Source organism: Oryza glaberrima, chromosome 12 (genome assembly GCF_000147395.1).
Source record: "Oryza glaberrima chromosome 12, OglaRS2, whole genome shotgun sequence".
In the NCBI taxonomy this organism is placed as follows: domain Eukaryota; kingdom Viridiplantae; phylum Streptophyta; class Magnoliopsida; order Poales; family Poaceae; genus Oryza; species Oryza glaberrima.
The window spans coordinates 2,499,771-2,621,666 of record NC_068337.1 but is presented as its reverse complement, the minus strand read 5'-3'; the positions used below and the strand labels follow the sequence as shown (position 1 = coordinate 2,621,666).

The 121,896-nt window shown below is 42.3% G+C and overlaps 13 protein-coding genes and 4 long non-coding RNA genes across 34 annotated transcripts; 8 read left to right on the top strand and 9 right to left on the bottom strand.

Moving 5' to 3' along the window:
- The first annotated feature begins 572 nt into the window (after window positions 1-572).
- LOC127756949 (transcription factor TGAL11) lies at window positions 573-7,236 on the top strand. The gene is made up of 13 exons (XM_052282336.1): window positions 573-944; window positions 1,065-1,242; window positions 1,638-1,777; window positions 2,339-2,451; window positions 2,529-2,666; window positions 3,775-3,834; window positions 4,021-4,080; window positions 4,207-4,284; window positions 4,373-4,415; window positions 4,575-4,846; window positions 5,495-5,737; window positions 6,174-6,316; window positions 6,855-7,236. Exons 2-13 carry the CDS (start codon window positions 1,145-1,147, stop codon window positions 6,934-6,936), a joined length of 1,470 nt encoding a protein of 489 aa, XP_052138296.1. The 5' UTR covers window positions 573-944; window positions 1,065-1,144; the 3' UTR covers window positions 6,937-7,236.
- Window positions 5,703-10,675, bottom strand: LOC127756950 (uncharacterized). 9 transcript variants are annotated; one of them, XR_008013338.1, is made up of 7 exons: window positions 10,459-10,674; window positions 9,691-10,226; window positions 8,200-8,790; window positions 7,863-8,043; window positions 7,107-7,143; window positions 6,961-7,012; window positions 6,206-6,340 (listed from the first exon to the last, which is right to left on the bottom strand). XR_008013338.1 is itself a non-coding variant. In XM_052282341.1 (6 exons), the coding sequence occupies exons 3-4, from the start codon at window positions 8,738-8,740 to the stop codon at window positions 7,865-7,867; spliced, it is 720 nt and encodes a 239-aa protein (XP_052138301.1). In that variant the 5' UTR covers window positions 8,741-8,790; window positions 9,691-10,226; window positions 10,459-10,674; the 3' UTR covers window positions 6,275-6,340; window positions 7,107-7,143; window positions 7,863-7,864. The 9 variants fall into 9 exon arrangements, 7 of the variants coding, with proteins under 7 accessions (XP_052138302.1, XP_052138301.1, XP_052138300.1 ...); XR_008013337.1 differs by having other exon boundaries at window positions 6,256-6,387; XM_052282341.1 differs by lacking the exon at window positions 6,961-7,012 and having other exon boundaries at window positions 6,275-6,340.
- A 114-nt stretch (window positions 10,676-10,789) lies between these two features.
- LOC127756952 (uncharacterized) lies at window positions 10,790-12,064 on the top strand. 2 transcript variants are annotated; one of them, XR_008013340.1, is made up of 3 exons: window positions 10,866-11,175; window positions 11,539-11,596; window positions 11,760-12,064. It is a non-coding gene; the product is annotated as an uncharacterized LOC127756952 (long non-coding RNA). The 2 variants fall into 2 exon arrangements; XR_008013339.1 differs by having other exon boundaries at window positions 10,790-11,596.
- Window positions 12,065-12,969: 905 nt separating this feature from the next.
- LOC127758023 (ACT domain-containing protein ACR12) lies at window positions 12,970-17,525 on the top strand. The gene is made up of 10 exons (XM_052283627.1): window positions 12,970-13,237; window positions 14,418-14,469; window positions 14,913-15,026; window positions 15,147-15,241; window positions 15,489-15,567; window positions 15,696-15,755; window positions 15,957-16,012; window positions 16,773-16,878; window positions 16,964-17,032; window positions 17,126-17,525. Exons 1-10 carry the CDS (start codon window positions 13,089-13,091, stop codon window positions 17,186-17,188), a joined length of 843 nt encoding a protein of 280 aa, XP_052139587.1. The 5' UTR covers window positions 12,970-13,088; the 3' UTR covers window positions 17,189-17,525.
- A 612-nt stretch (window positions 17,526-18,137) lies between these two features.
- Window positions 18,138-25,500, top strand: LOC127757218 (pentatricopeptide repeat-containing protein At1g22960, mitochondrial-like). 6 transcript variants are annotated; one of them, XM_052282693.1, is made up of 4 exons: window positions 18,138-20,473; window positions 20,568-25,064; window positions 25,211-25,269; window positions 25,369-25,500. In XM_052282693.1, the coding sequence occupies exon 1, from the start codon at window positions 18,272-18,274 to the stop codon at window positions 20,420-20,422; it is 2,151 nt and encodes a 716-aa protein (XP_052138653.1). In that variant the 5' UTR covers window positions 18,138-18,271; the 3' UTR covers window positions 20,423-20,473; window positions 20,568-25,064; window positions 25,211-25,269; window positions 25,369-25,500. The 6 variants fall into 6 exon arrangements, with proteins under 6 accessions (XP_052138653.1, XP_052138650.1, XP_052138649.1 ...); XM_052282690.1 differs by having other exon boundaries at window positions 20,568-23,375; window positions 23,714-25,500; XM_052282689.1 differs by having other exon boundaries at window positions 20,568-24,239; window positions 24,502-25,500.
- Window positions 25,501-37,404: 11,904 nt separating this feature from the next.
- LOC127757221 (putative F-box protein At4g22180) lies at window positions 37,405-39,088 on the top strand. Its single transcript, XM_052282694.1, has one exon. The coding sequence runs from the start codon at window positions 37,543-37,545 to the stop codon at window positions 38,794-38,796; it is 1,254 nt and encodes a 417-aa protein (XP_052138654.1). The 5' UTR covers window positions 37,405-37,542; the 3' UTR covers window positions 38,797-39,088.
- Window positions 39,089-39,169: 81 nt separating this feature from the next.
- LOC127757222 (uncharacterized) lies at window positions 39,170-41,451 on the bottom strand. The gene is made up of 4 exons (XM_052282695.1): window positions 41,059-41,451; window positions 40,724-40,935; window positions 39,921-40,185; window positions 39,170-39,603 (listed from the first exon to the last, which is right to left on the bottom strand). The coding sequence occupies exons 1-4, from the start codon at window positions 41,311-41,313 to the stop codon at window positions 39,304-39,306; spliced, it is 1,032 nt and encodes a 343-aa protein (XP_052138655.1). The 5' UTR covers window positions 41,314-41,451; the 3' UTR covers window positions 39,170-39,303.
- Window positions 41,452-43,146: 1,695 nt separating this feature from the next.
- Window positions 43,147-47,605, bottom strand: LOC127757669 (uncharacterized). Of its 3 annotated transcripts, XR_008013505.1 has the most exons (7): window positions 47,458-47,605; window positions 46,784-46,894; window positions 45,281-45,353; window positions 44,620-44,744; window positions 44,430-44,508; window positions 44,253-44,349; window positions 43,147-43,725 (listed from the first exon to the last, which is right to left on the bottom strand). It is a non-coding gene; the product is annotated as an uncharacterized LOC127757669 (long non-coding RNA). The 3 variants fall into 3 exon arrangements; XR_008013507.1 differs by lacking the exon at window positions 44,253-44,349 and having other exon boundaries at window positions 45,281-45,357; XR_008013506.1 differs by lacking the exons at window positions 44,253-44,349; window positions 47,458-47,605 and having other exon boundaries at window positions 43,152-43,725; window positions 46,784-47,020.
- LOC127757668 (CEN-like protein 2) lies at window positions 46,806-47,795 on the top strand. Its single transcript, XM_052283235.1, has 4 exons — window positions 46,806-47,006; window positions 47,130-47,191; window positions 47,441-47,481; window positions 47,570-47,795. Exons 1-4 carry the CDS (start codon window positions 46,806-46,808, stop codon window positions 47,785-47,787), a joined length of 522 nt encoding a protein of 173 aa, XP_052139195.1. The 3' UTR covers window positions 47,788-47,795.
- On the bottom strand, window positions 47,777-48,957 carry LOC127757670 (uncharacterized). 2 transcript variants are annotated; one of them, XR_008013509.1, is made up of 3 exons: window positions 48,803-48,957; window positions 48,035-48,161; window positions 47,777-47,922 (listed from the first exon to the last, which is right to left on the bottom strand). It is a non-coding gene; the product is annotated as an uncharacterized LOC127757670 (long non-coding RNA). The 2 variants fall into 2 exon arrangements; XR_008013508.1 differs by having other exon boundaries at window positions 48,035-48,158.
- A 703-nt stretch (window positions 48,958-49,660) lies between these two features.
- LOC127757667 (uncharacterized) lies at window positions 49,661-50,533 on the bottom strand. The gene has a single exon (XM_052283234.1). The coding sequence runs from the start codon at window positions 50,496-50,498 to the stop codon at window positions 49,899-49,901; it is 600 nt and encodes a 199-aa protein (XP_052139194.1). The 5' UTR covers window positions 50,499-50,533; the 3' UTR covers window positions 49,661-49,898.
- A 14,018-nt stretch (window positions 50,534-64,551) lies between these two features.
- On the bottom strand, window positions 64,552-65,107 carry LOC127758065 (protein LITTLE ZIPPER 3-like). Its single transcript, XM_052283686.1, has one exon. The coding sequence runs from the start codon at window positions 65,090-65,092 to the stop codon at window positions 64,847-64,849; it is 246 nt and encodes an 81-aa protein (XP_052139646.1). The 5' UTR covers window positions 65,093-65,107; the 3' UTR covers window positions 64,552-64,846.
- A 3,269-nt stretch (window positions 65,108-68,376) lies between these two features.
- LOC127756719 (sialyltransferase-like protein 2) lies at window positions 68,377-69,926 on the bottom strand. Its single transcript, XM_052282093.1, has one exon. It carries the CDS (start codon window positions 69,790-69,792, stop codon window positions 68,602-68,604), a length of 1,191 nt encoding a protein of 396 aa, XP_052138053.1. The 5' UTR covers window positions 69,793-69,926; the 3' UTR covers window positions 68,377-68,601.
- A 7,486-nt stretch (window positions 69,927-77,412) lies between these two features.
- Window positions 77,413-80,662, bottom strand: LOC127757776 (probable purple acid phosphatase 20). Its single transcript, XM_052283351.1, has 2 exons — window positions 80,263-80,662; window positions 77,413-78,864 (listed from the first exon to the last, which is right to left on the bottom strand). The coding sequence occupies exons 1-2, from the start codon at window positions 80,431-80,433 to the stop codon at window positions 77,698-77,700; spliced, it is 1,338 nt and encodes a 445-aa protein (XP_052139311.1). The 5' UTR covers window positions 80,434-80,662; the 3' UTR covers window positions 77,413-77,697.
- A 7,406-nt stretch (window positions 80,663-88,068) lies between these two features.
- LOC127757970 (purple acid phosphatase 22-like) lies at window positions 88,069-89,919 on the top strand. The gene is made up of 3 exons (XM_052283562.1): window positions 88,069-89,160; window positions 89,463-89,551; window positions 89,644-89,919. Exons 1-3 carry the CDS (start codon window positions 88,069-88,071, stop codon window positions 89,825-89,827), a joined length of 1,365 nt encoding a protein of 454 aa, XP_052139522.1. The 3' UTR covers window positions 89,828-89,919.
- A 13,888-nt stretch (window positions 89,920-103,807) lies between these two features.
- On the bottom strand, window positions 103,808-104,555 carry LOC127758046 (uclacyanin 1-like). Its single transcript, XM_052283665.1, has one exon. The coding sequence runs from the start codon at window positions 104,521-104,523 to the stop codon at window positions 103,915-103,917; it is 609 nt and encodes a 202-aa protein (XP_052139625.1). The 5' UTR covers window positions 104,524-104,555; the 3' UTR covers window positions 103,808-103,914.
- A 12,343-nt stretch (window positions 104,556-116,898) lies between these two features.
- On the top strand, window positions 116,899-117,597 carry LOC127758242 (uncharacterized). The gene is made up of 3 exons (XR_008013674.1): window positions 116,899-117,082; window positions 117,157-117,313; window positions 117,428-117,597. It is a non-coding gene; the product is annotated as an uncharacterized LOC127758242 (long non-coding RNA).
- The last annotated feature ends 4,299 nt before the right edge of the window (window positions 117,598-121,896 follow it).

Below are 121,896 nucleotides of genomic sequence, written 5' to 3'. Positions count from 1 at the left end.
AGAGCTATAACTAGATAAGATCGTACATACAAATCATGAGACTGGTGAGAGAAGCGTTTATCAACGTAGGATTATTGTGTGGTCAGAATGGTTAACATTTCTAAATGCTATCCGAAAGCTATGGTTTTGCATATAATAAACTATATGTCGGTGTAAATTAGTCAATCTTGAATCGAAGAGAGTATGGAATAATCAGATGAAATGCATGCACCGTTGAAGTCTGAATAACATACATAGCTTGTAATATTGAACAGTCCAGTAGCAACATGGTTAATCTCAATCATTTTTTCTTTGCAAACAGGATCATGTACTTCCTACACCAGTGCATAGTAACTTGCAAGTTTTGTCAACAGCCATTAACAATTGAAAAAAAATAGTGGTACTGATCAATACAACTTGAACCCAAATTCAACATCCCATTCATTATCTGGGGCAAAATAAGGTTTACACATGCATGAACCAGAAGAAATTAGACTTGCATCTGCAGTGCAGCTGGGACCAGTCACACAGAGAGAAAGAGAAGTCAGTTCCAAGATGATAAGAGTGTAGAGCCAGGGATTCCTGTGGCAGACTCCATGACAAAACACCTTCAAGTAGAGACAAGACCTATACCTCTCTCTCCTTTCCTCTCTTCAAAGAAGAAAAAAACCAGCATAGTAGAAAGGAAGGACAAGATCTTTCCATCAACTGTGTGATTAGCATGCCCCAGACCGGAAGGTGAAGCTGCTACACTTTCAGATACTCCATATCAAGATTCAAGAGAGAGCTAAAGCTATCGGAGTGAGCAGCAATAGCAAGAGCCAAGAACAGCTAGCTACTCCAGCTGAGAGCCAAGAACCGGTCAAGCTTTGCTTCTTGCACTTCTTGCTAGCTAAAGCTACTCCGGTCACTTTTCTGCTATAGTAGCTCTTGGCTCTTGCTTATCACAAGAGACCACAATCTTGGTATGTTTCTTTCTTTGACTCTCTCATCTTGAATTCTTCACATCATCTGGCGTGTAGCATACTAGCATGTACAGTAGCAGCGATCATGATGTTCTTTTTTGTTGTTCTTTGTGGAGGTAGATCGAAGAAATTTGAGCTAGCGCTTCGTTCTGATTCTTGGAGATACTGGGAGATCGAGCTGTGGTTTTGTGGCTCGTAGGATGGGAGAGGCTAGGAGAGGGCAGAATCCTCATCATGTTCTTGGCTATGGCTTCCATGGCACCACCTTGCCCAACTCCATGGCTTCTGCAAACCTCTTGTAAGATCAGTTCATCATCATCCTCTCTCTCCTTCTCTCCCAACATCTCGTTTTCATCTTTCTGTCTCCTTCTCTCCCAATATCTCTTTCTATGATCTCTCTCTCTCTCTCTCTCTCTCTGGTGATTGCGAAGTGCAAACTGTGCAACATAAACATGATCTGAAGTTCTGAACCATGAGCTTCTCTTTCACGTTCAGGGGAAGAGTGCTATATGCATCGGTTGCTGAATCAGCACTCTTCTCAGCTTGTTCTTTTCATATTGCTTTCTCATTACTGTTCTTCATGAATATTTCTTCAGATCATTCTGGTCAACAAATTTATTCCCAACAAGTTGTTGATCTCATGTTACATGTTTTAATTTCCCTTCTTAATTTGCATTGGCCTGACACTGACAGCGAGCAAGGAGGAGGAGGAGGAGGTGGCGCTGCCTATTTTGGAGAGCTAGAAGAAGCTCTTGTTCATCAGGTTGCCATACTCAGGAGGAGGGCTCAACAAACTGCAACCACCACCACCTCTCACCATGGACACACCACTCGTACGTACTCACAACATCATCTCTCTCTCTCTCTCTCTCTGACCAAGAACAAAAGCACACAATCCAGTGAGCCAACTTTCCCAAGAGGTTAGGGCAGTGTAGTCAAAAGCAACCATGCAAATCCATTTGGAAAAAAAAAAAGAACAGCAAAAACTTTGTAGCTAGCCAAACCACATGCAATGCAAAGCAAGAGCTACAGATAGCAGGAGTGGCAGTTGTGCTTCTTGTCACCTTGTGTGTAGTGGTGTGACTGCCTTGTGACTCTCCTCATCATCATCACCATCTCTCTCTCTCTCTAGAGTGCAACAATTCTCCAAAGTACTATAGTACCAGCTCTGGCTAGCTCCCTGCCATGGCAGCAAAGCAAAGCACACACTCTGTGCAGTACTCCTAGCTCCTCAAAGGGAATAAATTCCAGTCCACCTTTCACTGCCACATGGGCCCCACTTGCCCCTTGTGATCCCAGTGCAGTGCTTCAGCTGGTAGTAGCTTTCTGATGTAGCAGTTGCAGGATTGGATGCATTTCTTGATCTCCTCCTCCCCTATGATATCTTCTTGCAGCCTTCTCCACTGCTGCTGCTGCAGCTACAGCAACAGCAACAGCTAGGCCTCCTGCTACACTGGACATCTTCCCATCCTGGCCTATGAGGAGGAGCTCTCTTCCAACACCGAAGGTAAATACTTGAGCATGATGTCTACTGCATTTTTCATTTTTGCAAAGCAAAGGCAAAGTTACAGCTGTGTTCTGTAGGATGGATGTTCAAATGTGACGGCAGACACAACGGACTCCGAGAGCAGCAGCAAGAACAACGGCGATCAGGGTGCAGCAGCAGCCGACATGGCGAGCCAGTTTGATCAGATCCCACAGCAGCAGCAGAAGCAGCACAAGGTTTGCATTCTCATCAATCACTGGAGTTTCTTGATGTGCGTTTTGGTGTAATTCTTGGTCTTGAGTTTCTTGATGCGTTTTGGTGTTGTAAACGCTTGTTCTTGGAGGTGTTCATCTTGTCTTTGCTTCTGCATGGATCTCCTGATTCCTGATCATGCATATACCTACATCGCGAGAAGAAAATAAAGCCATGCAGTGGTGCAGATGCAATGCGTTGTTCCCTAGTCTGGTGTCATGTCAGTAGCTAGCCCACAACTCAAGATGCTCATGGAGTAGTACTAGAAGAGTTCAGGGTCATTTAAGATCTTGCTGCTCCCAAGATCACCAATCCCAACAAGTTAGGTGTATTATTTGGCTCTACATTAGAAAGTTCCAGCTTGTTCCCCTGATGCTTCATCCAAGGGACCAGCGTTTTTCTGAAGAATCAGATGCAGAATATGATCACTTTAGTAATTACCCATGCATTTTCTTTGACATTTAGCCTTACTTGCCACTACAAATTTCTATCTTTTTCATTCTTTGGAAAAAAGAAGAGGAGCAGATAAGTCTAGGAAAGGATATGTTAGACTTGTGCATGCTAGCTTATGTGCTGTATTAGGCGACAAGTATGCATTCTTATAGTATGTTAATTGTCTCTAGCTTGCACAAAGTATGGTCCCAAAAAAATTGCACCAACTGATACCTGAACAATGGCAAGTTGGCCATCAGGGGTGCTTTAGGTTCCTTCTGGCCAATTGATGAACTGCCAAGATCACATTGGATGAACAATTATTACCCAATATTTATATCTAACTCACGCTTAACTGAAAGAGAACTTTGCATATTAGGGCGTGACAGCAACATAAACAAAAAAGCAGAACAATATTTTTGTCTGTTGTTAGAGTGGGTGGCTTCCACCCATATACATTGCTGTTTTTTTATATCTGGTTGATGTAACGTGCATCCAAAGATCATACTAGTATATTTTATTTGCACCATAGGCACATAAGCATGTATATCATCACTATTTTTCTATTTATCTTGTATAGTTTCTAACTGCACAAAACTGTAGTAATTAAAGTGCATCTTGTAATTAACAATAACTTGTTCATGTCCACATGGCATGCAGAAGATGGCAGCAAGTTCCACTCACAGTGACCACAGGATGACAAAGACACTTGATCCAAAGGTTAATCCTACTCTCCTAGCTCTCTCATACTCCCAGTTGATGCTTAATTAGATAGCATGATGATGATGATTATGCGTGCTCATGCAATTATATGTATGTACAGAACCATTCAGTGCAAGCTAATTAAAGACTGTTTGAAACATGAGTTTGAGACAATTACTTACTCTCTAGTGTTGGTGTAATCAGATAATGAGAAGGTTAGCCCAGAACCGAGAGGCAGCACGCAAGAGCCGGCTGCGAAAGAAGGTGAGCCTAGCTAGATCCATGAGAATTTTAGTACCTGCATAGAAAGAAAATGAGTTGTTCAGAACTGAATTTCTTCTTCCCAATAAGTTTCTGACAGCATAATCTGTCAAAAATACCAATTTGCAGGCTTACATCCAGCAGCTTGAGAGCAGCAAGTTGAGGCTGGCTCAGATGGAGCAGGATCTCGAGAGAGCTCGTTCCCAGGTAGTAATTTTTTTCTGCATTCTGAACTAATTACTAAACATTATAGGTAGGATCATGAATGCAGTAAAATCTGAATTTCTTGGTTCAGGGCCTCTTGCTGGGAGGATCACCAGGTGGAAACACCAGCGCAGGTAATGCATTGCCTTCACTTGATCAATCTCTCATGTTTAGTAGCTTTTATCTACTGATCTGAAATGTGAAATTCAGTTTGATTGTCATATAGGATTTGCATCAGATCAGTAATAATTCAGTATATATGTTTTACTTTACTGTCCATTTGGTCGTGGCAGGAGCGGCGATGTTCGACGCCGAGTACGGGCGGTGGCTGGAGGACGGCGGGCGGCGGATGGCGGAGCTGCACGGCGGGCTACACGCGCACCTGCCGGACGGCGACCTGAGGGCGATCGTCGACGACGCCCTGGCCCACTACGACGAGCTCTTCCGCCTGAGGGCAGCCGCCGCCAAGGCCGACGTGTTCCACCTCATCACTGGCACGTGGGCCACCCCCGCCGAGCGCTGCTTCCTCTGGATGGGCGGTTTCCGACCGTCCGATCTGCTCAAGGTATATACATACTCGAGATCCTCTAACTTACTTTTGTCGCTGACATGTGGATCTTCTACTCAACGGGCTCACATGTCAGTAATTAGAAGTTTAAGTAAGTTAGACATGATCCTCCTCATTTCTAAACCCCTTTCTGGACACGAAGCTATTTAATTATTGAAACAGATTATTTAGCCGATTACTGCTGCAGATTATCTCCTTAATTATAGGATAAATTAAATATTTTGATAAATAAATTGAACGAATAGCTTAAAATAAGTGGTCTAAACAATACAATAAAAGAAAGCTTTCATCATAAAAAGAGCCAAGTTTTTTCGTCACAAAATGCACCTGAAAATCTGGAGTAACATCAGACATGGAGCATACTTCACAGTTCATGATAAAGCAAAACTTTTACTATATCATGCTTAAACATGCTCATGGTATGTAGTCATAACCTCACATCTGAACATGATAAGTTAAAGCTAGGCTAGTTTTCATAAGAAAATGCACCTGACAATCTGACATCAAACATGAAGCTCACTTCACAGTTCACAATGTGCAAAACAATTTGCCAAATCAAGTTTTAACCATGCTAAATCTGACCTCATCTTCTAAGTACAAGTATGGTTTTTCTAATTTCATTACAAACTCTTGATGTTGATGCAGACAGTGGCACCCCAGCTAGACCCTCTGACTGAACAGCAAGTGGTTGGCATCTGCAGCCTTCAGCAATCATCGCAGCAGGCAGAGGAAGCTCTCTCCCAGGGCCTGGAGCAGCTGCATCAGTCACTAGCTGAGACCGTCGCCAATGGCGGCTCCGTGGTCGACGAAGCCAGCCTTGGGAGCTTCATGGGTTACATGGCCCTTGCCGTGGGCAAGCTGTCCAACCTTGAAGGCTTTGTCATACAGGTGAAGTCTTTGTTGCCTGCCCTTTTTCCAGTTCTGATCCTTCTCTCCCTGTTTGACTCAACTTTGTGGATGTCTAGATGAGCAATCCAATCACTTGACAGTCGAGCAAAAAAACAGTCATTTTTATCCTTTTAATAATGCAACATGCCAACATGTTAATTAATAAAGAGCGAAAAGGAACAAATTTTCCTACAGTAATATGCTATGGCATCAACATGTAGAGATGTTATCTCTACATCATACAAAGAAAAGAATGGTCACCTAAACATGTGACATTATCCTTATTTTGGACTTTGGAGCTTATCTGATTAACTATAGTATGGCATAGTAAAACAAACTTACTACCAGTATCTGCTCTAGTTTTCAATTTTCTAGTGCCAAGAGTGAGATCCTTTCATCATGTACTAAAACTGCAACTATCAAATTGGATTTCCAGGCTGATAACTTGAGGCAACAGACTCTTCATCAGATGCACAGAATTCTGACAATTAGGCAGGCAGCTCGATGTTTCTTGGCAATTGGCGAGTACCATAATCGCCTCCGTGCCCTCAGCTCCCTCTGGGCTTCTCGTCCCCGAGAGTAAGCACCATGCTCTGGTCCTACCTGCAATTAATTCTTTTCCTTTCTTTATTTTATGATAAGCCTCCTACCTGTAGTTGTTGAAGGTTTAATCTCTGATTGGAAAGTTCGAAGTACATATAACTGAACCATTATTTACTAGACAAAAAAAATATAAGGAATGCACCCTATTAAATCAGCATGGAATGGACCAGCCTCGTACTGGAGGTAGTCAAAAGCTAGCAAACCTTTTTTTGCACATCATGCATACTGCATGCACTTTATTTTATCATAATTTTGAAGGTCATTACACCAATAAACTAGTGGTAGTCCCTTATCCTAAAAAAGATTATGATAAAACACAATGATGTGAAGGTGTACAAAATAAGGGCTAGATATGGATTTTGTCCCTTTCTATGCATGTTTCAACTATTTCAGGCTTTCAGCCAACTAACCAAATTCTATAAAAGTCTAAAAGAATAATAGGACAGCAGCTGTAGTGCTATTTATCTGGACGCATCCATCATATATTTATAGCTGGAGCCTTATTTGCCTGTAGGATATTGGTGGCAGATGAAGGCAACTGTGGAGAGCTAAGCATAGCAGCACAACCATCTGAAAGCCAATTTTCAGCTTTCTGATTTACAAGGACTTTGAAGACTAACCTTCAGATAGGAGCAGAAGTAAGCAAAACTGGGAACAAATTTTGGAAGTAATCTGACACGTGTGGGAAACACTGATATGAGCTGGGAAACAATGCAAGCTCCAGAACTAGGAAGATTTCTCAGAACCCAGATTGCATAGAACTCACATGGTAATTTGCCTGAGATGTCAAATGATTTAATGTCCTGCCCAGTGACAACAAAAAGGGGTTAGCTAGATTTTGTTGCTGAAATACTACTTATTTATGTGATTTAGTGGCAAATTATGTTTCCTGTGAAGCCCTTCATTTCGAAAAGAGTGCCTTCGATTGATAAAAGGGTTGATTTTACAGTTCTAAAGTTAATGAGTAGCTAAAAGTTGGAACAGAATCTACACTTCCAGTGCCAGAACATCTTGGATTGAATATAAAAGCTATCTAATAGAATAGAAGTGAATCTGACGCCCAGAAAAAGAGAGGTCCAAACTACCTAGAAATGAAGTCTTTTCTAGATCTAGCAACTCATCTAAAGTCTGACATTGCACACATTGTTGTTGGGTCTGAAGTACTTTTGGTTATTCTGCTGCAATCAGTATTTTGCAACAGTTGAACTAGTAGGAGAGGGGGATGAAGTAGCAACCTTTAAAAGCATGCTAAAATTCTAAATTTCTAATAGCAGTTGTCTAAGACCACACCTTTACAGAAGTTGGTAGCATAAAAGGCTTTAAGGCATATGACTAGCAAGCATATCAAAGAAGTTAATGATGGTTGGATTTCATGTTCAACAAACGATTGCCATAAGCGTTTGATTGTCAAAACAGCAATTTTACCAATTAAGAATGTTAAGATGTTAAGCAATACAACTCTTAATGTGTTTTGAGCATTCTTTCAACATGACAGAAGTACATCTGAGAACAATCGACTCACAGTTATTTATCCTTCTTCTGAGAAGCTCTATATTTCGACCAATCGTCTAAGGTTTTCCGGTGAACAGTATTCATTTTTATCTTTCTTTTTTCTCGGATGATGTTTTCTGCATCCTTCCAGTTTTCAGCAATGCCCAATGCTACTAGAACTGCACACACGACACAAGCGCTTCTTCCATGACCTGATGCAGTCATGCACAAAACATAAGCGTGCACACACAATATTCAAAAGTAATTAGCAGCTGCAATTATGTACAAAACTAGATTATAGAACTACAGTCCTTGTGTCAACGTTTAAAAAAGGTGGAATATATGAAGAGAGATAGGTCGTTACTAACCAAATGCACAATGTACATAAACTGGTTTTCCTTTGGCTCTCTTTTCACATGCCCAGCATGCCGCAAATTCAATTTGGGATATCGTCGGGGCTCTTGTATCCCAAGTAGGAACACAAAGATACTCATTTGTTGGGACAAAATCACTTCTTGGCAACTCGCAAGTGCAATCAATAACAGACGGGTCTACTGGGGGCAAATGCTTCAACATAAACGGCCATCCTCCCAGATAAACGCCTTCAGTGATCATGTTATACACAGCCTCCTTCTTCCTCATATGTCTCTTCACAGTTGCATATACCCGGGCAAGTATCAAGAAAGGACCAAAAAGTACACTTGACCAAATTGGAAACCTCCCCTTTGAATTCTTTCCCAAGATCCAAGGTATGTTGATGGAATTGTGGGATGCAACAGCGATGATATAGGCAATAGTACTGGTTGCTAGAAAAGGAACCGCGACAATTCTTAAGCCGATCTTCCACAGACCAACAGACGTGACCAGAAGAGCTGTTCCAGCGATGCCAATCACCTTGGATATCCCCATTATCGTTTGCTTGAACTAAAACCTCTTCTTTAGGATTATGAAGGTCAAATCTGTATCAAGATTTGCATCAGCAGATTCTTGCAACATAAGGGCGAAAAACAAAAGGTACTTTTGGCATGTACGGACTCTTGAATTACATCTAATTCAGACATGGATAGTTTAGGAAAATTCGTAACAGTTGATATGGATTATAAAGCAAAATTCACAACCAATTTAGCAGCGAGCATCAATTAACAGTTACATAAGTGGTGTAAGCTTGACCAATGCAAGCAATGAGGCAAGTGCCAATGCTTAAAAAGACAAGAACATATAAAATTAGGGGTGAAAACAGAGCGGATTCGGACGGATAGTTTCTATACCATATCCTAAACCATATTTTTAAAGTGGATGCGGAGCGGGTGCGGATGACGTGCGGATGCAGATTATTTCGGACATCGGATTCGGTACGGAGTCGGTGCGGACTCGGTTCGAAAACGGAATAAAATTGTTGGATATTAAGTTTGTATTCAATCCATACAACAAGAGGGCAGCAATACGATGACAAAACATCTGAACATGATTTATGATCTCAGCTCTCTAGGAAAAACCAGGCAAAACACATCAATAATATAATTTTGCTTAACTAGTAAAGTGCAGCTTGCATAATTGATAATATAACACATACAGCAGATTGTCAAGTGCTTAAGAGCTTGAATAATCCAAAATACATCCAGCAAATACATAATACAAGTCTTCAGTTCATTGCGGCGTTGCTTAAAAATATATGTCTTCAGTACATTAACAAAGTTCCGTTCCATACAGTACTACCATTACTCTTGCAATTTAGTAAGTTGCAAATACGAACTAATATGAACTAGTTCCATACAACACACTGCACACGCCAACATGCAAGGATCCAGACTTCACTTCTCATTCAGTCATTATTCATCATCACAAGAAAACAATAGTACCTGACGGTGGAGGCGCTGGGCGCTGGCGACGCCGCGACGGGCCAACGGTGGACGGGGACTCCACTGGAGGAGGCGCTGACGCGGGGAATGGGGGACGGCAGGCGACGGCGTCGGCAAGGGCAGAGGCGGTGCTAGAAATAGTAGAAAGGCTGCTTTTGGTTGGATGCGGCGGCGGCGGCGGCGGCGGCAGCGCTAGAAGCAGCAGGCTGCAGCGGCGCGCTAGGAGGAGATGTGGTGGCGCACCTAGGAAGACGACGCGCCGTCAGGCATGTTGGGGATTGGATTAGGTTAACGGTAGATGGGCTACATGGGCTGCCCATATAAAATGGGCTATGGCATGAGAAATGCGGATTATCCGCCAAATAATCCGATTAAAATATTGGATAATCCACATCTGTCGGATATTGTTGATACCACATACGGCTCCGTATCCACATGTTAAAATCCGCATCCGCCGGATATCTAAAAACCCTTACCATATCTTCACTTCGGACGGATACGGAGCGGATCGGGTAATATCCGCTCCGTTTTCACCCCTAGATAAAATGTTCTAGCTAGCATCAATCATGTTATTACGCAAAATTGAAAACAGAAAAAAAAATGCCATTTCGCGTCACTACCAAGGCATGACATTGCAGTAGTACTGATTAATTCAAGGCACCAACAACGAATCAGCTAAAAAAAAACCCATCCATAAAACTGGAACATGTAACACACATGACGGATCAAGAACCAGCAATGGGCAGCATCAGGCAAGCAGGAGCGGACCTAACACGGAGAGTAGGGGATTCAGCGCGAGGAGGTGAGGCCGCACAAGGGAGGAGCCGAGCGTCTTCTCGACGGCAGCCGCGCGCGAGGAGGAGAGGGAGAAGGAGACGACGCCAACCTCCGTGGCTCGCACTGCAGATCAGAGACGCAGAGAAACTTGTTTCCTTCTTTCTGATGGAAACCAACAGAGGAGAGCAGAGGTGCGTGAAGAGTGGTGTGCCATTCATTTGCCAAGGGAGGAATCGATGGAGGAGGAAGAAAGGCATCTTGGCCATTCACCGTATATTTTTTTCTATTTGTCACTAATTTTTTTAGTACTCCCAAAAGGGAATTGATAACTGGCTGCCTGCTGATTTATTTGTCTTTGTCAGCTGAATTTGTGGCCATTGATTTTTTGTTCAAGATTCGTGCACAAGGCCAGCCCAAATCAGGGAGATGCGACCCCGTTGCGTCGTCGTGTCCTCTCTTCAGCCACACACGCGCCCACCTCGCCGGTTTCTCCTCCACGCACGGGATGAAAGAGAGAGCAACCCGAGAAGTTGTCAGCGAGAGAGAGAAGTCGTCGATGGGGGAGTAGGCGGCGAAGCGGCAGCAGCATCCGCGATGATGTCGGCGTCCGTTCCGCCGGGTCACGACGGAGCCCGTGGCCAAGGATATGCGCCGTGTTTTTGTTCGCGAGACAAGGTTGGCGAGATGGCTACAACGTCTTCCTCGGAGGTCAGCAAGGCATCCATTGTATTGTGTATCCTATTGGCGCTGGGTGAAATGGCCTATACCTCTCCAACGGTTGTTAGTGTGTCGGTCATGGCATCCCAAAACGGTTTTCAGTGAGGCAGCCACGGTAAACCCCACGGTTTGCATCTTTAGTTACCTGATCTGTGCTGTTTGGACAGTGTGGTTTTGATATTGAGAAATGGGTATTTGTTATGAGAACTTCTTTTCCACAGTTTACATCTGTTCGATGACATCCTGCTATCCACTTCTCCATCCTTAATTAATGTTCTCCTTTTATGGTGCTAGTATATGCCACAAATGCTTATTTTTTGGGGAATAATTACTGTTGAATTTCTTAAAGTGCAGGAATGATTCAATCTAGTACTCATGTTGGGGTAAAATGAGTACTCATTTTGATTCTGGGGTAAAATTCTATCCATAATTTTCTAAGCTAATACTCATTCTGAATTTTGGGACTACAAAATTCAACATGAAGATGTACAAGATTTTCTTTCTGTCACAGATTGGAATAGAAATATCTGCATCTTGGTACGAAGTAACTAACTAAAATGTACAAATTTTTGCAGGGTCTAATATTGCGCTATGGATGACTAGGAAGCTAACAGATAAAGTCAATCTTGTGATGTTTTCTGGCTGATCTTCCAGTGGAGATAATGGTCAATCTAGTTAGGCACTAGTAATTAGGTGGTTCTAGTGCTTTGCTTTCTTTTCAAGGGTTTTGGTTCAGAGAACCAAAATTTGAACACAATAGATTACATGTTTTTCATAGCCCGACGTATGTTCAGAGAATGTTAGCTATTAAACAGAGCTTTCGTTGCAAAGCCTGATATGTTCTGTTACGTGGACAGTGATTGGGCCAGTGTTTTTTCAAGCCCGTTTGTTTGTTGGACCTTTTATAATAGACAAAACACAAACGTGCTTGAAGCCCGTACCCAATCCAACAAGACATAAAAATGAGAAGCGCTCGAGGCGCGGCCGCGCGGGCAGGGAGCGCGAGGCGAGGTTGGGATGCTGGCAAGAGGTCTATCCACGGCTAGAAATCCAGCTGAAAAGACAAAAAATTTCAGCTGGATGTCTATGTAGACAGTCCCTTAAAACTAATAGGCTGTTCGGATTGATGTTATTTTAAACCATACTTTTTTTTTATAAAGTTACCAAATATTTACATACATTTAGTTTTTTTTACCAAACTTTAGTAAATACATAAGAAATGCATTTATTTTTTTTACTTTTATAAACTAGGATGTAATAATTATTTAAAAGCAAACTTATTTTGAGATAAATAAACTTATTCCGAGTAGTTCTGAGTAGGAGGGAGTCAATGGACTACATGCCCCGACGGGCCTCCAACTAACGTGTGATTCAGCCTGGCCCATCTTCCTAGACAAACAGAGAACGAGCCACTTCCGTTTCATCGACACGTCTTCAACTTTATTACTGGCAGTAAGCATGCCAATTTCGTTTGCAACTCTTGGGAATCAACGAATGAGTGATTGAATCATCACCCTCATCTGGCGTCACCTAGAAAGAGAGAGAAAAAAAAGAGACACTTCATACTCTCATGCCAGACAAGGCAACCAACAATTAAAATAAAACTATTTCAATGAAAATTTTGACAACTGCAACAACCACTGTCCAAAAAATCCTAGCTGACGAACAACACAACAGCAGGGGGAAAAAATGAAAAAAGAAAAGAAAAAGGGCACATCCAATCCAATAATGCAGCCAAGTGGCAGATTAAAAAAAAACAAAATAAAAATAAGCAAAAAGATCCACTTCCTCGCCCAACCGCCCCGACCAGAGCAAGCGACAGAAAAGACAGACACAGAGAGAAACCGCCTCACCTCACCTCACCTCGCCGCAGCGCGCGCAGCGAGTGTCACCACCAGCCAGCCATGGCTCTCGCCGCCGCCGCCGCCGCCGCCCACCGCCTCGTCGCGCCCGCCGCCGTGTCGCCGTACTACTCGGCTCGCGTGTCGCCGGGGTTCCTCCGCCTCCACGACTTCCCCCGATCCGTCGGCCTGGCCGCCACCGCGGCCCCGAGGTGAGCGATCTAGGCATCTCCGCGTTGTGTCTGGCTGTTTGATTCGAATCGATGACAAGGGAGGGGTGGTTCGCCGTGTCGGGAGATGTGCGGTAGGATTGGACTATTGGAGTGTCGTGTCGGTAGACTGAATTAGTTGATATTGTTTTGGATTGGCTTGGAGAAATCGCGGTTGTACTAATAGTATCTTGATAGATTCCTTACCTAGCACAGATATTGTCCTGCGGTTGTTTGTACACGGATTACACTATTTACGTTTTTTTTTTTTTTGCCTAAAACGTTGTAATTGTCAGCTGGCAAGAACGATTATCCTAAATTCTAGTACCTTGAGATGCAATCGTTTTATTATTATCTCACTTGTATATCTTGCGTTACTTAGGTGCAGTTTCACCCGGTGTGGAAATATCCATGTTAGTCTCAGTTTCACTAAGGTAGTGAGGTTCATGTTTAGGTGAACATGAATGTTGGAGAAGGTCTCTATCAGTTGATTGGAGTACTAATAGGAGTTGGAAAATGAATGGAATGAACAAGAAAAAAAAATTACTTTCATGCTTCAAATCCTTAGTTCACTCGAAAGAAACTTTACATAGAGAGCTCGTGCCACAGTGTGCGGATTTGTTTCAAGGCCATATTGACACAAGTTACAACTCTACCTACACTTTGATTCTCATTTCTCACAAGTCATAAATGAATAAACAACATGAGAAGACCGATTTGCTACACGATGGGCTTTTCATTTACTAACTCGTGAAGGCCTATTGTTACATGTGTTGGATTCTGTGGGCTTTAGCACTGGAATTGTGGCATAAAGCTTTCTAAAACTATATTTTCTATTCAACGTGTCCATCTGTAAACACTATATGATCGTTTTAAAGAAATCTGTGTGCTTTATAATTAGGAGCCATCTAAGGATTTTCTGTTGAATGCTGGTGCATCAGTAAAGGGACAGAATCAGTACTTAGTTGCAGTCAACTGTGCAATCCTTATTTTCCCTTTGTTACTTTTGTTCATGTATGTCAGTCCAATGGCTACTGAGTGGCTGAGTGCTAACTTTGAAATGCATAACGTGATTCTATTTCTAGTGTTGCTATTTAATTCTGCGGTTATTTGTAGTACATCAGTGTCCTGAACTAAGCTCATTCCCTCCTCTAAATCATTTTTCTCAATGCCATCACTGTAGGATTTTTTGCCAATCTATCAACTCGGCTGATGTCTTGGGTGCTTCTTCAACGGTATGTACATATTGATTTTCCATTCATGTCACCATATGGAAACACACATTTCACAGCGACACGTCCTTCAGCTTTGTTGTTCCACTTAAAAAAAAATCAAGTGATGAAGGATAGAGTTGTCTTCCTAAACAGTGGAGATCTGGAGCAACAACCCAGCCTGCAAATTAGGTCCACAGTGCAATTATTCATCTGAGGACATGTGTGAAGTCAGTTCAGTTGTAGACATGGTCCGCGGGAAGAGTTGCTTCACATTTCAATATCTGCATGAGAACTTATATTGTTTCCATTTAGTCCGATTATTATTTTTTTTGTTTTGACATTACTTTTTTTTTGCTTCGTATATGCTATTTTTAATTGCTTACTACCATTCAAATATTTTAGAACATATTTAGCTAATGATATTTTTCTACCATGTACCTTTTCTCCCCCCAAAAATATTGCAGACATCTGATGATGCAATTCCACAGCCAGTTGTTCTGATAGATCAAGACTCAGACCGTGATGCAACCATAGTGCAGCTGAGTTTTGGAGACCGTCTGGGGGCACTACTTGACACGGTATAATTTTCCTATGCTATGGGTGCTCTATTTGATCTGATCTTGTTTAAGATATATTTCGTAATTAGTAATTTTTGTTGTATCAGTAAATTATTTTGTCCTGGTATTCACTGTTTGCAGATGAAGGCACTCAAGGACCTGGGCCTTGATGTGACGAAAGGAAGTGTGTCAACTGAATCAGCTGTCACACAAACAAAGTTCCACATCATGCGATCGTGGGTGCACGCCACTTTCTGTGTGCTGCATTTTGTCATGCTGTTTAGTTTATATTTGAAGTAGAGGGTGTATTTTCTCATTGAATCCACATATTTATCAAAGTACCATACTAATAGTTTACATGTGCACTAAACACAATACGAGATTAAAACATTTAGCAACTATCATGCTTCTTATATTGTTTTGGTGATTTGGATAATTTCATGTCTAATATTATCTTTTTCCCCCTCTTCTGTCTGTATCTAGGGGGCGCAAAGTTGAGGACCCTGACACATTGGAAAAGATACGGCTAACAGTTATTAACAACCTTCTGCAGTATCATCCTGTATGTTCCGAGCGTCACATCCTTTTACTTGTGTTTAGAACTTCAACTGTTAGTAATTTTGGATCCGTTCTTGTTTTTATGAATCAAAGTATCAAACTAACTCATTTGTCTGGTTGATATGCATGTAGGAATCAAGTGAGAATTTAGCCATGGGTGAATTTTTTGGAATAAAAGCTCCTGAGAAGAAGGTGAGTTCATTGGATGTTCTCATTCTGCTTGTTCACCACCCATGCTCTGTTATCAAGCATCTTCTCAATTTTAAAGTTGTGTGTTTTCCTCAATTTTAACACAGTAAAAAAGTTAGGTTCCTGAGTGTTTTGTTATGCTGTTAATTTTGTATTCCATTAACTTTAGCATGCACGTGATTTATTTGTTCTTTAAACTCTCAGGTTGATGTTGATGTTGTAACACATGTAATTGTTGAAGATGATGGACCTAAAAGAAGGTTTGATCCAACTAAGCCATAATGATTATATACAATTTTAGCGTGATTCCTTATTTCAGTATGCCTTGCTTAGGAGTGGGATGTGACATGTCCACAGATTGTATAATTGAACACTTATGGGGCATTACAAGTGCACGGCTAGATAGTTACCTTTAAAATAGGCACACATTTTCTTCTAGTTTTTGTTTGTTGTGTTTAACCCTGGTCCTTAAGGGCTTGTACGAGTCTTCCTAGACTCCCTCTCTTCTTAATAGAATGATGCGCAGCTCTCCTATGTGTTAGAGGAAAAAAAGGCACACAAGGACTCTTGATTCATATTATCGTTACTGATTTCTCCACAAAACAAGGACCTGATAGCATACTTTACGAATGCAACCGGTAGAAGTAACTTGAGAAACACAACTACATATACATGTATGTTCATGCCTATCCTATCAATCCAAAGTCCACCAAGATTTGTGCAAAGACATTGAATCTATTATAAGATGTTTGAAGTTTTGCATTATATAACACTGTGACCCCAACCCTCCCTAGTTTTATACAGGTATAATTTTTTTCATGGTAATTTGAGTCTGTAAATCATTGAATTTCTATGCACATCATTTAATAGTTCATGCTTGATACATGTCTACATATTATTAGTAATGCATGTATTGTTTCTCAATATCACATCTGATATAACATGTGCCTTACTTCTCTGTTTGCTCCATATGATGTTCATCATCCGTCTTCCTCATTGATATTAGTTAAACATGTGCAGCATGCTGTACATAGAGACAGCTGATCGGCCTGGTCTACTTCTGGAAATAGTGAAGATCATCACTGACGTGAACGTTGATGTGGAATCAGCTGAGATAGATACTGAAGTATGCCATGTTTCTATTTCTTTGTTATGAAATCCCCTTGTTCTGTCAACTCCCTTCCTTACTTCATATGTGATGTTTTATTCAGGGCTTGGTTGCAAAGGACAAATTCCATGTGAGTTACAGAGGTGCAAAATTGAACAGCTCATTATCTCAGGTATTGCAATGCCTTGATTACTACTTTCTGTTAAAATCTTTGGTCATCTCAGCAACATCATACTTATATATCTCTTAACATGCCATCATATAGGTGCTCGTGAATTGCTTGCGTTATTATCTCCGGAGGCCCGAGACAGATGAAGACAGCTACTGATTCTTATGAAAACCCGGGCTTTGAGTTCCTTTCTGCAAGCCCATTGTGCTGATTTTTCGGTTGTAGTGAACAAAAAACGTGGTACATTTGTCCCCAAAATGCATCCGTATATTATGCTTTACGTAGGATGCATTTAAAATCGGGCCAGATCCGGGAGATTCAGCTCAATATGGCCCGTTATCATCACCATTGGTTCCTACAGTAGTAGAGGAATCACATTGGGACTGGGAGGCCATCACCTGATGGATGCTGTCTGTAATTTCCTATAATTCGCTTGAACCTGTCGAAATCACAAGGATATGCATACATTACATGGCTTTGTGGGTTCGTGGTTTTAGTCTTGGTCCATGCCAGATTGCGATTGAAAGCTGGAAACTACGGCTCAAATCCTGATGTCTATATCGATTTTGGAGTACAGTTCAGCGTGTAATGTGCCCGCATATTATTGTAGTTCAAGGTATCTTAGCAACTTCCAATCAATAAACACAACTTGAGCTTACAATACATCCACTGGGATACTATCCTATCCATTCGTCTACCAACGCTAACGTATCTACGAAAAAAAAAAACTAGCTACTTGACCCTAGAGTACTTCTACAACCATCCCAATATATAAGCAATATAAAAGAGATTTAAAGCTTGTACTAACAAAATTCTTTATATTTTGAAACGAAGTGTTTATTCTTCAACTTTGGCCACTTGTCCTATTTCCCTAAAAAAAGAGAAATACAAGTTCGTAAAGTTTCCTAAAGTCCTGCATCCTAAATATAGCCATAAAACTCCATTAAAAAAACAGATGATTGAAGTAAAAACAAAGTGAAAAAGAACCAAGTATTACAAAGGGAGCAGCTAAAGAGTAACGTGCGTTTGCGCCATTTACAGAAAAGCCCAAAGAGAAGTGAATTATTACAAGAAAATTTTCTGGGTTAAGTCGTGTGCGGAGGAGAAGGCCACGCGACCATCTTACAAACCGCATCGAACTCCCTCCTCTCCCCTCCTCCTCCCCGCCGCCGGCGCCGCCTCCGCCCGCCGCCGCAGCCATTCATGGCGAGGCGCCGCCGGGGAGGACTCGAACATTAACCCATGCTCTTCTCCATCCACCCCTGCAAATCCCAAGCTCCTGCCGCATCCGCCGCCGCCGCCGCCATCTCCGGCCTCCGCTTCGTCTCCTCCTCGTCGTCGTCGTCGTCGACGGCGCTGATTCCCCCGCCTCGGACAGAGGAGAGCCCGTTCGCGTCGCTGCTCGCGTCTGATCCCCCACCACCCGAGGCGCTCCGAGAGGTGCTCGCCGCTGGCGACGTCCACGCCGCGCTCCGCGGCCTCCCGGGCCTCGCGCGCCAGCTGTTCCGGTGGGCGGAGGCCACCCCGCGCGGCTTCCCGCGCTGCGCCTCCGCGTACGCCGCCGTCCTCGTCCCGCTCGCCGAGGCCAAGCACCTCCACGCCGCCCACCCCGTCTCCGTCCGCGCCATCCACCTCGGCCTTCTCCTCCCCCTCGTCTCCCTCCTCCTCTCCTTTCCTACCACCGTCTCCCTCCACTACCTCCTCAACCTCCTCCTGCGCCTGTCCACCAAGTTCAATACCCGAGCTCGCAACCCTGCGCCCTCCACCTGTTCGACGCTATGCCTTGCCGCTTTCCGTGAGATGGCGCACCACGGAGTTCCCCCTTTCATCAAGGAATGCAACCTCGTGCTCCGTGCGCTGCGTGATGAAGCCAGGTGGGATGACATGCGCTCGGTGTATGCAGAGATGCTTCAGCTTGGAATCGAGCCGAGCATTGTCACATACAACACGTTGTTGGATTCTTTCTTCAGGGAGGGTAGGGTGGATCAGGCTGCCAAGTTGCTCAGAGAGATGGAGGCCCGGCCTGGTGGATGCTTGCCGAGTGATGTCACATACAATGTGGTGATTAATGGGTTGGCCAGGAAAGGTGAGCTGGAGAAGGCAGCTCAGCTGGTTGACAGAATGCGGATGTCCAAGAAGGCGTCAGCTTTCACGTTTAATCCACTTATTACTGGGTATTTTGCAAGGGGTTCTGTTGAAAAGGCTGGAGCATTGCAGTTGGAGATGGAGAATGAGGGCATTGTACCCACGGTGGTGACATATAACACAATTATTCATGGAATGTTTAGAAGTGGTAATGTGGAGGCAGCTCGGATGAAGTTTGTGGAAATGAGAGCAATGGGATTACTTCCAGATTTGATTACATACAATTCTTTAATAAATGGGTATTGTAAGGCAGGGAATTTGAAGGAGGCACTTTGGTTATTTGGTGATTTGAAGCGTGCGGGGTTAGCCCCATCAGTTTTGACATATAACATTCTTTTAGATGGTTATTGTAGATTAGGTGATTTAGAGGAAGCTAGGAGATTCAAGCAGGAAATGGTAGAGCAGGGCTGTCAGCCTGATGTTTCTACATACACGATTCTCATGAATGGGTCTCGTAAGGTGAGGAATCTTGCGATGGTAAGAGAGTTCTTTGATGAAATGTTGAGCAAAGGTTTGCAGCCAGATTGCTTTGCCTATAATACAAGGATTTCTGCAGAGCTGATTCTAGGTTCTACTTCTGAGGCATTTCAGCTGACAGAGGTGATGATTTCAAGAGGAATTTCTTCTGATACAGTAACATACAATATTTTCCTTGATGGATTGTGCAAATCTGGTAACTTGAAAGATGCCTATGTGTTGTGGATGAAGATGGTCAGTGACGGTTTACAGCCTGACTGCATCACGTACACATGCTTGATTCACGCACATTGTGAAAGGGGGCGTCTGAGAGAAGCAAGGGATATTTTTGATGGAATGCTTGTAAGTGGGTTGCCACCTTCGGCTGTGACCTATACTGTTTTCATTCATGCATACTGTAGAAGAGGAAATCTTTACTCAGCATATGGTTGGTTTCAAAAGATGCTGGAGGAAGGAGTGCGACCTAATGAAGTAACATATAATGTGCTCATACATGCACTTTGCAGGATGGGGAGAACTAACTTAGCTTATCAGCATTTTCATGAGATGCTGGAAAGAGGATTGTCGCCAAACAAATACACGTACACTTTGCTGATTGATGGGAACTGTAAAGAAGGTAACTGGGAAGAGGCTATAAGGCTGTATTCTGAAATGCATCAGCATGGTATCCATCCAGATCACTGCACACATAATGCCTTGTTTAAGGGATTTGATGAAGGCCAGTCAAAACATGCAATTCAGTACATGGAGAATGTTGTTTTGGGTGCATAGACAGGTCCTTAAGAAAGATGTACCGTGTGAACTTGTTTGGTGGAAATCCCTGTAAGGACATCCCATAAATGCATATTTCTTTGCAACAATTGTTCATTATCTAGCTCTGCTCAGTCAGCATATTTTTGTTTTTGTCTTCAATCAGAGCAAGGAAGATGGAGCTTGGGGAACATTCTCTGAGAAAAGAAGTTGGGTGCTTTCCAGATAGATAGTTGATACAAACATTTCCTTCTATGTTGGATAAATTTTGTCAATTTTTTTCCTTATTCACATGTTCATGCTTCATGGAGATACAGATGTTCTCCACTGTTCTTCTCTTTTGATGAGGTGTAATAGAAATCTCTTGACTATGTCTCCCATATACCTACTATCTCAAAAAAAAAAAGTTGAATGGTAGTGAACATTTGGGACCGAGATTTCGAAAATAGAATATAGGGTTCCTATTGGTAAAAGCCAACAATGATTTTGTCAAATGAATAATGAATAATCCTTGTAACACTGACAATTTTGCCATAGGCATCTGGCATATGCATTGGCCTCTCAGATATAACAATGCTCATATTGTTTGGATCATTTTATTGATTTTTAATGTTAAACTATCTTGGGTGAAAATTCTATGTCTATTGATAAGGAGATGAGCAAGACATGGTCTGCTTATGAGACTACAACAGCAGAGAGGCCCTTTAATTTGCTGACACACACAAGTGTTTACTATTCCACTTAATCTGTGTTCTCAAATCATTGCACAGCTTGCTAGAGGTTGGTTGTGTAGTACAAATCTGCAGTATGTTTTTCATTCACTAGTGGTCAGATTCCATTGAATTATTGCCCCTTGAAACATTCCAAGAAGTCATAATAGTAATTGTGTCTGTAAACCTAGGTAAGCCGTTTGGTTTGGAAGTTAATCCGCTGTACTTGAAACCCTGATATCTGAAGCATCTGCTCATGCATTTTTCTTCTCTTCTGTTTATTCTGAAGTGCTACTGATAAATACTACCTCCGTTTTTTAATAGATGACACCGTTGATTTTTTCTCACATGTTTGACCATTCGTCTTATTCAAAAAATTTACGTAATTATAATTTATTTTGTTATGAGTTGTTTTATCACTCATAGTACTTTAAGTGTGATTTATATCTTATACATTTGCATAAAATTTTTGAATAAGACGAATGGTCAAACATATGAGAAAAAGTCAACGGCGTCATCTATTAAAAAATGGAGGGAGTATATTTTATTTTGCTCTCAGGAATTTCTCATTTGTACTTTTGTATCCGATCAGATCCATCCAAAACACATGTATACAACATGATCAATCCATGCATCTCTGAATTCTATTCTCTATTGCATTTTAATCAGTTCTTGTGGATCAGGTACTCAGGTGTTTGATTCTCCAATGCCAAAAGTTTATCTGGTTGAGTTACAGTACTTTTAAGGATTTGTGATTGTGTAACTGTTGTCTACTTGACATTTTAACCGTATATTGTAAACAGATACATTATCTTGGTTTCATTTCTTAATTTTGAAGGTTGTAAGTTGTATCATTTTGACAAAATGGACCATAACTTGTTGCAGAATGTTGGTCTTACCATATGCAACATTCAAATTTCAAAGTAGTGACTTCATTCTGACATTCATTCTTGATCTTTTGCAAATTTATGTACTTTGTGGGTAGTGGTATACCTAATAGCAGTGAAAAAGATGTAACATTGTATGCGAGTGAGTTGATGACATTCATGATGCCAGAACCTAGATCAAGTAATGCTTAGTATTATGTTTACTGATGTGATTACTTTAGTATTGCCTAGTACATTCTACTCTGTTGATTAATGCAATATGGTCAGGTTGTAGACACCTGCCTTTCTTCGATTTGGTTTTCGCTCTTTCCAGAAGTGCACTCTGAAGTAGTTAAACCGTCATTCCGTTTCCGAATATGCTTTTAGCTGTGTTATATAAAGAAAGCAACTAAGTGTTACATTTGTGGATTCTATTGTCTATGAGGTCTTCATTATTTCATTGATTTGTTAGAATCTAGACTGATCTTTTTGTGATGATTGCATTTTTGTTGTCTTATAAATGTATTCACTCTCATCATGAACTATTTTCTTGGACTGATTTAAGTCATATGGCTCATGCTGTCTGGTAGTCTGGTCACTGGTATTGAAAACATTTTATTACTACACTTGAAAATACTATGGACTAATTCTGTTAGGTGTATCAGGAATGACAGGAATGCCCAGTCTGTCACAAATTTGGAATATATGAAACTTGATTTTACCAGACAGAGGAAAAAAAAATCTTAACAGGTACTATATTTCTGCAGTCGCCCAAACTCTTACTCATTTCAAGAAACAAGTGGTTTCCATGAGTTTTATTACTATGTTAGTACCATTCAGGTACTGTTTTATAGGATTGTATTGCATTTGATTATTCTTTTTTAAAATACCCATTGACCTACTTAAATTTATCTTAGCATTATTTCTTTACCTGCCTTCTGTACTTGAAAGCTGAAGCAAGCATTGTGACAGCTCATAAACAACCAAAGTGAAGCTAGAGACGCACCAAGGCTTCGTGTTTTCAATTGTCATTACCCAATTCACTGTTAACAAATAGCTTAATGTGACAGTATGGTCTGTCATCTATTGAATGGGGCCAAATTTGATATTATCGGAAATAAACTTGGAAAAAAGGACTACATAGCAATATAGCATCTTCAGTGAGAGCCACAGGCTCACAGCTCCGAGAGTTATTCTCCAACCAAGAATGCCCTGAGTATTTTGTCAGTCCATCCATCTGCCAGCATGAACATGTGTCCTCCTTCTGGGACTTCATGATAATGGATCCAAGGAAAGCTTCTTTGAAATTACCGTTGCAGCTCAACCAGCACCAACTATCTTTGTATCCTTGCCAGATGTGTACATAACCCTCATTTTGAGGAAATGGATTGGTAAATGGTAATATTCATTGGATCAACCTCCCAATTTCATATCCTTGCCTTGCTGCGTTGATTTATTCTGAAAAATGAAGAGAAAGCGATGATATGCCATCCTGAACAAGTAGTATTTATGGTTTGGGACATTTTTCTTTAGGTTGGTTTTGATATAAATATTAATTTTGAAAGCTTTTCTCTTACTATTTTTTAATGTAAAGTTATCATTCTCTTGACCACAGTAGTATAAATCAAGCAAGCTTTGAAGGATGTGGCCGATGCATTTGTTTATCTGTAGTTCTAATGTTCTATTAAATAGCACTTCATGTGGGTGAAATAATCTCTGATTTACCTCAATGACAGGCATCGCTATCATGTGCTGAAGGACCTCCATATCATGCTTGCTAAATATTTCAGGATGATGCATGGCTGCCGCAGAAGAAGGGAGCCACTTCTGGGTCAACCAGAGGTAGAGCAAGGAAGTTTATGTTGTGTGCAATCCAGAGTGTCCTCTGCTCTGGCATGATGAGACCCATGAAGGCTTGCCTGGATAGCTCAGCGGGGGAAGAAGGCCACCAGTAGTTGATAATGGGCAGAACTAACGCTGCTCCTGCAAGCCTGCACACAGTAGTTGTATCTTTACATTTCTGGAGAGTGAAGGGTCACATATACCATTGATGGTACAGTATTGCAGTTTCGGTCTTTACCTGTTTGGTATATACTGAAGGCACCCCAAATTGGGTATCCTCCCATCGACATTCCCAACACAGAACTTCTGTCCAAGCTTGAGCTGGTCAGTGAGCTCCTCAATATCCAATGCCTCACTCCTTAGATTCCTCTTGGGATTTGGATAATTTTCCCCATACCCTGCTCTGTCGAAAGCAAGAAGGTAAATTCCCAGTTCATCCACAAGTTCCTGAATTTTGACAGACAAAGTAATGTGTTAAGAAAAGTGTGAACTAAAGAAAAAAAATCAATGTTGCAATTCTATGTAGATTTGATCCACACAAAAAGAGGAATTTCCAATCTTACTGTATTTGTTGTTTGCCTTTGCCTTAGAAACAGGCAAGGGTAAGTCCTTGGTTTCATCAAATGCATGCACTGCGATTATCTACTTGGCCTTGTCTTTTTGAACTCCACCCTCTTTGTAGGCGTGCCTTCTATCACTGAGCTTGATCCTGGGAGATGTCACAGGAGGTCCACCTGGTGAGCCACACAATTTTTGAGGTGGTGGATGGAGAATTGCCTGGAAGGCCAATCCAACCAGCACAACCAGCAGGCCAATCCTTGGAACCATTTCTCCCTGATCCTGGCTTGCTTTCAGGCAAGGGGTGCCAATTGTGAAGAAGCTGTCTTACAGGTCCTGTGGAGGGGAAATCCTGCAATGTTGGATGTTCTTTATTCTGTTGGCAGTCTGTTCCCATCATTATATGGACCCCTTCATGCCACTTTCTTTCCTTCTTTATTTATTCGAGATCTTTTCTTGAGCCCGTGATCTCCGGCTGTAAGCTACATAAACTGTTACCTCGACATGGTTTATGTTGAGTCAAATCCCTGTTTCTACTCGGCAGATGTAAGTTGTTGCTTCGAACGTCCTTGTTGTTGATGGAAATTCAGAATCACCCACTTTGGATATGGAGATGAAGCTGTGATGAAATTCTGGTCGGTGAGGAGACGGACTGTTGCCATTGCCACGCAACACCTCTGCTTCCAGGTTCTCTACCTGACTTAATTCCTTGCCATAATGTTCCATGCACATAAAATTTTAGACCTGGCGTTCTTTCCCCTCTTTTTTCCATGTAAAATCCTTATCATTTTGCATAAGCACTAATTCTTCTCAACTGTACACTTTGATGCAAGGGAATTGGTGCCAAACAAATACACTCACACTTTGCTGATAGATGAGAACTGTAAAGAAGGTAACTGGGCAGGGTGCCAGGGTCTATAAGGCTGTATTCTGAAATGCATCAGAATGATATTCATCCAGATTATTGATTGCACATAATGCCTTGTTTAAGGATTTGATGAAGACCAGTCAAAAAATGCAATTCAATACTTGGAGAATGTTGTTTTGTGCCATGTGTACTTTTTTAGTGGAAATCCCTGTAAGAACATCTCATATATGCATATTTCTGTACAATTGTTCATTATTTAGCTGTGCTCAGGCAGCATATTTTTGTTTTCGTCTTCAATCAGCAAGGAAGATGGAGCTTGGGGAACATTCTCTTGAGTAAAGAAGTTGGGTTCTTTCCAGACAGATAGTACATTCCTTCTATGTTGCCTTCTATTTTTTGTAAATTTTTTTTCCTTGGTCTCATGTTCATGAAGAAACAGTTCTCCATTGATCTTCTCTTTTGATGAGGTGTAATAGGAATCCCTTGATCATGTTGAGAACATCTGGGACTGAGATTTGGACAACAGTATATAGGGTTTCTATTGGTAAAAGTCAACAATGATTCGTTGAAATGATTAATGCTTGTATAAGTGACAATTTTGCATATGCACCTGGCACATGCATTGGCTTGTCAGATATGTAACAATGCTCATATTGTTTGGATAATTCATCATCTGATATGTACTACGTCGTCGCTGTGCGATTGTTTATCTGGTTGAGATTCTGGTATACTGTAGTAGTTTACGGACTACCAGTAATTGGTAGCTGTTGTGTGCCAGTAATTGTTGTTGTACCAGTAATTGTGTAGCTTTTGTTATGGGCATTGTGTACCAGTAATTCCATTTGCTGACAAGCAAATGCTAAACTCACTCAGTAACTGTCCACTGCTTGGGCTGCGGAAGAGAGAGTTTATCTCAGTGCGAGGGCGACAGAGGAGATGGGCCGTGTTGTGTTGGGCTTGTATTTCGTGCGAAGTCTTCCATTCTTCGAGAGGAAGTAATAAGGAAATAAGAAATGTTTAAAAAAAACAAAGAAAAAAAGGGAGAAAAAAAAGCTTTTGCCTTCTGTCTCGGCTATAAAGACCAGGACCCCCCGATCTCGCGGAGCCGAGGCGAGCTCCTTTGCTGCGACGGAGAGAGAGAGAGAGCGCGGCCGCCGCGCGCGCCGTCGTCTTCTACCTCTCCGGCCGCGGGCTCCGGCGAGTGCACCCACCACCACGCCGCGTTCGTCCACCTCGACGAGCCACCGCCTTCGTCCATCTCCGCATCTCGACGAGCACGCAGCTTAAGGTTAGCAACTTAGCATCCTGTTCCTGCATCCGCGCTCCTCGTTCTCCCCATCTCCTCCACTCGCGATCCAAACCCTAGCTAACTGGTCTGGAGTTTTCTGGAATTTTCTAGACTGGAGCGCCATGGCGCGTAGCATCGTTGTACTCTCTGACGCCGTAATTTCTCACGCTGCAGTTTCCGAGGGTTGAAGCCGCCGCCGTCGCCGTCGTCGACCCCTCCGGCTGCGAGCTCCGGGACCGCACCGTGCCCCACGCCACCTCCTCCGCGCCGTCCACCGCACCGAGCACACGAAGGGAAGGTATTAACTCATTCTGATCTCCGCCTTTCTCCCCCAATTTTCTAACCATTTCTCCCGCATCATCTCCTCCCTTGCCGTTTTCTCCCCGTTTCGATCGATTCCTCGCCGTCGTCAACTTCTCCGGCGGCGATTTGTCCACCGGCGGGAGTAAACCAAACCAGTACTGGCAGTGCCGTCTCTCTATCCCGTTCGTTTTCTGACCAAAATTAGTCCAAAACCCAGCTTCCCTCTCCGGTTCGGAGCTAGCTAGCGCCTAGCCCTAGCGCCATCGCGCGCGATTGACTTGCTGACGCCGGCCGTCGCTGCAGTTTCCGAACGCCACCGCCCACCGCCGTACTGCGTCATCGCGTTCGACTGCACCGACGACGACACACCTCCGACTCCGACCACAGCATCCGCACCGAAGCCCTTCCACCGACGAGGTCTCTTCCAAATTAAACCCTCAACCTCCTTTCTCCGATCTCTTCTCGACGGGCCAGCCGAGACATTCCTCCGATCCAACCGCTCGAGACGAGCACCATCGATTGCGATCGCGTGGCAATATGGGGCATCATCGTGTAATGTTTCACCGGGCAATAATCGTATTGACGCCGTGCTCTCTGAAACTGCATGCAGCCTGCAACGCCACCAGAAATGGGAAAAAAAAACCAACAAAGGCGAAGGATCAGCGGTGACGCGACTGGTAGATTCCTCGAGGCGTTAGCGCTTGTGAGGCAGTTACACCCCGAGACGGACGAGGAGGTGCTCTTCTACCGCCGATACGGGATAGCTATGCTATTCTGTCCAGATGATTTCCTGTCGTGTTTGATCTGCATGGAGGCCTCGCAGTGCGATGACCCACGCTACATTCCAAAGCACAAGGTACAGAAATGCAGAGCATGTGTACATGTGCAATATAATTGTCTTAATTTCCAGCAGCTGCATAACTTACTACTATTACTACAGTTGATTGATTGATAGATGATTTAATTTGAATCTCTGAATTCTGATCCACTAAACTGTTACAGTTCGGGAGACACATGTCTAGACATCATTCTAAGGCCACCGTCAAGTGCAAAGATTGCCTGCTTGCGTTCGATACGGCAGCAGCCGCTGGCAAGCATCACCACTACGCTCATTCACTTCCAAGCGGTACGATTTTGCATCTCAGTCTAATTTACTAGTACTACTCCACTAATTAGCTACCTTTCCACATGTGGCATGCAAATGTATCTGCTATGTACAAATCTGCTAGATCCACATTGTACTGTCTCTCATCACACCAAGGAGTAATAATGTAATTAATGTAATACTAGTATTAAACATGTGTGTGTTAGTTCATTTAATTTATCTCAGTTCTGTCACCTTTGCTTCCCATATAGGAGTACGTACTATTGTTTCATTATCCCACTGATAATTATAGATGTGTTAGTTCATTCATGTTTCGCGCCTATTTTGCATTTCAACACAGTGCCATGGAAATGGAGATAAACTCAAAGAGATATCTCAAATGAGTGTTTTCTTTTTCTTTGTTTCCATACATGTAGGGTGGTGGAACTTTCCCACCTGAGCATGGCCCTTCATAAGTTCGTACAAGTCTACTACCAGCTGGTAATTGATTAATCAGCTAACTGTTGTGAAGGGTTTGTACATATATACTTATTCCCTTAGCCTTCAGATGATCCATGATTCATAATTTGAACTGTGTTCTAGAACACTAGCTAGCTAGATTGGAAGATTTTTAATTATGACGTGCATTAAACAGCAGTGAATGGCTATTTCTGATGTACTTTGATTAATTAATTGCAGGTTTCGTCGGAAAAGTAAGAAGCACACCAGATCGGGAAATATTAACTCTCAATAAAACAATGGATCGAGTTCGACCTGTTTCCCGAATATAGACTGATCTCCTCTAGTACTCGAGTTTAGAACTTTTTCCCCGCTAGCTGTGGATCGGTGAATTACTTGACCGAGGGCAAATGTAAGACACATTATTGCTGGCACATTTGTTTGTTCTCGTTGCTATCATCCAGGCCACCTGTTTTTGTGGGCTTGCTGCGGATCGAATATACATATGTGGACCGGGCTAGAAAATATAAATGGAAATTCATCTGTTTGTGCTTCGATCGATGCATGGGCACACGATCGACTACACAATTTGGTTCTGAAGTATTCGGTGAACATGGATTGTTAAGCTAAATAATTAGTTCAACGTTAGCTATATGGGTCTTCTAGTGTTTGGTTCTCTAGAGTCTAGCCATCTTGCTTAGGTACGGTTCTATCTATGGGCTGTGTGTTTGATATCCCATGTAATGTCGTTGTTCAGGTGAAGTTGATAAGCAACGTTCTTACTTCTTAACGGACCCTTCGGCTCTTTCTTGGCCTCACTGGTGGTCTATCCGACTTTTGTAAAGCTCTTGTTCGGGCTTGCGGCGTGGCCTCCCGCTGTTTTTTGAGCGATTGTGCAGATCCATTCTTCGGGACGGGTGACTAACCCTTCCTCATGTTACGAAAACTAGCTGGGAGACCTGCGAAATTACGAGGCTAGCATCCATATAAATTTATCTATTTTTTATATTTGACGTTACTTAAAATTTATTAAATTGCCATTGCGTTGTCTTATAACCTTCAAAGATCGAACCTTATCATCCTTAAATTTTTATAATTTTTATAGCTTTTATTTAAAAGTCACACCAGTCATTACCCATTACTCTTTTATCACCCTTTATTTGTACGATCTATCACTGCTTTTATTTATCTTCCTTTAAACCTTTAAAAATTGCACCTCCTAGTTTTTAGAGTCCATTGTCTCATCAGGTTCCATTATTTTAATTTTTAGGAGTGTTGTCAAACATCAATATTATATTTCTCTATGATCCGCCTATTGTCTTCCATATTTATTGTTGTCGGGATTTTAAAAATTGGACATAACTATCGTTGAGGTTCATCTTTTACTTTCTAGAAATCCGCCCAACCACCATGCCGCCGACTTCGCCACTATGCTCATGTATTTTTGTTATCATTGAGATTTTAAAAATCGAACATGATTGTCATTGCGATTTACCTTTTAGTTTCTAGAAGTCCCTCCAACCGTCGTGATTGTGCTGCTTAACGGCTTGTCTATCGCCCCTCCTCTTAATCATTATTGGGATTCTATTTATGGTATTGTTTATAGTTTTTAGATGTTGCATGAATTGCTACTGACTTACTGCTTTACAGGCCTAATGTTCCTCTCATCTTTACTATTATATATCATCGTTGAGTTCCAGATGGACTATTTTTTTGAAAATTCCATATTTTTCATTCCGATTTTTTTATTTGTGAACTCATAGAATTATTTTCCCATTGTCAATTTTTTTATTTTTTTATTTCAAATTTTAAGGGTTTATTTTTTTTAATTTCTAGAAGCCTCGCCAACCGCTGTCGGCTCCACCACTATACTCCTATATGACCTGCCCATTTATTATCATTGAAGATTTTTAAAATAAAGCATGATTGTTATTGCAATTCATTTTTTACATTGTAAAAGTCACGCCAACCGTCGTGGCTATGCCGCTTAGCGTCCTGTCTGTTATTCCACCTCTTAATTGTTGCTGGGGTTCTATTTGTGGCCTTGTTTATAATTTTTAGATGTCCCATCAACTGTTCACCACCTTACTATTTTAGGGCCTATTACTTGTCCTCTCTCTTCTCTCTTTATTGTTATTTGTCATCGTTGAGTTCTAGGTTGTCTTTTTTTTTTGAAAATTCCATATTTTTATTATAATATTTTATATTTATAAATTGTATTACTACTTAAACTTTTATAATCATTTTTCTATTTTTGAAATTTAGTTTATTTTTTTATTCCGAACTTAATTATCTCGTATTCAGCTGTATAAGGACTCTTATCAGATATTAGTTATTTTTAGTTCCAAATTTCAGTTATTTCTAAATTATATTCCTACATGAACTCTCTTTTTATTTTTTCTAATTTCAGAATTTATTTTATTTTTAATTCCGAATTTTAATTATCTTGTATCGGGTTCTTATATGAACTCTTCTTTCAATATTGCTTATTTTTAGTATTTCAGATATTTTTTAATTGTACGTCTACTTGGACTTTTATTTTCTTTTTCTTTGATTAATGTGGGATTTTTTAGCCTCCACAAGAAACGAAGTGCCTTCTTTCAAAACTATTTTAATAATATAATAGATATGTAGGTACAAATATTTATGTGAATAACACTTACAAAAAATACCATGAGAGTCGACTGGAAATGATCACTATTGAGGAGTGTCGACGTTTGATGTCGCGATTCCGGTATTTGCATAGTATGGGGATCGTTGGTACCAGGGTATATACGAGATTGAGGTAAAAGAGATGGAGACAGGGATTTTTATATAGGTTCGGGCCCCTGAATTGTCAGGTAATACCCTACATCCCGTTGGCCGAAGCCGGTCGTTGCTCTTATTCATCATAATCACACCATTACAATATTTGGGGTAGCCTATCTAACTGTTATCGACATGACGGTCTGACTCGTAGTCGACAACAGGGTAGCCTTCCTCCTCGAATCCGCATCTGGCGAGATCAGAGACATCGCTATATCTCTCCTAACGGTATCCGTAGGCACCGTAGGGGACTAGCCATGCCTATCTCTGAAGTCGATATCCGACGTTTTGTCTTGGCATATGTTGGCTTGTATGTTGTGGCTTCTGTTGTTCCGTATCCCCTCTTCTCCTAGGGGCCTTGTATTTATACCCATAAGTATTCCCTTGTCCAAGTAGAACTAGGAAAACCAATATGGATACAACCCGAGTAGTCCTTATCGTTTCCATGTAGAACTCTATTCATCCTTCATTATGCGGAACTCCTCCTATATCCGAAGGTTGTTTCCGCATAAGACATGGTATGTGGTGGGTCCTGCCGAGATTTAGTCAACTACTAATAGGTATGTGGTATTCATAACCCTGACAAAGAGTTAGTTAAAAACATAGGTAAATAACAATGAAAATGTTTTCCATGTAGCTTACAAAAGTATATATACGGGATAAAAGGAGAGACACCTAATAAAAAAAACTTAAACGGCTTTTGTGACGCCCAAGGCCCAAAAACATTATTGGATCCATCTCATCCAGTTTGACCACACCTAACACTACAACTCACTACTTTTTCGTCCTCACTTTAATAAAAAAATTCCAGAATCGGAGTTAGAGCATCTCCAACAACCACTCCATCAGACTCTCCAAGCCAAATTTTGGCCATTCAACCACAAAAAGGAGGTCCAACAGACTGGCAGCCATCCGGCTGACCAAAATCGCTGGTTGGCTGGCTAGATTTGGCCAGCCAAAACGCCTCGCCAACGGTGGCCCGCAGCAACTGTACTCCTCACGAGGTCATCGTCGAGGTCGTCGTTAGGGTCGTCGTCGAGGTCGTCGTCGCGAGCCGCCGCCGCCATCGTCATCCCCGCCCCGAGCTCCGCTGTTGCGCCCCTAAACCGTTGTCGTCGTCGCCGCCTCCCACCTCCCCGCGTCGCCGCACCACCGCGCCATGCGTCGACCGCCTCGACGGGAAGGAAGGAAGGGGGAAAAGAAGGAAAGAGAAAGAAGAAGGGGGAGAGAAAGATGAAGAAGAGGGGATAGATGTTGACATGTGAGTCCGATTTTATTTTGGAAAGGATTAATAGAGAGTCTGTTGGAGTGAGTATCTAGTTTGACTAGCTAAATCAGATGGAGAGTTGGCTTATGGGTGTTTGGAGAGTTCGATTTGGAGAGGCTGTTGGAGATGCTCTTACACTCACCGGGGGCTCTTCTCCTATCTAGGTGGTGTTTGAATCTCCTGAAGATGAAGATGAATATAAAGATTAAGTGTTTCACGTAAAACGAGGTGGTAATAACGTGTGATTAATTGACTTTTAATTATTACAAACTTAAAAAATGGATTAATCTGATATTCTAGAACAACTTTTATATAGAAAGTTTTCACACGAAATTCTCCGTTTAGTAGTTTGAAAACCGTTCCACGAGTATCTAAAATTTTATCCAACTTTCGTTGGAGAAAAGGTCTCCCTCGAGTTGAATTGGTGAGGTGGGATTATTTTTGCTACAGTACCAGCACTGCTGCTGCTCTGCTCGCTCTTCTGCTGCTGCTTGCACTGCGCTGCTATGCTGCTGTGGGCTGCCTTTTGCTGCTGGGCCGGCTAGCTACTGGGCTGCTAGCTAGCTTTGCTCTTTTCATTTTGCTCCTTTTCTTTTCTCTAATTATTTGCGTGGCGTTACGGCTTATAGTTGAGAGGAGTTTGAGAGATGGAATGGGAGTGTAAGAAATCTGAGCATTTTAATCTCACTTTAATCGGAAGATTTTATGAATTTAGGCCCCCTTTGATTCAAAGGAAATTCATAGGAATTTTAGAGGATTTTATTCCTATAGGAATTTTTCCTACAAAACCCTTTGAATAAAAGGAATAAACCCTATAAAATCCTATGAAATTCCTACGGAATGTCTCTTCCCATACAAGTTTTGGAGGAATTTTAACGAGAGGTAGAACCTCATAGAAGAAATCCTTTGAGTCTTTATCTCTCCTCAAATTCCTGTGTTTTTCCTATGGTCCAATCAAACGGTTATTCCTATATTTTTCCTGTGTTTTGCAATCCTCTGTTTTACACTTATATTTCTATCAGAATCCTATGTTTTTCCTATTCCTCCGTTTTTTTATTCTTATGATTCAAAGGGACCCTTAGAAAAGATTGGGACGGGGAATTAATCGATCCAACTCCCACCAATCTATCCCTAGGGAGGGGTGGTAATTGAGTGAGAACTCTGTTTTAAGTGAAAGATAAATACATCCTCACCGTACCGTTCATCATGACTTATAATATAATTTTCCACCTAAAAGTCACACATCAAATATATTAGAAGATATGAATTCTCTCATGAATACCCTCTTATTTCTCTCTAGCAATGTACCCAGCAAAAAAGAAATAATTAGAATTAAAAAATTAAATTCGCACGTTAATTTTCTCCATCAACTCCCTTAGCTAATTCGCATGCCCCTAGCGGATTACTGCCAAACACATCTAACGCTATTAAAAAATTAATCCGAATATATTATCATATTAGTCACGTCGACCACAAAAGAACTGGACAATGTGCAGGCCAACCACGTAGTGACACGTTGACCGGGGCCTCACATGTCAGTCACGGACAAACATCTGATCAGCAGAATATATCTGAAGTATAGTTTTAAGAGGAAATTTACAGTTCCTGTTTTCCAATAAATTTTTTGATACTTAAGGTACTTGATACCTAAATGTACCAAATTTTACACTAAATATAGTATCTCTAGGTACTTACTCAAGGACGACAAAATTACCTTAATTTTAAACAGACTAGAAAAATGCCCGTGCGTTGCAACGAGTGAAAAAAATTCTAATGATAATATACTTTTTTCATGCATAATCATGTCAATGACAATGTTTGTATTTTAATGAGCGACTTGTTTCTTTATAAACGGTTTTTTTTCTTGCACGATTTTCTCTAATCATTTTTCAGAAATGGCACATTTCTTTCTAACAGTTTTTTTCTAGCATGTTTTTTTTTCTTTTTTCACTGACGATGAAAACCATATTTTTCTCCCTTTTTTTGCTTTTCTTTTCTCGTGTGTTTTTTTGCCTGTTTTTCTGACAATTATTTTCTCGCGCGTATTTTTTGCTTTTTTTCGAATGTTCTTTTTTGCTTTTTTCCAATACAGGAGAATATATGGCGAAATAAAAGCCGTGTAGTAGATGGCAAAAATCGATGGATCCTATCCGACTCAAGCGTCCATCAATTTAGCGTTTTTTGGACAGTACTTTCAGATTGATTTGTTTTTTAATAGATGGTGTTTTTTTTTCTTGCACGGTTTTTTCAAACCATTTTTTTAGAAATGGCGCGGTTTTTCTAACAGCTTTTTCCTCGCATGTTTTTTTTAAAAATTTTTTTTACCGACAATGGAAATAAGTTTTCTCACCCATTTTTTAATTTTTTTTAGGAAGATGGAAAACCTTTTTAGCGTGTTTTTTCTTGTGCTTTTTTCTGACTTTTTTCTCACGCGTTTTTTGAACCATTTTTATTTTCTCATGCATTTTCTATTTTTAAATAGTTAGATTAGATTAGAGATAGAGAATAGATATATACTGGTTAGAAATCCTCGGACTTTGTTTCGCCTTTTTCATTTTTTTTCTCGCGTGCATTTTTTATTTTATACGAACCAGCTTTTTATTTTTTACGAAGCATTTTTTCGCCACTTTCTTAGGGAATCGGACGAATTTTTTTAGATGTTTTTTTTATTTATTTTCGCCTTTATAGGAATAAAACTTTTTTCCCTTTTTAAAGGAATCGGATCTAGCTTTTTTTTCCACCACTTTTTTTTTCCTTTTATAGGAATCAGATTTTTCTTTTCCGTTCGGATCTACGTTTGTTGTTGTTGTTGATTTTCTTTTTTTATGCGGCTTTTCTTTTTCTTTTTATGCACCTTTCTGTCTTTTCTCACCCTTTTATTATTTTTTTTAACTAAAACGACATCAAGTATCTTATTGCAAGATTATAGGGACTCAAATGTAAATATAAAAATTATATGGAATCAAATACAAAAGTACAAACCCAAAAATTAAAATCATATAAAAATGGAATGCTCACGACCTGTAGGTTTCGTTTTTGCAAACAGATCTTCAATCCGGCACATCAATTCTTTTCTCCAAGATATATGGGATATCACGATATAGATTGAAAACGAGAGGTGGAGAGGGAATAGGATCTAGGGGTCGGACTTTTTTTTTATTTTTCTCGCTATTTTTTTTTGACGATCGAAGAAAACATATCTTTTTTTAAGTAGTACTGGCAAAACTGCCCGTGCGTTGCAACGGGTGAAAAATTCCAATGACAATATATGTTTTTCATAAATAACCATGTGAATAATAATATTTGTATTGATTGTTGTAGCTAAGACATATCATAAGGAAAAATAGAACATCTTCCATAAATGGCCCAACCTCGACGATGGCAATCTTACTAATGCTTTGCTTTGCCCAAAAAAAATTGGATTATTCATGTGACAACATGCATATAGGCCCTGTTTAGATTTCAACTTTTTTCTTCAAACCTTCAACTTTTCTGTCACATCGAATTTTCCTACACACAAATTTTCAACTTTTCCATCACATCGTTCTAATTTTTTTGAACTTTCAATTTTGGCATGGAACTAAACACGGCCATAATCTAAAATACTCTTTCAATCCTATTCTTGCAATAAAAAAATATGATGAATCAAAATCCTACACTGCCTCGCATGGTCAAGTCTAAAAAAAAAGCCACCGTGCACTCTTCTCTAAATATCAATTTATAACATATTTACCTTTTAATATTATTTCCATATAATATGTTATAAAGAATAGTAGCTATAGTAGTATGATAATTTACAGGAGAATAGATGAGGAAACAAAAGTCGTGTTGGAGATGGAAAAAATCGATGGATTCTATCAGACCTAAACGTCCATCAATTTGATCTTGTGCTCAGAAAAAAAAAAGCACAACCAAGACTTGTCTTAGTTCCAGATGCCAGAACATGGTAGACTATGGAAGATACAAATGTTACGAATCTTTTTCATGAAATCAGATGCATAAATTCGGACATTTTTGCATTGCACAGTGCCGAACCAGTTTTTTTTTTTAATAAACGGTGGTGTTTTTCTAGCTTTTTTTAAAATAAACGGTGGTGTTTTCCTCGCTTTGAGTCACACGGTTATTTCAAAGCTGTTATTTTATAAATAGTGATGTTTTTCACGTGTAATTATACAGATTTCTCAGAAAAGATGGTTTTTTTCCTCGCATTGAGTCAGATGGTTTTATTATCTTTTTTTATAAAAGTGTTTTACTCTAACAATTTGTTCGGAGCGTTTTTATAGGGCTTTTTTTTCTCGCGCGGTTTATATAAACTTCGACATCTTAAGGTGGATTTTAATATATGATAATTTGAATGGATAAAAAATGTAATTCGAAAGGGGATAATTGAATTCGCTTTTAAATTTCCAAATCTACTTTGACGGTATTTATGGAATCAGACATTTTTTTAACGTTGCACGGGAATTTTTTTTCCATTAACCTTTTTTTTATCGGTTTATACGTAATATTTTTAAGAATCTAAAAATATCGGATAGAAATATTTTTTTCCCTTTTTTAAGAGATGGAAACCTTTTTTTACACTTTTTTTAATCGGACAGAAAAAATTCGCGCTTGCTTTTTCTTGGCCACGGACGACGGTATTTTTTTTAAATTGGACGGAAATATTTTTTCGCACATTTTTCGCCTTTTTTTAGTGCTTGTTTTTTCGGTAAAAAATCTTTCTTTCCTTTTTTTAACGGAAAACGGAAATCCTTTTTTGCACTTTCTTTTTCAATCGGACAGAAAAAGTTTTTCGCATTTTGTTTGGCGCACAGACGACGGAAATTTCTCTACAGTCAGACAGAAAAAGTTTTTTGTATTTTTTTTTACGCACAGACGACGAAAATTTCTCTAATTTTTTAAGTAGTGGAGAGGAGATAGAGATAGAGAGTAGAGATAGGGAAGAGATAGAGATAGAGATTTCTGAAACCTGTTCGGTTTCTACTCCGATCTGATCCGCGTCGATCAGTTGCGCTGCTTTATTTTAGCGGATGATCTGGCGGCACGCGGCACGTACGTACGCCTTCATCGACGCTTAATCGATCTGTTTCCATGGACACTCCGGCGGACTGGTCGGAGCTTCCGGCCGACGTGCTCGGCCTCGTCCTCCTCGAGCTCGAGTTCCCCGACCTGTTCCGCTCCGCCGCCGTCTGCAAGCTCTGGCGCGCCACCGCCCGCGACATACGCCGCCTCGGCCTCTACTCCCGCGCGCAGACGCCCTGCCTCCTCTACACCACCGCCGCCGCCGGCCCGCGCGCCGCCGTGCTCTACAGCCTCGCCGACAAGACGACGTCCTACACGGTCCCCCTCCCGGACCCGCCCATCGCGGAGCGCCACGTCGTCGGGTCATCCCACGGCTGGCTCGTCACCGCCGACCACCGCTCCGAGCTCCACCTCCTCAACCCGGCCACCGGCGAGCAGCTCGACCTCCCACCCGTCGCCACCATCGAACACGTAAGGCCACTCTACGACGACGCCGGGAACCTCAACAACTACAAGCTGGTCTACTACGACGGCGGCGGCAACAGTCACCGGAGCAACGACGATGACATGCACACGGTGACGCACCCGCCGGAGACGTTCAGGGAGTTCTTGTATCTCAAAGCCGTCGTCTCCTCCGACCCATCGCGCGGCGACGACTACACGGTGATGCTCATCCATCACCCATATCTTCAGCTCTCCTTCGCGAGATCCGGCGACAAGAAGTGGACATGGATCAAGATGGGGAACAATGAGTGTGAGTGGTTCGAAGATTGCATCTACCACGACGGCGTGTTCTACGCCCAGACCGTTCACGGCGCCATCCACGCCATTGATGTCGTCAGTGCTTCTTCCTCCTTCACCCATAGGCTGATTCTCAAGCCGACCATGGGTGAATTGGGCACCCTCTACATTGTACGTACCACGGAAGGTGACATCCTGCAGGTCTTGCGAGTCACGGAAGAAGATGAAGGTAGCGAGCATAAGGACGTACGAACAACTGAAATCGGGGTGTACAAGGTTGACTACAAGAAGCAAGATCTTGATGACGTCGATGACATTGGTAACAATGCATTGTTTATTGGGACTAGTTACTCGATGTGCTTGCCAGTGAAGGATTATCCACACTTGATGCCAAATCACATATATTTCGACGATGACTACGGGTACTTGGTTCACCGTAAACATCTTCGTCGGGACGTTGGAGTTTATGATTATACGAATGACACTGCGATCGATGTGGAGTATCCTCAGCCGTGGCTGAATTGGCCACTAGCTCCAGTTTGGATTACTCCAAGTTTTACTAAAACTGCAAAATATAGTTGACTATATAAATGCGTGTAATGTTACCCTTTGTGTACATTTTTTTAGTAAATTTTACCCTCGAGTGTCGAATCGTTTGAGCGATGGCTGACGATCTATAAAAAAAATAAATAAAGTAGTAAAAATAATTTATAGGTAAAACTTATTTACAACTTAAAAACCAATTCTACAAAATACACTACTCCCTCCGTTTCATATTATAAGTCGCTTTGACTCTTTTTTTCAAATTTATATTAAAATGTAGCAACATTTTTAATACAAAATAAACATATTATCAAAATAATTCAATGTTTCATTTAATGAAAGTAATTTGATGTTGTAAATATTGTTAAATTTTTCTATAAATTTAATCAAACTTAAAGAAGTTTGAATAAGAAATAAGTCAAAAGGAATATGAAACGAAGGGAGTATCATATAGAAAACGTAAAATCAACTCTAGAATTAAGTTTCAAATTTTGACTTTTGGCTATCGATGATAAGCTAACAAGCACATAATGATTTGGTGAGACTTCAGAGCTGTTCTCCAACCAAGAGCGCTCTGATGATTTTGTCAGTCCATCCATCTACCAGCATGAACATGTGTCCTCCTTCAGGGAATTCATGATACTGGATCCAAGGAAGCCTCTGGGCAATGTACCGTTGCAGCTCAACCAGCACCAACCTGTCTTCATAACCTTGCCAGATGTGTACAGAACCCTCATTTTGAGGAAATGGATTGGTAATATTCATTGGATCAAACTCCCACTTTCCAAAAGCAACAAGCAAATCACGATGTGTTGATTCATAAATGCCTTGCTGCCTAGATTTATTCTGAAAAATCAAGAAGCAATCAGTGATATATATATGTCAACATTCCAAACAATTGCTCTTTAAAAAAACAAATCTAAACCGATAGTGGTATTTATGGTTTGCGATAGTATTATTTTAGGTTAATTTGCATATAACATGTTCCACTTTTCAGTTTATTTTCTCTTCTTGATTTTTTTTTCATGTACCCAAACTGGACCACATTAGTGTAAATCAAGCGATTTTTTGAAATCTACTATAATAATGCAAAATTCATTCAAAACCATTCTTAAAAACGCATAAGTGGTGGTTCATAAGGGTTAAACAATCTCTGATTTTACCTCAATGAGAGGCATTGCCATCATCTTCTGAAGAACCTCCAAATCATGCTTGCTGAATATTTCAGGGTGGCGCATGGCTGCCGCAGAAGAAGGGAGCCACTTTTGTGTCATCCACAGGTAGAGCAAAGATGGCATGTTGTGTGTAATCCAGAGTGTCCTCTGCTCTGGCACGATGAGCCTCTTGAAGGCTTGCCTGGATAGCTCAGCAGGGAATGAAGGCCACCAGTAGTTGATAATTGGCACAACCATGGCAGCTCCTGCAAGCCTGCACATAGGTACACAGTATATATAGTGAAGAGTTGCGAATATCAGTTTTTTTGGGTCTGTACGGTACGACGTTGATCACACTTTTTTGTTAGGACGAGTTTATAAAATCTACTCCCTCCGTCCCAAAATATAAACATTTTTAGCATAGTGACAAATCAAATATTTTTAATTTGACTACTAATAGCAAAATAATAAGAAAGTTCAATAATGTAAAATTGATATTACTAGATTTATCATTAAACAAAATATTATAATATACAACTCTTTTTATTTAAAATATCTATATTGTTGATCAAAGTAGCATCTTAGAGACTGTGTCAAGGTCCAGAAGTAATTAGTAGTATAAGATTTATGAAAGAAATTTTAATCCACACATGTCATTTTTATATTTCTAAATTAAGTAGTAGTATCAAAATTTTTAATGATAGTTATAGTTTCAAAAGTTTAACCGAGAAAATGTCAAGCCACATATGGTTTTTGACCGAGAGCACTACTACCATTTTAGCATTATTACTTATTGCAGTTTCAGTCTTTACCTGTTTGGTATGTACTGAAGGCATCCCCAAATTGAGTATCCTCCCATGGACACTCCCAACACATAGAACTTGTGTCCAAGCTCGAGCTGGTCAGCAAGCTCCTCAATATCCAAAGCCTCACTCTTCACATCCCTCTTAGGATTCGGATCACTTTCCCCATACCCTGCTCTGTCGAAACCAACAATGTAGATTCCCAGTTCATCCACCAGTTCCTGAATTTCGACAGACAAACTAAGCAATCAATTCAGAAAAGCATGAAAAATCTAAAAGAAAACATGGACAAAAAAAGATGACTTTTTTTCTCAAATCTAACTGTTCGTGATGTTTGCATTTACCTTAGAAACCTGCAAGGGGAAGTCCTTGGTGGAATCAAACGCATGGACACTGATGATCTTGAACTTGGCCTTGTCTTTCTGAACTCCATCTTCTCTGTAAGCAAGATATCTTCCATCTCTGAGCTTGATTCTTGGAGATGTCACAGGAGGTCCACCGGGTGAGCCACACAATTTTTGAGGTGGTGGCCGGAGAATTGCCTGGAATGCCAATCCAAGCAGCACAACCAGGAGAACGATGAGTATCCTTGGAACCATGACCTTCTCCTAGATCCAGTTCTTGATTTCAGCTCAGGTGAGGTGATAGATGGCAATGGAGGAGAAGAAGCAGCAGCAGCAGCAGCTATCTTCCAGAGTTCCAGGTCCCTGTGGCTGTGCAAAGCAGATGCAATATCGGCTGTTGTTTACTCCATTGGTAGTCTGTACCCATCATTGCATGGACCCATTTTGGTCACTTTATTTGCTTCTTTATTTAATTGAGATTCTTTGCTTGAGCCTGTGATCTGTGGCTGTAAGCAACATAAACTGTTGCCTCTACATGGTTGTATCTAGATTGTGATATTTGCTTATATCCTGTAAATGTTTTTTTTTAGTGAATCGGCAAGTTGCTAATTTCAATTGAATAGAATTGAAGTAAATTTCTGTACAGGTGTTGACATGAAAAAGTTGTAAAAGGGTTATCCTTAAACAGCAAAACAAATAGACACTGGCTCTTACTAGCGCCTATGTTTTGACTTCTCTTTAATTTTTGCCAATAAAACTATAGATGAGAGCTCATTATATTGAAAGATTTTCTCGTTTCTTTCCTTCCAAATCTCCTAGGAGCACATGCGTTTTGGCACATTCTCCATGTTTGTTGTCGCTTCCCACCATTCGTGCACTGTCGTGGTGTACCGACACTCCGTTTGGTCTAGCTTTTCGCACGACAATCCATGTAGCGAGCGATCTCTCTGCAGATGTAATTTGATGTTGTGAATGTTCTGTTTTTAGGCCATGTTTAGATCCCACCCCGAAATTTTGCACCCTGTCACATCGAACGTTTGAACACCTGCATAAAGTATTAAATATGGACTAAAAAAATAATTAATTACACAGATTATGACTAATTTGCGAGACGAATCTTTTAAACCTAATTACTACATGATTTGACAGTGTAGTACTAAGTAAATATTTGCTAATGACGGATTAATTAGGCTTAATAAATTCATCTCGCTGTTTACCTACGGATTCTGTAATTAGTTTTTTTTATTAGTGTCCGAATACCCTATGCAACACCCTATATAATACCCCATGTGACACGCCAAAACTTTACCCCGCTAGATCTAAGTACCCCCTTAAGTTCCATCAATAGAGCGAAAGTTACTTTTAGGTTGTTGAGAACATATCTCCAGTACTGTGAAAATGGAGATGTAGAGGTGATGATGCTCTGGTTGGTAAGGACTGAGAGGAGCTGCTGCCAATGCCACGCAACCACGTTTGCATTCAGGTTTCCCACTTAACTTTATTCCTTTCATAATGTTGTCCACGCGCATAATTTCATACTCTTTTTTTGAAAGTGTTTTTATTCTCTGAGTAGATATTCCCTCTTTTTTACATTTCACCTAAATATGTTTTAAAAAATTGATAAAATAGATTAATATGAAATATTCCACAAACATGCAAGTTTAAATTTAACTTTTATAAGTTATAACAAATATAACTGCGAATGTACATTAACTATTTTAGTTAATAGTTTATTGTTCTCTTATTGCAGCTTGTAACTAAATTTGACCTTACATATTTGTGGAGTGATATATTTTCATATTAATCTATGTTGTTAAATGTTTTAAATTTTTTATGACTATTTAGGTGGCATACAATTACAAGAAACAAGTGAATGTCTCTTTAAGGATGAAAATCCATTTTTTAAAATTATTTTCAACTATGTTTTGCAGATAGCTTGAATTTTTTTTCTGGTTTATTGATGTTACGAAAATACCATTATCTGGGTGCGTACTGACAGTTTGCGCTGGACAGCATGCCATCAGCTGTCCTGCATTCTTGTGTTTCTCATCCTGTGCTTCATCAAGAACGCCTTGTCATGTCGCATTTCAGTGCAGGTAAGCATAGGCGTGCAATTGGTGTCAGGCATTCAGAACAAGATATCCTCACCAGCAGTCAATACATTTTTTACAAATTACTATTCCCTTTCTTCACTCATGAAGGTTTGGGAGTTGGGACCATGGGCTTGTTCGGTTTGTTAGTTGTTACCGCTTTCATCCTTTCTAAATTTCGATATTACCAAATGTTGGCTAAACATATTCATACTAATGCCACTCTACCCAGCTTCAGAATTTTCAGAAGTTTCCTCTCATAAAAACACTTGAAAATTTGGTGAAGGCACAAACCAAATACATACAAAACTGAAATTTAATAATATCAAAGTTTGGCATTACTAAATTTTGATATGGGTAGTTTTGACAGCAAACTGAACCAGACTGATGTTTCCCAAGCGGGTAGAGTGCTTGAAGAACTGAAATGGAAAGATCTCTCATCGATGTCGACAACTTGTCAGGGGCTCATATACGGCCCAAAACTGGGACCTGATTACCTGAACCAGCAACAACCTCTTTCACTTGTGCGAACTGCCAAGTGCTCTGAATTTGAGCAGCAAATCTGTTTGTTCACCTTCTGCAAAGCAAGAAATGCAGGAAATACGGTCACTGGATGTCTAGTTAGATCTTAGATCTGTAACATTTCACACATTTTGTCAATCAAACACTCGAATAAAGAGATAAAGTCATAAAACTTGACCATAGCTAGTGGAGATCGTCAACCAAAAAAACATACTTTTGGATTTGAGTGCAACATGAAACGGCCAATTTTCAGAAAACTAGTACAGACAAAGGAAGTTCAATAACGACTGGAGTTAACTGACTGCTGCCAAAGTTCTGGAGCTGGGTGAACAAGTGAAATGTGCATCAGGATACGGTAATTGAATAATGAAATATTATTCTGGAAGATGAAAAATATCAGCATTTACGGATTGGAGGAACCTATTGAAAATTATCAGCATTTACTGATTGGAGCAACCTATGATATCAGTATCTATTGGCCATTGACCACACCACTGATAAACGGAATTGAAATCAATTTCAAAGAAACAAAAAAGATAGCCAAAATTCACATTGAGTGTAATCTTGTGAGCTGACTCATACTCAATCAAGCAGCGACACATTGATCTAATAGAGATTCTTTGGGGGCATGGCTTCCTCTAGAGTCACCCTGTCATGATCTGAATATCTGATTTCCTACCTGCATTGTCCCACAATGATCTTCCCACCAATATGAATTCAGGCAACTTAGTCATAAAAAAGTTAGATCAGGTAGCTTACCATTGTGCATCTTCTGGCTCAGTGGGTGTCTCCTTTTTACCCAATAACAATTTTGACAGCAAACAGAAAACATCACTGTCTGCATGGAAGTGGAAAGTGCTTATGGTGTGTAAGGGTTATACAAACCGATTAGCGAAGCAGAACAATATTGATAAGCAATTTTAATCTTCTGTGACTAGTGGAGAATTACCTGTTACAAAACAGCTGAAGAAATATTCGTCTAAGAAATACAATGGTAACTCACAGCTGACCTTGCACGCCTGTCCTGACCACTAGTGACAAGTCAGCACACCAAGCTAAAGGTGCACTGCTAGTCTACATCACAGATAAGTTACCATTAGTTACAGCCAACAGTTATGAGGTTCCACTAAATCAGCTGTGTCAAGCAAATATTATGGCATTAGGAGTAGAAAAATGCTGCCAAGGTGTACTTGACTACAGTATTTTTACTTGCACAAAATGTCAAGCAAATATGATAGCACTAGACCAAAAGAGCACAGTGCAAAAGGCTGTACTTGGCTCCACTACTTATGGCAATATAGAAGTATTTTTAATTCCTCAATCAAGAAGAACCTATGATCTTTTTATCAGTGAAGTGACATCTCAGCACCAGACAGTACCCCCACACGGTGAAGTGGTGGCAGAAGTGGTGGCAGCAGTGCGGCGCTGCACCTCATTCGTTTATTCTGTTCCTTGCTGTGCTGCCATAGCACTCCAAGGAAGAGAATAAACAGATAATAATGGTATAATCCAGTTGGTATCACAGTTTGAGAAAGAAAAATTCCAACAGCATTTCAACTCCATAGCTTGCTTTTTGTTAACAGAAAAAGAAGAAGCTACGTGAGACTTACCCAGACAAACAAGGCTGCTAACGACAAACATTTGGGGGTTGATAGGCTTCCACGCAGACAGTGTAGAGTGCATCTGCCTCATAGATAACAAAAGAAGGTCATTGAAAACAGTAGGATAAGAATCTCAGCAAGCCAAGCCTTTATGTTTCCGTAGTGTAACATCAAATCTAGCAATCAAGAATGAATTTGTATTTTACTCCTTCCGTCCCAAAAAGAATCAACTTAGTATAACCTATCCTAGGACAATGAATCTGGACAAGTGTTTGTCCAGATTCATTGATTCTTGTTGGGACAGAGGGAGTAGGTGAACGGCATCACTCCAGAAGGATTATAGTCCCTTTCCTTTTCTTTTTTTTTTCTCATTTTATCCACAATTGCATACCTCCTAAAAGTGGGAAATTTTATCTACATGTTTCTTTTCGGTAAGGTATTTGCGGCTATTTGCAGCTCCATCCCCAAAACCCATCAGTCAATTTATTGCCAAAAAACTAAAAAATAAATTTGTATAATAGCTCATCTGTTTTTCTTTAGAAAAGTATAGAAATTACATGACAATTTGATAGTGTGCAAAAATTCTGCAGACTGCATTGTCATGCAGGCCTTACATATAGGGTCATGAGCCCCTTTTCCCACCACTATAACATAAATTCAGCAACATAATCTTCAGAGATCTCCTTGCCTGAAGTGTCTTATGTTTCATAAAGAAATAACATAGGTAGTGATCTATGATACTCCCTCTGTTTTTCTTTAATGATAATTTAGAATGATTGCAATCTATCCTAGTAAGATTTAGATTATGCTACGATAAAAAAAGGGTAATTGGATTTGTCATGTAAAATGGTATTAATAGGACTGATAATTAAAAACCTGTCATATCAATATATTACTAACATATAGTGAGATAAATTAATGGTCAAGTTTGTGTCCAGAGTTGATATCCAAAATAACAAGAAAAATAAAATTACTTTAAAAACATTTAATTTCAATCAAATAAAAAAGTAAGTGTTTTCTTAATCTTCAGGACATGCATATAAAATTATAAATAATCAAAAGAAGGCCTGGAATAGAGGAATATGTATAAATAAGATCAAACAAATATGCACATTCGTACATATCTTATGATTCTGGTGGAAAATTCTATCATATATCCCTACAAGTCTACAAATTGAAAGAAGGTAGATGAAGTATTGCTTTTTATTAGATTCTGTCAGGAACTGTTACAGGGGAAACAAGGCCCTTGGTTGGCTGTCTTGCAACAAGTGGTTAGATCCTTTTTGTAGCCTTTTCAATTACTTTCACAGCATAACCACCTAAAACACTTACTACGACACTTACTACGCATGCCTCGCGGTCTCTTTTGAGCATGGACAGCATGCTTCTTGCCACTATAAATAGAGGCTCATCACTCTACAATGCCCAATAAGCAACCAAGGGCACATTGAAGTGCACTAGGTTTTGTCATTTACAACTAGCCAGAGCACTAATTTCGGAAAATATAATTACCTGTCCCTCCAAGGCTCCAACCATGTCTAGGTCTGTGGAGCCTCTTGTTGTTGGGCGGGTGATCGGAGAAGTTATTGATTCATTCAACCCATGTACGAAGATGATAGTAACCTACAATTCAAACAAGCTTGTCTTTAATGGCCATGAGTTCTACCCATCAGCAGTTGTATCTAAACCAAGAGTCGAGGTCCAAGGGGGTGATATGCGTTCTTTCTTCACATTGGTACGGACTGGTCTAACTCTATCCTGGGAGTTCCATAGTTAGCTTTCAGTGCATTTCATACTCTCCCCCCCCCCCCCCCCCCCCCCCCCCCCCCCCTATTAACCATAACTCGGAATGCTTCAGGTTATGACAGACCCAGATGTGCCAGGACCAAGTGATCCATATCTAAGGGAACACCTACATTGGTAACCTTCAACACTTCTTATCCAAAATCTATACATTTGTGTCCAATTGGTGATTATTGATTCACTATAAAATTTATGTTTCTGATGGAGATGGCACTAGTAGTCTAATACCACATATTTTTCTAGTTTTCATACAAAACATCATATTTCTAATAAGAAAAATATTTCTTCCAAAAAACAATATATTTCTGAACAGATAATGACCATGGTGTGGCCAAATCATTAAATTTACCCTTAATATTTATGCAGGATTGTAACTGATATACCTGGAACAACGGATGCCTCTTTTGGTAGGTCCTCTCCCTAACCTGCATTAGATCATTCCATGCTTGCATGTATTTGTTCTTAATATGCATCTTTCTGGCATTTGAATTGCAGGACGGGAAATCATAAGCTATGAGAGCCCAAAGCCCAGCATTGGTATCCACAGGTTCGTTTTTGTGCTCTTCAAGCAGAAGCGTAGGCAGGCTGTAGTTGTGCCATCCTCTAGGGATCATTTCAATACACGCCAGTTTGCTGAGGAGAACGAACTTGGCCTTCCTGTCGCTGCTGTCTACTTCAATGCTCAGAGAGAGACTGCTGCCAGGAGACGCTAAAAAATTCCAGCTGTCATTATCCCCGCTGTGATAAATAAAAACCATCCAATAGTTTCTCCTGTCATCTACATTATCTGCCACATCACTAGATTGTGGATCAAGGCTTCATCATTACGTCATTTGCCTCAAGAAAATCTACAATAAACCAAATGCATTTGACAGATTGTATCAGTGTCAGATTGTTTCCCGTATCAAAAATTAAGTAATGGATTGTTTTTGTAAGAAGATTGAGAGTCATGATAAATACCAGTGCATTCACATGCAAATATTAGCAATCTATAACTGATACAGGGGCTAGCTGGCAAAAAAAGCTTTATCCACCAAATGCACTTTCTGGCTCCACAAGATGTGCACTTTTGTTGACACGCGATCTGCTGGACATGAAGTTTGTTAGATCTTGCTGTGTCACCTTGTAGAAGGACAAACAAAGACCCTCCTGACCCTCCTAACTGTATTGCACCAGCGCCGCTAGCCTGCTACCACATTCCTAAAAACATGACATAAAAGGGATGTACCCATTGTATCCAGAGGAACACCCATATGAAATTGTCGGTGATCCAGAGGAACATCCAAACGGCCGGCAATAATCCATTCTGTAGCATGTACACATTCTTGCAAAAAATCTGACTATCAGGCTATGAGCTCTCCTTCACTATTTCCCCTTTTCCCATTGAATCACAACATTTCCCTCTAAGAACTTGATTCTAGATGAATATCATTTCATAAATCTCAACCTCCCTAGAAATCGGATTGGATTCGGATCTAATCCCAATTTACACAAACAAGTGTACCCCCATTGCTAATCAGGCTGTACCCCATTAGCACAACATGATGAGAAATTTGAAGCATACTCGTGTAATCTGCTGGAAATCCCAAATCTCCTGCGCAGAAACAGTCGGACCAGCAGCAGAGTAGCAGAGAGCGCAGGTGCAGCAAACAGAATGATGCGGTAACAATGAACTGTAAAATCAGATGGGGATGGGTTGGCCGAGGCCGAGGCCGAGAGAATCCTCACCCGCTTCACCTGGCTCGCCGTGGAAGTCGTCCCGGGCCGGCGGAGACGATCACCGTGTGGTCATCTACAGGGGATATCCCGCCGCCGCGGGCGGCGGCGTGCTCGCCGAGGAGAGGGGCCGTGGCCGCGACGGCGAGGTGGCCGTACACCGTACTTATTCAACAAGCGGAGCGTATGTCTACCAGTAGTAGGCTTGGGCCGCACATTGTAAAAGTAAATTTGCAATTGAGGCCTCATTTGGTTCGGCCCTCAAATGTATATGGGCCAAAATTTCGGCCTATACAGAGAAGGCCTAAGTGGGCTTCTTTTGTGGGCATCCGATTCAACTGGCCACATATGGACCAGTCAACCACCGCACATTCTCTTCTCTTGACCTGAATGGTCAATCACGCTCTAAACTGGCGGTTACCACAAAAAGATACTAACTTAAATTAAGTTTAATTTTAAATTTACATTTAGAATAATTTTGTACAATTGCCGGGCAAAGCTTGAAGTAACAGACATAAATTTTGTCCAGTAAAATCACAAATGCCCTTAATTCCAAACAACTGAAAATTTTGCACAATTTGATAAGATTGGTACCATATCTAAGCTGGGATGGATTCTAATAGCTCGAGTGGATGTCCACCCGTTTATTGCATGTCAACTAAATGGCTACGAAAAATTTTCAAAAAAATTGGTAAGATAAATCAATATGTAATATATCACTCCACAAACATGCAAGTTAAAATTCAATTTCTACAAGTTGTAACAAAAATAACAAATTTAACTGTAAATATACATATAGTAATTTGAGTTTTGTTTGTTATTTTTGTTACAATATGTAGAAGTTAAATTTTAAATTATATGTTTGTGGATTGATACATTACATATTGATCTATCTTATTCATATTTTTTTTAATTTTTTTCATAACTATTTAGATGACATGCAATAAACGGGTGGACATACACTCGAGATGTTAAAATAGTTTCCCTATCTAAGCTAGCTAGTACAAAATTTCAATCCCAGAAACTCAATCTGTACATCGGCTATATATACACGTCAAATTTCATCTCTCTTTCTTGCCCCTTTGAATCAGTAGAACATATTCGTTCATCAGTATCGCTGAAAATTTGCCAAGCTTTGGAATCTTGAGAAGGAGAACCTCGCCGAGTTATTGCTGTTGTGGCGGCCAATACGCGTCCTGCCACCGCCGCCGGACGTGAAGAAGAACCTCCTCCACCTCCAGCTAGCGTCGTCGTCGTCGTCGTCGCCGCACCCACCGCCGCCGTGGTAGCGGCGGCCAACGGGATACGACGAGACGACGACGAAGCTGCTGCTCGCCGTCACCGGCACCGCCCTGCTGACCGAGCTCACCGGCAGCAGGCAGTTGGCTAGGAGCGCGTCACCGCCGTCTTCTTCGTCGTCGTCGTCGTTGGCGGCGGCGGCGGCGGCGACAGCGACGCAACCGCTGCTCGTCACGAGGCGCTTGGTGTAGTACTCTTCGCCGTCACGGTGGTCGATGAGGGCGATGTCGAGCTCGAACAGCTCGTCGTCTTCGTCTTCGTCTTCGTCATCGTCGTCAGTCACGATCATCCCAATATTCTTGTCGTCCTCGCCGCCGGCGTTGAGCTGCTGCCGCTCTCCGGCGGTGACGGCGGCGGCCGTGGTGATTTCATGGTGGGTCGTTGCGGCGTTTGCTTCTACGGCTGCCATTGTGAAATGTGAAATGGTAATCTTGGTGGTGCGATTTCGATCGGTTGGGTACGTGCAATGCAGTGCAGTGCAGTGTAGGTGTATATATGCTTTGCGGTTTGCACGCGTATAGACGTGGTAGAGAGAGTCGGGGACTTGATGGTGGTTGGGTTGATGTCTGTCTCGATGTCTTCTTTTTCTTTTTCTTCTTTTTTTGTTAGATTATGTTGGTGCAGATTGTTGGGAAATGACGTAGGGGACATGGTAGGTTGCCCAGTAGGCTGCCTACTTAGTAAACGTGATACTATCTTTTATCAATTCAGAGTTTCAGACCTTTCAGAAAAACAAATTCAGAGTTTCAGACCATCTAATAAGTCGTATTACTAGTAGAAACAGCACAGTTAGCTGGAAATTTCGCAGCTCATTGGAAATTTGTTTAGATCTATTATTTAATTACAAAGGAAAAACAGAGACCACCACGACTCACTTTGAAATACTACCTCCGTTTCAGGTTATAAGACTTTCTAGCATTGCCCACATTCATATAGATATTAATAAATCTAGACACATTAATATCTATGTAAATGTGGGCAATGCTAGGAAATCTTACAATATGAAACGGAGGAAGTAGTAGAGATTGTCCGTTAAGTAGAAGGATTATGTAGGATCGAAACACAAGAATTAAGCCAACCAGAAGGGAGGTGAATGGTAGGTATACCCAAAAACCGAAAAATTTTAGCGGAAATAAAAGTTAACCTCGAAATCGACGAAAGTCGGTCTGACTGAGATTGATCTGTCGGTCTGACCATGTGGATGCCGCCGATCTAACCGGTATAGATCACCCGGTCTGACCGCCGATGTCACCTGCCGTGCCTGTCGCCGCCGCCGGTCTGACCGCCCGTATGCCGTCGGTCTGACCGCCGGTATATCGCCGGTTGGACTGCCGAAACTCGGTGAAATACAAATCGAAGAACTCTTAAAGTGGATGACGACTTTATTGATTCTCTCTGTGTTTACAAAGTGCACCAACAGCACTCCTTACAAAAATTTCGACTAAACTCGAAACCCTAACTCAAAACTCAACTCAATTGCTCTCAAAAGCGATACCGGGAAGCCTCACGCTCCCCCTCTATTTATACATGAGGTAGGCAGCCTACAGCCACGAACCAAACTCATACTAGGAGTCCTAAACACCTTAGAAAACCCTCTAGTACAAGACACAAACTTTACATAACCAATCGTACCAAATTTGGACTCCTTCCAAATTCGACTCCGCATCCCATACGCACACAATACCTCCATCGTATGCCATATGGAATCTCCACCAACCATATGCATCAACTCTAGCCTAAGTATCTCGCATGATCTCTGACCACCACGGACGTCGTCTTATCCCCAAGCCGACTCCCGGTCCATCACCGCAAATACTTTCCCGAGGCATCGAGTCACCTACACATGAAATAAACAAAGAAACCATATTCTGAGACCAAGCTATCTCCAACTTGACTCATTAGTAGCAAACAACAGTATCCAATACGTATAGTATCCATCTAGAAGCCATAATCATAAAAGAATCACAGATATCCAAATAAACAACCCGAAACCGAAACCGACGTAGCGTCGGCCGGTCAGACCGCAGGCTGGCCGGTCCGACCGCTCGATCACCGCCAGTCTGACCAGCATACACAGCCCGGTCTGACCGGTCACATAAAATAACGAACCTACGATTCACCTGTAAATCCAATCATCTCCAAAATCACTTCGTAAATAAATTCCAAATAACAAAACCAATAATCTCCAATGCCCAATTGTTCATCACAGAATAATAATAAAAAACACATTTGATTTTACAATCTCCCCCTTGATGAACACATTGGCAAACCCATCAAAAATGTTTTGGTGTTTGGAAAAATAAAAACAAAAGTGGTAAAAGCACACTTCGTACAAAAGTACACATCGTGCTCGAAAATCCAAAAGAAAACTTCTCCCCCTTTTTAAAAGAAAGAAATTCCCTCATGAACCCAAAAAAAAAACATGCTCTTCTCAACAACTCGTCAAAAATTCACCTTGCTTCTCCAAAAATCCAAAAATTTTCACATTACTTCTCCCCCTTTTGACAATGATTTCATCAAGCATAGGAATTATGTTTATTAATATTCAAGAGCTTAGCATACATATAGCATATCAAGTCATGTATTGCAATAAAAAGAAGATAAACCCATCTATAATATAACAAGCATGCATTAAAGTATAACCATGAACCAAAGATTTTACAATTAAGCTTAAATCAACAATCAAAATTCATGATTTCATACGATTTATAATGCAACATTTTAACAAGCACATAGGTTGAAGAATAAACACTAAACACATACACCTATTGCATTTATCACTCTTTCTCAAATAACCTTTAGCACAAAATAACCAAGAGAATTTTTTTTAACTTTTCTTTTTCTTGAGCCTTTTTGCTCATATTTTTTTCTTTTATTCCGGGTACGTCCCTGTCGTCAAGACTGTTTCTAGAGATTCGGCACCCATTATTTTGCTCACATCGAATACGTCCCTGTCGTCAAGACTGTTTCCAAGGATTCGGTATTCATTTTTTTCATATTTTTATTCTCTTTTTCATAATGAGCAATTAAAGCTATTTGAGGAATAACAAGTCAATAAAGCATATATATAGAGCATTTACAAATCAAACCATATGCTAGCATCAACATTGCATATTTACTTAATTCAAGTATAGAATTTAAGTGTCATGCATCATCTCCCTTAAAAGCAAAATCTAAATCTCATGAAAAGACTAGAATACAGACAAGCTATGTTAGAGACAAATAAACCTTCATAGTATTGCTAGCATGCACAAGAAAATACCATATGTATAAACAAAGCTCTCTTTTCTCAATTTTTCATTGTCATATTATTGCTTGATAAAACCATGAGGTACAAACTCCCCCTCAAACCATGCCAAAAAGATGAATTATGCCCAATTCACCACAAAGAAAAGCAAAGCGATTAGAATCCAAAGGTTTAGTGAAAATATCAGCAATTTGTAACTTTGTGTCCAAAAACTGCAATTCAACATCTCCCTTCTCAACATGATCCCTCAAAAAGTGAAAATGAATATCAATGTGCTTTGTGCGTGAGTGTTGAACAGGATTCTTAGCAATATTGATAGCACTAGTATTATCACAAAAGAGAGGTACTTTATCAAAAGTAAGACCATAATCTTTCAAAATAGATAAAAGCCAAAGAATCTGAGAACAACAACTAGCAGCAGCAACATATTCAGATTCAGCAGTTGATTGGACAACACTAGATTGTTTCCTAGAAGACCATGCAATCAATGATGTACCAAGAAAATGACATGTTCCACTAGTACTTTTCCTATCAATTCTACAACCCCCAAAATTAGCATCAGAATATCCATTTAAGCATATAGAAGATGAAGTAGAATACCAAATTCCAAACTCAAGTGTATGATTCAAATACCTCATTATTCGCTTGACCGCTTGACGATGTGAAGCACGAGGAGAAGCTTGAAAGCGTGCACACAAACACACAGAAAATTGTATGTCTGGCCTAGAAGCAGTTAGATACAACAAAGATCCAATCATACTTCTATATTCCTTTTGATCAACAGCTTCTCCATCTTCATCAGGATCCAACACAGCTGTAGAACCAATTGGTGTTGAAATTGGCTTGCAATTCTCCATCTTGAACCGTCTCAAAAGATCCTTCGTATACTTCGTTTGATGCACAAAAGTACCTTGAGGTGTTTGCTTAATTTGCAATCCCAAAAAGTACGATAACTCACCCATCATGCTCATCTCAAATTCCCTGCGCATAGTCTCAGCAAAATCTACAACCAAAGCGTGAGTCGAACAACCAAAGATGATATCATCCACATAAATCTGAACGAAAAGTTGATTATCACCATGCTTAAGAACAAAAAGCGTTTTGTCAACCTTTCCCATTAAAAACCTTTCGCAAGCAAAAAGTTCTTAAGCCTATCATACCATGCCCTAGGAGCTTGTTTCAAACCATACAAAGCTTTAGACAATTTATAAACATGGTTGGGAAAATCAGGATTTTCAAAACCTGGTGGTTGTTTGACATAAACTTCCTCCTGTATAAAACCATTTAGAAAAGCACTTTTCACATCCATTTGATACAATTTAAAACCTTTTGAAGCAGCAAAAGCCAACAAAAGTCTAATTGCCTCAATCTAGCAACAGGAGCAAAAGTCTAGCAAAACCCTCAACTTGAGTAAAACCTTGAGCAACAAGTCTAGCTTTATTTCTCACAATCAAACCATCCTCATTTTGTTTATTTTTGAAAACCCACTTAGTTCCAATAATATTATGTCCAGAAGGTGGTTCAACTAAAGTCCAAACTTTGTTTCTCTCAAAATTTTCAAGTTCTTCATGCATGGCATTAATCCACAATTTATCAGTTAATGCATGTGACACATCTTTGGGTTCAAAAGAAGCAACAAATGCAGAACTTGCACAAACATCATGAGTCGTTACCTTAGACCTTGTAGTCCGCTCACCTATATTACCAATGATTTGTTCCGGCGGATGTCGTCGTTCAATGTGCAAAGGAGCAGCGACTTCTGAAGTTGATCCATGTTCTGTATCAGTACTGGTCGAAGTTGTAATCTCTGGAGGACCATCTCGAACAGCATTAACAGAACCCTCAGCCGACGACCCTGCCCGGTCTGACCGCACCTCCTGTGCCGGTCTAACCGGAGGTGTGCCGGCGGTCTGAACGGCCTAGCGCCCGGTCTGACCAGCCGAGTCGACCACGTCGTCGTCGTTGTCATCGCTCTTGTCTTCAAAAATACGACCATCCTCCCCCTGAACCTGTGACAGTGTACCTGCAATATCGGGTCTAGTACCTGAACTAGCCTCATCAAAAGAAACTTTGCAAGTCTCAACAATTTTGTTAGTCTCCAAAATAAGTACACGATAGCCACGAGTATGTGCGGGGTAACCAAGAAACAATCCATCGGTAGAACGTGCCTCAAACTTATCCAAATTTCCAGATTTCAAGACAAAGCACTTGCAACCAAAAACACGCAAATGTGAAACTTTGGGTTGATATCCAAATCGAAGTTCATAAGAAGTTTTTCCAAGTTTTGATCTCAAGAAAACTCAATTTGAAACATAACAAGCAGTGTTAATCACCTCAGCCCAAAATTTTCTAGGAGTTTTATATTCATCCAACATCGTTCTAGCCATCTCAACCAAAACACGATTTTTCCTTTCAACAACACCGTTTTGTTGAGGAACACGAGGAGAAGAAAATTCATGTTCAAGACCTCTTTCGTTGCAAAATTGTTCAAAAGAAGCATTTTTAAACTCACCACCATTATCACTTCGAATTCTTTTCAAAGAACCAGGAAATTCAAGATCCAATCGAAGAAACAAACCACGAAAGTGTTGAAAAGCTTCGTCCTTAGTTGCCATAAAAAAAACCCAAGAATATCGAGAAAAATCGTCAACAATAACCAACATATAACACTTTCCTCCAACGGATTGCACTCTAGCTGGACCAACAATGTCCATATGTAATAGCTGTCCCGGTGCATCCATCATCACAGAAACAATAGGAGTATGTGAAGAAGCAACCATCTTAGCATGACGACACGGTGTACAAACCAAATCAAGATCTTTCTTAAGTTTAGGCAAACCACGAACAAGATCCAAACCACTTAACCTAATAAGATGATCAAAACCAACATGTCCATGTCTACGATGCCAAAACATCACATCTTTATCAAACTTAGCAACCAAACATGTTATCACAGGTGAAACAGAATTTTCAAAATCAGCTTTAAACACTCTTCCATAGCGAGAAATATTCAACACAGAATCACCACAAGAATCAAAAACTTTACTTCCAGTTTTCTTAAAGTGAACTTCAAAATTTTCATCAACAATTTGTGAAACCGAAAACAAATTGTACTTTAAGTCCTCAACCAAAGCTACATTCTTCAATTCAAATTTTTCATTTACCTTAACCAAACCTGTAGCGAGAACGACAATTGTAGAAGCATCACCAAAGATAATCGATTCAATCTTGGATGCCTTCTTGAGTGAGGAGAACCAATTTTTATCACCGGTCATGTGCCGCGAACAACCGGAATCCACGATCCACACGTTCTCTTCCCTTGCCACCAAAGCCTACACACAAGCAGAAGTCGAAGCCTCAGTAATGGGGTTAGATGATAATAAAAATTTAGGAATCCAGTACTGAGACACACGACTAAAATATCCAATAGGCATATAACCACGTGCAAAATCAATTTTAGAATTTTCAGAAAAATTCCTCCGAGGCCGGTCTGAGCGAGGTACAGTGGCCGGTCTGACCGGGGGCCGGTCTGACCGCCTCTGTACCGCCGGTCTGACCGGTCGCTGGTCTGACCGCGGGACCCACTGCGGTCTGACTGGTTTCCTCGAGGGAAAACCCGATTTTTGCCACTTTGATTTTGCAAAAGCAATCTCTCTCTCCTTTTTCTGTTTATGAGCTAATATGAAACAAAAACCAACAATATGTCCATCTTTCCCACAAAAAGAACAAGTATATTTTTCACGATGACAAGACACATTGGTAGCATTAGAAGATTTAGCAACACAAGCAACAACAGGAGATTTGGCATGCACAACATTGGATTTTGAAGAAAATGCACTCATAGTAGACATGATACCAGTAGATTTAAACACGGTTTTATTAGTATCAGGTTTAACAAAAATCTCACCACTTCTAGCACCAACACCTAACACAACAGGAGGATGTCTAGAATTATGAGCATAAGGATTAAAACCTAAACCACGGTTATGTGTGCTAACCTTTGATTGATCCAAAATCATGTTGAGGTTCTTTTTACCATCAGAAAATCTTAACAAGAAATTTTTCAAATAAGAAACCTCCTTTTCCAAATTAGCACAATTCTCACAATCTACCATAACACCTTTGCTTTTATGACATTTAGGGCAAGAAAGCACTTCATTGTTTTTCACAACATCTTCCATGAACTCAACACGACCTAAAGCATCTTTCAATTTCAACTGATTCAAATTACATGTTGAGCAATCCAAAACATCATGAGGTTGTTTTAACTTTTTAGCAGAAATCATGTTAAACATCAAACTAGCATGAAAAGTAATTTGATATTTTTGCAACAACTTTTTAGTTAAAAACAACTCATCCAAAGTGCGTGTGTGCAAAGCAAAACTGCAAGAAAGAGAAGATCTATTTTTCAAATCATGTGCAGCATTAACATCTCTAATTTTTGAAATCTCATTCATTAAAACCTCACAATTTGAGCAATAATCATCATTAGGAATAAGAGATTTTAATCTAGCAATTTCAGATTTAAGAGATTCAATGATAAATTCCTGTTTTCTATACATCTTGTCACACTTCTTATTTTTTTCACTCAAAATATTAATAGCTTCCTCAAAAGCACTTACCTCATTATCTTCATACTCTGTGTCAGATTCACCACGTGCCATGAAGCAAACATCGGAGATGTTCTTTCTCTTATCATCATCTCCACTTTTACCATCTACATCACTTAGTGGCTCGAAGGCGGCACAAACTTGTTGAAAAGCCTTCCTGAGATTCTCCAGCTTCCTCCCTTGGGATGAACCCTTCGGCTTGTTGTTGTTGGTCTTCTCACCATCTTTGTCTTCTCTTTTGCCTCTCCCATGCTTAGGACAATGCGAACGAAGATGATCAATTGAACCACATTCAAAGCAACGATTTGGACCACCTCTTTTCCTGTTTCTGGCATTATTCATAGCTCAAGCAACTCTGTGTCACACCCTAAAAATCCCAAATATATAAATTGTTGTTTAATTGGAATTATTAGAAATGAATTTAAAAGCCTAGAAGAGAAGATCTAATTTTAAATAATAAATTCCAATATAAAAGTGGGCCAGATAAAATTTTATTAAATACTTCACTTGATTCTATAGTTCCTAGATTTTTCTGGGATTTATTTGAGCCAAGGAAGAATTTTTAATAAATGGAATTGCATTTCATGAATAATTTAAATTGAAAAAGGTTTTAAAAGTCTTCTTTTTGGCTTTGGGCCGAAAGTCGGCCCAAAACCCCTCCCTCTCTCTCTCCCCGGCCCAAGTCGGCCCGCAGCCGCGCGCAGCCGCCGCTCGCGCTCTCTCTCCCGCTCGCTGACAGGTGGGTCCCACCTGTCAGTCTTCGTCTACCTCCAGCCGACGCCCGGCCGAATCCTAATCGAGCCGCGCCGCCGTCTCCTTCCAAATTCGCTCGCGTCTTTCCATCTCCGGTGAAATTGATAGAGGGAAAATGATCCCCGTGATTCATTCTACCTTTTCCCTTTTGGAATCATCGGCTAATTCCGTTTGGAAATCCGTGGATTCGATCTCGAATCGGATTCGTCTCTCTCCTCGAACCCTAAACCTTCCTTCGCCGTTGCCGGTCGCCGTGGGCCTCCACCGCCGCCCTCTAGCCCCTATATAAAGACCCCCGGTGTCTCCTCTCTCCGCCGCCACCCTCGCCTTAGCCCGCCATCGCTTGTAGCGCCGCCTCCGCGAGAACCTGTGCGCCGCCGTCGCCGCCGCTTGTCCAGCCGTGCGCCGCCGTCGCTCCGGTCATCGCCGTCGCTCGGGAAGGCCGCTGTTGGGATCGCCAAGTCGTCGCCGTCCTCGTCCCACCCTCCGTTTCCGCTGAGGATCGCCGGAGCACCGCCGTCGTCATCAACCCGATCGTCGCCGCCACTTCATCCTCGTCGCCGTCGCCGTCCGGTTGCCGTCCGCCGTCGTTTGGGTCACCGGTGAGTTCGCCGCGTCGCCCTCTACGTGTAGATGCCCTCCGTTTGCGCCGCCGCGCCGTCGTTCGCCGGCGAGCGTGCGAGGCCGAGTCGTCGCCGGTGATGACGTCATCGCCGACGTCATCGTTGCCGTCCGCCGTAGACCGGTCGTGGACCGTTAGATCTCGGCCGTCCGTTTTGGATAGGATAGATCTCGGCCGTTCGTTCCGTAGACCGCCGCCGTGCACCTGGTCCACCGTGAGTCGAGCCTGATGACGCAATAATTCCTTTTTCCTTTTAAAAAATAGTTCTATATTGCGTCATAAATTCAGTTAAAATCTATATAAACGATTTAATCCGATTTAATCTTTAAAAATTCATAACTAATTCATCTTAACTCGGATTTAGTTGGTTCAAGTCTCTAAATTTTTCTAAAATTGAGATCTACATGTTAAAAATATCCACATGTACTGTTCATGCTTGTTCATGTGCTGTTTTGTTGATTTTGCTCTTTTCTCCTTAGATTCCGACGTTCCCGGAGAGTCCGATTTTGCAGAAGAAGACTTTGAAGAGTTCCAAGGCCAGCAAGGCAAGTCACACAGATCCCAAACAACCCTTTGAGCATGTTGATCCCGTTTAAAGCTATTGTTTCTATTCAACTATTGCATTTATTTTTGAATGTCATTGGGTGGAAATAACCTATTGCCTTATTATAGCCCTTTTGCTATTGATTTCCCTATTCTTTGTCACTTGGTTAATAATTTGATTAGCTAGAACATTATATAGTTTTAGCTAAAGTGAATAGGATGCTTAGCCGTGCTTAGAGACACTAGCTCATATAAATGGGATAACTTATGATTCACTATTATTTAATGATGGCTTAATGATAACCCATGATGGTCAATCGTGATTGATTAATTAATTAAATTGCCAACTAAAACCTGATAATGGTGGGTTGTGAGCACATGGTTTTGATGGTCGTGCTCATGACAATTAAGGACCGGTTCACGATTTTGGGTTGTGAAACATTAATCGTGCCAACCACAAGCCAGCGTGGGCAACGGCTTTACTTTCTGTATAAGTATGGTTCATTGTAGAGCACCAGACTGTGAAGTGGCGGAGATAACCCATGGGGGTTGCTGAGGAGTCCATGCCTTGTTTATAAGGGGGTGATTATGATCCAGGAACGGTGCACTGCTTTGAATTGTGTTATATAGAGGGTATTGTCACAATCTCTATTCGGGTACTTGTTAAGTATCGCGACGCATGGTTGACATGATGTTGAGGTTGTGTCTTGTGGGTACAGTGGTACACCTCTGGCCAGAGTAAAACTATTCGAATAGCCGTGCCCGCGGTAATAGGCGGGTCTAACGATGTCTTTCGTGATTAGTTTCACATCTCCCACCATAATAAATGATGCTGTAATTGGTAACAACTTGTTTAGCTCCTGGTTTGGAATGGTATATTCCTGGTTTGGAGATAGAACTGTGCAGTTAGGATTGGTTGTTCAGAATGGTTGGGCCTATGCAACACAGGTGTGTTGTATAGTGTTGATTTAATATTGTTTAATTACTCAACTGTTTTACTTTCTCTCAATTGCTTATTAAATGATGTATATGCAAATGAGCCCATATTATGCCATCCTTTGTTATCCATTGCACTTGCATATTTGTTGCGTGGCTTGCTGAGTATGTCATATACTCACCTTGCAATCATTCATCAGAGGAGAAGTTCTACAGTGATGCTGATGGTGTGGAGGATTAGGCGTAGCCCTGGTCAAGCTGCCTGTGGAGTGGAGTCGTCTGCGCCGTTTATTTTATTTTCCGCTGCTTAGATCTTTATTGTTTGAGAGGAACTATCTACCTCTGTGATGACTTTATATTCGCTTATTAATTAGAGTAATAATTGTACTCTATTATCAATTTGTTATTGTGTGCCTCGGCTGATTCCTGGACGAGGGTTTACACACATGTAAGCGTTTGGAATTTTGGATAGAAATTCCGGGCGTGACACTCTGTTAGCAACCAAATTCAACTCCTCCTCCTCGATCTGTTCGAGTTGATCATCGGATGTGGCATTAAAAACAGCAAGAAAAGAAGGCTTAGATGAAGAAGCATCAACATTCAAAGAAGAAGAATACGAAGAAATCAAAGCACTCGACTTAGAATCAACTTTTCGAGAAAGACATTCATCTCATGTGTTTTCAATTTTATGTAAAGTGAATCCAAAGTCAAAGTAGTCATGTTAACAGACTCCTGAATAGACGTAACTTTCATCTCCCAAATAGACATGTCAAGACCATTCAAAAAGTGACAAGAAATCTCAGATTGTGGATAATTAGTATCATAAGAAGAATCAACAGATCTAAGATCACTCAAAATTTTATTAAACCTAGAGAGATAGTCATCCAAAGCTTCTCCAGGTTTCATCTCAAATTTAATGTACTCCTTTTTGAAAATATCACGACGAAGTTCTTTAATGTTATTTGTTCCTTGATGAAAGTTACTCAAAGCATTCCAAATTTCATGAGCAGTTCGAAAGTGCGCAACACAATCATAATCAGAACGAGAAATAGCAAAAGAATGTTACGTGCTTTGCAATTTTGTTCAAAAGCAGTTTTTTCAGCCGCAGTATTAATAGCTTCAGGAATCACATAAGGATGAGAAACTTTTCTCTAAATATCATAATCTTTAGCCATAATATAAGATTGCATCCTACTACACCAATGAGAAAAATCTGTTCCATCGAAAACATGAGGCTTAGTTGAAAACCTAGCGGGAGTAGCTATGGCAAAAACTCTAGATCGATAAAAATCCAAAGAAGAAAACAAGGTTCTGATACCACTTGTAGGATCGAAACACAAGAACTAAGACAACCAAAGGGGGGGTGAATGGTTGGTATACCCAAAAACCGAAAACTTTTAGCGGAAATAAAAGTTACCCTCGAAATCGACGGAAGTCGGTCTGACCGAGATTGATCTAACAGTTTGACCGTGTGGATGCCGCCGGTCTGACCGGTATAGATCACCCGGTCTGACCGCTGATGTCACCTGCCGCGCCTGTCGCCGCCGCCGGTCTGACCGCCCGTATGCCTCCGGTCTGACCGCCGCTTGCCGCCGGTCTGACTACCGGTATATCGCCGGTTGGACTGCCGAAACTCGGTGAAACACAAATCGAAGAACTCTTAAAGTGGATAACGACTTTATTGATTCTCCCTGTGTTTACAAAGTGCACCAACAGCACTCCTTCTAAAAATTTCGACTAAACTCGAAACCCTAACTCAAAACTCAACTCAATTGCTCTCAAAAGCGATACCGGGAAACCTCACGCTCCCCCTCTATTTATACATGAGGTAGGCAGCCTATAGCCACGAACCAAACTCATACTAGGAGTCCTAAACACCTTAGAAAACCCTCTAGTACAAGACACAAACTTTACATAACCAATCGTACCAAATTTGGACTCCTTCCAAATTCGACTCCGCATCCCATACGCACGCAATACCTCCATCGTATGCCATATGGAATCTCCACCAACCACGTGCATCAACTCTAGCCTAAGTATCCCGCATGATCTCTGACCACCACGGACGTCGTCTTATCCCCAAGCCGACTCCCGGTCCATCACCGCAAATACTCTCCCGAGGCATCGAGTCACCTACACATGAAATAAACAAAGAAACCATATTCCGAGACCAAGCTATCTCCAACTTGACTCATTAGTAGCAAACAACAGTATTACATACGTATAGTATCCATCTAGAAGCCATAATCATGAAATAATCACAGATATCCAAATAAACAACCCGAAACCGAAACCGACACAGCGTTGGCCGGTTAGACCGCGGGCTGGCCAGTCCGACCGCTCGATCACCGCCGGTCTGACCGGCATACACAGCCCGGTCTGACCGGTCACATAAAATAACGAACCTACGATTCACCTATAAATCCAATCATCTCCAAAACCACTTTGTAAATAAATTTCAAATAACAAAACCAGTAATCTCCAATGCCCAATTATTTATTACAGAATAATAATCAAAAACACCTTTGATTTTACAGATTATACAATGAAATGTTTTGTAGAAACATCATTGACCAATATAGGAATGGTGGGTTTGCTCAAGAAATAGAAATTATTTGTATATTGAACGGGATTCTCTCTCTCTCTCTCTCTCTCTATATATATATATATATATATATATATATATATATATATATATATATATATATATATATATATATATATATATATACTCTCTCTCCGTTTTGAAATATTTGACACCGTTGACTTTTTAACACATATTTGACCGTTCGTCTTATTTAAAAACTTTTGTGAGATATGTAAATTATATGCCTACATAAAAATATATTTAACAATGAATCAAATGATAGGAAAAGAATTAATAATTACTTAAATTTTTTTAATAAGACGAACGGTCAAACATGTGATAAAAAATCAACGGCGTTAAACATTTCGAAACGGAGGGAGTACAATCTAGCTAGCTCTATATAAAATCATTCCGATTATTTTCTCGTAAGCTGCGGCATATTTTTTTTATAGGAGTAGAATGCATGGTTGGCTCTAGGTTATAAAGGCTCTAATCGATTTGAGCAAGAATTATCAGCCGTAGAAAAAAAGAAAAATTATTTGCGAATAAAGCTTTTTATATTAGATGTGTTATTTACCTATTTACTTATGGTTTCAACGTTAAAAATTTAAGACTGAAAAATACGCGCTGAAAAAAAAAAGCATAAAATTGACTCCAAAACATTTTTTAATTTTAAATTTTGTCCACGGCACATTCGTAATCGATTATGTGATCTGGTCGACGGGACGGGGATGGACCAGCCGTCCGAGAGCTCATAAGTCCATCCTCAATCACGGGAAATCGGTATAGTCGTTTACTCTGATTTGGAAACATCATTGGTATGAACAAACTTTTATCACACATACTTCATCCCATTTTGACTTATGGATTTTTATATCCAACGTCTTATTTGATTTTTTTATAATTAATATTTTTATTATTATTAGATGATAAAATATGAATAGCATTTTATGCTTGACTTTTTTTAAAAAAAGAAATTCATAAATCTTTAAATTAGAGGAACGATCAAATTGATAAGGAAAATGAAACCCACAGCTACACTAAAAATAGACGGTGGGAGTATTATCCAGGACAACTTACGGAAAACGGTACTGGTACGAATTAATATATGCTGTTAGTAGCTAGGAGCACAAATTAAGCTTTGATTGAGTGTTACTACTCCTACATCACACTGCTAATTAAGTCTGACCCAAAATGCCGCCAGCTGTCCGCACTCCACACTGGTCATGAGCGTCTGATCAGTGATCAGTCCGTACCAAGTTGTACTAAAAACAAAAGGTGTACTGCTGCTAATCAAAGCCAAAACACGGTGCAAGCTAAATACTCTACTCCTATGCGTCATCTGGTTAAGCTACTTCACCAACTTGCTGCTACTAACTTAGAGTAATTACAGAAACTAATCATTAATTAATTAAGCATGAACTCCTTGTACTAATGCATGCAGCATGCATGCAATGCATCACTTTGGCTGCTGCTTGCCGGGCTTGAGGGTGGACGACGCGCCGGCGCCGGCCGCGGAGGCGGCGGTGGGTGGCCGGCGCTGGGTCGTCGTCGACGTCGAGGAGGCGGCGGCGTGGTTGGTGTTGAGCTTGGCGAGGAGGGCCTTGTTCTCCTGGTTGAGTGCCTGCGCCTTCCTCCGCAGCCGCTCGTTCTCCTCCATTATGTACACGTTCTCCAGGTACAGCTTCAGGTTCACCCTCTCCATGCCTGTCGATCTCGATCTCCTGCACTCAAAAATGCCCAATCAATTAATTCCTAGTCAACTAATTACTAGCATTTGCTGCATGCTAAGACATGACTCAAACGGTAGCTAACTAAGCCATGCATTCTTGCATCGTCGTACTAACGGTTACAAATGACGCAGGATCATGCAACCAAGAAATGTGCAAGTTGCTGATGAGAAGATGATCCATGGAAAATGGAGCAGTTTCAACTCGAGACAGATAAGAAACACCAAGTAGTCCCTCACCTTTGATCTGAAGATGCTGCTGAGCTAGCTAGAGAGAAGGAAGAAGGAAGATAGTACTGGGATAGCAGGTTTGGCAGAGGAAGAAGAGGAGATTGTTCTTGAGCTGTGCAGAGCAGTGGTGTTCGCGTAGACGGCCGTCCTACTGTATTTATAGCCCTCGTGGAGTCTAGTGGCCGTATGTACTGTGTACTGTATATCTGCTCCGCTCTGCGGGTCAATCACGGCCTGCAGTTCAGAGTTGAGAATGAAATCGCGATGAATTGATGACGCACTTCTGCTTCGCTCAAAGATACGCAATCATTCCTCTTCCAAGTTCCAAAGTTGAAATGGTACTCCAGTTTCTTCTTCCTTCCCAGTAGAGTCTCTCTCGTGAATCATGATGTGGTTTGAACTGTAATGACAAATCGTTCAAATCAATTTGACTTCATTTGACTAAAATCAAATGATGGAAATGCAGAGTACTCTGTCCAAAAAAGAAAGGAGCAGCAGCAGCCAGCCAGCCAGCAGAGAAGCAGTGGCAAGGCAACTCCAGGATGTAAATTGAGGTGATGCTAGTGTAAAAAATATAATATAATTGAAACAAGTAAAGATATATCAACTAAACTATTTTCCAATGAAAATGAAATGCTCATATGATCAAAATAACTTTTTCTATTTTGATTTGTGGCTATATTAAAATGTTCATAAGTATCTGTGATTATATTGTTTTGTATACTCGAAATAAATTCTGTTTTATCAATTTGGGTAGTAGAAGCAGTGAGGCAGCTTGCATCCTTGCTATCTAGGAAATTTCTTCACTAATAACGCCGTGTTTATTTCCAAAGTAATTCTTCAAACTTCTAACTTTTTCATCACATCAAAACTTTCCTACACACAAACTTCCAATTTTTTCGTCACATCGTTCTAATTTAACCAAACTTCCATTTTTGGTATGAACTAAACACCCCCAACTTCCAACTTTCCATCATATCACATCAGGTTCAAAACATTCATACCCACATAAACTCCTAACTTTTTTTCCAAACTACCAACTTTCCCCCAAACTTTAAATTTTTTTTAGGAAATAAACACATCCAACTAATTAGACTTGTTAATGACTATAACTAGGAACAGGGATTACACACCAACCAGCCTCAACAGTGGATCCGCCACTGCCGAGAAGTCGAGAAGGAACATTTACTCTTGCACTCGATTATGGCCTACTCGTAGTAGCAGTGTGGTGAAGTCAAGTCTTTGCTCTCATCATCTGATCTCGCAACGGCAGATCCCTTCTCTTGCTGTTCCAAGGCAGCAGCTAATGATGATCAGCATTCAACCTCCACGTCTTCTCTTCTTCCTTCCATCACTTCTGCTTCCAAGCTTCAATTGCTCTCTCGATGAGCATTATTGCAAGAGCTAGCAGAGCAGCTATCATGGCGGCATGGCGCATCACTTCATACAGATCACACCACGATTCGATGTGAGCAATGCATCATGCATGTCTTATGAGCACACCGATTAGTGCGAGTACAAATCTTGAATTGTCGGTGTGTAGAGAGATTTTGGGTCCCGGAGAATTGAATATGACTAGTAGTAGATTCTACAGACATTTTAACATCTGCACTGAGTGACATTTGAGAATTTAGCAATTCCCATAAAACAATATGCATAGCATACAGAAATTTGTTCAAACTACTCAAGATATGGTTCCAATGACCGAGCTTTTTTGTTGGTTTACATGAATCTTGTAGACTTGTACTCCGTACTGTACTATACTACTCCATCTGAATTTCTGATCTGATGGATGGGCAAGGGATGGATGCAGCAGGTCCTACTACCGGCAGAATAATCTTGGATTCGAGATTTGGATTCTTGGTCTGATCTGACATGTTGACCTTGTAGCAGCATTGAACTCCATCTGTATGACTGGATGTGTGTGTCCGTCTTGCATTGCAATGTGCAGCACAGAGATCATCATCATGACAGAGCCAACTGAAGCTGGCGTCAGGAGTTGCATTTTCGTAAAGGGAGATCTCATGGCGCCTATAGATACGAGCACCCCATTTCTGTGAGTTGTGATCAAGACTTCCTGCTGGTAGTTGATGATTCTGCATCTCCTCTGGCAACATCACAAATGCATCCTTTGCATGCATTACCTGAGAGTAGTCAAGGGTGTGTTTAGTTCACGCTAAAATTAGAAATTTGATTGAAATTGAAATGATGTGGCGGAAAAGTTGGAAGTTTGTGTGCGTAGAAAAGTTTTGATATGGTGGAAAAGTTGAAAGTTTGAAGAAAAAATTTGTAACTAAACTCGGCATAAATAGGGCAATTGAAATGGATGGATTGATTGATGGTAGCACTCCTATTGAGTTTTAATTATTACCAACTTAAGAAATACATTTGTAATTATTACCATTAGCAATTTAAAAATCATGTTAACGGAAACCGAGATAAAATCTGTATCAAGAAGGTAATACCAAGGATAGGTGCAATTCCCAGTGAACAAAAACACATTAGCTAGTGATATACTTTTACGAGCACGAGCAAGATCAACTTGGGATAATGGCACCGCATCAGTGTAAACTTGTCAGTACTGAAGAAGAAACATTGTGTTACTTAAACAATCTTCAGCAGTGAGCAGTCTGATGATTATAAATCAAGTTGCAGCAGCAGCAGCAGCTTGTAAAGGATTGGCAATTTTATCTGAAAGAAAAAGGGAGAAAAGGAATGGGCAATTGGCAATTGGACTAGCTGTTTCTTCCTGGATTATTGACCATTTTATTAGCTTTCGGTCATCTACTAGTACTATACTACAACCAGAATATTCCCCTAGAAGAGATTAGCAAATCGACAACAGAAGCAGATAGGAGACCGCCCACCAACCCGAATATTTACTCTCCTTTACTTAAGGAAGAATTAAACAAAGACGTTATAGTTATTAGTAGCATCAGCTACTGATCATTTTCATACCTAAGCAAGATCTATCACCACCAAAAAAAAAAAAAATCATTAACAAGTTCACAATCAATAAGCGCTTTCATGATCAACAAGTTCACTGCAATGGTTCGAATAAATTCACAACAAAATTGAGCTACATTTCTCCTTACAAAGCTCCCAAATCTGACACACATCTTGTGTCCGTATCTCCTCCCATTCCCCCTGATTTACAAATTACAATGGGATTCTACGTATCGAATATGAAATCAGTTTCAATTTTACAACAAAATTCAGCAGCAGCTACATATACACCCACGTCGGGGTCACCGTCACCGGTGCAACCTCACCGGCGGCACGGTGAAGCCGTGGGCGTCGTCGAGGAAGGGCACCGCCGCCGGCCGCGCCTGGAGGTCGCCGTAGAAGTCGTACTCCGCCTCGTAGTCGTGCAGGTCCAGCTCCTTCTTCTGGTTGGTGTGGTAATGGTGCTTGGCGCCGGGCGACTTGCCGAAGCCGAAGAGGCTCACCTCGTCGCAGACGCCGAGCGCCATCACCACCGCCTGCATCCCCGACGAGTAGTGGAAGTACCTCTCGTCGTGCCTCCGCGTCCAGTTCGCCGCCGGCTCGCCGGTGGCGGAGACGAACCGCCTCAGCGAGTAGTACTTGGCGATGCGCGCGCACAGCGCGTCGAGGCGCGCGTCGGTGACGAGGAGCGGGAACGGGGAGGACGGCGTGGCGGTGGCGTTGCAGATGAGCGCGTCGAGGAGGTGGGCGGGCTGGCAGACGTACATCGCCATGGGCACCTCGCCGCCGTACGGGTGGCAGCCGCAGGCGGCGCGGGTGATGGCGTTGCGGGCGGCGCAGATGTGGAGGATGTTGGAGTTGACGAAGGAGAGGGAGGTCTTGACGCCGACGTCCGCGGCGAACCCGGCGACGCGCGCGTTGTTGAGGCGGATGACGAGGTCGTGCGCGTCGATCTGCGGGCCACGGCCGGAGCCGAGGAGCACGCCGCTGTTCCCGACCACGGCGCAGGTCCGGTACCGGCGGCCGAGGACCCCCGCGAGGTCGCGCATCACGCCGGCCACATTCCCCCCGCGGCCGCGGCGGCGGCGGGCGGCGAGGAACGACCCGAGCGATGCCCTGAAAGAGGCGAGGAGCTTCCCGTCGGGGGGGAGCGCGTCGACCGGGACGCGGAGGCGGGCGACGGTCTTGGGCCGCGGCGGGGCGCGCGGGGAGAAGGCGTACGGCATGCGGAGGTAGAGCAGCCGGTGGTGGTTGCCGAGGCTGGGGAACGTCGAGATCGACGCGTTGGCGAACAGCGCGGCGGCCTCGGCAAGGATCTGGCTGGATCCGGCGCCATCGTCGGCCGCGAGGCGGCGGAGGAGGGGGTCACCGACGGGGTGGCGGGACGACGACGACGACGACGGGGGGCCCTGCAGCACGAGGAGGCGGCGGCGGAAGGAGAGGGAGAGGATTGAGAGGAGGAGGAGGACGAGGACGGGCGGGAGGTGGCGGCGCTTCATCCCCGGCGGCGGTGAGGTCGCCGTCGTCGGTGATGGTGGCAAGATCTAGTGGCGGCTGCCATTTAGAGCTCGAGTGGTGGTGGTCGCCGACGCGGCGAGTGAGTGGGGTTGGGGAGAAATTAATCAGAGCCAGGGAGAGAGAGAGATGTGGTGGGACCCACCCCGACCAAAGTGGGTGATTTGGGTGGATGACATGTGGGGCCAGGGATGAGGTGGGGTCGGTGTGTGGTTGGGCTGCAACGGTGGGGCCCAGGGGCCGGGTTCGTTCGGTGAGTGGTTGCTGTTGTGAGAAACGGTTGGTTGCGACGCACGCCCACAACGAATTCCCAGAAGTAGACCGACGAAAATATGGTTTGCACTTTGCGTGAGTGAGAGGCTAAGGTTAGGGAGGTGAACTGATACAGCGATATTCTGTCGTAATCTCAAAGAATCACTGGTAGTTCATTACGTAAGTTTGATAGTAATATGAATCTAATTTTTTTTCTCGTTAAGATATAAATTTTACCTCATTTTTTATTACCATGGTTTTAAGTAGGTACATTCTATGAGAAAACTTTATATATAAAAGTTGATTTAAAATATGAAATAAAATTTTCAAATTTATAATACTTAAAAATTAATTAATTATGCGTTAATGGTTTTCTTATTTTTTTAGAAACGAACACTGCCATATGTGGATAATATTTTATTGTGGCAATTGCATCTGTACCCCAATTTCGAAGCCAATTACTGTTTACCCACTTTTTTAGGGTTTGTAGTTTTATCCCCACTTTTTGAATCTGAAGCAGCCATGTGCCCCTGCTTCTAACAGCCGGTTTTAACTGTGTTACTTGTAGAGAAAAGGACAATTATGCCCTCCATGGTTATTGCAATTTTGCTTCAATTTTTTCAGCTTCGTGTGATTTTGCACGCCGAATTCTCTCTTCACGACGAATTCTCTCTTCACGGCAGTAATCTCAAATTAATTGTGGATTACGTTTATCATGAATCAGATTAGCGAGAGATTTAACAGACGTTTGGAATTTGCGGCAACACGAAACGGCTCAGGGTTTCTACTTCTGCGGCGATTGCGCGCGTCGGTGGAGATGGAACCAATCCCGTGAAACCAACCAAATCAAACCGAACGAAGAGCGCACACACGCGAAGGATCAAACCGAACCAAACCAAACCATACGTGCCGCCGCGATTAACCGCGCGGCGAGAGCGTGGTTTGTTTTCGAGGGGTTGCGGGCGAGCAAAATCACCTGGTGGCGGTACTTGTAGTAGCCGTTGGAGCCGGCGATGAGGACGGCCCATCTGGTGTCCTCGGCGGCGTCGTCCTCCGCCGCTGCGTCATCCGCCACGCCGCGCTCGGACGGCTGGCGGAGGTTGCTCTCCTCCTCCCCTCATGGTTCCTCCATCCGCGGCCGTACGCCCGCGCCACCGCGACGGCGAGGAGCGCGAAGAGGAGCAGCACCGCGAGCGGTGGCAGGATGAGGCGGAGGCGGAGGCGAGTGCGCGCCGCCAGGGCTTCCCGTCCTGTCGCGGCGCGGCGAGGCACTGCTCCATGCGGAGGAAGAAGAGGCGGGCTGTCTACCTCTTAGGAGCGGGCGCCGGCGCGGCCGCACGCCCTCGACCACCGCCGCCTCCCCGCCGCGCGCTCTCGCTGTCGCCTCCGCGCCGCCCCGCGCTAGGTATTCGACCTGCTTTTCCCGTACGCACGGGTGGAAGACTCACTCAACCCTATCCACTCTCAGGGGTACAAAGGTAATTTCATAATTACCCTTTTTTATTTTCCTTTGTATTTCTTTAACGCACAATGTGGGACTCACCAAACGGCTGTTGAGGATAGACGGTTGCTTCAGATTAAAAAGTGGGGGTAAAAATACAAACCCTGAAAAATGAGGGTAAAACAGCAATTGGCTTTTAAAGTGAGGGTACAGATGTAATTATCCCTATTTTATTTGCCATATTACTACAAGTTACGAGTATTGAATGGTTGAAGAAGAGAAAGATCAAAAATGCTGGAATTCTTCGTATCTTCGCCACACTGATGGCGAAGGCACTTCAGTCCAGCTTCACGTGATCCATCATGCCTGAACTTCTATTCTACTCCTATCATGTTGCTTAAACTGTTTGCGAGTACTTTTTGGGATCTTCCATGTTCATCAAATCCTTCAAAACCAAGTGACACATAGTTTAGTTAACCAGGGTCTCACATAAAAGAATACGCTAATCCAGGATGTTATAGCCGAGGGTACAGGAAATAGTACTGGATCTTCCGACCTCCGCGTCGCCCTCTCGCGCGGGCGACACAGAGGGCGAACCCTAGCCCCCGCTGCCCCCTCCCTTCCTCTCCCACCCCTCGCCGCCGCCGAAGTTCCGCGCGACCAACCGTGAGGGCGGCGGCGAGGCCTTTCCCCGGCGACGCGACGACTCAGCGCGAGGACGACGACGCGGCGTGCGATGGGCGGGCGACGGCAACGGCGCGACGTGAAGCCTCGGATCCGGCGGTGCCACCACCGGATCTGGCACCCCCGTGGCTGGATCCGGCGCCCTGCCGCTGGACCTGGCCGGAGGCGAGCGTCACTACCATCCGCACGGAGGAGGCGGAGCGGCGGCGCTTGTGCTGGCGGTCGGCGGGGTGGAGGCCGGAGTGGGCGCGGCGGAGCTGGCCCTCCCGCGGTCTGACTGGAAGGGGGCGGCGGGGAGCGCTGGACCCGGTGCCCGGTGGCGGCTAGCGGCGCATGCTGCAGCGATGGCGGGCCGGCACGACCTCGTCGGCGCCACCCCCCCTCTCCCCACTCGTCGGTGATGGCTGGGCTTGGCGCGCCGATCCGGGACCCTAGCGGCCGGATCTGGGGTTGTCGCCTCGTCACGCGGCGCGGTGGACGGCAGTGGCAGGAGCAGCGCCGCGTCGAAGCAGCCCCGGCGTTGAGGGCGGGTTCCGGCCGGCATGTGCCTCGGGCGGCGTGCGCCACGACAACGGCAATGGTGGTCGGTGCCCCGGCCCTCGGTCGATGCTCAGGGGCCTGCGTGCCTCCGGAGATGCCGCGGCTGGTGATGGCACGACTTGGCGGTGCGTCCTGCGGGTGCCGTCGCCACCGCACCTTCGTCGTCCCTTGCAACAGCAACCTCTTCCGCTTCCCCTCCCCCTAGTATCCTCGTTTGTGTGCCCTCTACCCCCTAGTTCCAAACATCGCTGATGATTTTTCCCTTCAACTTCTTCTCAATCTGGCGTGCTTGTTTGGAAATTGTGCTCCTCTAGCAGCTCGGATTGCTGCGGTTCTATGCCCTCCTCCAAAAGTTGTCGTTGATGTTTTTCCTCTGTGAGAATCCCCTTAGCCATTTCCCCTTCTGTCTAGCCCCCTGCTCGTCTTCACCCTCTTTCTCCAGATGTCCAGGACCGCAAGGATCAGTGTTTCTCCCTCCTTTGAGGCTTCCTTCCCTTGAAGGGCGTTGGAGAAAGTTGATCTAACAAGCAATTTGATAAAGCTTGATTGAAGAAAACTTAATGCGGGTGGCCTCGAGCTGCAACCTTCAGTGGCCCTCCCTCCTTTGGGGCTTCCTGCCCCCAAAGGGCGTTGGCGAGCTCTGATCCAAACAACAACAAGATCAAGTCAGCTTCTTGATGGCTTCATGCGGGTGGCTTTGGACTTCAACAGCATTCTCTTGCCTCTCTTTTTTTCGACATGCTTGTGGCTGTGTGAGGAATTGGATGTTGCTTAGTTGGGGTTTAGCAGTAGGTTTTGGAATTTGGCAAGATAATTTTCCAGGTGTCGTTCATCAATTGTAATCTTTTAGGAGGTTTTCTTTCTCTGTTCTCTCCTCGTTGTATTTCTCCGTGTATTCTGTTTTTCTATCCTCCAGGGCCCCAGGTCCCCTGCGCTTGCGTAGGTAAAGCTTGCCCTGTGTAAGATCATTTGGCTCAATATATTCAGGTGGGGATTCTCTCCCCCCGGTGATTTAGTAAAAAAAAAAAGGATGCTATAGCCCATCACATGACGGCATTGGAGTGTTAGGAGTCATAGTACCTGCCCAAAACATGTTGACGATACCCATAGTAACTCAATGATACACCAATAGCATTGGCGGATCTAGGATTTGAGCAAAGGGTATTTAAAGTTGAAAAAAAAATCATACAGAACTCAAAAAATTAGACTGGGAAAATCATACAGGAGTGGTAATGACATGTTTAAAGCCTTAAAGGTACAAACAGTAGCGCAATAGTCAAGATGTCTATCTCCAACTGCACACTTGGGGACATATCACTATCATGGGCATTGGGTGCTTCAAGTAGTAGCTGAATAGGACTAGAAGCAGTGGCGGATCCAGGATTTGAGCAAAGGGTATTCAAAGTTGAAAAAAAAATCATACAGAACTCAAAAATTTGGACTGGGAAAATCATACAGGAGTGGTAATGTCATGTTTAAAGCCTTAAAGGTACAAACAGTAGCACAATAGTCAAGATGTCTATCTCCAACTGCACACTTGGGGACATATCACTATCATGGGCATTGGGTGCTTCAAGTAGTAGCTGAATAGGACTAGAAGGGGCATTTTCTGGGATCTGAACTTCACTCTCATTGGTTAATGGTTTTGGATCAGAGGTGGAAGCTACTTTCTGAGACTTGGTTGACCTTTCCCACAAAGACTTCAAATCTATTGTCTTCTTCTTCTTCATTTTTCAAATTTCAAGACCTACAGTTCAAATTTCAAGACCTACAGTTCAAATTTCTGACTAATTTAACTTCTAAGCAATAGCAATTAAGCAATGGCCAATCGATTGGGGAATTTGACAAGAGGATTTATTTTACCAGTGTCAGTCCACTGTCCAGCCGTCTAGGGACCAAGGGGACGCGCCGACGCGGGGGTGCGTCGCCGCAACCGGCTGCCGCCGTGCGCCGCAACGCCGCCGCCGTCCGTGCGAACCTCAGCTGCTCAGCGTCACCCGTCCCCGAGGAGGCGGCGGTGTCGTCGCAGGCCGCGCCGCCTCCGCAGCAGCAGGCCCAGGGACCGGGGTCCAGGGAGATGAGGCTGGTGGCGATTCTGGCGACGCGCCGAGCCGGCGGTCGGCGCCGCCGAGCGTCGTGCTCTCGATGCCCCGTCGCCCGTCGGTGGGGATGAGTGTAGGCGTGGCGGATTGGGGCTGGGACGACAGGAGGGGTGGGGACTGGCTGACCGGGGGATAGGGACTAGGGTTTTGTTCGTTTTTGGGCCAGTGGGCCTATTCGTTGGGCCAAGATGGGGAGGAATGTATGGTCTGCTGCGAATAAATGGGCTTCTTTTCATTTGGGCTATACATGCTGCACTTCCTTCTAATTTCTCATGTATATATGCATAACATACCTATATATAGTTATTTTTTAAAAATTCTATGGGTATTCAGGTGAATACCCATGAATCACATGGGATCCGCCCCTGACCAATAGTACACGTATTATATATCCTCGTATTATTTTCTCCCTTTTTACATACGCACGCTTCCCAAACTAATAAACGGTGTATTTTTAAAACTTTTAATAGAAAAAATACTTAAAAAACATATTAATCTATTTTTCAAATTTAAAACAATTAATAATCAATTAAAGGTCTATTTAGTAGGGCTCCAACTCCTAAATTTAGCTCCAAGGGCTCGGTCTGGAGTAGAGTTGTGGAGCAGTCTAAATCCAGCTCCACATCTCTAATTCATTTTGTGAGAAAACTCCAGCTAATTCTAGTCATATTTTGGATGGAACTGAAACTATTTTTCTGGACTCTGGCTTCAGGATAAGTGGAGCTAAAGCTCTGCCAAACATGCCCTAATTATGGGTCTCAATTTTGTCTCTTGATCTTCTCATCTCTTCTCAAACACACCATGGGTCAATTGGATTCATGCCATTACAAATGTGCATGTTTTAAAAAATATCATCACAATTCACCTAATTAGAAGGATACCATTACAATTTTTCATATATCTTAAATATGCCATATTCTACGTCCCAAAGGCTATTGGACCCATGAATAGACCAATGTATTTTCGTATAGTCTAAAATACCCCCATATACACCCCGCTGACATGTGGACCCTGTCGTCCATATCTTCACGGCCACAGAGAGCAAGGCATCGAGTCACGACGCCGCTGGCCAGCTGCACGCACCGTCATCCCTCACCCGCGCACGTGACTACCTGTCGGCTGCTCGCCGACGCCCCCGCCCAAGCCACCCGTGCCATTAACCCTCTCCTCGAGCTTGGCGCTAGCTCCGCCATCACATACCCGAGCTCGCATGCTGCTTTCATCCTTTCGGTGCGATGGATGATGTGGCATAGAGGGCAGATCCGGCGCCCGGCTCCATCACTGTCTTGGGGAGTAGGGATGGCAACAGGGCGGGGCGGGGCCGGGTTGGGCTGGAACGCCACCGTCCCCGACCACCGACTTCACCCCCACCCCTGGCCCGGACTGTTGATGCGGGGCCAAATCAACCCCCGTCCCTGATCCCTCTGGGCCCCGCAACCTGACCGGGGCCCCGCATTGATTAGCATCTCATCAAATTAGCAAAAACAAAAATTGCACATACTTGACACACCAAAAAAAATAGGATGAATCGTCGGCCGCCGCACCTATCCCCTCGCCGGCCGCCGCGCTCTTGCCGCAACCTCACCGGCCGCTGCGCTCTTGCCACAACCTCGCCGGCCGCCGCGCCTTGCCGTGTGATCGGGTCTATGCGCCACCCCGTGCATCGTTTGCACTGCCGGAGGGAGAGGTGGAGGTGGACTCGGGAGGGAGAAGTGAAGGGGACGGGATGGGAGGCTGGAGGGGAGAGGAGAGGAGGGGAAGGGAGAGGGCGACCGGCGACGACGAGATCCAGAGGTGCGCCGTGCACCCTGCGCCGCGCCACTGTCGTGCGCCCTGTGCCGCCCAACCGCCGTGCGTGGTGTGGACGGGAGGGAGATAGGGATGGGGGGACTAGTGAGAGGATAAGGTTATGGTTTAGTAATTTTGTTTATATATCTCCGTTTTTTTTGGGTTGGACTGTTTTAGACCTTTTATGGGCTATATTTTGAGAGTTCATATACACTCCCCGGCCAGCGGGTCACCCGCGGGTGAAATGTCTCCTCCGTCTCCTCCCCGTCCAAATGTGGGTCCCCGGCCCTGACTCCCCAGTAGGGGACCCAGTCCTGCGGGGGAAATTGCCATCTCTATTGGGGAGTTTGTCGACAACATCAAGCTTCGTCGCTGCCTCTGATATGGGGAAATGTAGCAGGATCAGCAAGGAGAGGAGAGGAGGCACGAGAAGAGCCAGAGCAAGGTGGCACCGGGGAGACGCCAACGCACCGCCGGTGGAGCAGGTGTGGGTGCGACGGAGGGAAGGTTGTTTGCGACGAGGCTAGACTCCATGACGGCGGCGGCGGCGTCTCCTGAACTAACTGTCGGTGAAAGATTTACCCACAATTTATGCCAAATGACATCTACTTGAATGATGATGATGAAGTCATGAAGAGTACTTTTTCACCTAAACCCTTTCTGAATTAGCCACACTTCCTATTTGGATTACCCAGAGTTTTACTAAAATTTTAAAATACGTATAGACTATAGTATAAATGCATACACCTTGTCACATATAGTGTATATTTTAGTTGTCAATCAACATTAAAATTCAAGAAGCTTTATTGCTTCTTTGGTACAGTACAAAGTATATACATCTATAAACCGCTTTACAAAGTAGTACGAAGTATTTACAAAGCTTTATGAGGTGTGTGTTTCTTTTGTACGAATGCACTTCTAGTCCAATCAATTTATAAATTAGTTTTGCTAATAAAAATATGGTTTCATATCATAACTTACAAATTAACCATATACTATATAATTTATGTGAGAGAGATTTATCAAGTAGTATAATCATCAAGAGAATCACACTACCTATCGTCATCCTAGTTTCTCACACATCAATACAAGCTGATGGAATCCTTCTTGTTGCAAGCCGGGTTGGATGCGAGGCTGGTGATCCACACCTCGTCGGCGACCACCGCCTCGTCGTCGTCGTTCCGCCGCCACGTCCACAGCGCGTGCGTGGCGTTCACCACCTCCAGCCTGCCGTGCCCGAAGCTCGCCTCCCTGAACGCCGACGCCGCCGGCTGCGGGTCGACGTACCTCGTGGCGAGCCCCTCCCGGTTGCCGCCGTCGCCGACGGTCACGTGCACCGGCCCGCACGCGTCCTCGCCGCCGCCGTACACCCGCGCGAACCTCTCGTACGCGTGGACGTGGCCGGCGAACACCGCGTCGACGCGGGCGCCGTAGAGGAGCTCCTCCATGGCGGCGCGCATGGCGTCGCCCTCGCCGCGGTGCGCCCTGTTGCTGTTGTACCACGGCGCGTGCACCAGCGCCACCACGAACGCCGTCTTGGCGCGGTCGACCCCCGCGAGGTCGCGCCGCAGCCACCGGTGCTGCGCCGAGCCGGCGGCGTAGCCGGCGTAGGACCCCAGCATGACGACGTGCACGGCGCCGCCGGCGACGTCGAAGGAGTAGTAGAGGTTGGACCCCGACGGCGACGCGCCGGCGTCGTGCGGCATGCGCCACCGCGCGTCGTACGCCGTGAACGGCCGCGGGTGGATGACCGGGATCCTCTCCACCTCGTGGTTGCCCTCCGTCACCATCCATGGCCGCGCGCTCGCCAGCGGCTCGACGAGGCGGCCGAACGTGTCCCACCACGGCTGGTAGAAGTCGGCGTACGACAGGTCGCCGGGGAGGAGCAGCATGTCGTAGTCGTCGGCGGCGACGTGCCGCAGCGTCGACGCCGTCCACCCCGTCTGGCCGAGGTCGCCGACGACGACGAACTTGAACGGGAGGCTCGCCGGCGGCGTACGGAAGGAGAGCTCGCGCGACGTGTCGTTGCTGCAGCGGTAGAAGTAGGTGGTGCTGGGTTTGAGTGGGCCGATGACGACGTCGTGGATGTTGCCGGAGTGGTAGAGGACGTAGGAGTAGGTGGTGGTGTTTCCGGCCGCCGAGAATGGGTACTCGCCGGAGACCGTGCCGTACTCCACGGTGGCCGGCGCGTCGTCGTCGGTGATCCACGTCACCCTCATCTTGTCAGAGCCTACAGCTGATATATGCACCTGAAGTTTCAGCAAAATGTGTCAATCTCACTAGCAAATGAAGTTTAGCTACAGTTAATTGCCAAGTCATTTGTCAACTATTGCAAAAGGGTAATTTTAATTTTTATCATTCTTGAGAAGATACACTTCATTGTTGCAAAAACTGTAGTAATCTGATAGACAAACTGTAATCTTATTCAGAGCAGCGATTGAGTTCTCTGAACACAGATTCAGGAAGAAACTGGGTTCTTGATTTTCTCTGAGGTTTTTCTTTGGAAATCAGTTTAATTTCCTCTCAGATTCTATGATATTGATCACCTTCACTGGCATGACTTTGCAATCTTCTAAGCTGTACATGAACATCAATTTCAGGCTAAATATATAGCAATCCACAATTCATTAACATATTTCTTTAATTATTTCACTTTCTTTCTTAGAAATTTCATGGGCTATCTTTCTACTGGCAAATAATACGCCAATGCTATTGCTTATTTTGTTAGCTAACTTGATGATTCAGAAGAAAGACAGCAACATAATTGTAGTTTATGTTTTTTTTAACTCTATTACATATATACCGAGCCATACATGTATACTAGCTAGCAGGGACAACAATGGTAATAAATGATTGTGCTTATTAAAAAAATTTGGGCATGGGTGCAGTGCCCACAAGTTTCAGTTGCTAATCCACTCATGTTAAGATTGACCTGAATAGATTGAAGCACATATTTGCAATTGACTTTTGTTCCAACTCAACATGTGGCAGGAAATTTTGGTCCAACTTTGTTTCTCATATTTTTCAAGTAGTACCAGGGCTACCATGCATGAAAATGACAAAATTAATATGTATAAAACCGAGTACTTGCTTCCTGATTCATGCAAACTGTCTAATAGAACCGTCTAGACTCTAGACCCCTCACCACTTCTTCTGAAATTACTTGAAATATAAACTTCATTCTTCAGAAAGAGAGATTAAGCATCATGCAGTACAAAATATAAATCATTTTCCGGTTATGATCATTGACAATTCTGACAACATGAATAACATATAATCTTTTCAACACAGATTATGTTGAAACTTAATGTATGCAGATAATTGAGATATTTCTTTTCAGAACCTCCAACAGAAAAAGAAAAGGATGAAGGATGGCTCAGGAGTCAGGAAGATTACTGTACTGAAACTATGCATGCTGAATACTTGCACTATCAGCAAAATTTACAGAAAGTAACTTTTCGTATTACTCATGATTGAGCACAAAGAAAGAACTCATAAGTACTCAACTTTCTGTATGGTCGAAGCATTCATTCGTGTACGTAAACATTTTCAGATTCCTCTGAAATCGATCGAACCAACGAGCGAAAGAAAGAAAGAGGAGGAGAACACATCTGACATGGACATCGACCGATCGAACGAGAGCTTACCTGCTGCGGCGTTCGGCCATCGCCGTCGTGGAGCACGGACAGCGTCGCCCTCGCCGTCGGCCGCACGTACGTCGACGTCACGGCCAGCGATGCCGCCGGCGGCGGCAGCAGCGGCACGGCGGCGGCGAGGAGGACGACGAGACGCAACGCTGCTACGCTCGCCATTGCCATATGGTCACAAGCTCACAAAAGTCGTCTCTCGCCCAAATCGATCAGTCGACGATATTGGACAAGCTTGCAATTGCATGCAAGATGAGAAGAACTATATATATCAGTCGATATGACACAACAAGAGGCGCATAGATATATAAAGCCGTGTAAATCTAATCTAAACTATGCGGACAACGAAAGTACATGATATATAGGTAGATAAATAGATATAGCCTGCCGTGAGTGAGCGAATGTCGTCCAAATTTGGATGCATTTCAGCTGCAAATCAAGCTTCTGGATATAGTGTTTCGTCAGCTTTGGATGACTTGTCTTTCAAATATTTTGCTCCCTTAAGAAACAGAAACCGAACAATATTTTCATAACAAAAAAAAAAGAAAAGAAAAGGAAAAAGAAACAGAGGAGAAGGCTGGCTTTGTTGAGTGCAGAAATGGGGAAGCTCGGAGAAGCTCATGTTCTTCTGCCGGATGCTTGGCTGGACAATGTAAGCAATTTCCACGTGTCCATCTGACCATCACTATGAAATATTTCTCTTTTTTTAAGATAATGATGATTATGAAAAATTTATTATGCTAAGCATATTCCATTTTGGTATGGCGAGTTGACGACTTTGCTTTTCTTTGAGAATTGAGACACATGCAACTGTACTTTATATATAGAACACTGTCCTTGCTGGCTGCCTAATTGTATGATCAACATGTTAAGGGAGCATTAATTATGTTTTTTTTTCTAGTATTTAGCTGCCGACCATGCCTGAAATAAGTAACCATCAAGCATGCTAAACAATATAATTTCTGTGGTCAACGAAGGAAGGCAGTTTGATCAGGAGATTATTTCTTATATAAACGTACGATGGTCGTTGCCGTGTTTTCCTTTTTAGGATCTCCCAAAAAATTGAAATGCTCTTAATTAGATAATTAATCAAGAGGATAGCTGGATAAGTATGTTTATGCATAGGGTAAGATCTGCAAGTACGCCACATACAAAGCCCAGTACGAAAAGATAAACGTTCTTTGGTTAAACTTGCAGGCATTTCTCTCTCTGAACCGTACGGTGACTTCATCCTTTCAGTACTCTCTTGAGAAAATTCAGCAAAATTTGTCAGGTTCTCACTCTGCAAAACCGAAAAGATTTCCCCGTGCCGAACTTATTGCGTGCTCCAGGAGCATAATTGGATCACCATATATACATGATAAGTGATAATCATAGTGTATTTCCTCATCAGCAGATGATCTTTTGACACCGGATGTTATTGCATAGAAGATTGGAAGAATTAAAGTTCCAGTTAACACACGTATCATGTCTTAATTACAAAAAGAACAACATACTTTCATGTTGGTTTTTGCAATTTTATCGAAAACAATAATGGGAGATGGTGTTTGCTTTGAAATATATATAATGGGAAATAATGCTCTTTTCGATGCATTCGTCTTTCTTGTCCATGTTCAAAATCTTTAACACAAAACGAAGGCATGAAAGCATTACTAACTGTTCTTTAACTAGAAATTTTCGAAACAATTTCATTTGTGCGTATCCAAAAAAAATTGAAGCTACTTCTTCAGGTCACTAAAATTCAGATATATAATCTATCTATCTATATCTAACTATGGTTTTGTACATCCAGTTTAGATATAGAGGCCGGATTTTAATCCATTTTCTATAAAAAGAAAGCTATCTATTTATCTATATGTCTGTCTGTCTATCTGTCTATCTATCTATCTATATGTATGTCTGTCTGTCTATCTAAAGATAGCTTAAAAAAGATGTCATTTAGAGCCTAGAAATTCTAACATTAATAATAGAAAAAGAAAAAAAATGTTGATTGTTACAATTATATTTGTAATTTATGGAAAGAAAAGAGAGTTGTATACATAACCCAATCATATAAACCTATCAGGTAAAAAAAATTGTATCTATGAAAAATATGTTGAGAGTTGTATATCAAATCCAATTTGATTTTTTTCAAAACTATTGTATATAAATTACAGTTGTATTTGTCGAGTCAAAATTTTTAAAAATAAGAGTTGTATACCAAATCCAGTAGCCCCATGCAAAAATATAAAAATCGAACAGCCCGTTAGCTAATATAATAAGCACATAGTGCGAAGTATCTAAAGCAATAAGATTGAATAAATCGAAAAAAATATTGCAGGGAAGATTTTGATTATTCATGATTATTTCACGGTCCAAATAATATCTAAATGAATTCAACAAAATTTACAAATTTATAGGGAAGATTGTGATGATCCACCAGTTATTTTACAGTACTTGAGAATATACCATATTTTCTAATATAAATTTTGATACATATTTTTTTTAAGTTACCTCATGTATCACAAAGTACCAAAATTTATCTTGAAAAAGAGGTACCTGATATATTAAGGACCATAAAATTTTTCATTGTCTATACGTGTTTGGGAAGTCTTTGAAGCTGGGAGTAATCCAAAAGGGAGGCGGCCATTTCAACCATGGCTGAGGAGACACAACCTCACTCAAAGTATCGTCCTCGTAGTTGTACACACCAATATCCCTAGGAGTACCTTTAAAGGCCTGAAGCGAGCACTCATCATCATCAGTGAAATAGATGTGATTTGGCATCAACCCCGGATAATCCTTTGTAGAAAGGCAGGCGGTGTAATTGCGGCCGATGAACACATCATTGTCCCCTAAATCATAGTCAACAAACCTGTCCTTAATTATCATCAAGATCAAGCATGAGCACAGAAATTTCAGTAGTGCGTGTCACCGTTTGATCCGTCTCCAACGAGCTTGTGAATCTGAATATTTGTATAAAATCACCATGATTCGGGGATCGAGCAAGGTAGACAATGAGATACATCATGGGTAAAGTCTCCTGAACAATCACTCCTGTCACGTAGGAAGAATCCGGATTGATGTCGATGAGATGAACCACTCTGTGGTAAGTGATGGTGTAGAAAGAGGCCGTCATCGAAGATGCAGTCGGAGAAGCGGATGTTGTTGTGGAAGGTGATCTTATTCCATTGCTTGTCTGATGATCTAGCTGCATGTAAGGATTGCGGATGAGCATGATGGTGAAATCGCCAGTCGCTGGGTCGGAGGATGTCATTGCATGCCTTCATGTAGATGAAGTTGTGGAGCTCGTCGAGCTGGTAGATTGCCGGAATCATGTACTACTTTCCTGGGATATTGGTGTCGTAGAAGAAGACGTTATAGGCGGTGACATTATTGCCGGCGTCATCTTTCAGAATGGGGTTTACCTACTCAATGGTGGTGACGGAGAGGAGCGAAATCTGATCGCCGGTGATGAGGTTGAGGAGGTGGAGCTTGGAGCGGGCATCGGCAATGACTGATGGGAGTAGCAGAGCCGACGATGTATCGGTCACTGATGGGTGGGCCTGGGAAGGAGGGGGCATAGGTGGTCTTGTCGGCAAGGCTGCAGAGCTCGGCATCGGCGACGGAGGAGGAGGCAGGGGGTTTCAGGGTGGGAGTAGAAGCCGTCGCGGAGGAGAGCGCGCGCGGTGGTGAGCCAGGTGGCGCGAACGGTGCCACAACGAAGAAGGTTTGAGAATTCTAGCGTGGTGAAGATGGTGCAGAGCATGTCGGCGGGTAGGTCTAACTAGTTGACCGGCGGTGGTGGTGGCGCGGCGGCTATAGTGACGAAGAGCCAGCGCCAGAGCCGACAAGAAGAATTAATATCCCTAACAACTAATAATGAATCGGTGGGGCTTGACCTCATGTCAATCTCAGTTATTATAGGATTGCTGCGGTTTGACCTCATGTCAACCATCCATTGGTAGTCGCCTCATTAGCCGCCGTTTCTTCCCCGTCTTCCACTACGGCGCCGATTCAGAACAACCCCATTGCTGCCACCTAGACTAGGAGGAGGGTGTTGGGAGTTAACGCCATCTATGGAGGAACCTAATTGAGAGCAAGCAGTGCGCACCACCTCCAAATGCGGCCGACAGCGCTCCTTTCCCTTCTCCCCTCTCCCTCTCATGATGTGGCCGGTGGTGCCTCGTTCTTCCCCTCTCTTCCCACAGTTGTTGCCACCACCGATCATAGACGAGGTGCAACCTTTCCCTCTCCCTTGGCTACGCTCGATGAGTGTCCGACCTTGCCTATGGCTCCATGGCGTCGTCTCCCGTCGCTCAAGCTTGGTGACGTTGCCCGAACCCTTCTCCTCTCCTGCCGATTGCCCATTCTCCCCGTTGCCCTTCTCCTTACCTGTTCATCCTACCCATCTATCGGGCAGGAAAGAGATGGGGAAGAGAGGGGAGAGACAAAGAGAGGAGGAAGAAGACCGAGAGAAGATGGAGATAATGAGAGGAGGGGGAGAGAGAAGAAGAGAGGAGATTGAGGATACGTGGGATCCACTTTTACTTTTTTTCCACGTATAAGTACCTAATCCGCATGAGTGGACCGTGTTAACCTACCACGTCAATGAAACCAACCATTTATATTGCTGGATAACCTAACTTAACCTGGTTTTGTAAGTTAGGGGTCAAGATTTCTGGTATTGCGGTTCAGGGATGTGATTCGAACTCAATGTCAGAAGGAGGGACCTATAGTGAACTTATTTCCTAGGCTGAAAGCCTCAAACTGAAGAACTAAATTTCCATTATGTCTTGGCCCACTATTGGTTTCGCAACTGACATGCAGGCCTTTATTAGTTGGGCCATATCAGGCTTGGGGCTGCAAAGGCCCATCATGATTCTTGCAGCAGTTATTGTGGGCTCGGACGCTTATAACATGCTCATACTTACTCCTATGAACGCACACACGTACACCATACCCCTATTAGCACCTTCAAAAGATTGGATCGGCATATATATCTTAATATTGACGAAGTCACCACGGGCGTCTCACTGTTGACGGATATATCGCCAACCACTGAAAGAATATTAACTGTAAATGCGAGCACCTGTGTTAAGTCTAGGACTTGAACTCGGATGGGTTGGTTCCACCATAAGACCTAACCATTTGAGTTACGCTCACTTCGCAAATATATTCTGAACTTATACTTTGGTTTTTAAATTTTGAACGGAATTCCGAAATACGAGATGAAGTAAAACGAAATTCGGGAACTGGGTCTAAATTTTTAATGTTTGAATCCAATTAACTTAGAGGGGTCAAATGAAGAGGATTAGAAATGATTTTTAGTTTTTTGGCCCGACTTACAAATTCAAACTCATATATAGGAAATTTGTGGTGTGGGGGTTTTGAGTAAAGTCCAAATCCTGGAATTATTTTAGAACTGGAATTTCCGTGACTTGATTATTTTCTTTTTTACCTATGAACAAAAACAAACCGAGATATTGGCACAACTAGCATAGCCATAGGGCCTATTGAGGGAGCTTCTGGCAGGAATCAAAATCCCCTCAAATAGTTTAGCTTTTCATTCAGATTCTGAGAAGTGAGAAATTGTATTAACAAAATTTAGAAAATAAACTAGAACCCGGAAGTTAGGTTTCTAAGCTTTTCCAGATTCTCAAAAGCTAGCTACGTACCAAGCTATATTCTAAAATCTTAAGCTTCCCCTAAATAGGGCCATAGTAAAAATCAGTGTGTTACCGAGTGTAGGAACTGTGTGCTTACATAGCAGGAATTTGGAAAAAAAAGCCTAGTTTATCCACCATTTGTTTTGGTTGGGAAACAATGAACCAAGCCTGAAAATTTGATAAATTGTCGCTTTTCAAAAGGTCATTTCAAAGCTGTATCGTGCATATATACTTCAGCCAAAAATAATCCGCGAGCTTAGCGCTAGGTCCGTTGACGTTGATCCCGTGCCCATGTGGCCCCTACACCGATTTCCTTGCCGACATGGCATGACCTCAGCACCAAATGCTAGGCTCCCAACCTTAGCTCCAGCCCTATTGCCTTGGCTTTGAGATATGGGAGTTTATATATCTCCTCCCCCCCCCCCCCCCCCTCCCCCCCCTCTTCTTCCCGTGCTCATCCATCTCTCACTCGACTTTCCCCAAAACAAACTATCGTTTTCAAGGAACCAAGGTCATTTCGATGGTAACTTAACTTCTTTACCTCCTACTATCTCAAGTTGTGATAATCTATTCTAGGTTGGAACTTGTATTAATTACCACTTAATGCCTTTCATATATTTAGAACACCAGAGATTAGTTTCTTTAAGTCTAACATTAAATCTAACATAAGCTATAGTGTGTTTATTTTGTGTTAAAAATATTGCTATGTTTTTCTATAAAATTACTTGGTCAAGTTTAACTTAAAAAATTAAAGCATTTATAGTATGAAGAAACGGTCAAACGGAGGGAGTACTTCCTCCATCTCAAAATAAGTACAGTTTTACACTGTTCATATTCAACGTTTGACCACTTATCTTATTTGAATTTTTTTTTTATGATTAGTAATTTTATTGTTATTAGATGATAAAAACATGATTAGTACTTTATGTGTAACTATTCTTTTTTACTTTTTCATAAATTTTTAAAAATAAAACGGACAGTCAAACGTTGGATATAGATATCAACGGCTACATTTATTTTGTGACGGATGTAGTACCTATTAATTTTGACTAACATCCACAAATGATTTGGATAAAATAGATAAAGCTAACTCCTTAGTCAAACAGAAGTCGCCATGTTAATGTATAATATTTTCTGCTGTGGGATCAAACAATATTGCCTTGCGCATCAAGCTTTCTTAGGGTAGACGGCTGGGCACTAAGGACAGCAGCAAAATCAATGTACGTTTATGCTAATCATGCATATTTATTGGGTTAATATAACCGGGTGAGAGATTAGATCCACTCCCTTTCAATAAAATATTTATGTATCGCTTCAGGCATTCACCTTGTTTTTAGAAACAAGATTCATTGTCTAGAGGTGGTGCATATCTGGCGGTCTGGCTAGCAAGCACTATGCCTATTTCGACATGTGATCGCAATAAAGAAATACTCCAATTTTAAAGTAAGATTATTATACTGTTACTTTTAACAGTCCAAATTATAACGATCCAAAAGTTAAGGCTGAACAATATAGAAAAAGATTTTCAAAAAAAAGTTAAATTAACTAAATTTGATAACTTTTAAAGTTCAAATAAATAACCATGCATGCTCTAAAATATGGAGTAGTTTGGTCGATATGACAAAATGGATGCAGATTAATTAGTATTGCCCACAGAGCACATCTGAAATCTTGGCTTGACCCAACTTAACATTGGTCTATGTATATTTTGTTTCAGCTACTTCTTCGCACTTTCTTCCCAAAGTATACTTAACACCTCTTAATTAATTACCACTAGATCCAAAGACCATATCAACACTTTTCATTTCTCAAGTCTTTTTCATTTTTTTTGTCCAGCTTTTTTTAATTAATGAAATAAACATCATGGCATTTACTCAATAGAGCTACAACCAATTATTATAAAGTATTACTCTAACAAATAGTGTAGTTCAAATAGAATGAAACACACCCAACAAAATAAAAAAAACAAAACCAAGATAGGAGTACATATTTATTGAAATTTATATCTAAATCACCATCCATAATTTACAAAGAGTTAACCGTTGTCACAAGCCTATGACATGCAACCTTCATAAGCTCTCCATCATCTTCACACTTTTGCGTGAGCACTATAAACCTGCACTTCTGCAGGGCGCGCAACTAGTTTGGCCGTGGCGCCATGGCGAATTCTGGGAAGAAGCTCATGGACGGCGGCGGCGTCGCTTTCCAGACGCTTCCACGCGCCGCCGGCGACGATAATGCCGACGACGACTATGTCCGGCCGCCGCCGAGGCCGCTGGTGTCAACCGTGCACGACAAGCCGGCCACCCATCCTCAGCAGGTGCACATCTCCGTGGTGGGGGCGAACAGGATGAGGATTTGCTGGGTCACCGACGATGACGACGGCCGGAGCTCGCCGCCGTCCGTCGTGGAGTACGGCACGTCTCCGGGGGAGTACACGGCGTCGGCGACGGGCGACCACGGCACGTACAGCTACTCCGACTACAAGTCCGGCGCGATACACCACGTCACCATCGGCCCGCTCGAGCCGGCCACCACGTACTACTACCGCTGTGGCGCCGGCGAGGAGGAGGAGCTCAGCCTCAGGACTCCTCCGGCGAAGCTGCCCGTTGAGTTCGTCGTCATCGGCGACGTGGGGCAGACGGAGTGGACGGCGGCGACGCTGTCGCACATCGGCGAAAAGGACTACGACGTGGCGCTCGTCGCCGGCGACCTGTCGTACGCGGACGGGAAGCAGCCGCTGTGGGACTCTTTCGGGCGGCTGGTGCAGCCGCTGGCGAGCGCGCGGCCGTGGATGGTGACGGAGGGCAACCACGAGAAGGAGAAGACGCCGCCGCCGCCGCCCGTCGCCGGCGCCGGCGCCGGCGTGCGGCTGTCGCCGTCGCGGTTCGCGGCGTACAACGCGCGGTGGCGGATGCCGCGGGAGGAGAGCGGGTCGCCGTCGAGCCTCTACTACTCGTTCGACGCGGCGGGCGGCGCGGCGCACGTGGTGATGCTGGGGTCGTACGCCTACGTGGAGGAGCGCGGCGAGGGGACGGCGGAGCAGCGCGCGTGGCTGGAGCGCGACCTCGCCGGCGTGGACAGGCGGAGGACGCCGTGGGTGGTGGCGGTGGCGCACGGGCCGTGGTACAGCACCAACGGGGCGCACCAGGGCGAGGGCGAGCGGATGCGCCGCGCCATGGAGCCCCTCCTCTACGACGCCCGCGTCGACGTCGTCTTCTCCGCCCACGTCCACGCCTACGAGCGATTCGTATGTATCGTAAACTTAATCATCTCTCTAATTCACTCATTTTGACCTTTTTTCAATCAAACCTCTTTAAAATTTTCACTCATTTTGACAACTAAATTAGTTTTTATATTTTTTGATATGTTTGTTTTGTGGCAAAAATATTGTTATATTTTTCTATAAACCTGATCAAATTTTAAAAATTTTGATAATAAAATTGAATTATAATACAAAACGGAAGAGTAATTAACTCATCATGCATCATACATAGCATTCAATTACTCTTAATTGATGTAATTAATCTTGGGATTATGATCGATTACAAGACGAGGATCTACGACAACGAAGCCAACAGCCAGGGCCCGATGTACATCACCATTGGCGACGGAGGCAACGTGGACGGACATTCTGACAAGTAGACAACAATGCATAATCTCAAATATTACTCCATAAATTATCTCAAAGAATTTAGTGCTGATATTATCTTGACGAATTGATTCTTGTTAGGTTCATCGAGGATCATGAGTTGGCACACCTGTCGGAGTTCAGGGAGATGAGCTTCGGGCATGGGCGTCTGAGGATCGTGAGCGAGACGAAGGCCATCTGGACATGGCACCGCAACGACGACCAGCATGCCACTGTTCGCGACGTCGTTGTGCTGGAGAGCATGGCTGGAGCTAAGACAAATTAACCTCCGCGGATCAACGAGCTGTATCAAAGATAATTAATTAATTACTCCACACGTTCAGGTTCTCGATGTGATGCTATGGTTTGATTAGGAGAAATAAAATGCGCCATGTTATCTGTGTCTCGAGTGTGCGTGATCAGTCACCAACTCATTATTATCTTTTGCTAGAAAGGAAAAAAAAATAATGATATATCATTACACAAGCGGTACTTATACATGTAGCGAAGTTTTACTTAGGTCCACAAACTTGCAAAACGCACATCGAGATCATTAAACTTGGTATATTATCCTGGTCTAAACTCTGGTTTGACCGTGGTCTTGCCTACGTGGCATGCCACATGGACGATGACATTGCTAAATTTTCTTTTAAACTTTTTTTTCTCTCCATCTTTTTTATTTCTATTTTTATATAGTAGAATAGAAATAGAAAGAATAGAAAATTTAGTGTCCACGTAGCATGCCACGTAGACAAGACCACTGTCAAACGAGGCTTTGGACCGGGATGATATATTAAACTAAGTTTAGTGATCTTGATGCGCGTTTTGTAAGTTCGTGGAACTAATTGAAACCTCGTTACAAGTTTAAGGACCGCTAGTGTAATTTACTATATATATATATAAATATATGTACGCGACCTTGATACATGGATTTAATTTGTCGAGTATAAATTGCTGCAGATTTTGCTGATGAATTTTTTTCTATGAATCGATGAAATTAAATCTCTGTCGAAAACGAATCTTATTTGTTGAGCACATTATCACCGAAAAAAGAAGTCGAAAATTTTGCCGCCAATGCACTAGTAAGCTTAAGTCCAGGTTCGTGCCTGTCGTGTGGGCCCTGTACTAGTTGGGCCTGAACTGTATTGTGGGCTTGTGGCTCACGTGCGGGTCCATGATTTGCCTGGGCCGGACAGCATTGAGACTGACAAGCGGGCCTACTACAGTTGGTCCGAATCATTCGTATCTGGCTTGTGATTGACACAGCCCATCATGATGTATCTGTTGATATCGTAAATTCAGTCATTTTTGTGATGCAACTTAGTTATTGTCGAAACAAGATTTCGGCAATACTAAAAGGGGTGACTATCAAGCTAAAAAAGTGGATAGGTTTAGAGATAAGGAATTTTATACAGGTTCATGCCTTCTTAATTAAGAAGTAATACCCTACTCCTGTCCGGGGATTGATCCGCTGAGTGTATTATTGATCGTATGATCTGGGAGAAAATCGTGCCCCTAGAGGCACCTGGATCCCTCCTTATATAGGGGAAGGGGTCCGTATTACAAAGTACAGTCCATATCCCTAGCAAAATAGGTAGTTACAGATAAGATACAATCGTAACCGACTAGGATCCCGGGTATTTCCTTGACATACAAGTTTAGAACTTAACCCGGGTCCTTTTAAAGATATTTTATCTATACATGACACCCCATACCCAGTCGGACTATACATGCCGTGTAGGTATGGGGTATCCATAATCTCCGCAGTAGCCCCTGAGACCTTTACAGTCGACGAAATAGTCTTCTTTCGTAATCCAAAACGATAATCCGAGTACACCGACTTCTTCCACCCTAATCTCCCGAGTACCAAAATCAAAAACTGTGAAGGTCTGAAAATAGAAAAAATCGGGTGCATCGACTAGATGCACCTAATTAGGTGTAGCCCCCGACTATGTGATTAGTTAAAAACTAAACATATAGTCAAGGTGCAAATAACATCCAACTGAGTGGTTTTACCACCGAATTATCCAAAATATCATACAACCAAGCTTATGCGACATTTAATAAAACATCCAGCCGACTGCTTTAGCTTTAATATACCAAAAATGGAAATATAAAGAGGCCCGAGTAAAAAATACTCTAAGGGTCCATAAATCAACACATATGACAAGAATCCGAGTAAAAACACTCAAAAAGATCCATCAAATGTAGTATAAATATGATAGTATGACAATTGATGAGTCTAAATAGCCTAGGCTATGACTCACGCCATAATCGAAATAAGCATATAACATGCCGAGAAAATGACTGTTCAAAAATCAGTCATCTCAACAAAACCCAAACAGCCTTTGCAGCCTAAAAAGGCTTACAAAAGTAGTATAACACTTTTCCGTCGGGCACCTTTTTATTTGCATCGTAGTAATTCCAATGAATTATCTAACTGCGTCAAAAAGGATTTTAACAGCATTGGGCCATACTGTTGTGAGCAAAAGTTGCCGAAGCAAAAAATGCCTAAGTCCCTAAGGATCACAACTTAGCCACGCCGGTAACAAAATTGGGCTGAAGTACTGTTTTAGGCCTAGGCCCATTAGTACTCCCAATACCCTAATAACACCAAAAGCCAAACGTCACTTCGTCTTCCCCGCCGAAACTCTCGCCACTTGCCCCATTCTCTGCTACAGTGCAAAGCCGCACCGGCGAAGCTAGCTAGGGTTCACCGATTCGCTCCAACCCATCCTCCAAAATTCCACAAAAACCTCCCACGCAACCACCGCATCAATCTCGCATCCATTCCTAGCCACATCTCGGATCAAATCACACCATCCAGTTCGTACCCATGGCGGAAGAGAGAGAAAGCTTTGAAAGTCAGTGGGCGCCCTCCGATGTAACGGAGGAGAACCTGAAAGAGATGGTGGCGCACGGCGTTCTTCCGGCAAAAGAGATCATCGGGTGGCATCCAGCGTACGGTGAAATGTTTCTGACCCCCGACACACACGAGGTGGTGGTATTCTCCCATTTCTTTTATGGCGGGTTTTCTCTTCTGACCTCAAATTTCTTCCGGGGGATTTTGGAGTTTTATGGGATCAGTTTGCATCACCTAAACCCCAACTCCATAGTCCACATCGCCAATTTTATCCATGCCTGCAAAGCTTTTCTAGGGATTAGGCCGCATTTCGCTTTATTCCGCCGCATCTTCTTCGTCAAACCCCAGCCAAACAAAAGCAAACCATGCGTAGTTGGGGGAGCAGGATTTCAACTGAGGGGAACCTTGAGCCAAAAATACTTCTCCATGCCTTTCAAAACTTCGAATAAGGGTTGGCATGCAAATTGGTTTTATGTGCAAAATCCCGAACCAGCTCTTCCCGAGTACTTCTGCCTTCCGCCAGTGTATCAAGATACTTGGAACTCACTTCCAATGGGAGATGAAGCTGCTCAAGCGCTTGCCTTGATGGGTCGTATGCTGAAGCTGAAGGAGCAGGGTCTGCAAGGGGAACAAATCACCCGGCATTTTATCAAGAGCCGGTTGGCCCCAATCAAGGAAAGATCTCGCATGGCCTTTGAATTCGACGGCAAGCATGACCCTAACCGTGAAGATCCAGAATCTCTCGAGTTCAAGATCATGAAGGAGAGAATGTACAAAATCTTCTCAAATTCCATCGTGGTCAGCTATTCACACTTACTGCCAGTCGTGCCATATAATGCCTTCAACCCTCCTCCACCGGTACGTATTATACACCTGAGCCTTTCTCAAAGCATGCTTTTATCTTCTGTAAGGTCGGCTGAAAACTTGTAATACCTTGCACAGGAATTCGCTTTGATGAAATCTGACCCTCCAATTGCTCAACGCTGCTCACCCCGTTGGAAGACTACCCAAGCCAATGGAGGGCCGAAAATCCGGTCTGTTGATCAACCTGACACTTCGAAGTCGACTAACCAATCTGACTCTCGTAAGAGAAAATTGGTTGTGAGTGACGATAAGGGCGATGATGCTGAAAAGGCTGGTAGCAAAGGGGTGACTGGAAAACAGCCAAGGCAAGCTAACCCGAAGAAGAAAACATCCAGTCGTCCCATACCAAAAATCAGGAAGTCATCCAAGTACAAGTCATTTAGCAATTTCTCCTGTATCGCTGACCATTCACCATTGAAGTAGTACTGATAGCATATCTCAAATTTGTAGGAAGCCATCTAACATAGATCCTTCTGGAAAAGACCCCGAGCCGACTGACACGGTGACGGGTCCTTCAAAAGAAACCGGGCCGACCGCCGAAGATCGCCCGAGTGATAATCAACCAGCAACGAGCCCCCGACTGGAAACCAGTCGGGTATAGAACAAAATAATGATATTCCGGAAGTAGAGGCTCAAGCTAACAACCCTCCTAAAAAGGATGCTAGCGCCGACCCAGGATCCAGCTCTCCTGTTAGGGTACAAGGGCCTGCTTGTCCCCAACCAAAATTTATAACAGGTACACAACTCTCCGAAATCTGCTTTGATCCGACAAACTTCCTTCAATTATCTCACCATTATTCATGAACGCATAAGGTCCAATGATCGGTGACGAAGAAGAGATCCTCCGGATACAATCGGCTGAAGATTCTCGCCCGCCCATATTAGTCAAGTGGTGGGATGACGAAATGCGGCCGCAGGGGATCGTAATAAATAAACAAAAAGAGTACGAGGAAGTATGTCTGCTAAAAAAGACACTCGGCCAAGCTACTCGCCTTGTAAATGTAAGTCTCCCTATACACGGCTTCAATCATCCTGTCGGCCACTTTGCTTAGATACGGATAAAGTTGTGGTGCAGAGAATCCATCTCAGGAATGAGGCGAAGACCGCAACTCTTGAAAAATTAGTTCCCCACCTTGGAACCCTTGAAGCAACCAGAGACCAGCTGCATGAAGCCAAAGAGCTTGCTAGGAAGACTGAACATGACCTTAGAGATCGGATCGCCGAGCTTCAAGACTCCAACTTTGAGCTGAGCGGTTCATCAAAAGGTAAATATCGTCTTTGTCTGACTTGTTTCATGTTGCTGTCCATGTGCAACTGACCAATGAAAAGCAATACAGTGCAAGCTTCCAAGATATCCGAGCTGGAGAAGCGAATCCAAGCTCTGGAGAAAGACAAGGCCGAATTGGCAAAACAGAGGGACTTGGCTCTGAAATATGTCGAAGGTACTGGTAGTCGAAACTTCAAAAACCACTCTCATCTTCATGCCCAGTCGTTAATGTGAATTTATTTGCGCAGATCGCAAAATCAAATCCCAGGCTCAGTTCGACGTCTTAGTTAACAAAATCAAGAAGCTTGAAGGAGCCAGAGATGAAGTCGCCAATATCACTACGCCACTTGTCCAGGCAATGTTTTTCAATAACAACAGTCCGAATTCACTTTGTGCTGTCGAAATCTTCGATAAGCTGAGAGCTGCTCCGGATACATATTTTAAGAACATCAAAGAAGCTGGGAGTATGGGAGCAGGCCTAGCGTTGGCGATGACCAAGTCCTTGTACCCGAGAATTGATATTGATGCTGTTGACGGCTTTGCAGACGGGACAAGTGAAGAGGCCGCCCTTGACCTCATCAGTGATGCGCAAAAAGCCGCTGACAAGATAGCCGCTGATGTAGTTGAAAGATTCCAGGACAACGATCTTAAGTCGACTGGGTCTGATAACTCTGATGATGAAAAAACTGAATCTAATTGATTGTGTATTCCGATGATAATGGTGATGATGATGATGGAGGCATAATTTGTACAATACTGATAAATTTATGCTGTGCTTGATGATTTAAACTTAGCTCCAGATTTCTTAAAAGTTTTTGTCAAACCTTATTGAGCCTAGAACCCGCAGAAGTTTATTAAAAACTTTCAGTCCTCATTGGCTAAGCCAAAAAATCAAACAAGGCAATGATAAATCAAGTAAGCAAATTGAATTGATAAAAATCACACTCCATTATTATTATAGTAGCCCCCGACTGGTAACTCAAGGAACAACTTGATGTTAGCAGTCAAGGAGGGAGATACAAAAGTAATGCCTAAGCATAAAAACGACGAAGATGTTCAATATTCCAAGAGTTGTCGATATGAGTACCGTCTTCACGCTTGAGTCAGTAGGAACCTAGCCGGGTGACTTCAGAAATTATGAACGGTCCTTCCCACAAGGGAGATAACTTGTGCCAATCCCGTGTAGTTTGAATTTTTCTCAGAACCAGGTCGCCGACTAAAAAAGCTCGTGATCGAACATTGCGATTGTGATAACAACGCATCCCTTGTAAGTACCGAGCCGACCGAATTAAGACTGCTTCACGGGCTTCTTCCAGTCGGTTGAGATCATCTACTCGGTCTTCTCCGTAGCGCTCCTCTCTGAAGTTACGAAATTGTAGAGATTCAAATTCCACCTCACTTGGCAACATCGCTTCTGCTCCATAGACTAGGAAAATCGGCGACTGGCCCGTAGCTCGACTAGGAGTGGTGCGTAGGGACCAAAGTACAGACGGCAGCTGTTCTACCCACTTGCCAGCATAGGGATGCAGTCGGTCGAAAACTCGTGCTTTTATTCCTTGAAGTACCATACCATGGGCGCGTTCGACTTGTCCATTGCTCATGGGGTGCGCTACGGAGGCATAACAAATCTTGATGCCGAAGTCCTCATAGAAGTCTTTAAATACTCCTCCAGTGAATTGAGTGCCGTTATCAGTGATGATCCGATTGGGTACCCCAAACCGGTGCACAATGTTGATGAAGAAATCTCTAGCCTTGTCTGCCGTGATTTTAATGACCGGTTTAGCTTCAATCCACTTGGAAAATTTGTTAACAGCTACAAAGAGATGAGTATAATCACTGACAGCCTTTTTAAACGGGCCAACCATGTCGAGCCTCCAAACCGCTAACGGCCAAGACAATAGGATGGTTTATAACTCCTGAGCCAGTAGATGAGTTTGTCGGGCGAAAAATTGACAACCCCCACATGTTTGCACAATTTTGTCAGCGTCGGACACAGCTGTGGACCAGAAAAAACCCTGCCGATAAGCCTTACCAACGATGGTTCGTGCAGCCGCATGATTGCCACAGATGCCTGAATGTATATCCTTTAGCAATTGTCTTCCCTCCTCCAAAGACACACAGCGTTGCAGGATTCCTGACGGACTTTTCTTGTATAGCTCGGTCTCATGTATGACATAAGGTCTGCTGCGCTTGGAGATCCGCTCGGCTTCGTCTTTATCTTGAGGGAGTTCCTGTTTGGTCAAAAATCTTATGAGGGACTCTCTCCAGTCAGCTTCAATCATGCTTACATCTTGAGTGTCCGTGGCCTCGATTATTTCTTTTCTTGGTACGGTTGGCTCATAAAGATGCTCAACGAACACGTCAGAAGGAGCTGCTTCTCGCTTTGAACCAAAATTAGCCAGTCTGTTGGCTGCCTCATTATTATGTCGAAGGACATGGGTTAGCTCAAGTCCAGCGAATTTATCTTCTAACTTGCGTACCTCCTGCCGATGAGCGGTCATGTTATCATCAAGGCAGGACCACTCTTTCATAACTTGATTAACAACCAACTGAGAATCTCCACGACGGGATCTAGACCCATTAACTTGTTAGGGGTTGTTTGTACTCTTGCTTTCTCTCGTTAAATGAAATTGGCAGAGCTCCTGCCCTTTCCCATAAAAAAAAGAATCTCCACGAACTATCAGACGCCGAATTCCCAAGGAGATCGCAATCCTTAGTCCATGAAGAAGCGCCTCATATTCCGCCACGTTATGTGACACAGAAAAATGTATCCACAATACGTAGCTCAACCTCTCTCCAGTCGGGGACATTAGAACAACCCCCGCTCCGGCGCCTGAAAGCCTCTTTGACCCGTCAAAATGCATAGTCCAATACTCCATCTTCTCTGCAGGCGTGTCTTCTTGGCACTCGGTCCACTCGGCGACGAAGTCGGCTAAAGCCTGGGACTTGATCGAAGTTCGCGGCTTGAAGGATATATCCAAAGACATCAACTTTAAGGCCCACTTTGCGATTCGCCCATTTGCTTCGCGATTATGAAGTATATCCCCGAGTGGAAACGATGTGACCACCGTGACCGAGTGACCTTGAAAATAGTGGGATAATTTCCTGACGGTGATTAGAACACCGTATAACAGCTTCTGAACTTGAGGATATCTTGTCTTGGAGTCGGCCAAAATCTCGCTAATGAAGTAAATTGGTCGTTAGACTTTTTGAACATGGCCTTCTTCTTCGCGCTCAACAACCAGGACTGTGCTTACAACCTGGGAAGTTGCCGACACGTATAACAACAGCGGCTCTTGCGGATGTGGTGAAGCTAAGACTGGTGGAGTAGTGAGAAGTTTTTTGAAGTCTTCAAAGGCTTTTTGTGCTTCGGGTCCCCACTGGAAATTATCGGTTTTCTTTAACAGCTTGAAGAAAGGCATCCCCCGCTTGCCGAGTCGTGAGACGAACCAGCTGAGCGCCGCCATGCAGCCAGTTAACTTTTGAACATCTTTCTGGGAGCTCGGCGGTTTCATGTTCAGGATGGCGTTGATTTTCTCCGGGTTGGCTTGTATGCCTCTATGGGACACCATAAATATAAGCAGCTTCCCTGACGGTACTCCGAAGATGCACTTTTCAGGGTTTAATTTCATCCTGATAGCACGGATGCTCGCAAAGGACTCTTCTAGATCCGTAATCAAATCATCCTTCTGCTTGGTCTTGACGACTACGTCATCCACATAAGCTTCAACGTTGCGGCCGATCTGAGTTGAAAAACATCTCTGGATCATGCGTTGATAAGTTGCTCCTGCGTTCTTTAATCCAAAAGGCATGGTGATGTAGCAGTAGGCCCCGAAGGGCGTGATGAATGAAGTCTTTAAGCAGTCGGATATCTTTAGTCGGATCTGATGATATCCTGAGTAGCAATCCAAAAAACTGAGTAGCTCACAGTCAGCCGTTGAGTCAACTACCTGGTCAATGCGAGGTAACCCAAAGGGATATTTGGGTCAAGATTTGTTGAGGTCGGTGTAATCAACACAGATGCACCATTGCCCCGTCTTCTTCCGAACCAGGACTGGGTTAGCCAGCCAGTCGGGGTGAAGGACTTCCTTGATGAAGCCTGCTGCTAACAGCTTGGTCAATTCCTCCTTGATCGCATCCTTCCTATCCTGTGCGAAACGGCGGAGTCGTTGCTTGATTGGTTTAGCGTCTTCCTTAACATGTAAAGAGTGCTCAATCACCTCTCTAGGAATACCAGGCATATCAGATGGATTCCATGCAAAGATATCTTTATTATTTTGAAGAAAGGTGATGAATGCGCTTTTCTATTTACAATCTAACTCAGTGCCTATTACAGCAGTCTTAGTAGGATCAAAGGGATCTAGAGGAATCTTCTTGGTCTTGGCGTCGTTTTCTCCGCTTTTTGGCATCTTGGTTGCAGGCACTTCTCCTTCGCTTGCTGTGGACGCAGCCAGTCGGATTTCTTCTCGGGCGAGCGTGATCTCGCGGGTCTGGGCCATCTCGCAGCTTTCCTTGTCACACGTGACGGCTTGCTTGATGTCACTCCGCAGGGATATGACTCCTCGGGGACCCAGCATCTTCATCATCATGTAGGTGTAGTGCGGGACGGCCATGAACTTGGCTAACGCCGGGCGTCCGAGCATGGCATGATACGCTGTTTCGAAATCAGCGACTTCGAAACAACTGTTCTCTGTGTGGAATTTCTCCCAAGTGCCGAAAGTAACCGGAAGAGTGATCTGGCCGAGTGGTGTAGCAGATAGCCCAGGGATGACTCCGTGAAAGGGCACATTACTCGGCTTTAATTCCGTGCAAGGGAACTGCATGTCGTCTAGAGTCTTGGCGAAAAGGATGTTGAGTGCACTGCCACCATCAATGAAGGATCTGCGAAGCTTGACGTTGCGAACCATTGGGTCTAGTACCAGGGGGTACCGCCCCGGGTGGACCACTTGGTCAGGATGATCCAAGCGGTCAAACTTAATTGTTGTCTCTGACCACCAAAGATATTGGGGCGTGTCAGGCTGAACAGCATTGATCTCCCGTTCGGTTAGCTTTTGCTTTCTCTTGGATTCATAAGCCAAGGGTCCACCAAAGATGTGGTTGAGTTCCTTGCGATGATCTTGAAAACCAGTCGGGGCATCATCTTCATCATCCTTCTTCTTTGACGTGCCTTGATCTCCGTTAGTGGTCTTGCGTGCGTTCTTGGCGTATTGTTCTGCAAACTGTTTGTAAACGAAGCAATCTTTGGCCGCGTGATTGGAATTTGGATGATGCGGACTTTGGGAGTTCATGATCTTGTCGAAGGTATTGACGCACGAACGTTGTCGGGAGGATGGTATAGTGGTTGCCACAAGTTCCTCAGGCTTACGCTTGCGATCCTTGTGATTGGTACTTCCACTCCCTCCTGTGGTCGGCGTATCTTTCTTCGGCTTCCAAGTGGTGCCCGATTGCTTGGATGCGGTGATGGCATCTTCGGCTTTTGCATACTTATTGGTTTTTTCGAACATCTGCTTGACCGTCCTGGGAGGCTTGCGTCCAAACTTGCCGACTAAGAGCTCGTGGCGAATGCCCTTGGTGAAGGCGGCGATGATGACGTCGTTGGTGATGTCGGAGATCTTGTTGCGTTGCTCGGAAAAGCGTCGGATGTAATCTCGAAGGGATTCTCCAGACTTCTGAACAACGTTGTAGAGGTCAAACTGTGTACCAGGGCGTTCAAAGGTACCCTAGAAGTTGGCGATGAAGTGGTCGCGAAGTTCCGCCCAAGATCTGATTGTGCCACAGGGTAACCCATGAAGCCAGGATCGGGCAGAGTCCGCTAGGGCCACAGGCAAATAGTTTGCCATGGCTTTGTTGTCTCCTCCTACTGCGCGAATTGCGAGACCGTAGACGGTGAGTCAAGACTCCGGGTTAGTGGTGCCGTCGTACTTCTCGATTCTAGTCGGCTTGAAGCCGGCTGGCCAATCCACTCGACGCAGGTCGCTTCTGAAGGCAGCAACTCCATCCACGTCATCGTCGTAGCGATCTGGTGAATGGTGGGGAACGTAGCCTCTTGCCGCACGACGCTGGTTGATAGTATCGCGAAGATCAACGGGGCGCCTGCGATGTGGGGAGCGAGGTCGTTCAACTACGCTCCCTGTGTCGTTCGGGAGGCGAGTGGACAGATCGCTCATCGTGACCCCTGCTCCTGCGACTGGATCCCGCGCCGACGATGATGAGGATTGGTTGGTGATAGTCTTGAGATCGAAGAGGGGGAACTCAGCTGCCAGTCGGCGTGCCGACGCTTGCAGAGTTAACCGGGACCGAGGCGGCAATCATGGTCTTGGTCTGGTTCAAGATATTGACGACGTGATTGGCTTGATTGAGTGCGTCTTCCTTGAGGACGGTGTCGAGGAGGGTGATCGCTGCAACCGCGTTCTGTTGAGGGGTGCGAAAAACCACCGTTCCCTCGATGTCTTGCTGCCCGATAAGTTCTCGTGCTCGTCGCCCGGCATCCAAGGTGCGCTGTCGCCGGTCCTCAGCCTCTTTTGCAGCCCGTTCGCGCTCCTGTTGCTCATGCTGTAACCGTTCTCGCTCTTGTGCTTGGCGCTCCTCTTCCAGTCGGCATCATTCGGCTTCCTGTTGCATGCGTTGTTCTTCCGCTTCTCGGGCTTTACGCTGTTCTTCCGTCTCGTTGTCAGCCATGAAGACGCCGAAGTAGAGAGCTGAAGTCGTCGGGGTTGCGGTAGTCGTAGCGGTAGCCGAAGTTGTCGTACTCAATGATCTTCGTTGGCCGTGAGTCGACGCCGGGGGAGCTGAGGTAGCCATCTAGTTGTTCCGTCGAAACCGTGCCGAGAGGCTGGAGTATGACGCCGACTTCCCTGGAGCTAGGCTGGGTCGGGGCCGAGGCCGGATCCCGCCTAGACCTACGGGGAGAAGACGCCCTTGTGGTGAAGACAGCAGCCAAATCATCGGGGAGTTTCATCAGGATTGGCGGATAGGCCCCATCGTCTTGATCGGGTCGTGTTGGAGTAGATTGGATCTCGTCCGAGTGGTTTGAAGCTAACTCGGTGGAGATGATCTTGGGGCAGATCTCGGCCGAGTTCGGGATACCGAACGGAGCGGAGATCTGGCCTCTTCCTGACTGGTTCGAATCTGAGTTGAGGAGAGAAATCTTGCCGAAGTCGTTGGTGATGAAGTCGAGGCTGCCGAACCGGAACGCCTGCCCGGGAGGGAAGACGAAGTCGTCGATGCCGGAGACGAAACCTATCGCACTAGTCGGCGAAGAACTTGACGCTACCCCTACCTGGTGCGCCAACTATCGAACCAAGATTTCGGCAATGCTAAAAGGGGGTGGCTATCAAGCTGGAAAAGTGGATGGGTTTAGAGACAAGGAATTTTATACAGGTTCAGGCCTTCTTAATCAAGAAGTAATACCCTACTCCTGTCCGGGGATTGATCCGCTGAGTGTATTATTGATCGTATGATCTAGGAGAAAATCGTGCCCCTAGAGGCACCCGGATCCCTCCTTATATAGGGGAAGGGGTCCGTATTACAAAGTACAGTCCATATCCCTAGCAAAATAGGTAGTTACAGATAAGATACAATCGTAACTGACTAGGATCCCGGGTATTTCCTTGACATACAAGTTTAGAACTTAACCCGGGTCCTTTTAAAGATATTTTATCTATACATGACACCCCATACCCAGTCGGACTATACATGCCGTGTAGGTATGGGGTATCCATAATCTCCACACTTATCTGCTTGAATCTTTGGAACAGAGACATTACATTTTTGTGATGCTAAATTAAGGTGTTGCAGCATGATCGAGCTAGATTACATCACCGAGATGAAGACGGTCAGCGTCACCGTCGTGAGGGCGTTCGACGTCGAGGTCGTCGGCGAGAATGGCCGGAGCGGCAGCGCCGCCACCGCGCCAAGATTCGTGCCGGGGCTCACCGCGTCCATCAGCAGTGGGCTCCCAGTGAAGATCAGACACGTTTAGACTTGCACACAGCTACACTACAATAGCAACCCTAAAAGTCTTTTTATATAAGTATTGCATTTAATATGCGTTGCCTATGTTGCCGTTGCTAGGATCAATTACAACACATACACAACCGTTGGTAATAAGTGGGAATAACCGTTGCTACTTAGCAACAATTTTAATAGGTTTCAACAATATCTATATATGTTGTTACTGTGAGAGATGAACAGTTTTATATAATCTTAGCAATAGATATAATAAAGTTGCTCTAACACGTACAAATATTGTAATTTGAGCTATCCCCTGTAGGTGGCCTTTGACCAATTATTTTGTTTGGCAAGAGACCCATGAACTCAAAGCATGCATAAGTGACAATAGCCCAATCAATCATGATAATTAATTTTAAATTAAAGATAGTATTTTGCATTACATAGACAATCATCAACATAATTCATGTCATTAAACCTTGTTCAGAACATTAATGAAGAAAATAGAATCTAAAATATATACATAAAACACATCTTGTTGCCACCATTCTCCACCTTGCAGCCATTATCATGGCGTGACATGTACAGGTGACCTAGTTAATTACGTACTGGCAGTCACGAAATTTCCCCCACATCATCATCCATTTATCTTGTCAACATATAATAGCGAAAAAAATTATAAGCATTGATGTGCATCTTGCATGAAAGTGTGTCTTTGTGTGACTGTGAGTCACCATTATCCTTTTTCTAAAACAAATGATATACTGGTGTCTTTGAGCTGAGATCAACCAAGAGGCTACTAGCTTAGCTAGAGAGAATGTTTGATTTGCTCCACACTTCTGAGTTCTGAGTGGATAGGAAGTCTCTTTTTGTATGATCCATTGCCTTTTGCTATTCAATAATTGGTTGATTGTACCATCCGAAAATCAAGTGGCGAATGGATTTCATTTGTCGAGTATAAATTTCTGCAGATTTTGCTGATGAATTTTTTCTATGAATCGATCAAATTAAAACTCTGTCGAAAACGCATCTTATTTGTTGAGCAGTGAGCACTACACATTGTCGCCAAAAAAAGAAGTCGAAAATTTTGCCGCCAACGCACTAGTAAAGCTTAAGGCCAGGTTCGTAGCTGTCGTGTGGACCCTGTATTAGTTGGGCCTCAACAGTATTGTGGGCTTGTGGCCTACGTGCGGGTCCATGATTTGCCTGGGCCGGACAGCACTGAGACTGACAAGCGGGCCTACTACAGTTGATCCGAATCATTCGTATCTGGCTTGTGATTGACACAGCCCATAATGATCTATATCAACAGTATCGTAAATTCAGCCATTTTTGTGATGCAACTTACTTATCTGCATGAATCTTTGGAACAGAGACATTACATTTTTGTGATGCTAAATTAAGGTGTTTCAGCATGATCGAGCACGAGCTAGACAACGATGATGCCAAGCAGCAGCGACACCATGGCGACAAGTAGAGAGGAGCTGAGATTTGCTGAAGACCTCGGCGCTGCGCCGTACGAGATAACGCCGGGTGTCATGATGACCGTCGGCGGGCCGCCGGAGCAGATGTTGATGCCCGGCGACGGCGCGCCGGGCGGCGCTGGCGCCAGAGACGGCGACGGCAACGTGTTGTTGCACCCGGCGCCGGCGTCCGTGACCCTGACCTGCAGCTTCATCCCGGCGGCGCAGCGCCCCTCCACGCCGTAGATGAAGTAGCGCCACCCGGCGGCGCCGTCGAGCCGGACGACGTCGTTGCCGGTCCGGAGCGCGGCGGAGACGGGGCTCGCCGCCGAGCAGGAGAGGTACCCGGCGCGGGTCACCTCCACGACGTCGTACGCCGACGCGTCGTACCTGAACACGAGCTGGTCGCCACGGCGGAGGTCGACAGTGGAAGCCCAGGCGGTGAGGTTGGTCTGCGTGTCCCACCCGCCGCCGGGCTCGCCGACGGTGTAGCTGGCGCCGGACGCGGCTCCGACGAACACGGTCGCCGCCGCCGCCATGACCACCGCGACCGCGGCGAGCAGAGACGACGCCATCGATCTTGAATGAATTAAGATGATGAGATATAATTTGCACTTGAGATTTGATGGTCGAGTAATTGTGCATGGAGGTGAATATATAGGGGTAGAAGAAATGGAGTGTATGTGCAAGCTAGTATGACCTGGTCTATTAGCTTAGCTTAATTAATTGGCGTTTGTTGGCATGATTAAACGTGTGGATCAAATTACATCATTAAGTATTCAAAGTTAATTTGTAGCAGGTGGCGCCTATAGTACACCAGTTCTAAGTTTTAAAATATACATATCTGTTTTTTTAGCGTACGATGGCGTTGAATTGTTATCATTCGTCTTATTTAATATTTTTGTTAATATAAAAAATATTTCAATCATTTTTAAAAATATTTGGGGCCTGTTCACTTTGATGTCATTTTCAACCCTACCTTTTTTGGTAAAGTTGCAAAAAAATATCTACGTTTAGTTTGTTACCAAATTTGGTCAACGCATAAGAAATCCTGTCAAAATTTTAGTAATATTGTCATCTTGCTAAAATTATAACATTTGACATTGTCAAAACTTGGTAAAATTTATTTTTTCTATAATCTGAATAGGCCCTTGATGTTAAATCAAGTCACAATAAAATAAATAATTTTTATATAATTTTTCTTAATAAGACGAATGATTAAATATATTTTAAAAATTGACAACGACATTATACATTAAAAAAAGAGATAGTAGTAATCTAAAATTGAATTCCAGATTCTCTGCTAGTACGATATATCCATATAGTACTATGTATAAATTAATTAAACACAATAGTAAGATCGACTTGGTCTCACTTAGCTAGTCGCGTAATGAAGATTTAGGTAAAGAACTCGCCTTCCAGCTACCATTTTGAGGTTTGACGTCAAGGTGAGGAGCTGACACCGTGGGGCGCTGGCCCCACGCGTCAGCGAGTGAGGGAGGGGAAGATGAGGGAATACAAAAAAGCCAGCCGGGGCCGGCCATTTTGCAGGTGGCCCCTTGCCGCCCTCTGGCCGGGCGGCAGGCCTCGCTGCCTATAAAAGGCCTGCCGCCCAGCCCCCAGCCCTCATTCCTCCCCCCACAAATCCAGTAAAAAAAAAGAAGAAAGGGGAGGAGAAGAGAAGAAGGGGCGAAGCCCTGCCGGATTCACACGCCGATTTCAGGTAATATTCATAGATCCTATATGTGACTATTGAGTTAAATACTTATTAACAGTGAAATTTGGTAAGCCCAAAGTTACCATCGGTTTAGAGTCAGTATCGGCTTCAAAGTTCTAGAATCAACCGATGGGAGTCAAGTCGCCATGATGTCGTGTTCTTGGTGGAGTCGGATCAATCAAAGGAAGCTATCTAGAAGAGTTCGAGTTCAAGAAGGATGCGACATGACAGTTATCTATTAATTAAGCATAGTTTGTTAGTTTCCTTTTATCTTTAGGAAAGTGTGCTTAGTATCCGATAAGGACTTTATCTTTTCCTTTTTAGTTTCTTTCTTATCCGACAAGGACTAGTATCTCCCTATGGGTATAAATATGTACACCCGGGGTCATTGTAATCGAACACACACGTTCAATACAATTCGGCACATTTGCTAACAAGCCGATGGAGTAGTTCCAGCCGATAGCCGATAATAGCCGATGCCAATACCAGCCGATAGCGATAGGGTTTAAGCAATTGGCTATATGTCCAATGTAGATAATGATATAAAGGCAATCGGCTACTGATAATAAAATATAACAATAATATAGTCCAGTATAAACCAATCGGCTAGCATTGATATGATAGAATAAGCACTGATCTGAAGGTTAGAGCATACATCGGCTGGAGGTCCGATGTCATGAAATCCACAAGATTAGATTAAACAGTGAAGCCTTTGTTGTCATCGGCGAAATCCAACTTATATGTATATGCAATCCTTATGAGCCGATGCAACGTCCAGATAATTCACCGGCTGAAACCCCGATGAAACCCTTATTGGCAGTCAGAAAGCAGGCTAGAGATTATGGTTCTAAGCACGACATAGTAGATCAAACTTAACTGATGCAGCACTAAGTATGAAAAGAAACACAATATCTAGATAATCAAGCCGATGACTGATTTTTAGGGTGGTAGATGTCTAAGCTAATCTAATATAGCAACGCGATTTAGCCGATATCGGCAGAAACCCTAAAACGAGAAGCAGCCGATAGAGCTAAATTGATATGCTAAGACTATATTAATAGAGACATATGATAAATAGGTAGGCAAATATATCATCCAAACCAGAGCAATCCAAGAGGTCGAATGTACTGATGCAGCCTTGAACGACGCCGACGTAGACGATACAATTGCCTGGGCCGACGGAACATTGGACTTACCCCTACGCCGGAGATCGAACACCGATGCAGCCCCGCGTCAGGTGCCAAGTCCCACTGGACGATAAAATAAAGTAGAAAAGGTAAAAGGTGGCGATGCGCCGAATTGTATTGAACGTGTGTGTTCGATTACAATGACCCCGGGTGTACATATTTATACCCATAGGGAGATACTAGTTCTTGTCGGACAAGAAAGAAACTAAAAAGGAAAAGATAAAGTCCTTATCGGACACTAAATACACTTTCCTAAAGATAAAAGGAAACTAACAAACTATGCCTAATTAATAGATAACTGTCATGTCGCATCCATCTTGAACTCGAACTCTTCTAGATAAGCTTCCTTTGATTGATCCGACTCCACCAAGAACATGACATCATGGCGACTTGACTCCCATCGGCTGATTCTAGAACTTTGAAGCCGATACTGACTCTAAACCGATGGTAACTTTGGGCTTACCAAATTTCACTGTTAACAATACTGTGTATGTTTTAAAACTTTGTTTGAATAAATGCATTATATTTTTAGGGTTTTAGTTGTACTAATCTAGAAGTGTGTATTGTAGATATCGGTAACTACGTAGATGTGCTAGTTTGGAATCAGTACTTTACCGTTGCATTGGCATACACAAGAAGATATTACGTTGTAGGTGTTTATTGCATGAGAGAATAATATGATCTAGTTATTTCGTTGACAGATATGTGGAACAAACAAATATTCCAAGTTTACCATGGCCCAGGAAACGTCCGTTACGGGCCAACTGGGGTAGATCTGTCAGAATTTATTGTATCAGAAAGGGGAATTGATAGACCGGCTGAGAGGAGTGTACCTTTTATAAAAGATGGTTAATGAGGGGCTTGAGAGTTGATCCACAGACAAGTGACATAACAATCAATGTTATAGTAACTCGGGCAACTGAGGGTTTTTATTGGGAACTGATGCCAGTTCAAAACTCTCGAGTGTGGAGATGGTATGTGGAAAATGCATTGCAACGCGGGTGGCCTCTAGCTATGGTTCCGTTTGTTCACCCGAAGGATCCAGGTGTGCAGATGAACATGGATGATGGTGAGGGACCAAGTGCTGAAGTAAATGAGACTTCTGTGGAAGAGGTCAACGCACGAGAGGACGGGGGCGTAGTAGCTCCAGTGGGCATTCAACCAGGTGGAGTGGCCGACGAGGGGGAGACTGTCGGTGCCATTGTGGATGAAATGGAGAGGGAGGATTCTGACAACGAGTGTGTAGAGGAAGGTGATTCGTCAGATGATGAGACGGATATTAATCCAGCAGAATGGGCTAGTGAGGATTTTTCTGGTCTGGTCGTCTTTGAAGAGGATAGTGTGAGATGGGAGTACAAAGAAAATGAGGTTATTCAGGGAGCAATTTATAATAGAGCAAAAGATATGAAGGAGGCGGTAAAACATTTTGCAGTGTCACTTCATAGAGAGTTTTGGGTTGCCAAGTCCAACCGGTTGCAATATGAAGTTCGTTGTGTTAAGGAAAAAGATGGTTGTCCCTGGAGAGTGCATGCTTATAAGGGAAAATGGAAGGATTATTGGACAGTGTCAGTCGTTACCAAGCATACATGTTTTCTACCTGGTGTTCAGAAATACCATAGGAACATTACATGTGCATTTGTTGCATCTGAGATGTATGCGCATGTCATCGATAATCTCACATATGAACCAAGGTCAATAATCCGACACATCGAAGAGACATACAAGTATACTATTAGCTATGCCAAGGCGTGGAGGGCCAAACAGAAAATAATAGAGATGAGATTTGGAACTTACGAAGCCTCGTATGACAATCAGGTATATTTATACCCATAGGGAGATACTAGGGGTAGATGGGAACAATCAGGTATTGCCCTTGGCATTTGCTTTTGTTGAGAGTGAGAATACCGACAGCTGGTACTGGTTCCTGAAATTGGTTAAAACAAAAGTTGTTGGTATGATGCCAAATGTGTGCCTGATACATGACAGGCACGCTGGCATTCTGCGAGCGATAGAAGAGTTGCAGTTTGGGAGTATGGAACGGGGATACCCTGGTGAGTGGGAAGATGTACAGAGTAGGTGGTGCATGCGTCATATGGGAGCTAATTTCTTCAAGCAATTCAAGAACAAGGAGCTCATGAACATGTTCAAGAGGCTATGCAATCAGAACCAGGAGAAAAAATTCAATGAGCTTTGGAAGAGATTAGATGAGTTGACAGCCAAATGTGGTGATCAGCATGCAGCGGCTCCATCGACCGCCGTTGCTGACCCTCCTCAAGCTCTTGGACCTCCTAGTTCAAATCTAATCCTCATCTATGTAACCGCAATGGAAATAGTTGTATCATGTTCAAATTGTACTACTATTTCTTCATGTTACATAATTCTCCTTGTTTAAGTCCATATAATGTTTCTACGACCGAGACTGCGATAGGCCTATATCAATTCTCCGAGTACTAATACATCGAATAAGTTACAAAATAATACCTTACTTAACATATGAAATTGCGAAACAACCAACTTCAATACATTTTTATAACAATATTAACAAGTTTTACCAATAAATACTTCTTTAATTATTATTAACATAACATAGAAAAATCATTTGGCGGTACTTTTTGCATCTGGGTCCCTTGCCGCCCTGTAGTGGGGCGGCAAGGAGCCCAAATGCAAAAAGTAAGAGCCCCAAGCTCTTTATGAGCTGCCAAAACTGCATTTTAACCCTAGGGGTGGCAAGGGGCTAAATGCAATTTTGGCCGACGGCTGCAGACGGTGCGGTCGACCCGCCGTCTGCCACGTCAGCTTGCCGCCCACCACTGGAGCGGCAGGGTCTATTTTTGTAATTTTTTTTGCCGATAGATTATTTCTGTAAATATTTAAAAAAAATCTAAAAAAGAAAAAAATCCCGGCCTCATCTGGGGTTGGCCCAAGTTTAGTTAGGGCCGGCTGGTTCCTTAGGTGGGTTTAGGCCCAGTTGGGAATTGGTTCTATAAATTTTGTTTATATTTTATTTACGATTTGGTTCTATAAATTTTGTTTATAACTTATTTACGATTTTGCTATACGTATGTTGAGCAATTTTCCCTAAAATATTTAAAACTACGATATAATTATATGCAAATTACAATGTATTACACTATAATTATCGTATTATATTAACATTTGAAAAAAATTAGAAGAAAATTTATTGATCTATATGTAGATAGTCCCTTTTATTAAATTGATGCAGTATGGATTCAAAATCAATCACTAAAAAAATCCAATTAACTTCAAACCACGCACGCATGATAATTGAACATTCAAATGCACAAATTTACACTAATAATTTGAATTTGATTTGAGAAATGGAGTGCTGACCCTTGTCTTGACTTAAGGGTCTGTTCGGCTACTATATACAGCCATTGCACTGCCGCAGCTACAAATATAAAATATTGTGCATGTTAGCTGCGGTACAGTAAAAAGAATTGTAGTAGAACAAAGCCTAAATCTATATGCTTTCACACAGTTGCACAATTTATTTTTGAGAATTTTGTAATTCAAACATAGCACAAAAATATGACACGTTACAAGTATATATATATATACTACTGTTGCTTTGTTCTAGTGATGCAGTTTATGTCTTTATGGTGGTTCAATGAAATTGGGGTTACATGATCGTAATGAAGCGTATGCTGTGTAGCACAGCTTTGATATGTGTTACAAGCTTGCCCGTGCTAAGTAGCACCCAAGATTAGACTGACAAGCGGGGTCCAAATCTGTTGGTGGGTTGTTATGGGCCTTGGGATTGACACAGCCCATCATGATCCATGCGGGTCTTGTGGGCCTAAAAAAACGAAGGATTGTTGAGTCCGTCACACGGGTGATCTTTTAGACAATTCACGGCTTAAATTGATATTCCAAAGTTTTATTTTGATTTTTGGAATTTGAAACTGGTGTTCAGTTCATCCATATGCTCCCTTCATCCTAAAATAATACCAGAATACTAATTATTGGGTTTCTATCCTAAGAGTAATGGATGGTATAGGCCACCACTACCGAACAACCCATCATATTTCTCTCTTTCTCTATCCTATCCATTATGTCATTCTCCCTCTCTTTCTTTCTTATCCACAAGAAAATCACGGAGACGAAGTACGCCACTGCTTGGCCTGCCAAGAGGAGCCTTCACCGGTGTTGACGTTGGCACTGTCGCCGCCACAAGGTCGAGGGCTCACAAGGGAGCACATGCACAAGAAACGGACTTTTTCTCCTCTCTCTCCCTTCTATTCCAACGAGTGGAAGACGGAGGTCGGTAGGCTTGGCGAGCTCGTGGTGGTAAAGACAATCTATGTTTTGACATAACTTTCTCCATAATGGATAAGATTTGGTGGTCTCCTTCTTAGCCGGAGATACTCATTTCGCCGTCCCCTACTATCTCTTCGTCTTCTAAATTGCTGCCAGTGGTGGGATGCATCAAACTTTATTTTTCTTCCTCTTCACTAGCAACCTGATTCATATATTTCTGGCTTCCTTCCTTACTACTTGTACCTATCGTCTGATACCAGCCAATATCAGAACCTTAGACCTCGTAAGTATTATCTTATTCGAACGGAATCCCTAGTATAATAGCATTTAAATATATCACTTCTGCAAATATAAGCACTCTGATATATAGTGTCCTATCAGCTATCTCACGTTTAATTTTTATGTAATTTTACGCCATTCACCTTCCAATAATTTCACTTCTCTCTCAACTAGTATCACTCATTTAATACTAGATAGTATAAAAAATAAATTAAAATCGCTTATATCTTTAGCTAGAGGGACTGAGGGAGTACCATACGTCTCTCCATCTGGCACGCTAGTCACCACTAATCAAAGACATCTCTCCTACGTCAACCAGCAATTTTATAATTATATACTGTATATTTTATATACTGTATATTTTAATATAACACAGCATTGATATATTTTGCTCCGACATACTGTGTCACTGATGGGATTAGAGAAACACGAATTGGGAATCACCTCGATATTTAACACTAAATGTCCATGTCTCTGACGCTGCTCAAATTCAAAACGTGCGCAGTCATCTTTTTCTTTGTTGGTCACGACAGTCGGGAGGTATTATCAAATTAATCACATTGCAGCACACCTTCCTATTCATATAATCTCTCCGTCGCACAATAAGACAAATTTAAAACTGGATGTGACATATTATATTACAATAAATCTGAACAGAGATATATCTATATTTATAGCACTAGGAGTACGTACTACTCCATAAAAAATAACCTTGTAATATGACACATCCCACATTACAGTACAACAAATCTAGATGTCTAGATTCGTTGTATTATGATACATCACATTGTACATGGCTATGTTTTTTAAATGGAGAGAGTAAATTGATAGGAAAGCATCAAATCGACCAGCAGGTTTTTCTACTGTATAATGGCATTTCCCAAGATGAAATGACGTCTTTACAGTTACCGTACGTCATGGCATGCGTGATTACTTATATGGTTTTTTTTTTGTCCTCAGTAGTTAGATGGCCGGATGATCGATTTTGGGTACAACTGAAGAATTAACTGTTATAAAGTTAAAAAGTATATTTTGAAAAGTTTTTAAGAAATTCATACACACACAGAGAGAGAAAGTTTTACCAAAATCACACTCTTTAGAAGATCAAGGAGCATGTCTCACTAATCCATTATATTCTTCCATTCATTAAAAAAGAACACGCTGCTAAATAACAAGGGTTAATTTCTCAGTTGTTTATTCCAGTAGTATGGAAAAAAAAAGAGAAGAGGATAGTTTTCCCCCTTTTTTTAGAATAATTGCAGCCTAGCTAGAATTAATTCATTTGGCAGAAGAAATTGAATTACAGAATACGGAAGCAAGAGTGAAAAGCTAGGTAGTGTTCAGCCGACTATAACTTTACAACTCCCTGATGCAATGCATCCGTTCTTTTTCTGAAGCAAATATTTTCAAGGAACGGTTATTTAGGTTTAGAAAGCTGAAGCATTCTTGCTTAGGGAGGTGTTTTACTCTTGACGGCCACTCTCATTTTTTTCGGCTGAAAGTCCCACCCATTGTCCATTAATTGCTCTCCTCCATAAAAAAAAGTATAATACGTGCATGTGTTTACACGGTTGCGATAATATACTTTAACCATTAACTTTTTTATGTATTTTTGAATAGTTATAATGGTATGACGTGCATGACACATACTAAACATACATGTTGTTAGTTTAATTATTACCTAAAAGTTATAAATTAAATGTTGATTTTTTAAAGTGGTTGACTTATACTTTGGGACAGAGGTACCCTGCACATTTCCTTTATTTTCATAAGTACATGTAGTTGTCGTTGTTATAAGATATAACCCTGCAAAATATGCTCTTCTCAAAATAAAAATATTAAAGCACGAGATGTATTGTATCTCAGACCTACTCTTACCATATCAAAATAAACCATCTATTACGGGATATATAACATCTTAACTCTTGTCAAATTCGTAGTATTAAGGTATATCGCATTCTGTATTAAGATTATTTATTTTAGAATGAAGGGAGTATGTCCCAGGGGATGTTCAATTGCATGCTGGTTTGAGAAGATTTTTTTATTGTTGAAAAGCACAATATGCAAACTACTACAACTGCTGCTTCCACTTGTTTAATTACCATACATGTGTACATTGAGGATCAAGTGACCTAAATGCAGACTAAAAGGAGGCACCGATGTGCCTTCATTCCTCGGCTCGATCTGCTGGGTGCGGTCCAAATAAGAACAGGTTGTTACACTGAATAACCCTGAAATCGATCTCCTCCTCATCTTTTGCATTTGTTTATGAGAAAAAGCTGCCAAAATCTGATTTGCATTGGTGCTCTCTCAGCGATAGCTCGTGGTTGCATGCAAATCCAATACTGCAGACGGATGTGCTTTTCTGCCATAAAAAAGAAACAAATACACAAGTTCTGGTCATGGTAGCATGTGTTGTGATCTTCTCTTTATGCTGCGATGCACGCGATGTAAATTTTATCATTTTATACGTAAAGTTGGAGAGGCTGAATCTGCATCACGAGTGATGTGCTAGCTAGGACCAGCCGGATTGCTGGGCTGTGCAATCTGTCAAACGAGTATATAGGCTGATGAACTCTACCTCCTGGCATGAAAAACGGTGTTACCCATTAATACGTGATAAATATTAGTCTAAAAAATTTGAAAATAGATTAATATATTTTTAAAGCAACTTTCATATATAAAACTTATAAAACACATACACTATTTAGCAGTTTGAAAAGCGTACACGTAGAAAATAAGGGAGGCGAGTCTGGAAAGAAGGGGAAAAGAACACAACCATAGCATGCATGGGAAGAAAAAAACTGAAGATATATACTACCTTCTTATTTTAATGTATGATGCCGTTGACTTTTTGTCCAACGTTTGACCATTCGTCTTATTCAAAAAATTTATGTAATTATCATTTATTTTATTGTGACTTAATTGATCATCAAATGTTCTTTAAGCATAACATAAATATTTTCATATTTGCAAAAAAAAATGAATAAAATGAATGGTCAAACGTTGGTTAAAAAGTATGACGTCATACATTAAAATACGGAGGGAGTACACTGCAGAACGGACAAAGCAGTACTATGTTTCACTTTAACCCGATACATTTTACTTTCACAATCAAACTTTAAACTTGTATATGGCAGGGTTTAGTTCCCTTCAAACTTTAAAAAATGTCATCACATTAAATGTTTGGATGCATGCATTGAGCATTAAATGTGGACGAAAAAAACCAATTGAACAGTTTGCATGTAAATCGCGAGACGAATCTTTTAGCATAATTACGCCATGATTTGACAATGTGGTGCTACAGTAAACATTTGCTAATGGCTGATTAATTAGGCTTTATAGATTCGTCTCGTAGTTTATAGACGGAATCTATAATTTGTTTTGTTATTAATCTATGTTTAATATTTCAAATGTGTACACGTATACGTAAAAAAGAAATTTTGAACACACAACTAAACACAGCCTATATGTTTGTAAAGTGATAATATCTCATATTAATTTATATTGACATTTTAAAAATTATAACTATTTAGCTGACAAAGTAATAAAAGAGAGACTTCGTCATAAGGGACAAAATGACTTTCCCCTCAATTTACGGAGTATATAGCAGAGAGGAGTTGCATATGCATACAACAAATTGCAACAGCATCCATATGTGGCCATACGCATATGCAACATGTGCTACGTTGGGGAAGAAGAAAAAAATATAATAATGTACGAAATGATATCAAAGATATGGACTTGACAGTCACTCTTGGCCCTTTACATCAAGCTCCGTACGAACCACACAGCTCGCTCCTAGCTATGCTAGCACAGCTTTGTATGAAAGGTACGTACTACATGGAGAAAAAAAAAAGAAAAAGATTTGATTGAGATATCCTATGTCGACCAGGCAATTGTTGATTTTAGAGCGATAGACTCACGTTTGGCCGACAAAATTAAACATGCACGCATACACATTGCACAAACAAACATGCATGCATGTACTGATGAACAGTAGGGTTCATTGTTGATTTTAGAGTGATCCCGAAGAAATTGATGGAGCAAGTACGACAATGAGGCACATGTTTGCATGGCCTAGCTATATGTCATTGTTCATCTTTTGAAAATAGTAGGCTATAAGCTAGCTGTAAATATATTTTAAAGAGATAAATAAAAACATAGAAGAGCAACGGGCTACAGATTTGTAGCCAGCTGTAGCACGGACTCCAAGACGTAGTGTGTATGACAGATGGACCAGATATTAATAGTGTAGTATATAACTATTATATGAATAAGCTATTATATTGGTTATAGATAAATTGAAGCTAGTAGTTGGCTACACTATTGAACTTGCTCTTATAAGGTTAGGAGTTTTTCTTCCGCTATGTCTACACAAAAAAATGTTATTGTATACTTCCTCCATCCAAAAATATAAGGGATTTTAAACGGATGGGATACTTTCTAGCACTACGAATCTTGACAGAAGTGTCCCATCCATCTAAATCTCTTATATTTTTGAACGGGGGGATAGGTTCGAATATTGCAACTAATATTTAAACATATGATGATGCTAACTTTTATACATATGTTTGACCGTTTATCTTATTCCAAAATTAGTGCGAGTATAAAAAATATAAGTCATGATTTTAGTATATTTAATGATAAAAGTTACAAGAAAACAAATGGTACTTATGTATTTTCTTAACAAAATTGTTAGAATTATGACACCACAATTTTCGCTTAATTTCAACCAATTCGTTTTCTATGTGTTTGCTCCCTCTCCTATCAGATAATAAATTATTTTTAATTCTATTTTTCTTATATATTGTGTATTAAAAATTGTTATTATTGAAACTTACCATGTAATTACTTACAGTGTAAGTTTTAAAATTTACAGTAAAATTACAATGCAAATATAGTTAATTTATAGTGTAAAAACGATTTGGCTATTTTTTTAAGAAAAAAGGTATGGTACCATAAATATAGCTATATATACTCCATCTACGAATAATCACAACGGCATTATATATTTTTTAAAAACAAAGGAAATACGAGTACTAGATAAAGCCATGAATTAGGGCCTGTTTAGTTCGTGAAATGAAAATTTTTTGGTGTCACATCGGATGTTTGACCGGATGTTGGAAGGGGTTTCCGACACGAATAAAAAAACTAATTTCATAACTCGTCTGGAAACCGCAACACGAATCTTTTGAGCCTAATTAATCCGTCATTAACACATATGGGTTACTGTAGCACTTATGGCTAATCATGGACTAATTAGGCTCAAAAGATTCGTCTCCCGATTTTTCTCCTAACTGTGCAATTAGTTTTTCTTTTAATCTATATTTAATGCTCCATGCATATGTCCAAAGATTCGATGTGATGTTTTTAGAAAAAACTTTTTGGGAACTAAACAGGGCCTTAACTGAACTTGAGGATCTTGATCTTCTTCTAGATGGGAACACAGGCTTGCAACACTTGCAAGAGATTCAGATATACGTCGTCGGTCGTCCACCATTCGCGCGTTTCCATCCAAACACACGCAACCGTACGAGACCTCGACGGCGACGCGCGCGCGCGGGAAAGCAGCGACGACGACGACGGCCGGGTAAAACTAAAAGCGGCCGCGCGTACATGGCGCCGGATTCAGTACGTCGGCGACCACACGCAACTCAAACAACAACGCAGGTTTCAGTATACTTCCATTTGATTTGATTTGATTTCTTCTTCGCTGATCGTGATGGCGCCGTTTGCTTTGACAGCTTCTTAATTCGCCTCATCAACATCTCGATCGCTTTCATCAACAGCGCGATTTCTTCTTCAATTCGCGCGATTTCAAGCACGAGTTAAACACGCGACGATATCGATCGATCGACATGGCTGTGGCTGCGTATATGTAGCTATGGCTGCTGATCTGCAGTACGTACGGAATCAGTATATCTCTTGATTTGGACTTTGTCCATATGCATGTCTATTACACACTTGATGACATACAACAAGCTAAGTAGATACTGATGAACAGTGATCTCGCAGTGCAATTTCAAGAACCGGCCGCTCGGTGATCATATATGCACTTTTTTTTTTACTAAAGGGATACCCGGATTAATTATTCCATTTCTCCAAGAAAAAGGGAACATTGCATCCAGTCGATCGATTAATTATTAGTACTCATTTTAGAACTGCTGATGATTAATACAAGTTAGTTGTTGTTCTGCATTCATGATGTGTATATATAGACGAAGGAACAACCCTTAATCAATCATCAATTAATTAATCTAGTTAACCTCAACCAAATTATATTGGTACTTCCTCGTGTCCACAATATTAAATATTAAATAGAACCATTTCAGAACACCAATATCGTCTCCTTATACCATTTTGACCAATAATCTATACTAATATAAAAATAGTGGTGGTGGTGGTTAGTCTGCCACCACTACCACCCAACTACCATGCGGGACTCACAAACTGTGAGTTGCTTATCTCTTAATCCCCACATACCATAGATCTCGTCAAAAGAAAAATACGATAATAGAATATTATGAAATTTTTTATCTTTACGAAATGACAACAAAATTAGCATAATGATAATATATTATACAATTATAAAAAAAAGTTGCAACGCATGGGTATTATACTAGTGTATCATAAATTATTTCAAAGGTATTTTTTTAGATAAATCTAACAACACCATTTTTATGTCATTAAATCTTTATGTTTAATTTTTTTCTATTGCCAATTCATGTTAAAATGATTTGACTTAGGAAACGCGCGCCTAATAAATGTGCTTATATTTGTGGAAAAAAGTGAGTAATTAACCAATTGCCTGGCCGTTTAATTCATGCTGAATACTATTGGTAATATGAAAAATCAAGCATAAGATCTTTCTAGTAATTTACCTCGCTATGTATTCATATATGCGTGGCAAAAGCTAGGACCACACATACGCCTTCAAACAATGTTCAGTGTAGAGCCGTTCTAATATTGTACTACCTCCATATTATATTTTATTGTATGACGCCGTTAACTTTTCGTTCACTGTTTGACCATTTATCTTATTTAAAATATTTACGTAATTATCATTTATTTTCTTGTGACTTGATTTACCATCAAATGTTCTTTAAGCATGACACAAATGTTTTCATATTTTCACAAAAATTTTGAATAAAACGAATGAGCAAACTTTAATAAAAAGTTAACGGCGTCATACATTAAAATACGGAGGGAGTATCATATATATATATAGATATATATATATATATATATATAGATATATATATATATATATATATATATATATATAGAGATATATATAGATATATATATATAGCTATATATATATATATATATATATATATATATATATATATATATATATATATATATAGTATAAAGCTATAGTAGTATTTCTTGCTGCTGGACACAGTACCATTATATATTCCTACCTTTTGTACTGGAGATATATATTAATTACTTCCCACGGACAACACATGGACTAATTAACTACAATACGTACCCCGTACCGACAATTATGATATCCACTAATTAAAGAGTAACAGGCATATGTACGTGTCGATCGTCGATCGGGGCTCAGGCCAGCAACATGTACACAACGTGTTACGTATATTTATGTACTTACATAGTTACTTCCTCCATTTTAGGTTACACTCCCTCCGTTTCACAATGTAAGTCATTCTAACATTTCCCACATTTATATTGATACTAATAAATCTAGATATACGTACATATATATGCTAGATTCATTAACACATATATAAATGTGAACAATACTAGAAAGTCTTATAACCTAAAACGGAGGTAGTACATTTTATATGTATGTACGTGTACATAGAAAGTATATATGTATATAAATGATATGCCTGGCTTCATGCAATGCATTGTAATATTCTATAGGAAGTCTATAGCAATATCCACAATTAAATAGAGAAAGTCTATATAGCAATTTCGAGGTCCTTCAAGTCTAAGGATCGACTCAGTGGTATATATCGATCTACAAGTCAGAAGTAAACTTTCTAGAGATCTTCCTGAACCAGCAAGTACAAATTAAACATGTGTGTGGTGTATATATATTAATATTGAGACTTTTCTAGCAACCATTAATTTGGTTGATCTTCATCTTACAAATTGTCTATATATGATCAATTTCAAGCACGTTGTATATATGATTGAATTGTTTCCTTTCGACACAAGAAAGCAATATAAAAGTATATATATTTATAGTTCCACTTGATATATTAAGGTGTGACCTGGCCTTTTACCTTTTTATGTAGTAAAAGACAATATGCTATGTATATAAAGAAAGATTCACCTCTTAATCCTCTCTCTTTAAGGCCATGTGTAGTTCCTCCAAAATAGTAAAAGTTTTGTTTTAGAGCACTTTTTGCCAAAATGAATCTAAACACTAGTACCAAAAGTTGGCAATTTAGCATTTATCATTTGGGAGTCTAGAGTAGCAAGTCTTACCCAAAAAGTACGTTGGGAGCTGTGCTCTCTCTGTCTTTACTAGTAAAATGGCAAAACGTTACCATTCATCTAAACACCAACTAGCAAAACTTCAATGCTAAATCTTTTGCCACCAAAACTTTTGGCAAAAAAAATTGCCACAGTAAATTGATCTAAACAGGCCCTTAAATATGATTTCAGTCCTTGCGTCAACCTTTTGAGTGGAAAAAATGGCAAAAGAAATATTTCAAAATAAATCTTATTAGATGACTACGTGGTATCTAAGAAAATTTTAAAAACTAAGAAGCGATTAAATTAAGGTTGAAATTAAGAAGTAATTAAATTTTAGAAATTGATAGAAAAGGTATTAGAAGATTAATAAAAAAATAAATTTTAAATTAAAGTTGATTAGTTACCATATAGGTAATTTTTGTTTAATTGAAGCATTATTATTTGAACTTTCTAGCTATATAGTACTATGTAGTACTATATATCACTGAAATTATATCCATTTTTTGGCAAAAATATTGTACCCAACATGGGGTTCATTGACAGAAAAAAAAAATGCATTTGTTGTCAATGTAAATTAGGTGCCCAAAAAATCCCTGCCGTACTACTAAAATAAACATCTCCCGGCCCTTTGGCATATACTTGTACCCTTACCAAATTGACCCAACTATTTAATTTCCATGGTTTGGCACCATTTCACTACTTGCTTGACACCTGTTGCATCATACTTGCATGCCACTCAAAAACTCTTGTCGATCGATCAGTGTTAACATTACAATTAATCATTAGTTTGTACAACACCTGCATTATGTCTATATTATATATGCACATAAACCTATAAATTAAACCATTAACTCTACTTTTTAAAATCAATTATTTGGCCGGTGATGCGGTGATGCCATGACCCTCAGGTAACTACGGAAGTACGTACGCACTAATTAATGATAACAAAGTCAAACATGCATGAAAGCATCTATAATTAATAATCTAACTAAGAGTATTAGGGCTTTCTCAACCCAATGACTAGGATGGTGTCCATAGTATTAAATAAGTTGCCACCTATAATAAAAAATGATATGGCAAGTAAATAAATGAGAAAAGAGAGGAAACCATGTCTTGCATTAGACATGATTTCTACACAATATCCAAGACATCATATGAGATAAGTAGCATTAAATTGAAGTATGGAATAGTGGTATTTGCATTGGAAGAGTAGTGTCTAGTATTAGTTTCTTGATGATGTGGAGTTTATGAAAACCATGTTTAGTGTTATGGGTTGGGACTGTCCTTAGAGTTGTCATTAGCTTAGGCCCCAACATGCATGATGCAATGCATCGCGCGCCAAAATTAAATTAATTAATTAAATTAAGCAAATTAAGCATGCCGCTGGCCGGTGCGTGGAGCGCTAGCTAGCTCTCTCCATCCACAAATCCACGAATATAAGGAATTCTAGATTTTGTCAGAGTTTAAAGTTAAATGAAATTACTTTAATGCTCATAGGACTTTACTATTAGAAAAGATCAAGCCTAGCAATGTCATACAACTACCAGTGAATAATAGTTGGATGGATCGAAAAAACAGTACTCTAAAAGCTCGTATATTATTTGTGTACGAATTTTAAATCCCGAAATCTTTTATAATTGTAAACGGAGAGAGAACATTAGCAAATATATGTTGTCTAAAGATAAAAGTGATCAACTGAGAGAACTACAACATAATGCACTTTTTTAAAGAACAAGCACTTAAGAGTATGTCAATTTTATTTAATAGGAAAAAGTACGAATTACCCCCTGAACTATTGCAGCAGTACGAATTACCCCTGAACCACAAAATCAGACATATTAAACCTCGAACTATTGATACCGGACGAATTACCCCCTAACTTATCCTGAGCGGTTTTTCTCCTACGTGGCATACACGTGACGCCGACGTGGAAATCCAATCAACAAAAATAAATAAAAGAAAATATAGGGCCCACCTGTCATTACTCCTCTTCCTTCTCCCCCCCCCCCTTCTCTCTCTCACTCGGG

What these genes read in the sequence shown, in the direction of transcription:
- LOC127757218 (XM_052282690.1), top strand. Translation starts at nt 18,272, where the DNA reads ATGCTCTTCTCCATCCACCCCTGCAAATCCCAAGCTCCTGCCGCATCC.
- LOC127757667 (XM_052283234.1), bottom strand. Translation starts at nt 50,498, where the DNA reads ATGGCAGCCGTAGAAGCAAACGCCGCAACGACCCACCATGAAATCACC.
- LOC127757668 (XM_052283235.1), top strand. Translation starts at nt 46,806, where the DNA reads ATGTCTAGGTCTGTGGAGCCTCTTGTTGTTGGGCGGGTGATCGGAGAA. An exon ending in CTAAGGGAACACCTACATTG is followed by an intron (nt 47,192 to 47,440) that starts GTAACCTTCAAC and finishes ATATTTATGCAG; the next exon opens with GATTGTAACTGATATACCTG. An exon ending in AACAACGGATGCCTCTTTTG is followed by an intron (nt 47,482 to 47,569) that starts GTAGGTCCTCTC and finishes TTTGAATTGCAG; the next exon opens with GACGGGAAATCATAAGCTAT.
- LOC127756949 (XM_052282336.1), top strand. Translation starts at nt 1,145, where the DNA reads ATGGGAGAGGCTAGGAGAGGGCAGAATCCTCATCATGTTCTTGGCTAT. An exon ending in GACCGTCCGATCTGCTCAAG is followed by an intron (nt 4,847 to 5,494) that starts GTATATACATAC and finishes ATGTTGATGCAG; the next exon opens with ACAGTGGCACCCCAGCTAGA. An exon ending in TTGAAGGCTTTGTCATACAG is followed by an intron (nt 5,738 to 6,173) that starts GTGAAGTCTTTG and finishes TTGGATTTCCAG; the next exon opens with GCTGATAACTTGAGGCAACA.
- LOC127757221 (XM_052282694.1), top strand. Translation starts at nt 37,543, where the DNA reads ATGGACACTCCGGCGGACTGGTCGGAGCTTCCGGCCGACGTGCTCGGC.
- LOC127758046 (XM_052283665.1), bottom strand. Translation starts at nt 104,523, where the DNA reads ATGGCGTCGTCTCTGCTCGCCGCGGTCGCGGTGGTCATGGCGGCGGCG.
- LOC127758065 (XM_052283686.1), bottom strand. Translation starts at nt 65,092, where the DNA reads ATGGAGAGGGTGAACCTGAAGCTGTACCTGGAGAACGTGTACATAATG.
- LOC127757776 (XM_052283351.1), bottom strand. Translation starts at nt 80,433, where the DNA reads ATGGCAATGGCGAGCGTAGCAGCGTTGCGTCTCGTCGTCCTCCTCGCC. An exon ending in ATGGCCGAACGCCGCAGCAG is followed by an intron (nt 78,865 to 80,262) that starts GTAAGCTCTCGT and finishes CTGAAACTTCAG; the next exon opens with GTGCATATATCAGCTGTAGG.
- LOC127757222 (XM_052282695.1), bottom strand. Translation starts at nt 41,313, where the DNA reads ATGGTTCCAAGGATACTCATCGTTCTCCTGGTTGTGCTGCTTGGATTG. An exon ending in TCCCCTTGCAGGTTTCTAAG is followed by an intron (nt 40,936 to 41,058) that starts GTAAATGCAAAC and finishes GTCGAAATTCAG; the next exon opens with GAACTGGTGGATGAACTGGG. An exon ending in TGGCAATGCCTCTCATTGAG is followed by an intron (nt 39,604 to 39,920) that starts GTAAAATCAGAG and finishes TTGATTTTTCAG; the next exon opens with AATAAATCTAGGCAGCAAGG.
- LOC127757970 (XM_052283562.1), top strand. Translation starts at nt 88,069, where the DNA reads ATGGCGAATTCTGGGAAGAAGCTCATGGACGGCGGCGGCGTCGCTTTC. An exon ending in TCCACGCCTACGAGCGATTC is followed by an intron (nt 89,161 to 89,462) that starts GTATGTATCGTA and finishes ATCGATTACAAG; the next exon opens with ACGAGGATCTACGACAACGA. An exon ending in GTGGACGGACATTCTGACAA is followed by an intron (nt 89,552 to 89,643) that starts GTAGACAACAAT and finishes GATTCTTGTTAG; the next exon opens with GTTCATCGAGGATCATGAGT.
- LOC127756719 (XM_052282093.1), bottom strand. Translation starts at nt 69,792, where the DNA reads ATGAAGCGCCGCCACCTCCCGCCCGTCCTCGTCCTCCTCCTCCTCTCA.
- LOC127756950 (XM_052282342.1), bottom strand. Translation starts at nt 8,740, where the DNA reads ATGGGGATATCCAAGGTGATTGGCATCGCTGGAACAGCTCTTCTGGTC. An exon ending in TTATGTACATTGTGCATTTG is followed by an intron (nt 8,044 to 8,199) that starts GTTAGTAACGAC and finishes TGACTGCATCAG; the next exon opens with GTCATGGAAGAAGCGCTTGT.
- LOC127758023 (XM_052283627.1), top strand. Translation starts at nt 13,089, where the DNA reads ATGGCTCTCGCCGCCGCCGCCGCCGCCGCCCACCGCCTCGTCGCGCCC. An exon ending in ACCTTCTGCAGTATCATCCT is followed by an intron (nt 15,568 to 15,695) that starts GTATGTTCCGAG and finishes ATATGCATGTAG; the next exon opens with GAATCAAGTGAGAATTTAGC. An exon ending in GATGATGGACCTAAAAGAAG is followed by an intron (nt 16,013 to 16,772) that starts GTTTGATCCAAC and finishes AAACATGTGCAG; the next exon opens with CATGCTGTACATAGAGACAG.